Source organism: Anastrepha ludens, chromosome 4, assembly GCF_028408465.1.
Source record: "Anastrepha ludens isolate Willacy chromosome 4, idAnaLude1.1, whole genome shotgun sequence".
In the NCBI taxonomy this organism is placed as follows: Eukaryota; Metazoa; Arthropoda; class Insecta; order Diptera; family Tephritidae; genus Anastrepha; species Anastrepha ludens.
Genome location: NC_071500.1, coordinates 86,896,447 through 87,040,625, shown reverse-complemented (window position 1 = coordinate 87,040,625; position 144,179 = coordinate 86,896,447). Strand labels below are relative to the sequence as shown.

Sequence of the window (144,179 nt, the reverse complement as noted above, 5' to 3'; positions counted from 1 at the left end):
AGTGACAACCGTCTATTATAAAATTTTATTACAATAAAAGGGTTTAAATTTCTAAGAATATTGTTATAGTCTCTGGATCTCGAAACTTTTTTCTGGTAGAAAATTTTATTATATTATAATAAAAGGTTTTGTATTTCTATGAAAATTGTTTAAATCTCGTGATCCTGAAATTTTTTTTAATAGAAAATCTTATAACTTTGAAAGGTTTTAAATTTCTAAATTTAATTTCGGCATCCCGAAAAATTGAAATACCGAATTGAAAGAGGTGGAAACTTGTTTATTTGAAAAACATTTAGAATAAAAAAAAATGGAAAACTATATTTAAATTTCTTAGGCTTTTTATTTAATTTCTTTTACATACAGAAATGAAAAAAAAAAATTTTGGATTTTACTAATTTTAAAAATGCCGCTGAAGTTGACCCTCCCGAAAAATTGGACCTGGACGGTGTAGTGCATTTTGGCTCTTCCATTTATCTGAAAAAATTTAACAAAATAAAAAATTACGAAATTATTGAAATAATATAATAATATGATTATAGTACGGCCGATAGCCATTGTGAACAACATCTTAAAATTTGAGACGATTGGGTTGAAAATTTTTTTTTGACAACACCAGGCCGAAAAAAGTAGTTTTGAGATAATTGAATTTAAAGTTTTGAGAGTGGATAATGCGACCATTGATGCCGCCGCGAGACGAATCGGACTCTACCTGCTAAAACTTCTGTAGAATCGAAAATCTTTGGAATATCCATCCAAAAATTTGACAGTTTATTTTCAAAGTCCCGTACTTTCGAAATATTAAAGAAATCGATTTTTGAATCTTCTAGACCATCATGATCAATTGGCTTAAATTTTGAAATTTGGTTTTTGTTATAGAGTGAAATATATTTTTATAAAAAAGGGATTAAAATTTATTTGAAAAATAAAATGGAGACAGAATTTATTAATATGAGATGGCCTTAATGTTATGTCACTCACCTTATAAACAAAATTTGTTTTGAACTAAATTTGCTCATTCATGCTTAATTTTTCACAAAAATTTAACTTTAAAATATTTTGTAAATTAAAATCAAAATTTTGTTTTGATAAAGATATGAAAAATTTCGAAATTCATATAAAGTAAGAAATTTATAAAAAAACTATTTTCAAAAAAAGTTTTTTTCTAATTTTTTAAACCTAATCGAACTGTTAACATATTTTAAAGATATAAGAAATTTGCCTTTTTTGCTTTCATACAAAACAGGTGCCTCGAAAACTACATTGCCAGAAAAAAATTAACTAAATTTTTGGATTTATCTATTTACTAAGATATTGTGTGGTCTGGTTCTTGTTTTTTTATTGTAATGTCTTATTCGAAATACGAGTACATCGCATTTCAGTTGAATGTATCAAAAAGACGGGAAGTATAAAAAGGCGTGTCTTGCCCCAAAAAGTGAGCGATTCTAATGAAAGTTTGGGGAAAAGTTGAAGCTTGGAAAGGAAAACAGTCTGACGTAAATGAAAGAACATTTTTTTTAAATAAAGCCTCACAGTCAAGAAAATTTTTTTTAAATATACTTGCACGTAACGAAGAAGAGAATAACCAGGTGGCGCCTAACGATTTTGTGATTTTTGTGACGTCACACTAGCTCAATTGGCAATCAGTGTGACCAGATACCATTTTCGTTAATTAATTTAGCATTTTTTTGTACTGTAGCGGCCGCCGTAGCCGAATGGGTTGGTGCGTGATTACCATTCGGAATTCACAGAGAGACGTCGGTTCGAATCTCGGTGAAAGCAAAATTAATAAAAAAAACATTTTTCTAATAGCGGTCGCCCCTCGGCAGGCAATGGCAAACCTCCGAGTGTATTTCTGCCATGAAAAAGCTCCTCATAAAAATATCTGCCGTTCGGAGTCGGCTTGAAACTGTAGGTCCCTCCATTTGTGGAACAACATCTACACGCACACCACAAATAGGAGGAGGAGCTCGGCCAAACGCCTAACAGAAGTGTACGCGCCAATTATTATTATTATTATTAGCCTCAAAGTTTTAACTTTTTCTTCCTGACATTTTTCTCGCCTCTTCTTATTAAAATGCATTGTTTATAATTATGTAAAATATAAATTAAAAAAAAAATTAATTCAATAATTACTCAAGGACGATAATATTTAGCTTTACTTATTTTTTTGTCATTTGTTCACACTATCGGCGATTGCGATTATTTATTTGGAATTGGTGAAACAAATTGAACCAATCGGTTGAAACTCATTTCGTCACACACTTGTGGATTTGTTGAGGATTTTAGTTTCACATTGTTCGGTATGGTATTTATGCGCGCTTGAAGCTTCTAGAAGCGAGGTGAGGAAGAGGAAAAAAGTCTTTGAGTTTGCATGAAGGACTGATTTAAAAGGCAACATGAGTATTCCTATTTTGTCACACCTTTTATAGTATTGTTTTTTTTCAATTTCTTTATATTTTCTAATAAAATTTGCAACGATTTTAATTTCATATTACCCGAATGAAATGCAATATAAGAGGTTAGAATGTCTCTCGAGGTTATAGCTTCAGAGCTTACATAAACGCAGGCTTATTACAAGGAAACGTAAGGACCCAGGTCAACCTAACCTAACTTAACCTAATTTTACATTTCTGTCCTTACATTTATCACTCTTATTTTTCCAGAATTATGGCTGGCTTGTGAACAAATACTTAAGTTCTTCAATAAATGCCAATTTTGAATGTTAAGAAGTGTTGTAGAACTTCGTTATTTTTGCAGAACTTCAAAAGGAGCAAAAATGAGATTTGCAATTTCAAAAAATTAAATTTTATAAGAATCAACAAATCAACAAAATTTTAATAGCTCTGAAATATTCTCAGCATAAGTTTTAAATGCAAGAGTGACCTTTTTTAGGCTCTTTTGAATTATACAATTTTTTTAATTTACAATTGGTGGCTTCAAAATGAAAAAAAGAAGCAAACACCAAACTCAAAAATGTTCGCATTTTGGGTATAAAAAAGCGAAGAGCAAAGGGTTGGCAACACTGCACAACTAGACCAATTTGACGTCACGCAATCTCTGTTTCTATTATTCTTGCTTACACGTCAATAATTTCTCTCTATTCGTAGTTCGATTCAGTGAAAGGACAAGAGGGTTGACTAAATTTGCTTTCAATATGATGTGGTATGCTTGTGAGAAGGAGCAGGTTGGTACTCCTGTACCTACTAAATGAAAAAAAAAACAAGAAAAGAGCAAACAGAGAAACTTTATTTAAATCCATTTAAATAAATTTTAAATAATACAGGTATAATTTTTTTAGTCTCATTACAACGCATAGCGCCAGGATTTACTTTTAATAAGAAACGGTATGGCTTACCGAGTTAACTATCAGCATGCGAGAGCTGCTGCACATTAAAAAATTTCTTAGAAAATACGTTATATATGTTATATTATATACAAATTTACCCATACATATGTATGTACTCACCATCTCATTGAGTTGTTGTGCTCTCACATTTTGTTTGTATAATTAATTACTGCCTCGCCACAACGAATCAATTAATTAGATCGGTAAACTCTTGTGTTCATTGCACATTTGATAGCTGCTCGCAACACCTAAAATGTCTTGTATGATCAACAAATTGTGTAGGAAAATTTGCTATTTAATCAATTTGCGGAATGTATGTTTACATAATTGGAACAATGAACGCACAAGCCCTAAGAAAATTGAGTGACTATGTCACAGCTAATTAAAAGGAGTGCAAGTAATGTAGCCTCAGAATAGACCTGCATGTGTGTGTGACTACACTCATATGGATGTGTGCGTGCATCTCCTGCTATATCAAATATTATATATGGAAAAATACACACAGCTGGTTGTTGGTTAAGGCACAAAACCTTTCAACAGCTCTGAAGGAAAGTGAAGGCGTGAATAGCAGAAATGGGTATTTGTATATGCTGTAATTGTGTGTTCACATGGCAGGACATTTATGGCCACAAAAGGCATATCAGCAACTTGACAGACTTGCATATATGCACACACAAGTGCTTAATATACATACATCCATGGCTACGTATTTGTGTTTGTATTATATGTATGTATAGATGTATGGATGAGTATGTATGTGCATTCGTAGGAATTTGTATTAAATTTCTTGCCTACTTATGTGAATTGCCATTGAAAAACCCGATAAGAGCTAGCAACAGGAAATTACGAAATGTTTGCTCTGGCAATTAGAAGCACCAATGTGGGTGGTGGTGTGGATGAAGTGTGCGAAAATGCGAAATACTACTCCTATTTGAGAAGGTACGTCCATGTGTGGGCGACAAACCATTAGCTGATGCTTACGAATAAAGGGTGATAAATTAGGAGGTATCCGATTTTAAATTGAAATAAAACACTGAAAATTTGAATTGATTGGGCGATCTCAGTTATTTTTGTGTAGAACCATTCGTGACATTTATTTTTTAGAGATAATCCCTTTCAACGAGGGCGCCGTGGCCGAATGGGATGGTGCGCGACTTCCATTCGGAATTCACAGAGAGAACGTAGGTTCGAATTTCGGTAAAACACCAAAACTCCAAACCTCAGATTGTATTTCTGCCATGAAAAAGTTCCTCATAAAAATATCTGCCGTTCGGAGTTGGCTTGACACTATAGGTCCCTCCATTTGTGGAACAACATAAAGACGCATACCATAAATAAGAGGAGGAGCTCGGCCAAACACCCAAAAAAGGGTGTACGCGCTAATTATATATGTATATATAATCCCTTTCAAATATTGGCCGTAACTGCGCTGTTATTCGGCTATCCGTAAAGACGAATTTTGAATGACTCGCAGGAGGACATTGGTTGGTGTCTCGTGAACAACTTTAGTAATGTTGGCTTTCAATGCCTCAATCGAAGCTGGTTTATCCACAAAGCATTTAGACTTTACATACCCCTATAAAATAGGTGTCATATCACACGATTTTGGTGGCCAATCCACTGGTTCGAGACGAGAGATAAATTTGCTCACCGAAACTACGACGCAGTAAATCCATTGCTTCACGGTCTGTATGGCAAGCAGCGCAGTCCGCCGTCTTGTTGGAAGCAAATGTTGTGGGGATTATAGGCTGTAATTTCCGGCAATCGCCCGCAAAAAAATATTTATCATGGCGCGATAGCATTTGCCATTCCCTCGCCATTACACTGGCGACAGCCTCGCCTTGAAGAAATATGGGACGATGGTTCTTTCAGCCCATATGCCGCATCAAACTGTGGTTTTCAATGGATGTAATATCTGTGCTGGAATGGCTTCGGGTTGATCTTCAGCTCAAATATGGCAGTTTTACTTATTGACGTAGCCATTAAGCCAAAAATGGGAGACTCATTTCGCTGAACGAAATTCGGGTCCCAAAATGCGGATTTTCGGCAAGTTTTTCAAGAGCCCGACGAATTGAAATTATAACACTTTGGTACATCAGCTAGTTTTAAATTTTGGACTGACTATATTTGATACGCTTTCAAATCAAGATATTTGCGTAAAAGTGCCCTAAATAGGCCAGGTTGTTGAGATCGACGCCGAATCGATTCTTCCGCGCTCTCGGCAAAACTCTCATTTACAGCCGCAATATTCTCTTCACTTCGGGCTGTAATGTAAAATTATCTTCAATTTCTCGCGATGGTTTACCGAAAAATGCGTTCGGTAGGACAGTTATGTGCGCCATAAGTTGGTCTGAGCGCGTGATGAATACTTTTCACAGAGCGCCGATTTTGTCGATTAAACCTGATCACCCGTTACATACATTTGTAAATTCTTTCGTAAAGAGAAACTATCCGTCCTGATATTAGGCGTTGATTACGTGCATGCTTGTGCTGTGTGACAAGAAAATTGCTGTGAAACTACAGACTAATCCACCTATGGCGGTTTTCACGCGAACAACAATGCATTGATCTTTGTAAGGGACTGACCTGACTATTTGAGCAGAGTGTGAGACAGGCAGTGCACTCGATGCTGATGGCAGTAAAAGACGTAATAAACACACAATTCATGTACCTGCATACTCTGTCAAATATGTAGCAGTTCTGAGTCCGGTAAACTACTGCAGCTCCGCTGAAAATTCGTGTTGTTGGTGTTTAGTTTTTGTTAGTTGATGGCATTGCTATGCACAGGTGTTATGCTGCACTGTTAATTCTTCCATCTACGTTTATTAATTTTTTTGAGTTAGTGGAGTTTCAAGTGCCTATACTATCCTATCTTATTCTTCCCTATCCTATCCTTTAATAAACCAATAGGCTCGCCTTCTATGTGCATTGAAAATATGTCGAAAATTGAAATTTGTGAATGAGGTGACAAGTTAAACAGAATATAATAAGGCTATTTTTTTAAATTTCAGTCCCGTGTCTATTTGTAATCATTAAACTCTGGAACGGAAGAATCAAATTTGATGCGACTTTTACTAGTGCGTAGTTTAATATTTACGGCAGGTTATAGGCTACTTTTATTCTTAAAAATATTACTCACCATTGAGGCGCTGGTGACGAAGTATTTCATTTTAAACATATAAACGTTATATTAAAAAAGTAAAAAAAAACATTACCCGCTAGCTGGCTCTCGGATCGAATTAGTTCGAAAAATCCTAATTTATTTAAAATTCAAGTTATAGAAAAAGCCTTGCATATGGCTGGTTGCTTAGTACCCACCAAAGGTTTTGAACTTGGATCCTAGCCATTTGAAAAACGCATTAGGCTAGGGTGCTTACAAAAAAAAAAGTAAAAAACATACTTCTGACAAAAGCGGCGTAGTTAGAAAAGGTTCGATAAGGCACGAGTTGATCAGCCAAAAGAAACTAATGTGAGTAAATGTAAATAAAATACTACAGATGGTGAAAATACATATTCCCTTTTATGAATTAATTCACTCGTATGGTCTGAGTGGTCATCAGTTAAGTATAATTTATTTAATTTTATAGACTTTGGAAGAGGGGCTTCCTATTTTTGTCGGAAACAAATTTGGAAAAGAAGTAGGACAAATTTGGATAACTAGTTTTTTGAATGTCGTAATCTGGAAAGCGGTCGAATTAGCTTATTGGGCTAAAATTGTCATCTCTGGAAGGATGGGTTGATGCGTAACTACCATTCGGAAGTGCACAGGTTTAAAATTTCAGGCACGAAACACCACTTCAGAGGAAAAGATTTTTTTAATAGTCTAATAGCGGCTGCGCCTCGGCAGCTAATGGCAAGCCACCGAGTTTATTTCTGAATTCGGAGTTAGCTTAAAATTGTAGGTCCATCCAGAAAATTGAAGACTGCCGTACCGCTATGACTTTGAATGTCGCACATTAAGAAGCAAAACGATAAGCTATGTTTACAGCAGCTTTACAGTGCGGGTTGACTTAGGGGAGCATATAAGGCTCTTGGAGCTCCGTTAAAGGAGATGGATTAAACAAGGAAACAAAGGATGCAGCGCTGAAATCATTCAATGCGACATTTGGTTACAGAGAAAGACGCATATTTCCTCTGTACTAGAAAGTGTATGGGAATAAGAGCCTGAGCACACTTGATTGTTTTAATCAATATAGGTTATCCAGTGTAAAAGAAAACTACAAGCGTTCCCAGGGAAGTAAAAAAAGATGAGTAAGTGGTGGAGATAGTGGATTAATACAAATGTTTTCCAAAAATATATGCTGCTTAGAATTTTAGTATGGGTCACTGATAAAATGAGCACATCTTTCTTACTTTCTTTCCGAGCTCCAAGTGTGCGACTTGATGTTTTTTAACGAATAGCTTTAAGCTGACTGGGAACTGTAAATGTGGGTTTTTTATGAGGAGTTTTTTCATGGCAGAAATACACTTAGAGGCTTACCATTGTATGCCGAGGCGCCACCAAAATTAGAAAAAAATGTTTCTATCTACTGATTTTTCGTGCACGACATTTCAAAGGTGTAGACTTCCGAAAGGCAGTCACGCACCAACGCATTCGACTGCCAACGACTGTGGCTGCCTTTTAAAAACTAGAACTTTAGGTTCCTTCTTTTTGTAATCAAAATTTGATCTTCCAATGCTTTCAAATTGAAATTGATTTTGAAATTGAAACGAACCCTGCAAGATCAAATATGTATATATATATTTAGAATAAACCAGGTGCTCCAAAACGATCTTTCTCATTGCCACTTTATCTGAGTTAGACTTTTAATTGCATTAATGTAATATAATCTTTTAATGTTTTATTACTGTTTTTAATGTTTTTCCCCATCAGTCATGTTACTTATTTAACAGAATGTACCTGCAAGCGCATTATAAGTACAAAGTAACATTTATCATTATTGCCAAAGAGCTCAGAGGCCGCTCGCGTGTGGGTTGTAAACATGAAAATACTGCCTACATCGGAATACTGGACCCTGAGGTGTTGTCCATTTGGCGGCTCATATTTCTTTGCTCAATTTGCAGTACGACGTGGCATAGGAAAAACTGTACAAAAACACAAACACCGCTAGCATCCTGTAGGAGTAGCTATGGTGGATTTATCTATCAGCAGGTCGGAGCAGCGTAAAGAAAGGGAGAATAAACGTAATAATAATGAACAACACCTCAAACCTTGTGTTGACTACTTAGAGTCAGACTCGTTGCGGTTACTCGGCATGTGGCAGGCTGCTGATGGCGCACTATGACAGGAAAAAATCGCTTAAACGTATGCACATGTGTTAGTTTATGTAATCACTTTACTTTTATCATTTTCGGCCATTATTACACTAACATATTGCTACAATATGGCTAAATACATTTAATGCTTTCTCTATAGCCACTTTACACCATTTGTAGGCTTTTCTTACTCCCCCTATTTTGTACTTGTCTGCAATCTGCGCCGTATGGGCGGCGGGTGTACAAGCACACACACATACACTACTTAACACGTGCAAATCGTATCGTCACCTAAAGGAATCTACTTGTGGATGACCATCTGCTCCCTTGGAGGAGTTGGTACAGCACCCGCTTGTTGCTGCTGGAGGGCTCGCTGCTGGTATTCGAGTATGGTTTATTGTTCGCCTGCGTGCATATCTGGTTGGTATTTTTGTATTTTCTTTGATGCTGTTTTAATACAGTTTAAGCTGAATGGAGCAATTTTTTTTGGTATGATAAGAACCGTCGTACAGCAGGTCTCCTACACGATATTTGGCAATCGATCGATGACATCTGCTGGTGATGCCTAATAACACAGAGCGATAGCCAAAAAAGACAAGAATACGATATGATAATTATGAAGGAGCAAAAGCGTAGAATATTGGAACACCTGTAGTTTTTTTCCTAAACGTTATAATGTGTTAGATATGATTACTATAGATGATATTGCTACGCAGCTGGTGCAAAGTGTATAGTCATGAGCTATATAAATTTATGTGTGATTTTATATAAAATAAATTTGTTTTCAAATTAATTATCATCAAGCTACTGCTCACCACCGCCACTGCTACGCTCTGCATTTCTAATCAAATATGCCTCACCTGCGATCTCGATTAACACTTCTTGGTAAGGCAGGATTTCTTTTCTTTTTGATTGGCGCGATAACCGTTTCCCTCTCGTGCTAACCGTCGCCAGATGGACGCACCAAGTGAAGCCAAGTCTTTCTCTACCGGGTCTTTCCAACATAGAAAAGGTTTTGAGCAGCGCTTTGTCCATTCGGACGACATTGCCTAACCAACGTAGCTGCTGGATCTTTATTCGCTGCACTATATCTATGTCGTCGTAAAGCTCACACAGCTCATTGCTCCGTCGCTGGCGATATTCGCCGTTGCCAACGAGCAAAGGTCCAAAAATCTTGTACAGAATTTTTCTCTCAAACACTCCAAGCAACGCCTCATTCGATATGGTCACCGTCTAGGCGTCTGCGCCATACGACGTTCATAATGAGAGGCATATAAAGTGTGCGTTTTGTTCGTCGAGAGAGGATTTTACTACTCAACTGCCTACTTAGTCCAAAGTAGTACTTGTTGGCAAGAGAGGTTCTATATTACATTGGATTTTAAGATTGACAACGTTATCGGTGTTAATGCTGGTTCCTAAAAACGCTGATTCCTAATGCCTCCGGATTATCTGTAAAATATTTTGGCCGAACACCATTAATAACGATGCACTGTGGAGATTAACGAATGAGGAACCCATTCTGCTGCAAATCAAACGCAGAAAGTGGCGCTGAATAGGTCATACATTTAGAAAACAACCAGATAGCATCACAAAAATGGCACTGGACTGGAACTCGCAAAGAAGCAGAGTTGCAGTAGGCCAAAGAATATTTGGAGGGGGTCGATGGTGCGGGAGCTAGCAGATGCCGACATCACATATACGACAAAAGAGTCTGGTCGAGGCCCTATACGCGAGAGCGGAGTGAATAATAAGAAACAAGGAGCTCAAAGCCGAGCTGACGTTTTTTCCACCTAATTTTCTAGACAGTGCCGTAAAATGGTCTCCAAGTAATGCATAGACTAAATTCCTAGAAAGAGAACCCACAATATTTGAGAGCTGCGGCTTTGTGAGCCTTAGAAGTTCCTTCAAGTGGTTCCGGCTCGTAGCAACTTTATGTGGTTGATTTGGCTACTCCTAAAGGCTCAAAGTAGCAAAAATAAAAATAAAATCCCGTGAAGAATCCCACCTTTCCTTGAGCAGATCGCGGATTCTGAAGATAACATAAATTCTTTGATTTTTTAAAGGAAAGCACCTCATGGGTTTCTCGTTTAGCTAACTATGAATTTAATTTCATTTTATTCGGATGCTGCGGGCCAAAAGGCAAATCAAGCATTCCCCGTCTAGTTTCGAGCGCACCACCACCAGGCCGGGCTCGAGCTTCTAATTGCAGCTGACAGCAGCTATCTCCACTTAATGAAAACATTGCAGTGGTCCGGTAGCTTGAACTTGAGCTCGATGGGGAGAAGGTTGGGTTATTTGTCATCCATTAATTGCAAAATGGACCCACTTGGACATGCAAAATACCAACCCTGGGTGGTTATACGACGATATGGTGGAAAAAGAAGAAATAAAAGGGAAGATCCGCAAAAGCCCTAGCATTTTTAATATACAGGGTGGGCCAAATAAGACCTACTAATGTTAAGCACAAATAACTTTTTTATTTTTTGACATATTTATTTTTCTCTTTTTGTAGGTTATAATTGAATTGTTGGAAATTTATTATAGAACCCTACCGCCAGACCACCAACAACGACTACAATACGCTATTCGTTTTACATAATTAGCCACACAAATTGATTTTTTTGAATAATGTTTTGATGTTGGATGAAGCGCATTTCCATTTAAATGGTTATGCCAACAAACAAAACTGTAGATTGTGGGGCTCTGAAAATCCAAGGGCAACACACCAACATCAGTTGCACCCATCTAAATGTACTGTTTGGTGCGGTGTTATGGCCACTAGAGTTATCGGTCCATATTTTTTCGAAAATGAGGATGAAACGCCGGAATCGATTTCTGGAGCTTCTTACAGAACATTGATTGGAAACTTTTTGCGGCCAATGGCAGAGCAGTATCCTAATTTGTGATTTCAACAAGATGGAGCAACTGCGCATACTGTTAGGCAAACTATGGACCTGCTGCGTAGTAGTAGTAGGTCTTATTTGGCCCACCCTGTACATAAATTAGCCCTCCGTTGGGCACCCAAAAATTTTTCGACTCTGAATTTAACATATTTCTATAATAGGTAACGACTTGAGGTTCCAGGTAGCTTCCTAAAATTTAATTTTCTATTGATTTAAGGATAAAACCTTTTAAGAAGGATTCTCGTATAGGACGAAAAAAGGGTGTGAAACCGAAGATTTTAAAAAGGGAGGATTAAACTTTTGAAAATTCATAAAATTATTTTGAATTTTTTTTAAAGGGCTACATACGTCCAGAATTAAAAAAAATCGATTTTTTACAGATTACACAGGCCAACAACCAAAAAACTTTTTCGATAATTTTAACTAATTACTTTGTAATATAATTTGGTGTCCTGATTACGAAAAAAATTAATAAAAAGTTATGTCACCCATCAATTTTTCACATTTTACAATTAAGTAAAAGTAAAGTTTATGTATTATGTATCGGATATATTTCACAGTCCTGCGAGGTACAGTTTCTAAAACGGCTATGGGTGTTTCTTGAAGGTTTTTTTATGCTGAAAACGAATATGACCTTGAAAATGCTCCAGCATGTCAGGATTTTTGGCATTTTGAGGTTAAATAGTCAAAAAATGCAGATTTTGGCCATTTTTTAATTTTTTTTGAGCAAGGTAAAGTTTTTTTAATTTTCCACAACGGCATCGCAAAGTACTAGTCTTCAGCTTTAAAATCCATTTTTAAAAATATTTTTGCGGTTAATATAAAAAAAGTTTTACTATATTGAATTCTCCCTTTACAGGGGCGTTAGAGAGTTAGAAAGGTTGAATTTGCATATCTAAAAGTATCCAATTCAAAATAGAATAACTTTTTTATATTAATCGTAAAAATATTTTAAAAAAGGACCTTAAAGCTAAAGAGTGGTACTTTGCGATGCCGTTGTGGAAAATTAAAAAAAACATTACCTTGCTAAAAAAAAAATTAAAAATATGACCAAAATCTGTATTTTTTAACTATTTAACCTCAAATTGCCAAAAATCCTGACGTGCTGAAGCATTTTCAAGGAGATATTCGTTTTCAGCATAAAAACCTTCAGGAAACACCCATAGCGGTTTTAGAAGCTGTAAAAAAGCGAGATTTTGCAGGCCTTTGTTATTATTCTTTATAGTTTTAGGCGTATTTCAGTGGAAGTCGATTGTATTGTAAAAATTCCCCATAGATACAAAGTTATGTTGGAAAATGTAACTGTCCGACGAGAGTTTGACGCGCACAGGCAGAAAGTTTAAACTCGTTTTTCTCGAAACTACTTTTTCCGGCGCGGTCTGCATAATAACTCATAAAGTGTTTAATATTTTTTTGATGCGGTGTTTTTTTTTAATATTCAAAAGCGTTTTCTCTATAGTCTGTCGAGCCGGATTTTTGATATTTTTATTAAAAAATTTTATAAACATAATTAAAGAGTGAGATTTATGACGGAACACGCACATTTTTTTAAAGCCGTAAATTGCAAAATTTTCCAAATTCAAAAATCCGTCTCGATAGATTATAACTACAACTTTATTTTACAAGAAGGAGATGGTTGGCTAGTTGGTTTAAGTGGTGATTATTCCAGAATCCAACTAACGCTTCCGCACCATTTTGTTGCCACTTTCTCGTTACCAACTTGCTTACCAGTTATTTACAGCATGACTATATCCAGTCTGTGCGGTTCAGGAACCTTATCAGGTTGTTGACATCTCCAGACTCTCGAACAGCGGTTTACCCAGGGTTAACATTTGTCCTTCCATAGGGCAGGGTATTCGCAGAGGAAATGGAAGATTGTTTCCTTTTTCTCCGGTTGTTTACAACTATGACAGTATGTGTTGCGAGGGATGCCCATTTTGGCTGATTGTTCTCCCACAGACCAAAATCCAGTTATGACTGCCGTTAGTCTCCAGGCGTCCCGTCGTTTCATGTTTATCAATGTTGACGATTGCATAAGGTTGTAGGTGGGCCATAACGTTCTGCTAATTTTGCATTTCGTCTGGTCTCTTCATCTGCAATCTGCGATTTGGAGGTATTTTAGGGAAATTGCACTCTTGACTGCACGTAGTGGTGTGAATATCGATTCTGCAAGAGCGTTATTCATGGCAGTTCCCCTTCTTGCCAGTTCAACCGCCTTTTTATTACCTTCGATGTTCCGATGTCCCGGAACCCAGATCAAGGTAACTTTATGGTTTTCGCTCAAGGTGATAAGTGTACTTTGAGTCACGTGATTTTTTATATTAAATGAAATTACACTTTTTCTAAATTCTGTGAAACTGTGACCAAATTAAATTAAATCTTAATTATGTAAATAAAATTTCAAGTGACGTCGAGTTAAAAAATTTATTTTCAATTATGGACCTCCTTTTCTAGCCCACTATAACACTGTGGAACAAATTCAGGTTAGTAAAAATTAGGTCCATTCTGAGAGTGGCGGGTGAAAATAGAGGCGAAATTAGAAGACCCGTATCGCGCCGCTTTCTTATGTTAGTTCGAATTTTTTTTTAATAGGCATTCGAAGTTCGAAATCGGAGCAAAATTGTTTATAAGGTACTATAACTCGTCGACTAATTGATATTTTTTCAATCTGTAAAAGCCAAATTATTGCTAGAGACCTGTGCAACAATTACAATTTTTGAAAAAATTGATTTCGAAAATTTTTGCAGTACTTATGAAACAATATATCGAAAATCGGCTCCGATTTCGAACTTCGAAGGCCGATTAAAAAAAAATTCGAACTAACATAAAAAACGGCGCGATACGGGTCTTCTAATTTCGCCTCTATTTTCACCCGCCACTCTCAGAATGGACCTAATTTTTGCTAACCTGAATTTGTTGCACAGTGTAATCGAATTTTTTTCTCATTCGCCGTTGAAATAAAAGGCTTTTTAATTTACTTAATCTTCTCATTATGCCTGTCAACTTAAGGTAAATTGGAGATCGACTATAATTGCATTTTTTTATTAGCTCTACAAAATAAATGACACGCTAATTTTTTGTTAGTCTCCATTTTTATGTTTCATCTAAAAACACTTTGCATAATTTTCAATGCAGTTTTATATAATTACAACACTGTTAACGAGCTTGCCACAAAAAGTTACTAATTGCCGGAAAAGTGAAAAAAAAAAACAAAAACATAAACAACAAAAGAAATATAATAATTGGGTTTTCGTCGTTTTCAGGCACATCACTTATCATAAATTACATAAATATGTAAATGAAAAATTAAGTGTAACAAAATTTTCCACAAAGAGAGAAGGAAGACAATTTAATTGTCGGCTTAACCACAAAATGTAGTAAAGCAAAAGGAGAACAGGATAAAAATAATTAGTATACATTTTAATGAGCAAGCATCTTGAAAGTGCGCGCATACGATGAGCCTCACACAACAAACAACAGGAATTATACATCATCGGGATGTGCGTGTGTATGTATGCGTATGCATATGGCTAATAAACGCATGGTGTGGCTTAATATTTGTAAATAACAGCGCGTGTGCAATTATATATACAAGTACAAAAACAAATATGGTTAATTCTATATGTTTTCATGGAAGTTCGTGCGAAAGTATTGCTTTGCTGTATTTGCGTTCCTTCATCTGATTAGCACGCGAAACAAACATACCAATGCGTACACGCATACGCACTCATTACTACTCTTAATCTGCAGTAAAACGACAAACGCCAAATAAATGGTATTTTTGGTGGAAAATGAAACTAGTTCGATAGCGACTCGAATTGGACCAGTTACAAAATCATCAATTAGAGCAAATATGGGCATAATAAATATTTTTGTGCTCTTAAATGATAATATTTAGTAATTTTATATTTGAAATTGTCTCAAAATTGTCTTATTTCAAATACCTAATTAAAAAAAAAACATGGTCAAAACAAGTTAAGCCGAATAAAAAATTTTATGGATAACACAGAAATTTTCGCAATATTTTAATTCAAACGTCAAAGAGCTCAAGCAGGACTCTAGTTAAAGAACTGGTATTTTTTTTTGGAAAAAGTGAAACTAGTTCTAAAACGACTAGAATTTGACCAGTTACAGTACTAACAATTAGAGTAAATGTAGGCATAATAAATATTTTTGTTTTTGTACTGCACCAATTGCAACATAGCCAATTAGAGATAAATTCGCACCATAACTCCCGACTGCAGCATCGAACTTACTTTAAATTTAATAAGCGACGCCTTCAAAAAACACAACCTGCTGCATGAAATTCGCTTGCAAGGCAAAATAGTCCAGAAACCGAGTCTCAAAAATATATTTTATAAATTAATGTATAAAGTTTAAGGAAAGCCAATATTCTTCAATTATGTAGCCATTTTTATCGTTTTTATGATTCTAAATGGCAAATTTTAATAATTCTTTTTTTTTTTTGCTTTTATTTAGATAAAATAATATTTTCAATTATCAAATGAAATAAAAGATGTAACGATGAGATCTTGGCAATATTTTAATTCATAATAAAATTTTTCTGTAACACTCATTTAACAATTTTAGTTTTTTCAACTGGTCCGAAACTGGTGGATTTTGTCAAAAGTTGGACGAGAATTGTTTCGAGTATATAATGGACGTTTACATCATCTGTTGTGCCTTCTCGCACTAGTGGCGTCCTTCTTGATGTGTTTCCAAAAAATGGAGAGACCCACAGTTTTAGGCCGCCTCCGAGCGACAGATGAATTTTCATAACGAGCTTTTTCAACTACCAAGGGCTCGAGCGCTTCAAACTAATTGTCGGATATCTCAGAAACTATTCCTTCAATGCGTTTGACATTTTCAGCGAATATATTTTAAATATTTCTGAATAATCTGACATACTTAAACTCTTAACGACTGCTTTCTGCTTGCAATTAAAAAAAAGCATAATTTTACAAAATGTAGTTAATAGTCAACAACAAAGTTTAAAGTAAATTTCACATTTTGCATGCAATCTGATTAAATAACATTTTCGCGCTAAAGTATTACGAATTCCACTGTACGACTCGTAAAACCATTAAAGGAGGTAATAAACACTCAGCAAATCATTTATGTATGAGCAGCTAACTAAGCATCGTCAAAGTGGCAGGTGTGGCAGTAGCATTAAACTCAAATTATAATGAATCAAATGTTGTTGTGAAATTCGCAAAAAACGTTTTTATAAATTATCACGAAATTTTCACATTTTACAAAATGAGCTCAGTGAGAAGTGGAAATAAAGTTGCCAGTTTAATTTGAATTTTAAGACGTAAGACTTTTGCAGGCAGCACTGTGATGAAACTTGAAGAAAGAATGGAGTTTGGGAGAATTGGAGTTGGAGGATGGCTGTATGTGTGAAAGTTCACACAATTGGTGAAAGTTTTTGGATGCCTTTCACCTGGGAAACAATACTTTTTTATACTTTTTAGGGAGCTCGCAACACCCAAACGCGGTAAAGTATTCTTTGGTTATCAGTCAAACACAGGTTTGTGCGACAAGACGAAAGCTGGGGGAGTCACTCCGATGCATACGAGATTAAGAGCTCTCCGGGTGTGCAGAGTAGATATTACCGGTAGTTAATTAATTTATTTTAATAATCTGCAGTACAAACATATCTGATGCCTATATGGTTTCCTCCCTTTCTCCATGCTTTCTAGCTGTGCTCAATCAAGCGATACTTCTAAAAGATTTATTCGCTCCATAATATCTAAAACTTCTTTATCCGCTCTATAATTTGCGATTATGCCTTTTACACCAGACCCACTTTTTACACCCTGTTGAGTAAAAGGACTATGTTAATCAAATTAGTAAGCGAAGAACTACCTGTTATTACCTGTTCTATGGCTTTGTGACAATGCTACCTTTGACTCTATGTGCTGTTTTATCAGAAGTAGAGAAAGCGATAAAGGAGTCAAGGTTGACGTTAGGAAGGGTTGCCCACAAGGCGGTGTACTCTCTCCCCTACTTTGGTGCTTTATTGTGGACTCTCTTCTTAGTGATCTGCAGGGAATTGGACACATCCAAGCCTACATAGACGATGTGTGCGTATTAATCTCAGGACGATCACTTGAAGCTATAAGAAATAAAATGCAGGTAGCTCTAAATCAGATTGAATATTGGTGCGAATTGCATGGTCTTGCGGTGAATCCTACAAAAAGTACCTTAGTACTTTTCATTAGGAAACGCAATATGGAAGGCCTCTTACTACCCACATGGAAAGGGGTAACACTGCAACTGTCTTTTGAGGTTAAATACTTAGGAGCAATCCTAGATAGTAAGCTTACTTAAAATAAGCACGTCGAGCAGAAGGTATCTCGAACACTAAAAGTCTTCTGGCAGTGTAAGACAACCGTTGGCAAGACATGGGGTCTAAGACCGGCGATAGTACACTGGTTGTACATCACCCTGGTTAAGCCCCTTATTACATATGCCTCTGTAGTATGGTGGAAAGCCACAATGGTTAATTCCAGAGTAAAACCCCTAAACGCTACAGAGAAGTGTGTGCTTGTGCCATGAGTACGACATCTAGTGATGCTCTTAATGCCATTCTGAACTTGCAACCTCTAGATCTTCAAATTCGAAAGGAATAATGAAGGCGGCGTACAGGCTCAAGTTAAACAGAGTCTGGAGAAATCAAGAAAGCACTGGCCACTGTCAGATATACCACCAGCTGTCGGAGCGGTGCACATTGTTCTCGATGCCGGTGGACAATCGAGTGCCTGTCGTTGGCTTCGGTATGATGTTTCGATCCCAGATAGAGATCAATGGTTAAGTCCAGAGAACCTATTAATGGGATATCATCACACTTGCTACACCGAGGGATCCAAAACCAGTGATGGTAGCATGGTACTTAGACGAAGACACTAAGTACTCTTATGCCACAGGACAGATGTCCACGGTATTCCTTACGGAAGTCTATGCCATCTTAAATGTGGCATCCTGGTTAATTGAGAAAAAGTGGCGGGGTACCAGTATTGGCATTTGTAGTGACAATCAAGCTGCACTGAAAACACTTGCTAACCCACGCTGCTCTTTTAAGTTAGTCGGTGAATATAAGACAAAACTGAACAGTGTTGCAAAACACAACAAATTAGTCTTATTAGGGTGCCTGGGCATTGTGGTATTAGCGTGTGTGGTCAGTATATGACTGCCATGGGGGTCGTAGACAGCCCGACATGCCTATCTTGTCTTGAGAATGACGACACTGCAGAGCATATTCTCTGTAGATGTCCGGCGTTTTCCAGAATCAGACTTGGGATATTGGTTTGCGGTATACTGAGTACGGATAAAGTTTATATTCTTCCTCTTCCGGATCCCTTAAGGTTCATCAACGAATCGAAAAGATTTGTGGAAGAGTGACCTCAAACTAATTTATTCGTCTTGCCACCCACTTTTTATCTATCCTATCTATCTATCCGGGTGTAGTACAATGGTCCCTTATTTGAGCGCTTGGACTTGTCCAACCCCCACAAATTTAATCTAATTTAACCTGTTCTATGGCTAAGGACAAAGGTTTCTACCTCCCAGATATCGCACGCCAGTTCAGCGCTACCTCATATATTGCCACAAAGGAATTTAATTTGAAAACTTTCTGATCTATGCATTCCAATAATTTGCTTTTATGTCATTTAAGAAGTGACTTACTTAAAATTATCTTCAAGCGAAAAGAGATGTCTGCATTATACCGCAGCAAAATCACATATTTTGCCTACAATTTCATATATTACACACTTCCTGCATGCGGTAAAGCACGTCGTATGCCCGGAAAAACCGGAAAGTTGGTGCGCTCACTTGAGTTTGTTGCATACTTTATGGCGCTAAAATTTAAATACCACACAATCGCTCCGACCTTAAGCTCACTTGCACTATTTCCCAGCAACCAGCAAAACGACAAACTTTTTCTATTTAAGTATTTACTAACATTCCGACTTAGCCCTTCACGCCGGGCCGTGTCTTCAGTGTCGCCGTGCCGCCAGCTCATTGATAGCCAAGAAAATGGTCATGATTATCGTGTGTAAAGTAGCAAAATTCCAATTCTTGATTATTATTGTTTGGAATTTTTGTAAAAGTTTGCAAAGTTTACCAGCCAGCAGCGAGTCGAAGTTGCTAACGAAACTAGCGTACGGAGAAGTGTATATATATATGTGTGTGCGGGTGCAAGTAAATTAGTTTCGATGGCGGAAATATAAATATTGATTTTATTGCTGCATAAAAAATGAATTGCATTTTCGACTGCGAATGCAGGTATGTAACGGATAAGCAAGTGTGTATGTGCGCGGGCAAGCAGATGTTGAAAGATGAAAAGTTTTCAAATAACATTAAACATTCTTCAGTTAAAAATTGTGATTTCTCTGGAAAAGCATACGAAATGGAAAGAGTGCAACATGAAAACTTCTTAAAGTGCTTTTTACTGAAGTTTAAAGTAATATATTTGCACTTTTTAACTTGAGCTTAGATAGTAAACAATTTTCAAAAGTAAAGAATTTATTTTTGTAAATCTGAAATGAGTTTCTCTGAAAACTACAAATAATGCGGCATTCATCGATCGGAAATAACAAAGCGGCATGAAATATTAAAACACTTGTTTCATTTCCCGCCGTTTACCCTTTTTAGTGTATAACTGAAATCTAGTAACTGAAATGCTAATTAAGCGCCTTTACTACTCTCACGGCGGGTGTGCTTTTGTGCAAAATAACAGAGCAATGGGCGTAATTGCTGCTAAGCTTCTGAAAAATAGAAAATATTTTTTACGTTTACGCACCAACGCACGCCAAGATTCGGTGTAGACCGATTTGAGTGATGTTTGTAATTGAATTTGTATATATTTTCTTTATTATTTAGTTTTAGTAGTGTGAAATTATGTTTTCTTCAGTTCTTCAAATAAAATAAATAAATAAAATCTATTGCCGTGGAAATGTTCAATATTTTTGGAACTTAATGCATCTTCCTACTTGACCACTTCTGCCTCTTCGCACTAATACTACCAGTATGAGTGGCGATATCATGAAAAAGTTCTGTAACTTTAGCTTAGCTATTGGCCCCACTCTTCCTGATCTCCTGTTATCTTGTTAAGGAATAACAGAAAATTACGAGGGTGAATCTATAAGTGTTTCTTAAAATTTTCAAAAAATTTTCCAGCAGTTTATTATTGGCAAGAAAGTACGGCATTTAAAATGTTTGTACTCTATAAAAATGTTGTGAAAGCGTTAAACAACTCAAATATTTTTTCTCTGCAAATATAGAACTATAATCATTTTGTTGCTCACATTTAAATTTCTCTTCACTCTCAATTTCTCTTCATTTAAATTTTTGGCTGCATCTTTTCTCTACACTCACACACGTTTAGTTGTTTTCAAGTATACTTATCACTGTCTGAATGTTAGAAATTGATAACAGCTGTTATAGGCAACGCCCTACCCATAGCTGCCCACATTTCCTCTGCACTTGTTGTTATCTTTTTTACACAAACAACCGGCGCGCAATGTTCGGCTATATGTGAAAAATAACCTGTTGGTTTTTGTTTGTTGTTATTTTCGTAAATGCATATTGTAGGGCAGGCCCCCTAAAGAGGCAGATAAATGTTAGTTAACAGCGGCAGAGAAATATTAAAATATTAATGAGTAATTACTGTGAGTTCACGAACGAATTGTAGCATATGTGGCAGGCGCCTCTGTTGCCATGAAGAATACTTGAGTTAAGATATCTACTTGTATGTAGGTTTTCAATTATGTGAAATAAATAATTTAATGGTGAAAATTTAATATATTTAGCATGCGAATTTCATATTTTACTTAGTAGTGGTAGTAAATTTTCTTTATTTATTTAGAAATATTGCATCTTACATTTCAATAATTTATGCAATAATTAATTTAAATATATAATATAAGTAAATATACAAAGAAGTAAATAATAAATTTGTGACAAATAAAAATAAAATAAAATAAGTTAGCCTTTTCCAATTGTGGCTATTAACTACAAGATGAAGACCAAAATAAGCAAGACTGGCTTCAAAAATATATTTTTGATGGCTCCATCTTTCTAACGAGTTAGTGCGTTAGAAGTTACAGCCCTAGCTGACTTGCAGTGAAATTTGGTGACATTTGGTTCAGTGCAAGCGAAGTTATTGCGTCTAAAGTGTCGGTATGCTTGCATTATAGGTACAAAAACGAGTTCCGAACAAAGTGCTAATATCAAATTTTGTTTTAAAAAGAATTGATGAAAAAAGTTTATGGCGATGATTGTCTATCTCGCGCCAGAGTTCATGAGTGGTTGAGTTTCAGAAATGGTTGTGAGGACATAAATGACAATGAACATACGGGTCTCATAAAATCAATAATCTCCGAGAACTTTATCGAAATTGTTCGTATAGTAAATTTATCAAAAATAAACCGAAATCATCGTTGAAATTCATGGAATCGGAGTTTAATATTTGCAAAACATCAATTTCTGAGTGAAGGAGGAAACTGGCGCTTATTGCATGATAATGTTCCAACTCATCGATCCACTCTTGTGAATGATTTTTCACTAGAAATTGCATTTTAACCAGCAATCACTCACCGTATTCGCCTGATATGGCTCCCAGTGACTTCTACCTATTCGGAAAATTGCATTTGGCCACCAAAGGAAAACGTTTTGTGTCCGTAGGGGTCAACCAAAAGGATTGTACCGACATCCTGAAGGACATTCCGATCAATGAGCTTTTAGATCGCGCAGTGTATTGAGGCCAGAGGGGGCTGTTTTGAATAAATAAACTAGAAGTTATCAGAACAAAGCTACTGTCATTTCAGTCTTGCTTATTTTGAACTTCACCTTGTATATCTAATATTTCCATCATTGCGTTTAGGTATCTTGTTCTGATTCCCTTCAGTGCCGGACTAAGTGCTGCATGTTTCTTCGTTTAAATTGCAAAGGGCGCACATTTTCTGAGCATTTCCATACGTTGTTGCATTTAACTTTAGTAAGCCACATCTTGCTTCGAAAATCGTTGTAATTTCAGCTAGCCGCATACCTTCTTTAATATTTGATTCGCCTTTTGAGTAGTCTAAGTAATTGTAAATTCGGGTCGCCCTTGACTTTTTGCCTAGCCTTGTTCAGATCTTTTAACTGCAGGAAGAATAAGAAGCTGGTAAGAAGCTGCACACAGCGATTTCGCCTAACTGTAGCGGTGATGTTTTCTTTAAACTTCAGGCTGAACTCCATTCCCATCTCGTTCAGATGCTTAAGCCAAAATAATTTTTATTTAAGATGCTTTGTGTGGGATATTTTTTTTTTTTAACGCAAATTATGTTTTTGATATATAAATAATTTTAACATTTTTTTAAAGTAGAAGAGTTGATTAAAATTGAAAATATGAATGTCGTTTGAAAAGTCCGTGCAAAGTCAGAGAGACACTAGTGGCGCGTATCGAGGTTATGTTTAGTTAGTAGCATCTCTTGGAAGAACACACACCAAATAGCGGCCAGATTGGTCTATTTCTTTGGGTTTAGCATTCGTGTTAATTGAGGTAGTCGAGTGCGCACTCGTTTTACATCACCCCTATTATCTAAACAGGACTCCCTTCGATCCCTCGAACTAGTATATGTTTCTCAACTTGAGGAAATGCCTGGCGGGAAGAAGATTTTATTCAAACGAGGAGGTGATTGCAAAAAACGAAATTAGTCTTGTTAACTAAACACAAATTTTTTTCTTTAACTGTTAAGCAAATTTAGAAGCTTTCATTCTCATTATAAATGCGGGACAAGTAAAATAAATTGATTTATTACACCATCAACAACCGATGAAAATGTTGAGAAAGTTAAAAAAATTGTTATTGGAGAATCGTCGATTCACAATTAGAGAAGCTGCTGAGAATGTTAGTATATGAATTGGCTCAGGCCATGCAATCTTTTCGGAAGTTTTCGGCATGAAGCGTGTGGCAGCGAAGTTCGTTCCGAAATTCCTGAATTTTGACCAAAAAAAACGTTGCATGAGCATCGCTCTGGAATTGTTGAATGACGTCAACGGTGATCCAGATTTCCTTAAAAGGGTCATAACTGGTGACGACTCATGGGTATATGGTTATGATATCGAAACCAAAGCCCAATCGTCCCAATGGAAGAGTCAAGGAGAACGAAAACCAAAAAAAGCACGCCAAGTTTGATCAGATGTCAAGGTTTTGCTCATCCTTTTCTTCGATTACCATGGCGTAGTGCATCAACAGTTCTTACTGCAGGGTCGTACGGTAAATAAGGAGTATGACCTTGAAGTTATGCGCCTTTTGCGTAAAGCAATACAAAAAACGATCGATCTTTGCTTGTGAGGGACTATTTGGCCAAAACCACACTGTGACGATGCCTCAGTCAACGTATTTACCAGATTTCACCCTCTGCGATCTTTTCCTGTTCCCAATATTGAAGATACCCATGAAAGAACGGCGTTTTGAGACGATTGAGGAGATAAACACCGAATCGCTGAGAGAGCTTCAAGGACATACCAAAAAGAGCTTGTCAGAACTGCTTCGAGTATTGCAAAAAACGTTATCAAAAGTGTTTAATATCTAAGAGGGACTACTTTCAAAGAGATTAAATAGAAATTCATGAATAAATAAATATTTTTTGAGAAAAATGAAAGTTCACTTTATTTTTTAAACACACCTCGTATTATGCAATTATACTCCTATTAACAAATAAATTACTAATTTCCTCGTCACTGCTCATTTTGATACCTTTTCCTTAGTTTCCTCCCTTTCGTAATGAGCAAATAAATGATAGTAAAAACCCTATATATGTATTTAAATATCAGTTGCTTATGGCTATGGCAGTAACAAGAGATGCCAATAAATATAGTTATGGTTAAGACAACGGTTATGACATTATGATAGGTCACCTTTAATTTAACCATTACTCTGGTCTGCATTATCCAAAAGTTGAATGAATTATATAAGTAATTTACGCAATTTTCAATTCTAAATAAGCTTAATTAATTTTCATGATTAACTAATAATAATTATCTTTCCCTTACAATCTAGTAATTTTTCGTTGACTTATTCTTCTAGTGACATCAGTTGTTGACATCTGAATTGGAAGCATCTCAAAGTACATCAATGGCCCCTATTATGAGTTGTATTCGATCTTCGATATTCGCTGGTTGTCGAAGATCGAAAATCGAATGTCAATTTGGTATTATGAGCGGTGCAACCCTATCGAAATTTTCGTTGTTCACCGAATTTAGAGTCGAATGCAATTTTGCTTTCGATCGTGTAGCGTATAGTGGGAAAACTTGTTAAAGTGTAAGTTGTTTGCGATTATTTATGGTTTTATAGTAACCAAATAATAAATATATACTAATTTTGTTTATATTATGCAGGGCGAAAGTCGTGAGTACCAAACAACAATTAGAAAGGCGAATCCACAATTCGCAAAAGGGATTTGCACCAAACTTCAAGCAGCAAAAAAATGGGAGGAATTTACAACGGAGCTGAATTGCTTGGGACCACCAGTGAGAACGGCAGCAAAATGGATTAAGCTTAATAATGGTTTTTTTTTGTGATGTTTATAGAAATACATTTTCATATTTTTTTCGAATGACGAATAATTGAATAAAGAAAATTTATAACAAAAATAAAACAGAAAGTGTGGTGTAAAAGTTTCTATTTAATACTTTTTAGATTTTTCTATAATATTCTCAAAATTTCATTTCTTATGTTTTCTAAATCTCCATTATTTGACTCCACTTCAATATCTTCAGCATCATCGTATACATTGGGTTGAGCAAGTCCTAGCATACCTTCATTACCAATACTCAATTGGTACGATCCCTGAGCACAAACTCGCAGAACTGTGGCTAGCTTTAAAATATTTGGAATCAATTTGGCTCGGGTGCACTGCTGCAACTGGTTTTCTGTACTGGACAGTAGGTTCACAAACGGGAATTTCTGTAATATTAAGTACGTCAACACATTTTGAAAATTCTAAATTTACTCAGTGGAAGCCATTTCTAGGTGGTTGGATGCGTCCCTCAACTGTTTTCTACTTCTAGCTAGTTCCACTAATCTTTCATCGTCCGATGAATCGTCGAACCACAACTCCGTTGTACTCATTTTCACAAAAAATACTTTTTTTACCTTTTAAAAATAATGTTAGCAAAGAATTTCAACACAATCAGTTTTTCTTTTATTTTGATTTGCTGTATCAGCTGAGAAAAAATTATCTATTGTAAATGCGTCGAGCGATCGAAATTCACAATAGTCCTATTCTTCAACGAATGAGCACCATAATACCAAATGAAAATTCGTTCGATCAGCACTTTCGACTACAGTCGAAGATCGAATGTTGCTCATAATAGGGGCCAATAATTTTTGCCAAATCACTACATATTATAAAACAAAGTCGCTTTTTCTGTCCCTATGTCCCCTTATACGCTTAAATCTTTAAAACTACGCAACGGATTTTGATGCGGTTTTTTTTTAAAGATAGATTGATTGAAGAGGAAGGTTTATATCTATATAATGTGAAGAAATATATAAAGGGGGCGTGGCAATCGGTCAAAATGTGGCAAAAAAACATATTTTTTTTGTTTTCACGGCCATAAATCATAAACGAATCAACCAATTAAAATGAAACTTTCTTGGAGTTTAACTTTGAAATATTTACTTTCGTTCTGCATCAAAAAAAATAATTGATTTATTTGTTATTTAACCAAAATTGTTTAAACAAAAGCAGCTCTTTTTCCATAAAAAGCTGTTTGTGTGTGTGTTCGCTGTCAACCGAATGAAGCAACAGGCGTTAAGCGATAATCTCACCACACCTCATTAATGTTGAATTACATCGTATGGTGACGTATGTATGTATGTATTTACGAATCGCTCGCATTATTTCATTTCGGACGTATGTACATATGTATCTATGTATGTACTGAATTCCATGTAATTATATGTATGTACATACAATTTTACAGCGAAATAAAACGCTATTTTCAGGTTCTATATTAGTAAATCGCACATAATTAAAATACAGTTTTTGAATAGTTTTTATTGATTCGGAGCGCGTTTAGTTTGCTATCAATTCCATACAATAACATTTTTTGTCATTTACTTTTTACGACAACTAATAGCTTATTTTCGAAGCGATTTCAACAAATGGGTACAACATTAATCCTTATCCAATTAAATACCTTAAATACATTGTTGTTTTCATATAGATCTATGTATATGGCTCTTTACAGCATATAATTAAAAACAATATTTTTCAAGATATTACAACAGTAATTAGTAATTGAGATCTACCGGAAAAATTGCGTTAGCTGTTGCGTCATCCGGCATTGCCGCTACTCTTTTGGAAAGAGTCTTTTGGAAAGAGGCCGAACCACACCCTCTACAATGAAGCACCCGCTGAAAATCGCCACCGATGATGATAACAGCGTCTGTAGTGTTTCTAGACAGAGCAATACAGGAAAATTGATGCGTGACTGCTCATTAATAGTCTGGGACGAAGCTACCATGTCAAACAAGACGTCTGTGGAAGCACTGGATAGGACAATGCGCGATTTGCGCAACAAAAATGCACCTATGGGTGGATGTACAATTCTGTTCTCAGGAGATTTCCGTCAAATCCTACCAGTTGTGACTCGAGGAACACGTGCTGACGAAATAAATGCTTCGCTAAAAAGATCCCACCTTTAGTCGTATGTCAATAAATTAGAGCTTAAAACTAATATGAGGATTTCGTCATCTTCACGTGAGAACAGGCTATTTCCAGAGATGCTGCTAAAAGTTGGCAATGGAGAATTAACACAAAGTGAGGGAAGGATTAACCTAGAAAACCTTTGTGTTTTGATAGACAACATCCAAGAGTTAGTCAACAATGTCTATCCAGACATTGATAACATAAGTTATAAGACGATATCTTGGTTTAAAGAAAGAGCTATTCTGTCACCAACTAACGAACAAGTAGATAAAGTAAATAACTTGATTATTTCAAAGATTGATGCGCCGACGAAAATATACTACTCGGTCGATACTGTTCTCGATTTGGAAGAAGCTGTTCAATTTCCTACAGAATTTCTAAATTCTTTGAAACCGTCTGGACTCCCTCCTCACAAAATGGAGCTGAAAATAGGTTGTCCTGTTATTTTATTAAGAAACCTAAGTCCACCTAAACTTTGCAATGGCTCGCGTTTGCTGGTAAAATCACTGAAAACTTTCATAATAGAGTGCACAATACTCACAGGATGTGGTACCGGAGAAGATGTTTTGATGCCCCGAATCCCTCTGATACCATCGGATCTACCATTCCAATTTAAACGCTTACAATTTCCGGTAAAGACATCTTTTGCAATGACCATTAATAAATCTCAGGGTCAAACCTTCAACGTTGCAGGCTTAGATTTGAGTGTTGACTGTTTTTCACGTGACCAACTGTCGCTCTTTCAAGAGTAACCTCTAGAGAAAACATGTTTGTATTGTCTAATGACAAGAAGGCTATGAACGTTGTATATAAAGACATTCTGTAATATAGTAATTGTTGTAAAAATAAAATAAATACATATGCAAAAATGCAAAAAGTTAATATGCAAAAATGTAGGGTATGAATTTAGATATCCCAAAGATAGCAGGAAATCTTCATGCTATAAAGAAAGGGGAATTGTTTTACTCCAAATTTAACGCGTGCTGTAACAATTTTTGCCAAAAAGTACATATATATAATATAATTCGCTGTTAACTCAATGCAAACGTTTTCACCCCATTTCCTCATTACCCGGAATTCTGTAGGAGTTTTACAGTGAATAATACCAGGGAATGTTAATGAAATGTTAATGCAACGGCAATACTGCTACCCCTAGCCTTAATGGTGTGCTGTTATCAATAGATACTGCTACCAAAAAATGTTAATGAGAATGTAAACGCTCTGCTGCTACTGTTTAGAGGTACTGCTGTTAATAGGTGTAGTTAATAAGCACTGCTGCTAATAGGTCCTGCTTTAAATATGTTCCACTGTTAACATTTTCAGTTATAGCATTGCTGTTATATTTCTGTGCTGTTGCTGCTTTTCACGCCATCAACGATTGCATAGCTGCGCTGCCCTACTCATAGCTTACATTCTGCTACGCTATATTACACAGTACAGTTAAGCATTGCAATGCCACCCACCATCTGCTGTAAAGAAACATACACTTGGCGAATATGTTAGAACTTGTACTGTGCGCCGACTTCAATTTAGTTGCCTACGACACTTTGAAGTCGATGGTCGCTGTTGACGGATTTTGAAATACATATAAAAGTGTTGATTAAAGCAGTTTCTATTGTTGTGTGTAATAATAAAAATAAAAGACAAAAAACTGACTCAGGTGTTGCTTAAGGGAAGAAGCAGACGAGACAGTGCACGGTAGTAGGAATATACAAAACTAAGATATTAAAGGAAAAAGTGTGTCGTGGAAGGCGTATGCGCGTGTGTGTATGTGCGTGCGCATTTTAATGCAATTTTTTAAAGCACGCGCGTGTGTGTGTGCTTGTGAGTGGTTTCTGTTGTGACAGGATTTGCTTAAACCTTATCATAAACGAGTAAAGTTTTGCTGCTGAACTGTAGCAACTGGCCGTAAAGGCTTTGTATTTATTTAATTTAGCGGACTTTGCTTCAACGGTGTCGACGACTTTGGATTTTAATGCAGCTGCTTTGTTATGATTTTTATGTGCACGACCAACTTCTCACACACACAGCGAATGTGGCATATTCGTATATTCGTAAGTGTTGAAACGTGCTCGAGTGGTAACAGCTGCTTGTGTCACACAGCCACACAGCCGTCAACAGGGTCTTTAGGCGTGCGCGTGCATGCATAAATTTCGTGGCCCAAAGTGGTCGTGAGGCCTAAAGTCCATGCGCGTAAAATTTTATTGAGTGTGTTTGGTTATAAAACGTAAAATTGACAAATTTACTGCATGACATGATAATAAAATTGTAAAAGTGATGATGGTGAAGTGTAAAAAGTGTACGAATTAAATGCGAAATGTATTTTTGGAGGCAATAAAAAGTCATTTATTGTAAATAAAAACGAAAATTTATGGGCGATCTTGAGCCGACTCCATCAGAGCAAAAAATCGCGACGTCACATAAAATTATTTTACTGGAGGTGCCCGAAAGAGGTATGTAACGATTGTCTTCATGCGATATCGCTACATTCTGCTTGAAGAAAAGTTTTTACTGTTACAATCAATTTTACATATATTTTACAAGTATCTGCTGTGTACGTACATATGTGTATGTATTTCACGTAAGTCACCAATAGAAACTTCAACGCCAGTTTTTGTTGTATGTACTTTTTACCACCAGCTCACGAATAAACTTTTGAGTTAAATAGCAACAATGTTAGTTGTTATAAACAAACTTTTATATAAACAAACTTACTTGTATATGCATGTAAATATTATATTTATTTTGTATATGTGTATACACACATGCATGCAGCACAAATTGTTTAGCAAAGTTGCACCACAAGTCAAGAAGTGTCACTTTGCTTACGCTTTGATTGCCATCTAACCTCATTGTTAATATGACATCAGACGCCTTTGACAGTTTGTGGCACACTTCCTGCCAACTAACAAAATTGAAACACAATTGACTGCTAATAAAAGTTGAGTTTTTCTCTCATATTCAATTAGCTCGTAGGTAAACTATTGATTGTACAGCTACATTGCAATCAGGCGAAGTTTTGCAATATCTTGTTTTTTCAAGATTTGTTTTTAGAAGTTATTAGTTTGCACATTCATCTGTATGTTTTTTAAGAGTATTTCCAATAAGGCAAAACTTTCACCTGATTCCTTTACTTGCTTACTGTTTGTTGCTTGATAAAGCAGGGACATATAGCGGAGTAACTTTCACTGAATGCGCAAATGTATTTCCAAATTTACTGCCTAGAGGTGTTGGTAGAAAAATGCTGTCCAAAATCAATCAAGTAAAGAAAAAATGTTCACCAAAAAAAAAACAAAAAAGTACAGTCACGTCGCTTGATTGAAGCAATAAGTAAATAGTGTTTTTTCTATTGTTTTTATTAGTTTTTTCTTACCATTTTGATAAATGAAACAAGTAAAAATTACTTAAAATCGTTCAAAAATCAATCTAGTATAGAAAAACTCTTCAAAAATTTAAAATTTTATGCAGTGTCAGTAAATTTGATTGCTAAATTGGTGAAATGGGGCTTTTTATAAGACAAAATATTCAAAACAAAAAACAGAAAAAAAATTAAATATAATAAAATACAGCGTCAGTGCGTTTGATTAGAAAATGGGTCATATAGCGTTTTTTTCCATTAAGACATTCTTAACATTTTGACAGTGACTTATCTCTTATCAGTGACTTCGAAAAAAGGTATTTTTTGTAATTTTTTTTCGAGGCTAAAAAAGCGACACATAGGAATAATCTTTTGCATTTATTTGAAGGCATGATTGAAGAGTAATAAACAATTTTTTAACATAAATAAAAAACCAAAATGGCGGACATATGAGGGATCTCGCACAGCTTCTCGTTGCGCGCTAGTAAAACGAGGTGCAAGATTGCGGTCATAGTTTTCACTTGAAACACAAAAAAAAAATATTGTCTTATTCAGAAGGCTTTCCCGCATATGTATAATAGACTACTCTTGTATACAAATATTAATAAATGAACACTCAATTAATTATTGAAAAAAAGTGAATGTTTTTTTGGATTTTGTTAGTTAATTAGTTGTGCATTTTAATTATCTTTATATAGATTATCAGTTTGAAACGATAACTTTCGTCATTTTTTTTAAGTCTTACGGGCCATTTTCAAAAACATTGTTTAGAGAAAACGTGTTTCAAAGTTTTCAGAAGGTAGGCAGTATACTCACACGAGGGACGGTACACAGGCCTGTAACTTCGAAATCACTTTGAATTCCGCTAAAAATTTTGAGGGCATATTCTCCTATAATATATCTATCGATTGCAGTAAAAAAATCGATTTTTTGAAGCCGACTGAAAATAGCTTTATTTAATTATCAATAAGACATTCTAAAAGAAAAATAATGAAAAAGTTGTGGTATTTTTGTTTTACGGAACCATAAATTAAAACTAGTTGTAAAGTACCGAAAATAGTAAAAAAGCGGAAAAGCATTATCCGAAGAGAAAAATCCATCTACCCACTCCAAGAAAGTTTTTTTTTTTTGTCAAAAAGTACTTACGTTTTACTCTATTATTTTTTTTTTGCAAATGAATCACTCGCACTCTAATTCTACTTTTTCGCCCACTTGAATAAAAGTGACATTATTTCGAAAAGTCATAGAATCGTAGGCAATTTTTTGCTAAATATATATTTGATGAATTAAACTGGTTTGAAATATTTTATAATACTTAATTTGAAAATAAAATTGAATCAAAATTTCAATACCATATATAGGCTCATATGCGGTAAAGGGTTTAAATCGTTTCGAAAGCCAATCAAGTAAAAACAAAAATTTCACAAAAAAAAAGACAAAAAATGTTTGAGAAAACTGTCAAATACCGTTTATTGAAATTTTGTAATACATTTTTTTTCTCATCTTAATTATTTAAAATAATTTAGATTTCAAAGACAAGAATTGGCAAAAAAATATATTTTTAATTCAACCTCTATATTTTTTATGACCCAAATTTTCCTCCAACAGGAACAACATTTTTGATAATTGTGAATTTCACCCAAATACTTGAAACCCCAAGTATGTTTTGAACAAACAAATGTAGAAAAATTTGGTTCTATAGCAGTTTTACCCCAAAACCTTGGCATATAACGGCTCACTTTCCCTATAAAAATATTTGTTGTTTATTTCAGAAAATAAGAAAAAATTCAAAACGTCGGATGATGCTAGAGCTGAATAATGAAATCATTTGCGTTACAAATAATATACAGTCCAAACTAGCCCAAAAAATATGGAAGTTTTTTATGCCTTAGATTAAGAAAAACAAATAAATAAAAATTTTAAATTTCAAAACAATTAGTTTTCTTTATAAAAGAAAAGCTGCGATCTCATTGAATCACCCTGTACATATAAAAATATTTAATTTCCAAAGAATTTGGTTGTGTTTTCTGTGTTTAAAAAATCTGAAGTTGGGCATAGCTGCTTTGAAGTAATCAATTGTTTTAAAGTGGTCCATTTTGGGACTATTTGTGTCAATTAGGAATGAATTCGGACTATAACGCACTATGTGTCCTCAGTAGACCCTGCGACAGTTTGTTGACAAATATTTTCGTAAAACATTTTAGTCATAAAATATTCTGTTAAAAATGAGCTTTTCAATTTGTCTTATAAAAGCGCTCAAATTGATTGAAACGAGAAGGTAGAGGGTTAATATGTTCCACAACAAATATTTTTCTGAAATTTTGTTGGGGATAAAATGTTCGCGGAACCGCACGACAAATAAAACTGCTCTACGAAAATAAAACGACACTGACTTGGTAAAAAGTATTCGTTAATTTGATTCAATAATGTTATTGTGGCCTGCAGTTCAAAATCTGTAATTTAGTGTAAATTTACCGCCAACTTCATCAGAAATCAAAAAATCTAACTGAAAAGAGTTTTCGGTCAAATGTCATGTCCGAAAAGTAAATCTAAAGAAGCTGACATAATGGAAGCTGGTGGACTATAAAGGGTAGGTCAAAAGTAAGGTTTACATTTATTTCCCTACTCTCGGGAGCAGAGGGCCTCGACAAGACTTAGTATTGCGTTGGTTTCGTTAATCTATTTTCATTTCTCGTCGTGATTTTTTTGGTGGAAATAATGAACGAGTCGACAATTCACAAATTTCAAGAAACTGGTCCTGTCGAGGATAGAAAAAGGAGTGACAGGTCAACAACTAGATGTTCTGTTGAGAATATTGTTGTTGTTGCATCATATTTATATATGAAAACCATGTATCTATATAGATTGAGACTGAGTACCAGAAAAGAAAAAAATTCAGATGTAGATGAGAGTCCTACAGATAAAATTGAACTGCGAAAAATTAAATACAAATAAAAACATACCAGCTGAGCTCTTACCCGCACTGAATGCAGGTGTCTGCGAATTCTCATTGCCAGCTTTGCTCTTAATGACAAATAAGGCAAAATGCAGAAGGAAGCTAAAAACTAATACAATTTAAACCAATTCGCTAATATATGAACTTGTAGCTACTTTTCTGTGCTTTAGCCAGTCTAAAACAACGTAAGATAGAGCAACATTTCATTACAAGGCAAAAAATGCTGAAGCCTAATTTTTTCATACTTATTGGTTTTCATTTGTTGCAAGTAACGAGTGAGCGCCAAATAAGATTTTACTGTATCCAGATTATAGCTGCAAAACTTTAACTTCCATTCAGCATCTGTTCTGGGAAATAAAATTTAATCTTTTTACAATGTTTTTCGTTGGAATGAGTTTCTGTGCTCTGGTGCGTTGGCGGGCAACCGTAAAATACATTAAAAGTTTATCGGAAAATTTTACGCGAAACTTGCTTGGCTTTAAGTTTAGAGCTGATGTGGTACGCAAATTCGCTATTTAGGCTGCTTAGTGTGAAGTGTTGTATTTTTTTTAACTAAGTATTTGCATAAGCAAGTTGAGGCAAGCAACAAATTTGCGTTGGCACTTAATTGATTTCAATTAAACTTTTAAGGCATTCAAATAGCAGAGAAATCTGGTTCAACTGTCATTGACAGCATTAGCGAGGGTACTTTTGTGTGCATTTATTAAGCTATCAAGCGAGATAATCACTAATTATAACTTTAGAACAAAAGGTGTTGAAATTTGCTGTTCTGTATTTCTACAGCGAAAAATTGCATACGATTATTCAAATTTCAATTGGTTTTACAGTCTGTGTTAGGAATCGCGATTATTCGTGAAATAAAAAAGATATGATGTAAAGTTTTTCTACACAAAAGTATGTGCAAAATTACGAGTCGCAATTACTCAATAAGCCGTGTAGCCTCCATCGTTGTCGAGTATAGCCTGACATCTTCTCGGCATGCTTTGAATCAGCTTATCTGCGTAGCTCGGGAAAAAGAGGACCACATTTTGCGAACTTGGCACACGAGTTGCTTTAAATCGTAGACTGGCTTTCTGGCGTCTGGGGCTTAGAAGGCCAGTCCATTCCTGCGAGGACATTTTCTTGTTTAGTTGTTTCTCCATGTGTTTTTCTGAGATCAGTGGTTTTGATGATGTGGGGCGGTAGGATATGTTCGCCTCCTTCAGTCGACGTTCGATGGTGTTAATACTCATATCTATTCCCTTCTTAGCAAGAACTGACTGGGCTTAGCGTAGTCACCAAGAAGGGACCCGCTTAAAAAGTTGGACGATCACTTTATCCTGCCTTTTTGTCCTCACTCGCTTCAAGCCGCGCTCGGAAAAGTCATCAACATTTTTGTACACTTTATACCGCTGATTCTACATCACAACAAACTTTTTTGATTTTTTAATCACTTTTTCAGCCGCGGCGTAAGATAATTTCGGACCTTTCGAATGCGTACATAAAAATACCGCCTCAAAACGCTTCGCGTACTTCTCACTCATTTTTATTTGGCTGCGTTTACGGGAAAGTTTCAAACAACACTAACCTGAGTTAGCACTGGCGTCGTAACCTTTGAGTGGGACTATTATACAGCAAAAAGCAAAACGAATTATACCTTGAAGTTATAAGAAAAAAATCGATTATTTTCGTCTGTCACAGACTCTAAGTAGTGAAATAAGCAATTTTTTAAATAATTTTTTAATTTTTTGTTTTTGTTTTTTTGTTTCTTAATTTAATTTTTTAAAGTTAAATATTTACTTATTGGGATATCAAACGAAAGAGGATCTATCAGAGGATCATTATAAAAAGTGTTCCAGGAAATACTGTTCCTTAAAAAATGTATGCTTATATATCCCTGAAATTTTCAAATGAATTATGTGAAAAATATATGTTTTAAAGGTATATGTAAGAATACATAAAATATTAGTCCAAAATACAAAAAATTAGTCCAAAATACACAAAAAAAAAAAATACTAATATAAATACCTTAAAACTTAAAAAATTATAAATAAATAGTTGCTCTTTTTTAACTATCTGTATATTTTTGGTGGTTTTTTTTATAATAAATTGTATTTTATGTTGAGAAATGAAATTAAAAAATAAATAAAATATCTTTATACTCCGTTTTTCCATTTTTACATAAATAAATATCTTCTTTATATATAAAAATTAATGTTTGTCTGTATGTCCTCGATGAACTCAAAAACTACCGGCTATATATAAAAATGAATGTTTGTCTGTATGCCATCGATGAACTCAAAAACTACTGTACCGATTATTATAAAAATTGGTATATATAATATATGTATTTTTCCACGGAGAAGGTTTATATTTAGAATACGCTCATTGATGCCACTCGCCACCAGGTATTGCTGCAGAGTAGCAACTTCTGCCCCGTTCAACCGATTGTCATGAAACGGTTACACAGAGGAAACGAATATGACTTTTGATTGAAGATATATGTTTGATAATCGCTAACAAGGCACTGGTGCAACTGGGAATGCCTGCTTCAAACCGAGCTGAAAAACCACCTTTCCGATCGTGATTTGCAACGAGAAACTATGATTCTGATTGCAGAACAACGTATTGCCTTTGACAGAATTATGCGTGCAATCACAGAACAAAGCGGTGAGCTGTTTTTCATAGATGCTTCAGGTAGCGCAAGCAAGACTTTTCTTCTTACACTAATTTTGGCAACCATACGAACACAAAATCATATTGCACTGGCTATTGCATCATCTGGAATTGCGGCAACTCTTTTGGATGGTGGCCGAACAGCGCATTCAGCATTGAAACTGCCGTTGAATTTGCAAAACCCCGGGGCACCAACATGTAACATCAGCAAAAACTTTGGAATGGGAAAAGTACTCCAATCGTGTCAAATTATCATATGGGATGAATGTACAATCTCTCACAAGAAAGCATTGGAAGCGTTTGATCGTACATTGCGAGATTTGAGAGGATACAGACGGATCTTCGGTGGCATACTCATTTTATTGTCTGGTGATTTTCGACAAACACTGCCCATTATACCACGTTCAACACCCGCTAATGAACTTAATGCATGTCTTAAATCATCAGTTCTATGGCGTCATTTACAGGAATTGGCTTTGAAAACTAACATGCGTGTACAACTACAACGGGAAGCATTGCCTGGAAATTTGGCAAAACAATTATTGGATATTAGAAATAGGCGAATGGAAATTGATGAATCTACCCAATGTATCACCCTGCCAGCAAACTTCTGTAAGATCACAGAAAACATTGACGAATTGGTTCAGAAAGTTTTCCCAAACATTGCATAAAACTACAAAAACCATCAGTGGCTTAGTACGCGTGCCAAATTAGCAGCCAAAAACATTGATGTCAATAACATCAACTTCACCATTCAGCATGGAACACCCAGTGAAGCAACAACATATGAGGCCATCGATACTGTGGAGAATCAAGATGAGGTTGTCAACTATCCAACTGAATTCTTGAATTCGCTTGATTTGCCGGGCATGCCGCCGTACGTTCTTACATTGAAAATTGGCGTACCCATCATTCTTCTTCGAAACATAAACCCACCACGACTTTGCAACGGAACCAGACTCTCAGTCAGTTGAATGGGAAAAGTACTCCAAACGTGACAAATTATCATAATTCATATATAAATCGCTTCTACTAAAAAACGCTTTGTTTGTAAATACACATATTGTACATATGTTTATAAATATGTTTATTTTGCTTATAAATATTTTCCTTTTTATATGCCATATGTTAAGCAACGCAAAATACTTGAATGGGTTAAAAAAGCTATAAGGGGGCAATACCCTTCCTGAGCGCATGATTTTTACGCCAGATCTTTCGCCAGCAAACTAGTATAACAAAGCCATTTTGTATAATTTTCGGTAATTATGCTGATAGATTCGCACAGACATCCCCTTTACCTACCATATGATTATAAGCACTCACACGCGCTTAGATATCGGTCGATGTTTTGGTAAAATTGCGCCTATTGATAAAGGGCACAATCAATAGGCGCAATTTTAGCAATCGATCGAAAGAGTATTCAGCAAAACTTTCCATTGCCCTTCAAGCTAAAAAAATGAGTAAACCGAGTATATTTACATGGAAAACTCGTACAAGTTTATTTTTGTAGGTATCTGCAGTTCGTTAGTTCATCTGCAGTCAATTAGTTAGCTGAGTGCGCGTACAAGTGTACGTCCAACTAATCGGTGGCTAAATTATGCATGCAAGCACGCTGTCGTCGCCCACTGCACAGTTAGTTTCATAGGTACACCACTCTCATATGTATGTATGTAGCATGTTCGTAAGTTAATGTTTGCATGTATTTGGTTCTAATACGCCTTCATGTATGTGTGTTTGTGTGTGTGTTGATTTTCAGTTTTATTTGCCAGCTGTCTGTAGAAACATGTGTTTGCATATAATTAATTATTCATACCACAAGTAAGTACACACACATTCATGCATACATACGCATATATTCCAAGCAGGAAAAAATATTATATAAATATAAATAATATAATATAAATATAACAATTCACTTTTCTGCTCAATGCTAATAGTGCAGCCATGCTTCAGAAAAATATCAGTTCAAAAATGTCTAGTGCAATATTTTCCCAAAATAACCAGTTCTAGACCAGTTGAGACACAAAAGAAGCTACCATTCCATTCCCGTTCTCTGAAATATTTATTCAAGCGTCTGCTGCTGGTTGCCTTGATTTTGTAATATGATTATTTATAATAAAGTTTCAAGTAAATAAATAAATAATTAATTATAAATAATAAATAATGGCACGAAAATGTTCATGAGTTAATTCCCTCTTTTGGGCGAGATAACTTTGTTAACTCATTGAAAAGAGAACAAAGAAAACTCGTAACCGAAAAATTTATATGTAAACTTAGTTTAGAAAATACTAAAATTTTCAGTGAAAATATCGAATTACAACTCATCACACATAATGTTGGGAAAGCCCAAAATATATAAGGTGACCTTTTTTTGTGGTATATATGTAGAAATAATTCATTCGTAAGTGGTGTGAAATAAATATTTATTTTTACATTATAAAGCTCAAACAGTGTTAGTGTTACAATATTATAAGCCTGCTCGGATACGAGGCTACAAATGAAGTGAGTAAATTTCATGCAAATATTAGGTAGGTAGGTGAAATGGTTGAAGTGCCAGTCTGGCACTCCTCAAGTAGCACCGAAGCGCCATTTTCATACTTCCAACAGGCAGATACCTACAGCCAGCCAGATCTGTTGATATAATGGAGATTATTGATGTGATTTAGGTTGGCGCACTGCCCCAGGCTGTAGAAGAAAAGATCACCCAGTGACCTTAATCGTCTAGCTGCCAAACCCGGACATTCGCAAAGAAAGTGCTCAACAGTCCCCACAGCTTATGCAATGGGGGTTAAATGGTAACCCAAGCTTTTCCCGTGAAGTTCCCCTTTAACAACTATCAGGGCGATGCCGATGCAATTTCATTTTCCTCTGTATTCCTATGTCCTGGAACCAAGATCAGAGAAATGTTACCTGCACACCTAAGTGATTTGATCTCCTCCTTACATGAGTTTACTAATTTAGTTTTGCACCATGGCGTCGTCAGAGACTTGATCGCGGCTGACTAAATATTAAATATTAATAAAATATTAATTGTTGCCTACATTTGATAGACTAGGATAGAGAGTTTTTGAAATAAATGTGTTGATTGGTAACTACATTTCTTTCTAAACGTAAACTTTCTTAAATTTTTTTGTCTAAAATAAATCTACTAATTTGCCTACTCGTGTTATTCTAGTCAATGACGAACTAGCACGATTTCTTCCATTAAATGCCAGTATAAGTTTAACTTCTCCCTAGAGGGTTGTATGATAATCACAAGTACACGTACTTTGCGTGTCACAAATTCATGTTGGCATTAGCGGAAAAAAGTACCTAGAGACATCTTGCGGCACAGACAGTCAGAGACATACAAGTTTTGGCTGATTGGTTGGCGCGCAGCTCTTCTAATGGAGCGTGGATTTGATAGTTATTTGCGTAAGCAATAAATGTTGATGTTGATCGATGGCCAACATTTGGACTCAAATAGTTCCGTGAAACATTGCTGCAGGAAGACGCTTTTGCGTGATTCTTTCTGTGATCTATTTTGATAAAAGTGGACAAGAATGAAAAGAAAAAAAATCGATATTCAGACACCGTTTTTCTTTACGCAATAAAACGATATGAGATTGGTTTATGCCGTGTGTGCATAATACGATGCAATAATAATAATTATTAAAATAAATAGGAATAAATGTAATACAAGAATAATGAATAAAAATATGCATAAATACAGAATGTCCCAAAAAAATGTACATCCATGGTCATATAAATAGCACATTTAGACTTTGAAAGGCAAAGAGGAAAAAGGCAACATAAAAAATAAAAAACTTATTTACTTCCACTTTAAAACAAAAAAAATGGTCAAAAAGAGTTTTAGCTCTGATTTAATTTACGATAACGTTGACAACTCACGAAACCTCCTGAACACATAAATAGCACATCCTAAAAAATTCCAAATAAAAGCAAAAATAGTAAACAAATCAGATAATTAAGTAATAATATTGTTTTACCAGATTAGTATTTTGTATTATATCCATCGTTTTTGATTACTTCTTCAAGCCGTCCATGCTTTCTACAAGCTTGTGGAACCGAGTACCAAGCTTCCTCAACTGCGGCCCAAAAATCATCAACATTTTTAAAATTTTTGTTAGCGACCTTAAGTCATTTCACAAATTTTCTATTGGATTGAGATCAGGCTCTTTCCGTTTTTTTTTCTTAGATAGAATGAATCTTTCTTAACTAAATTAAGAGCATTATAAACCATTTTCCGAGAACACATCATCATTTCAGCTATTTCTGCAACCCTTTTTCCGTTTTGACTCATACGGTATATAAGAGCTCTTTTCTGCGGCGTGCAATGTTTTCCACGTCACATTTTTAGTAATTACTTTAAAATTTTATTTAAGAAACAAAAAATTATACGAAATATCGCTGAAACAATATTAAAGTTTTTATCTCTGCTGCACAAGTTAAAATTTGTTATTTTTGTGTCCACTTCAAAACAGCAATAAGCTTAAATAAAATAGAACGTAAAAAATTCCATAAAAAAAAAAACGGTAAGCTTAATAAGGGTAATAAAGGTAAACAAACAAATTTATTTGATCAAAGCAGAGTTCGTACTAAAAACTTAACTCAACATTAGGTTCACATTTGTGCTATTTATCTGCCCATGGCTATATACAAACTTCGCGAGGCTGTATACTCTACACGGTCACAAAATCCAACTCAATTACAATTGAAATTTTGATTAAAAATAGTAGGATTTGGTATTCTTACAAAAGTTCAAAGGCTAATCCATATGAATTGATAGAAAATCAATTGATAGCAAAGTTCCACCCTTTTTTAATTGATATTGAGCATCATACAAGTGAGGAAGTAGAAAAAATAGGGGAAAGAAGTAAATGTTGTTATAAAAAAAAAATAAAAATTCAAAAAAAAAAAAAAAATAAAATAAAATAAATCGTGAAGGTAGTTTTGCGCTATATTCTAAAATAAAGTGCCTGCGAAATTGTTTCAGATAATTTAGGACAGAATCTGGAACGAAGAAAGCTTTATATATCCAAAAAGTGTATTTGAAAATATTCATTTTTCCCAAATGATTTGTCAGAAGTTAATTCAGCAATACGAACAGCTTGACAACGCAACACCTTCTATTTAACTTTTTTGGTGTTTCATAATTTTGACACAATTTTCAAATTGACGTGGATATGCAGTCATAGACAATAAAATAGGTCGGCGACATTTTGACCAGTTTTGGATATTTTACTACTGCTTATTTTATTTTTTTATTTATTTAATGTCTATTATCCTCTTATAAAAGCTGAACTCATTGTACAATAAAAACCATATAAAGCGCTTTTTCAAACTTTATGATAAAATAATTTTTGAAATTATAGTTTTTTAATTAAGAAAATTTGGAAAGTTTCTCTAACAAAACTTGAATTACAAATACAAGAAAATCTATATAAATAGTTTGTTCAAATTTTATGGCGAAATTATGAATTTATTATTATTTTTTTTTTTTTTAATTTTTGAAATTATGATATTTTTATTATGAAAATTTTTCAAATTTGTTTTCTATATAGTTGAACTCCTTATACAACAAAAGCAATATAAATCGTTTTTTCAACGAGGATTTTTTTTTAGGATTAAATAATAATTTTTTGTGATATTTGAAAGTACGAATTTTGATTTATTAATTTTTGAAATAATGTTTTTTTTTAATTATGTTTTTTTTTAATTTTTGAAATTATGAATTTTTTTAATTATAAACGTTTTGGAAATTTCCTTTTATAAAAGTTGACTCGTTACACGACAATAACCACATTATTAGATTTTTCAAACTTCATGATGGAATTATGACTTTTTTTAATATTTCATGCTACTTGTTTTGGCTTATTAATTTTTGAAATTATGATTGTTTTTTCAATTATGATTTTTTTGTTGTTTTGGTTTTTTTTGTTTTGACAAAGGTTGAACTCAATACGCAACAAAAACTTTATAAATCGTATTTTAAATTTTTCCAATTATGCATTTTGTTTACATATATGTATATATATATTTTTATATACTATATATACAATGGGCGGGTCGATTTAAAAATCGCTCATTGAAAATCGTATTCTAGGGATCAAAATAAGAAACTTTGCCGAAGTAATCATGCCTCTAAAATGAATTCTGATGCCCCCCAATTTGGGTCGAACGAAAAATCCCACTTTGACCTATTTAGAGTGCTCCAATCGAGTCCAAATGTATGACCGACCCCCACTTACTTTGGGTGGCCGATCCACCCATTCCAGTGGCACACCCCCTGGAACTCCCCTTGGGGGTTCCCATACAATCATTTCAAAATATCACCATTTTTGGCCTTTACATGAGAAAAGAAACTAAAAAGTTCGACCCAAATTGGGGGACATCAGAATTCGTTTTAGAGGTATGTTTCCTTCGGCAAAGTTTCTTATTTTGATCCCTAGAATATGATTTTCACAGAGCAATGGGCGATTGTTTTGCCTCCCCACAAATCGACCCGGCCAACATATATGTATAATTGGCGCGTACATCCATTTTGGGTGTTTGATCGAGCTCTTCCTCCTATTTGTGGTGTGCGTCTTGATGTTGTTCCACAAATGGAGGGACCTACAGTTTCGAGCCGACTCCGAATGGCAGATATTTTTTATGAGGGGCTTTTTCATGGCAGAAATACACTCGGAGGTTTGCCATTGCCTGCTATTAGAAACAACCCATTCACGCACCAACCCATTCGGCTGCGGCGGCCAATTATACTATTATATAATAGAAATTTTGGAAATTTGCTTTTACTAAAGTTGAATTTATTACACAACAAAAGCCACATAAATCTATTTTTCAAACTTTTCCGTTAAAATTTTTTTTTTAATTTTTAAAATTATGAATTTTGGTGAATCATGAAAATTTTGGAAATATTCTGTTACAAATGTTTAACTTATTAAGCCAAACCTTTTTCAAACTATGATGAATCATGAACCTTTTTTTGATTTTTTCTAATGATGAATTTTGTTTTTTTAATTATAGAAATGATAATTTTTTTTGTTTGATTTTTTGAAATGATGAATTTTTATTTTTTTAATTTTCTAAATTATAAATTTTGCTATGATGAACTTTCTGTTTTTAATTTTCTAAATTGTCATTTTTTTTAAGTTATGAATTGTTGTGTTTTACAAAATTTGAACACATTATACCACGGAAACCATGTAAATCGTTTTTTTTCAAATTTTATGATGAAAGTATGCTTATTTTTTCATTCTTAAAATTATGACTTTTTTTAAATTATGAGAATTCTATCGAAAATTTCTAACTTTTTAATAAAAAGTTTTAGAATAAGTTTTGGTATGCCATTTTATAGGCCTTTTAATTTTACTGCATCAAACTGTCACACATTTTCTTCCACACAATGTAAATTCGACAATTGTTTTGAATGGAAGAAAATGTCAAAAAAATGTCAAAACTCAACGTTAATTTGTGGCCGCTTGCAACTTCCAACGCATAATTGTCAGAATAACGACACATTCACGACAAGAAGTGAGGGTGGATGTACTCTTCGTTTCTCTGCAGCATTCTTGATTTACACAAAAAGAAGAAGCTTCTGCCAAATTAGAACCTGGTACTTCTCAATCTGCTATGGTGAGACTCATAGGCGTATATATTGAAGAAGAGTCTTCAAGACAGAAATGAGAAAGAATTATCACAAGAGGAGTATGAAAATTCAGAAGATTTTCAACTATGATATGAGCAAAGCGCCTTTATAAGTACAATTTTGGCAGTGACTGTTGACAACGCAAAGTAATGGAATCTCAAGCGTGGCAAGAAATTCCGTTGCATGCTCTACCAATTTACGCTTTCAATTTATTTAAAGTTGACGGTTTTGATAGCCAAACCTTGTCTTTGATGAGTTTAATGCCGTGAGGTAGAAGCTTAGCTCAAAATTAAATGCCATATTAAATTAATATTTATCTACTGTGAAGAAATAAATAATAATGGCTACGAAATTTTCAATTGTATGGAAATGTCAAAGTCGCAACTGTTTTAAAATAAACAAATGCAATTTTAAACACTGACTGAATTCTGAATTTCGCGTAAATATGTATCTTGGCCTAAACGCACAAGTTCAGATTAATTAAAAAAATGAAGCCATTTGAATATTTAATCCACCGAAACTTCATGACGTTTTGTGTTGAGGAGCCCAGGAACAATATCAGAAATGAAGTTGCCAACATGAAAGCCGAAACAAGCGGAAGGGTGGTGAAAAATTTTCTCAAAGAATGATTCGCGGCAAATGTACGCTCGGTTGCCATATGCCAAATGTCGATTTTTATAGGTGAATTTTATATATGTAATATATAGGTATGAGCATGCGGCATGTAACGGGAATAAATTTCTGTCCGATGTCTCGATTACAACTGTTATGCTCCTATTGAAAAACTCTTTACATACACACTTACCTCTACTTGTATATCCTCTAAGTGTCCTACTGATTACCAGCAGCTGTTGCCAAGCATTCAAACATTTTCATTTGCTCCTCTGTGCCATTGTTTTATTGCCAGCTTTAGAATTGTCAACAGCTCCATGTTTTCTTGGTGTACGCTTTGTTTCTACTTTATTTCCCATTGCTTTGGCACGCATTCAATATTTATAGCTAACGCAGTGTGGATTTGACATTTCGCCAGTTACTGACTTCTCCTTTGTATTTTGCATAATTTATGCAAACCACTAACAATTTTAGGCACACACTCGTTTACTCGTACGTATAGTAAATTGCAAGCGGTTCACACAAGTCTCGATTGTTGTTGTTGTTGATGTTGGTATTAGTGAATCTGTTTGTGCTTTTCGTTGCATGTAATGGGAATGTTTTTGCGTTCGTACAAACAACTTTGGCAGGTGACAGTTTTATATTACAAGAATGTGCCATTCTGGTTTTTACGCCGCAAAGTATGCTATATATTTGCTTAGTGTTCTTTAGGGCAAATTGGTGAAATAAAATCGTCACTTGCAGTAACTTTACCTGCGCAAATATACAGCAAATGTTTGTTTCATTGCTTGGCTTTATGCTGGCTGGTGTTATACAGGCTCTTGCAAGCTCGAGTTTCTTTTTTTGCATAGTTTTGGTGTGACTGTTGTTACAGTTCGATAGCGTCTCTTTTGTTAAAAGCTTAGTAGGAATTTAGTAAGTTGAACGTGATTTTGCTCGAGAGCTACATAAAAATATTGGAAACCTAATACAGAATTGGTTGATCTGTGAAAATTCGCAAGTTTTCACAATTGTGTATATTTTCGGGTATGCGAAATCCTTCAACAGAGTACGGAATAAAAAATGTTATTAAAAAATGTGTATCGATAGGTTCTATCCGAGGCACTAAAACAGCAATAAATGCGCGTCCCTGGGGTTATTTCATGGATGAGGGAGCTTAGGTTAGATTATATTTGTGGGAGGTTGGACAAGCCCAAGCACTCAGTCAGAAAGACCATTGTAATACACCCGTATAGATTAGAGAAGAGGGAATAGAGCGACAGCATAGATACAGTATGGTTGGTACGTCGGAAAAATTGGCTGATGCCACTCTTCCGGGAACTTTATCAATACTCAGTACATCGCACCTCAACAGCCTAACTTGATTCTAGAAAACCTCGGACAGTGACAGAGAAAATGATCTGCAGTATTCTCATTCTCACGACAGGATAGGCACATGGGTCGTCAATGATTACCATGATAGCCATATGCTGATCACAGGGGTTGCACCCTGTGATTGCACTCACAGTACTCTCCTCCCATCCTACTAAATTTTAGGAGAAAGGTCGCTTATTTCCCGATTGATTCTTTCACATTCTTGAACAACCCGGCATACTTTTCGGTGCTTATTACCCGAAAATTGTCAAGCGTGAGTTCGGTATTAATGACAGTACTACTTTGGACTAAGTAAGCAATTCAGAAGTTAAGTCCTTTCCCGATGGACAAAATTAAGTGTCTTGTCATGCCCGTTCTATCGTATGGCTCAGAAGCTTGTTGACAACTTCCGACGAGGCGTCACTTAGAGTGTTTGAGAGAAAGAGATTTGGGGATGATTTTGAACCTTTGCACGTCGACGACGGCGAGTATGGTAAGCGATTGAGTCAAAAGCTATATGAGCTCTAAGGCGACATGAATTTGGGTAGCGAATAAAGATCTAGTGGCTTCGAAGCTCTGAAAGTACTTGATGCGGTACCGGCTGGTGGCAGCAGAGGAAGAGTAAAGCCTCCACTGCGTTGGAAAGATCAGGTGGATAGAAGGACTTGCCTTCACTTAGTGTGCTCAACTGGCGCCGGTTAGCATGAGAAAGGAACGACTAGCTCGCTTTGTTAAACTCGGCCAAAATCGTTCAAACTCTCAAAATATCGAACAAACATTTGAATTGAGTATCGACTTGGTCGTACTGCTCGAATCCTGAGTATCTGGAGCTCTACTACAAATCACACTCCCAGTGAAGTAATCAATTTATTTCCAGGAGGAAGAGTTTTACGATATTTAGCAGCAATTTGGACGACAAGAAAACCCATTCTCTCGTGCGCCGCCACTGAGCCAAGGAAAATTTAAAAAGCATTAAGGTCTCAATAGTTTTATTTTCTTTAATAGTTTAATGATTTTCCTTTCGTTTCATTGCGGTAGTTGTATATTGGCTTAGAGGAGCTCCACTGTGGTTTACTTGCTTATAATTACGGCTGGCCCACAGTGTTGGACCAGTCAGAGGCAGTTTTTTGCTTAACTTTATTAAGAAGGTTTCCCGTAGTCAGCTCTTTAAAATTAGCAGCAAAACTTTCTACAGGGTTTATTCGTATTTAATATAGCTGCTCGATCTGCGTTATCCTTTCCCGGGATAGGTTTTGGAATTCCATGTTACCAGTTTTCCGTTATTGTCATATAGTTTCGTGTACAGTTGTCATTTTTAACTACCCCGAATACTGATTTGCTATTTGTGCAGATAATTTGTTTCTCCTAGGTGTTTTGGCATAGATGTAATGCATAAAGGACAGCTTTTACCCCTGCATCAAAAATGGTTTCAGAGGCGTTTAATGTACTATGAGAAATTGTGTTGCAATTTTCATCTACAACCACGAATGTGTGATAATCGTTGGATGAGGATACGTCCGCGTATGTAGAACTGAAATTTTCACTTTTAAAGGGTTGTATTGCTTCCAAAAAGTGTTGGGCGTATGATGATATAAAAATTTTTTTTTTTGCTTTTTTTGTTTATGTTTTTTTTCGTGGTTTAGTCTAGTGAAGACTTTGATGACTGAGCTATCAGTTAATTTCCAGGCTGTCTTTTTAACTGAAATTAGAATTTTCTAGCAGTTGACATGAGGATGGAGACTGCTGAATGTTTTTTCATGCGGCTGGTTTTTTTCTTAGAGGTGGAGTTATGGAGAAGACTTGTATTGCGGCATGTTAGTTTGTATACAAAACGTTAGGTATTTTTTGTTTTTGTGCTGTTCTGAAGTGATTCAAGACCACTGTCCTGAATGCATATAGCTTAGTGAGGAAAATGTAGATAGTAGATGTAAATAAAATAAAGCAGAGAAAAGGGTCCTGATATATTTTCTCACGGATATTGTTTATAGTCAATAGGCAGACAACGCATCAATGCTTATGAAGCTTTGACATGTATGCCTTTTGAAGTTGCTTTTATTCAGTCCAGTTTTGTCAGACTCAGGAATAAATTTTCACAGTCTTGTGGCGCTTACGAAAAAGAGTCGGCTCAAAGTAAGAGAAATCTATTTAGGAACAACCAGATGGTTCTGATTCAGTGACTTAGTTGGTTGATGCTTGTAATACAGATATTTTGGAACCTTCTACTCTAGTAATTTAATCATGTATATGCAGTTTCTTGCAACCTAAAAATTTAAAATAATGCAGCAAGGATTGCATTTTTCCATGGCGATATGTGAGCATACCGACAAATGATATTGAGTCTGGCTGAAAACGCCTCAAGTGAAAATAAAAAAATATTTAAGTCAAAGCAAAAAAGTCGGGGTTGAAAACTTTAACCCGCCCGTTGGACACCTTTTGCAAAACCTGCGGCTGGGTATCCGAGTCCAGCCTTTTTTTGCCCTATTCGATGATTTTTTTTAAAAGGTTTCATTCATAAATCGATGGAAAATCAAATTTTAGGAAGCTACTTGGAAGTTCAATACGTTAGCTATAATAGAAATACGTTAAATTCATGTCCAAATCCAAAAAGTCTGGTCAGACTCGGTGCCCAATGGACAGTTAACATCCGTCTGACTGATTCGGATCTATTATATTAAAAAAAAAACTTTTACAAATTTTTTTTAGGTTTTAAAGAATGACGTATAAGCCTGTTACTTCCCAATGCTTGGAAAAAGTTGAAACAACACTTGCATATTGCTTACTTTTCGACTTGGTCTTACCAGTCATGTATCATTCATTAACTGCAGAATCTGTGCTACGTGCGTGTATGTCAATAAACATGTCACGGATTCCCATTCCAGTTTGGGCTTAGAATGCAAACTCTAAGTTGGAGAACCCTGTACCTTCTTACTTTCTTAAATGTGTGCATATCTTAAAATTTTTGATAAAATAGCTTAAGTTGACTTAGAACTTTTTCACTTCGTCGGGCACTAAATTGCTTGGTTTTCACGCAACTTGGAATCAACTAAACAATTATAGAAGTAGCTTAAGTTCTCATCTTAATAATAAAAAATTAAAAATAATTTTTCTACCACCCGTCAAAATGTACAGACCTTAAAGCCACACTTGTTAAAGTCACATAAGTTGTTTTGCCAAAAGGCCTGTACGCATACAAAAGTTGGTTTGATATTTATTTGCAACAGCGCGCATGAAATCGAAAACCGCGCTCATATACCTGTGCCACGCTGCTGCTCCTTGGACATGTGGCTAAATGCAGGTAAGTACATACGTATGTATGTATGTGTGTATGCACGATTACAATTGTACTTATATACATATATATGTACAATGTTGGGAATTTTGTAATTTACTTAGCGCTCTTAGCTGAATTTACGAGTCTTACGTGTCCCTTTGGCATTTTATTATTTCCTTTGGTTTTGTGAAGAAAAAAAGTAGTTCTTTATAAGCCATTTGATATTCTCGGCAGGTATTGTAATCTTGCATTGCAGCATAAAAATTGGTTTTAACTCATATAAGAAAGCGAATCAATGCAAGTAGCATTATTGTGAGGGAATTTCGATGTATTTGCACGAAGAGGTTTACGCACCAATGTGCAGGTAATTGCTTTAAGTTGATGAAATTTTTATGCCTTTCTGCTGAGGATTTGTTATTTAATTTTTTCTGGTATCGAGGAAAAGTTTAAAAAAGTATGCAACCACTTTCTTGATTTGCAAGTCAGGTTTTAAATTTTAGACTTGAAAATTTAATCAACTAAAAATGTGGGTAAGGACAGACCTAAAAGCTGCCTCAGCATTAAGGGCGTGGATAAAAACAACTCCAACCACAATTACTAATGCATGCACTTAAGAGTTGCAGGATTATCTATGTTTATGTGGTTTTACGGAGATAAAAACAAGTATAAGGAAGCGCATAACTTCAGTTTGAACTCTACTTTTTATACCCGCTGCATATTTGAAATGCAAGTTTACATATAAGGATCATCATCAACTAAGGAACATGCCGAAGCCTAATTAAATTTTATATTACATCGTAAAAGATCTGCCCTGTGGCTTCAAAAAACCAATATCAATCGTTAGTTGTTGTTGTTTTTGCTGGAGCAGTAAACTAGTGTGGTATAGCCACTGACCATCATCGTCTACCTCCTCTAACAATAGGCCCAGGAAACGTGCTGTTTCGATAGGTTGAGTCTAGTGGAGCAGAGGTGTTAGATGAGTGGGTTTAAGAGGGCATGTGAATAGGTGATTAGTATCGTGTGGGGTGCCTTCACATTCCAGACATATATTAAGTGTGTCGGGGTCTATTCGAGATAAGTAGGACTTTTATCTACTACAATATCCAGACCGTAATTGAGCGCCCATGGTAGTCTAACGTACGTGCATTAGCCTGCCATCCCAGAAGTTCGAAACGAGCCATTCAAGGAGGGTTCGAATCCGATGTAAAGTACGGTCCTTGCCCTTTTCCAAGTTTACCTGTTTCCCTGTTTCTAAAAAACAAAAAAAAAAAAGGAAAATAAAAAAAACTTATTCCTTAAACCCTAAAATGTATACTTTCCACCCTTACTCCCGCACAATTAGTCAGCGGATTATTTGCATTGTGGCTGCTAAAACAAGCAATAACAAAGAAAAATACATTGCATCAGTGGCGTCAGCAAGAGGAAGCGGGCAACCGCGGTAATAGCGCAGACACACCAAATTTAGCGAAGTCCTCAACCATCTGTGCGATCCTTCTGGCAAAAAATGCGAAACACAGATGACGCTCTAAGCAGTAGGAAGGTGTTGTTCCTAAGCAACGACAGGTGGGCATTCGCACTATTTAGGACTGGTAGCGGTGGTCTAGTCACCTACCCTGTTAGAAATCAAATAGATTAACGAAACCAAAGCAAGACAAGTCTTGTCGAGGCCGAAAGGAGTGAACAAAGAAAAAACCAAAAATTTAGCCAACGTTAAGGGGTTCTCGTGAGGCAGCCGGAGCTCTTAATTTGCAGTAGCAGGTGGTTGGCCTCCGATAACGAAATTTGGTGATCGGGGGCTTAGGAAGGTGGTGATAATCTGTCGATGAATGTTGTTTAGAGTCTGTTGTGTCTGTCCGCTCAAGTAGTTGCAGTTGTGTTTTGTACTGTATCTCGTCATTGTAGTTGAAAATACGCCCCTGACTCGCTCTGGAAGATGGCTTAGGCTCTAAGAAATGTCTGCAGGGCTGATTCCTACGTTAACATCCATGCAAAAATTTCTTGTTGAGCACTTCGCTTCGTCCTTAACCGGGAGCATGGAAGCCTCGTTGAGAAAGTTGTTGCAGGGGGGACATCAGGCGGCATCCCATGGCTGTCCTGATTGCAGTATTTTCACAAGTCTGAAGCTTTGTCCACGGCGACCGCTATTAGAAACCACCTTTTCTACCTTTTTGTTGTTTCTTGCACGGAGAATCGAATCTACGCTCTTTCGTATGGTAGTCACGCAGCAACATATTAGGCTACGGTGGCCAACTAATAATAATAAGGGTTAATATATTAAGAAAAATTATCTGCCTACTTCTCTTAAAATTTATTTGTGCGTATTTCAATGTAAATTTAGTAATTTAAATGCAGGACAGGTAAAATTTCAAGAATCATCCCAAAAAGGGATAACAGTGGGAGAAGTTGTATAAATTTACTTAAACTAGCGAAAAGTTGTGTATTATAAATGAATAACCGCATACATACGTAATAAGTTTTCAGTTTTGGATGAGTAAATTAACAAATTTTAAAACAGACATTTGTATTTTTTTTCACCCTTTCATATCCCAAGAGTCAATGAGAGATATGCGACTAATATTATGAAAGTGGAAATTTGGGCTCCGGTGTCGGCCTTTGTCACAAAAGTTTGACAGCTCCATGTATAGAAAAAACACAGAGAAGGAGTACTTAAAATGGAGGAAAAAGAAATGGAATTGAAAGTGTGAAGAGTGAATAATGGGGAACGCTTTTAAAAACAATTCAATTATTATTCAGAAGGTGGAGAAGATGAACAGAAATTATTTTTGCCTTTGTGGGAAGTGGACGGATGTGCTTGCTGTCCACATTCTTTAATTTGAAAGCTACTTATATACTAAAATAAAACTTAACTAAGTTCAAAAATAAAAAATAATAAAATAGCTGCTTCAATCTGAGGCCTTTTTCGAGTAACACGTAACGAGTTTTATAACTAACATATTTTGCGGCGAATTGAAAAAAAACGTTGGTGAACTTGAATTTCTTCAGAGGGAGATTGCTTTGAAGAGGATGAAGTGGATTTCGAAAAATTAATAAAATGTGTAAATAAAAATTTAATTTGGCCATAATATTTATCAAATTTATTTTTAGTATTTTGCTTAAAGGTACGCGGGCCAATCCGCAATAAATCATTTTTTTATTTCAATATCCAATTGTGGTTAAACGTTCATAATAAATTATTTATTTAGCAGCATTCGGTTTTTATACAAATTTTATGTTTTTTTAATATATATTTTTTTAATATATATTTTTTTAATATATTTTTTCATGCCACGAACGGCTTTTTCATGTTTAAGTGGTTATGACTAACTAAGCTTTGCTGTGGCTTGTGTTGGCACTTATATGGATTAGTGTGAGAATTATTATAAATTAGAATGAATATTTTGCGCTATTCAAGATTTTTGCTAATATTTTTGCAAAGTATTTCTAAAAATAAGTACGTTTGAAATTTATGTTTTTTTATTAGAATAATAGAATGAAAATTATATTGTTTGAAGCCGATAGCCCTAATTCGCTAAAATACAATATTTACTAAATGAATTTATAACAATTAATTTTTGTAGGTATAAATGTTATTATTTGATGTAGGTAGGTAAAATGGTTGAAGTGCACCTGTCCCCAGCTGTCGAAGCTGGGTGCTCCTTGCCTAGTGAACTTAGTCGTCTAGCTGCCAAACCCGGACATTTACTGAGAAAATTCTCTACAGTCTCCATCTCTGAAAGGTCCCCACAGCTTCTGCAATGTGGGTTAAATGAAAACCCTAGCTTTCCCGCGTGTGTGCCGATCGTCCAGTGACCGGTAAACACAGCTATGAGTTTGGAAATTGAATGGGGAGGAGTCCAAAGAACTTTCTGAGTCCTTCGTATATCGTATTGCGGCCAAAGGGTTTTCGAAATAGCACATGAAGAAATGGAGCTCTATCTTTTCTGCACTTTCATGAGAAAGAATTTGTGCAGTTCTCTTTTAACAACTGTCAAGGCGATGCCGATGACCGGGTAGAAGGTCTCTAAGGCCAATTCAGTCCCCTTCCTGGCAAGCTCATCAGCAATTTCATTTCCCTCTATGTTCCTATGTCTTGGAATCCAGATCAGAGAAATGTTACCTGCACACCCAAGATATTTGATCTCATCTTTATGTGAGTTTACTAATTTCGTTCTGCACCATGGTGTCGTTACAGCCTTAATCGCTTGACTATCGGAGAAAATGTTAAAATCTCCCTCACTCCTGCGTTCCCTAAACATTTTGCATGCCGGTAAGAGCGCAAAGACTTCTGCTTGAAAAACACTAGCAGTGTTTGGCAGTTTAAAGGAGATAGATAAATTGGCTGATTTAGAGAAAACCCCCGCTCCGACTCCCGATTCCATCTTGGAACCGTCAGTGAAGACAGAGGTGCAAGCTTCGGTGCAGATTTTTCCCTCGATCCAATCCTGCCTATTTGGAAAGACTGCTCTAGCACGACCCTCAAACTCTAGTTTGCGGATAGAGAGATCTATTCGAAGTTCGGAGGAATATTTCGGAGGCCAATCTCCTTTAACCTTACTGCCTGTGAGCTGTGATGAAAATAACGTAAAAGTCGATGAAAAGTAAATGCAGAACGAGATTCAGGGCAGCACTGGGGTAAGTTTTACATGCCCCGCATGCAATGCATGCAGTCCTTTGCACTCTCCCCAGTTTAGTGATATTATAGCCCTTCCGAAGAGCTTCCCACCAAACCAGGCATCCATACGTTAAAATTGGCAAAACCACTGCGTTGTACATTCACAGCACGACCTTTGGCTTGAGTCCCCATTTTTTACCGAACATAGATTCGCAGGAGTTGAAGGCTACAGTGGCCTTCTTTACGCGATTTTCAATGTGTAGCTTTCAATGGAGTTTGAAGTCAAGTATCACTCCAAGATACTTAACTTCCGATGATAGCGGGAGGGCGTGGTTGTTTAATTTGGGAAGTCGAAAGGGTGGAGGCTTACATTTTATGGTAAATACCTCCAGCTCCGTTTTATCAGAGTTGACTCGGAGGCCACAAGTGGCCCAGGTATTGAGTACAGTCAGTGACCTTTCCAAAATCTCAGCCATGACTGAGGGAAACGGTCCCGATACCATCAGGACCAAGCCATCGGCGTATGCTACTACCTTAACCCCAACCTTATTTAGCATTATCAGAACTTCGTCAATTGCAACTAGCCAAAGTAGGGGCGAAAGGACACCTCCCTGCGGCGTCCCCTGTGAACGATTATTTGATGTACTTTTGCTTCTTTATTATTTGCTGCATTGCCAAGTGTTAACTTAATAGTCTTTTTAATATTTCCAACTCTTTTCAATAATTAAAAAATAATAAAGGCGAAGGAAATAAATCTTTCGGTTGGTCTGACCGAACTCCTATTATAATTTGCGGTATGTCCGTCCAGTTTAAATTAAAATTCAATGCGGCATGCGAGCTTTTCATGTGAAACTGTTTCATACTCAGAGGTTTTCTATTGCTGGCCAAGGACAGGCCGTGATTTATTTTACTATTTTGTTAAACGAAAAAATGTTGATAATTTTTTGTATCTCAAAATGTGTTTTTATAGGTGTTTTTTTGTGTCCTTTAATTTAAAAACAGTTTTGTATTAATTTTTGTAATTTTTTTTGAATTTATGCTTTATTCTTCTTCTTCTCGATTGGCGCGATAACCCCTTACGAGTGTTAATTTTATTCGTCGAGAGAGGACTTTACTTCTAAATTGCCTACTTAGTTCAAAGTAGCACTTGTGGGCAAGAGAGATTCTCCGTTGGGTTTCAAGGCTGACATTATTGTCGGTGTTAATGCTGGTTCCCAGATAAACGAAGTCTCTTGCAACCTTTTTGCTTTATACAATAGTATATAGTAGTAGTATATACATAGTATATACCTACAATGTATTTGCTTAATTTATTTTGATTATTGCTTATTAGAATTTTTTTAACTCTTTCACTGAATATAGGGTGGGCCAAATAAGACCTACTAATGTTAAGCTCAAATAACTTTTTGGAAAAAAATCCTTCATGCACGAGTTTTTTATGTTTTTCAAAATTTTATTGAAATCTACCAAGTGGTTTTTAAGTTACAGTGATCACCAGTTCAAAAAACATAGTTTTGAAAAAAACGCATTTAAAATTTTTGTTTTGTTTTTTTGTTTTTAAATAACTCAAAAAGTGTTTGTCGGATTCATTTCAAATTTTTACACAATAATTTTAAGATACTATACTTTAAGAAAATGCAAAAAAAAAAGAAATTAATTTTTTGAAAATTCTGACTACTTCTAACTCCTTAAATTCATTAGAACTTTTTTCAATAAGTTTGTTTTTTGTTTTTCTCTCTTTAGTTTTAATTTGTGCTTATTTTTCATTTTAATAATTTTTTTAATATTTTTATTTTTTTTCTTTCTTTGTTTCCTTTTTTTACGTTTTAGTAATTTTGTTTCCTCATTTTTAAAATTTTTAAAGTACAATTTCAATTCTTTCGACTTTTTTTAAGTCATTAGTTAATAAGTTAGTGTTCCACAAAGGCGATATCAGCGATCCATTCACTACCAACGCAAGCGTAAGGCAACGTTGTCCCCTGTCGCTCCTTCTCATCGCCATCGTCCTTGATAATGTCATGAGTCAACTGGCCCTGCTCAAAAAAGGCATTGTATAGAGTTTCTCCAGACATCTTGAGGACCTGGCATCTGCCTCCTCTCTCACAAACTCTCTGACATGCAAGCGAAGGCGGACAAACTCGTCGCGCTGGCACGCACTGTCGGATTGGAGGTCAACATCGCCAAGACCAAGGCTATGAGAGTTAACCACAATAACGCAAGGCAATAACGCAAATTTGTGCTTATTTTTATGTTTTTGCAATTTGTTTTTATATTTACATTTATATTTATTTTCTTTCATTTGTTTTAATTTTAAAATCTTTTAATTTTTTTCTCAACATTTTTAGTATTGATGCTAGAGTTTTTCTCTCAATTGTTTCAATTTTTTAGTGTTGTTTTAAAATGTTTAACTTTAATGTTTAAATTTTTTTAAACTATTTATTATTAAATATTTGGTTATTTTTGTCTTACTAGTTTTACTTTTAAAACTTATTTTTTATAGTTTCTACCGTCTCCTTGTTTTACTTATTTTATGCTTTGCTTAAAATATTTTAGTTACATTTTTTTCTCTCTTTAATTTAAATGTTTAAATTTTTTGTGCTTATTTTTATACTTTTGTAATTTTTTTTTAATATATTCGTCTTTGTTCTTTCATCTGTTTTAGTTGTTTTTTTCTACTTTTTGGTATGTATGCTAATTTTCTCTGTCAATTTTGTAAATTTTGTTATGCTTATATTTTAGAAAATTTGTTTTCTTAAGTTTTCAAGTTTTTTTATATTTTATATTAATTTTTGTTTTTCTTTATTTTTTTAATGTTTGTTTAGAATATTTATGTTTACTATTCTTTTTATCTCTTTAGCTTTAATTTTTGTACCTGATTCTTTTGTTCTCTGTCTTGTTTTCTGTTTTGAGATATTTATGCTTTTTTTTTTCTTTTCCTCTTATTAATTTAAATTTTTTGAAAATGATTTTGTCTTTATATTTTATACTTTCGTAATTTTTAGCATTCGTACGTATTTCTTTTCATTTGGTTTAATTTTTAAATGTTTTTTCTCCTCTTCACCTAGGAACCACGGGGATATATATGTATATCTATGCCGATAAAAAACAATGTATTACATAAATGAATATGCAAATGCGTGGCCATTCGCATATGTTCCTGTTCATGCGAAAATTTTCGTTTTGTTTTTATAAATTCATTTATGTCTACGGCCCATTGAACTCGCGCAAAGTCACTGCTGTCATTTCTATTCAATTTTGTCGCCGCTTGATTGTTTTTTTATGCAAACTCAGTTTCACAATATGAATTGCAATTTGAAGTGGAAACATTTTCACAAATCGTTTGTTGACTTTTTCAATTTTCCACATTTTTATGCGATTTTTTTTTTCTTTATAAACGTGTCAAGCACATATACACATATAAGGGCGTACAAAACTGCAACGTTGTGTGCCATTTCTAAGAGAGAGTACTCGTATAGGTTTGCCAATAAGTATGCAAGGAATGAATTATATATGGAATTCACTAGGGCTTGAATAAGATAACGGTTGCTGAATTGAAAAGTGTTGTACAATGATATAGTTTTGCACGTCACTGCATTTGCATATGTATGATTATGTAAATCAGGGCGCAGGCACGCAATTCTCTTAGGTTTTTTTGTTGTCAAAACACGCTTGACATTCTGTGATAAGCCTCTTACATAGCGACACACCTATTTGCTAACAATTTTAATTAAATTAAATTTGATTTATGCAAAATCGTGTATTTATGTGTGTTGGTGTAGGAATTTGTATATATTTCTTGTTGCGGCGGGTGGTCAATCGACTGGTTTCTTTCTAAATCTTACTTCGGGTTATGAAATTGATCGCTCGATGCTTAAACAAAATTAAATCTGAAATGAAATAATAAATGTAGATAATATTCTATTTAGCGCATTGCAGTTGATAGGGAGTACTTCGAAGGCGCTAATATCGCTTTTGAGGAATAAACTTGCATTTTGAATATCTTCACAGAACTGTTTGATCAAGGTAGTAGCTGACCGCAAAAAAATGGTAACCAAAGAACTACTTGAGTAGTGATTATTTTGTATTTGGCCTAGCCACTACGCACACCTATGATCTCACTGCGAAGAGAGAAAGAGTTGTTGTTGTGGTTGTAAGAGCATAAACATTCTTCATACACTTTTGGAAATGCGGTTGAAGTGACTATCCTTGGGGAACTATATATCCCGAACCACTATGAATTAGTGCCCTTACGATTTCTTCACATATACACCCTGTTGCAAAATTATAAGATCACCACAATTTTTTTTATAAAAATATAGTTCATACTACAATAAAAACTTTGTAACGTAAAGTTTGAAACTGGGTAAAAAATGTTTTAAAGTTTTTTAAAATTTCATAAAAACTTTCAACTGTTAAAGCAGAGTTTCTAAAATTTTTCTGGGTATGCAGTTTTATAGCGCTTGAATTTTGGTATAGCAAAGCGTCAAATTTATGTGAGTAAAAACCGTTGCTTTTTGGCGAACTATTTTTTTTTTGTTGACGGTTATAGGCTTTTCCGTCCATATAAAAAAATAGAAGCATGTGCAAAGTGGGGCAAAAATAATCATCGTATTCTGTTTTTGAATAACTTAAATAAAAAAAATTATTTTGAGTGATGAAAATTTTATTTTGATTTTTACATATACAAATTGGAGCATGTACAAGGTGGTGCAAAACTAGTCATCCTTTGAATAACTGTAATAAATAAAAAATATTTTAGAGTGATGGAAATCTTCCATAAAATGAGCGCAAACAAAACACAAGATACAAAATGGCGCAAAATTAATCATCCTTTAAATAGCAATAATAAAAAACAAATATTTTTTAGCGAAGAGAATTTTTATTTTGCCCTTTGCTTGTCGGTATATATTGCCACCTATTTCACTGGTATCAAATATGTCTGCCGTACGACGCCATTTGCAAAAATTATAAACCTTCCTACAGGGTGATTAATTTTGCGCCATTTTGTATCTTGTGTTTTGTTTGCGCTCATTTTATGGAAACGAAGAAATATTACTCCTATTTTAAGGTGCGCATATTTTTTCATATTTTGATGTGGAGTATTCAGAAAAAAATGACTTTCGTGCTCATCAATTTCATCATCAGTGTATAAAGGCGGCGAAAGCTATTTGGTATTTTGTATTTTATATTGAAATTATTATATTTTATTTAACATTTTTCCACAATTACTTGGCTTAGTAATAATTATTCCCGTGATCCTACCAGCAGTTTCTTTATTGATTAATTGCCACTATAAGTGACTAAAAACTGCTCTCTGAATTCCGACATTAGACTAAGCGACTTTTCTACAATAATTAGATGCTAGAAATTGCATTATAAATACCTCGAGTAAATTTCATTAACTTTCCTTGCTTATTGATGAAGTGTTCGTAAATTCCTCTCATTAATATTTTTAGCTTTCACATCACATTAATCATAAACGAGATTGTACGAATTTATCATTTTCACCGATAAGCTCTAACAAGGCTTTGCAATCTCATGCATGGCTGCGCAAACTAAACAACCAACACATGCATATGTACGTATGTATGCATATATGTATGCATGTATGCTGGAAATATTGACGGGGAAACGTCAGCAACCAGAGTGCACAAATACATAAATAATTGATAAGGCTGTCAGCAAAAAGCAAAAAAAAAAAACAAAAACTAACAAACAGGAAAGTCAAAATAAATGAATAGAAAGTGGAAAAGTTTGATAAAATTGGGAAAGAAGTAAAATATTCAAGCGTAAATGTATAAACATTGATAAGGCATAGGATTAACTTGAACTAGTAGTTATAAATCGAATGAAACAGAGCCAAAAAAAAAAAGAACGGAAATACAACAAAAAAGTAAAAAAAGCGAATTCGTAATCGATAGTTATTTTTTTATTTTTCCAAAAACAAAAAAAAACTCGGCAATGCTGGAGAAGCACATGTGCACGTTCATACATTTATATGAATAAATAAATCCAGTTATAGCTTCATTCATACTGCGTGTGGCGAGCAGAGATACACAACTTATTTTTGCACGAAATTTCCGCAAAGTCAGCAATTTATTCCAACTTGGGCAAATACAGTTGAGATCGGAGAGAGGTTATGGAGAATAATTGCTAACAGTAATGAAATATTTATATACATTTTTTTGCGATGCTTTGCTGTCAGGCTTAAAGCGTTATTTGGCTTACAGCAAACAATTAAACAAATTCGTATCTATCCCTACTATAAGAAAACTATAGAACCGTCATGTCTTTACAGTAGAAATATTATTAAAAAATCATGTAGAGTATTCAACAGAGTACACTTTTTCTGTCCGCTTGTTCAAGCTTATCTCTTTTACGGATAAACCAAATTTGGCGAGCCTTTCACTGATGGGTAGACATATTTTCTGACCACGATATATATGGCTATTGCTTATCTTGGAAATGTTAACCTATAGGTGCCGCTGGTGTCGAAATATTTCAAAATTTTATTTTTATGTTCCAATTAGCCTCATATACAAAACATCACCTGCTGAGATGATTCCACCTCATCCTTCGGACAGCTTCTGCAGAAAGGTCTTTAAGCAATCCCAAGTCTCACCGGAGGAGTGAGCGCCCAGACCTAGCGTGGGAAATCCAGCACCATGAGGATGAACTCAAAGTCTTAAAGAATACTAGAATGTCCGCAGTTTAAGTCGAGATTATGACCCGAACACCTCAATCTGATTGTGGTGCGTACAGCGGTACTTTGCACTGCTATGTCCACGGGTATCACATTCGGTATGAACAATATTTTTATCAAAAAAATGATTGAAATTACAAAATAAATAAATAAATGGGAATTTCGAGGATACATTTTCGTCGAAGTAATATGTCAATCACGACTTGAACACAAACATTTCAAGAAACTGACATATTATTTAAGTTTTGATATTCATTCGCTGCAAAATTTAAACTTCAAATGTCCGAGAAAACCTAATCCACTTCTGCTTTGCGATGCACTTCGAGATACACCTCAAAATCTATAAGCATACCTGAGGCTTCAACGTTTAATTTCATTTCAGAGCCCTCACCTGTTAGTGTAGTGCTTAGAGACTTGCTAGTGGCCCTGGAAAAATCTCTATTTGTGTATAGATTCCCAAAAGAAGCTTCATATACCTCTTTTGAACAGGGTGGAGAGATTAAAGAAGGGGACGTCAACATCAGACCATTAACCGGCTTATAAAAGTAATTTTGAAGAAATCAGCTGATTTTTGACGTAATAAAAAAAATAAAAAACTCCTCATAAAAAATATCAGCCGTTCGATGTTGACTTAAAACTGTAGGCCACTCCATTTGTGAAGAACAGCGCCAAGACGCACGCCATAAATAAGAGGAGGAGCTCGGCCAAACACCCAAAAAATGTGTAAGCGCCAATTATATTTTTATTTATGTTTCTTCTTCTCTCATTTAGTTCAATTATTTGAAACATTTTTTTGTTTTTTAATTTTCAATTAATATAATATGAATATTTAAATTTTTTATATTGTAACAATTTTTTATTTTTTTTTTGTATTAGCAAAGCATTTGTTTTTTAAGCTCTTTAAGCTTTTTTCAAGACTTTTTATTTCTCTTCACTTTCTTTTATTAGGTGCGCAACTAAGTTTTAATGAAAATACAACTTTATTCTGAAAAATACTTACTAGTGAAAAGTATTGCCCATCGTTGGCTACTAGTTTTTCCCATCTTTTCGGTAGATCTCGTATACCGTCGCGGTAAAACTGTCCAATTTGAGGCTATCCACGGATCAAGCCATTTTTTGATATCTTCATATGAATGGAACTGCTGGTCAGCTAGACCATGTGCCATCAATCAGAACAGGTGATAATCGGAAGGTGGATGGGGTAAGATTTCCCATTTCAGTATTTCCAGATAGGTTTTAACGGGTTTGGCAACGTGAGGCCGAGCGTTATCATGCTGTAGAATCACTTTTTCATGCCTCTCCGAGTATTGTGACCGCTTCTCGTGCTCGGCTCAATCGCATCAATTGAAGTCGATACCTATCCCCAGTGGTTTTAACAGTTCATAATAAATAACACAAATTTGGTCCCATCACATACATAGCATAACCTTCGCAACGTGAATATTCGGCCGAGGCGACGACGTAGAAGCATGACTGGGTAGTCCTCATGACTTTATTGTATTTGGATTGTTGCAATGAATATATTTATCCATTTTTCATCACCCGTCACGATGCGATGAAGAAAACCTTTCCTTTTTTGTCGCTGGAGCAGTTGTTCACAGGCGAAACGTCGAAAAATCGACATTCAACATCCCTCGGTTTTAACTCATAAGGAACCCAAGCCCCCTGTTTTTGAATAATCCCCAAATCATGCAATCGCTTGGAAATGGATTAGCGGGTAACTTCTAACACTGAAGCAAGCTCTTCTTGCGTGTGACACGGATCCCCATTGAGCAATGCTTTCAATTCAGCGTCTTCGAAGGTTTTTGGCCTTCCTTCATGCGAACTGTCGTCAACATTAAAATCACCGTCTTTGAAGCGACGGAACCAATCTCGGCACATTATTTCACTTAAATCAGCATCTCCATCAACTTTTTGTAACTCTCGATGCGCTTCAGCCGCCGTTTTTTTGAATGAAAGAGGAAAATCAACACTTCCCGCAAATGACGATTATTCGGCACAAAATCAGACATTTTCACAAAAACAAAAGTATATGATACCAAAACAAAATCACTAATGTGTCGAAGCAGTTTGTTTACCATATGTCTAAGCTTGGTTTATGACGCTTAGGTTATGTTAGAATCGACTAGTACACACTGCTGGCGGCATCTATTAACAAACAGCGGGAACTTAGTTGCGCACGTAATAATTTTATATATATATATAAACATTTTTTTGTGTTTTTCATTAGATTTTATTTTAATATTTTCTATGTTGATAATTATTATTCTTCTTCTTCTTAATTGGCGCGATAACCGCTTACGCGATTTTGGCCGAGATTAACAAAGCGCGCTAGTCGTTTCTTTCTCGTGCTAACCGGCGCCAATTGGACACACCAAGTGAAGCCAAGTCCTTCTCCACCTGATCTTTCCAACGCAGAGGAGGCCGCCCTCTTCCTCTGCTACCACCAGCTGGTACCGCATCGAATATTTTCAAAGCCGGAGCGTTTGTATCCATTCGGACGACATGACCCAGCCAACGAAGCCGCTGGATCTTTATTCGCTGCGCTATGTCTATGTCGTCGTAAAGCTCATACAGCTCATCGTTCCATCGTCTACGATATTCGCCGTTGCCAACGTGCAAAGGTCAAAAATCTTACGCAGAATCTTTCTCTCGAACACTCCAAGCGTCGCTTCATCGGATGTTGTCATCGTCCAAGCTTCTGCGCCATACGTTAGGACGGGCATGATGAGAGTCTTGTAGAGTGTTAGTTTTGTTCGTCGAGAGAGGACTTTACTGCTCAATTGCCTACTTAGTCCAAAGTAGCACTTGTTGGCAAGAGAGATTCTACGTTGGATTTCAAGGCTGGCATTGTTATCGGTGATAATGCTGGTTCCTAAATAGACGAAGTCTTTTACAACCTCGAAATTATAACTGTCTACAGTGACGTGGGTGCCGATACGCGAGTGCGCCGACTGTTTGTTTGAAGACAGGAGGTACTTCGTTTTGTCCTCGTCCACCACCAGGCCCATTCGGTTTGCCTCTTTGTTCAGTTTGGAGAAGGCAGAACTAACAGCGCGGTTGTTAAGGCCGATGATGTCAATATCATCGGCATACGCCAGCAATTGTACGCTCTTATAAAAAATTGTGCCTGAGCGATTAAGTTTTGCGGATCGTACGATGCTCTCCAACATCAGGTTAAAGAAGTCACACGACAGCGAGTCACCCTGTCTGAAACCTCGTTTGGTATCAAACGGCTCGGAGAGGTCCTTCCCAATTCTGACGGCGCTGCTGGTGTTGAGCAACGTCATCTTACATAGCCGTATTAGTTTTGCGGGGATACCAAATTCAGACATCGCGGCATACAGGTAACTCCTTTCCGTACTGTCGAATGCAGCTTTGAAGTCGACGACAAGATGGTGTGTGTCGATTCTCCTTTCATGGGTCTTTTCCAAGATTTGGCGTATTGGGAATATTTGATCGATGGTAGACTTTCCAGGTCTGAAGCCACACTGATAAGGTCCAATCAGTTGGTTGACGGTGGGCTTCAGCCTTTCACACAATACGCTCGCTAGAACCTTATAGGCGATATTTAGAAGACTAATCCCGCGGTAATTGGCACAAATTGCAGGATCGCCCTTCTTATGGATTGGGCAGAGCACGCTTAAATTCCAATCGGCAGGCATGCTTTCATCCGAGCATATTCTGCATAGGAGCTGATGCATGCACCTTACCAGCTCCTCGCCGCCATGTTTGAATAGCTCAGCCGGCAGTCCGTCGGCACCCGCGGCTTTGTTGTTTTTTAGCCGTGATATTGCTATTCTCACCTCGTCATGGTCGGGTAACGGAACGACAATTCCGTCGTCAACGATTGTCACATTCTCTATGACATGCGCAGCTGTTCGAGAAGTGTTCCCTCCATAATTTAAGATTGCTCTGTACGTCGGTCACCAGATCGCCGTCTTTGTTCTTACAGGACAACGCCCCGGTCTTAAAACCTTCTGTAAGCCGCCGAACTTTCTGGTAAAATTTTCGGGCGTTGTTCCTATTGGCCAGCATCTCAAGCTCCTCGCACTCACGTATTTCGGTCTCTCGTTTCTTCTGTCGGGTAATACGTCTCTCTTCCTTTTTCAGCTCTCTGTAGCGATCCCACATGGCTCGCGTTGCGCCCGATCGCAGCGTGGCTCTATAGGCGGCATCCTTTCTTTCTGCGGCAGCGTGACATTTCTCGTCGTACCAATTGTTTTTTCGGGCTCGCCGGAATCCGATTTCTTCTTCGGCGGCGGTACGTAGGGAACGAGAAATGTTGCTCCATTGCTCGCGCATGCTGGTTTGTTGGGCAGTGCTCTCCGAGAGCAGGAGTGAGAGTCGAGTGGCGAATCTTATGGCTGTCTGTTGTGATTGCAGCTTTTCGATGTCGAACATTCTTTGCGTAGGTAGATGTACGTTTTTTGCTGCACAGAGGCGGGTGCGCAACTTGGCTGCAACAAGGTAATGATCCGAGTCGATGTTGGGTCCTCGGATCGTGCGTATATCTAATACACTAGAAGCGTGGCTTCCATCTATCACAACATGATCGATCTGGTTTCGTGTTTTTCGATCAGGAGACAGCCAGGTAGCTTGGTGTATCTTTTTATGCTGGAATCTGGTGCTGCAGACTACCATGTTTCGGGCCCCGGCGAAGTCGATCAGCCTCTGTCCGTTACCAGATGTTTCGTTGTGCAGGCTGAATTTTCCGACTGTGGGACCAAAAATTCCCTCCTTGCCCACCCTGGCGTTGAAGTCGCCAAACACGATTTTTATGTCGTGGCGGGGGCAGCGCTCATAGGAACGTTCCAAGCGCTCATAGAAGGAATCTTTGGTCGCATCGTCCTTCTCTTCCGTCGGGGCGTGGGCGCAAATTAGCGAGATGTTAAAAAATCGCGCTTTGATGCGGATTATTGCGAGACGCTCGTCCACCGGAGTGAACGACAGTACTTGGCGACGAAGTCTCTCCCCCACTACAAATCCGACACCGAATTTGCGCTCCTTTACATGGCAGCTGTAGTAGACGTCGCAAGGTCCTAAGGTTTATATGATTAATTTTTATAATTATATTAATTTTTTCTTAAATTTGCTTAAAAAATTTCAATCTGTTTTAGAACTTTTAACTTTTTAATTTAATATAATATTTCAATGGTTTTTATAATCTCCTCGATAATCCCTTTGCATTTCTGGAGTATATATACTGTGACACTTATTATAATTCAATCAATTAATTGCTAAATTAATTGGCCCTAACCTTTAGTTTAATTGAAATAAATTATCAATGAGTCAATAATATTATGCCTGAAATTGAATTCAAATGACCAATACTTAGTAATTTCGAATTAAGTATGTAAATACGTAATATTTTCAATCTCATAGCAAAATTAAATTGCCTCACATTTCTCTTTTTTGGCGCTCATCTCTGTTTTTTTCTTCAATTATTCAATTATTTAATCTTTCACACACTGCAATTATAACAATTAGAGTAGAACACAAATGTTTTATTTCAATTATTGACAACATTGCGTGGCATTAAAGTTAAAAATAGCACCCAACGCACTTGCGTTTTTTTCGACGTATACTTTGCAAGTCCATTAAATAAATTTTATGAAGCGGAGAATGCCAAAAAACGCACCATGAACAGCTTCAAATAATAAAAAAATATTCATTTCATAAATTAGATGATTTATTTTTATAAATATTTCATTTCAACACGGAGATCTAATAAAATGTGTGCACTGGGAAATATTTTTCGAATTTCGACGTAAGTGCCTTGGCGTGCTGTCGCGATGATTTTTGCTATTTTACACTTCTCAGTGTTTTTGTTTTAGCTCTTACATAGTTTTGTTGTTGCCGCGGCAGCCATATTCGTCGTCGCTTTTCTCGCTTTCCTCAAATGCGGTTGCATGTGGTCGTTGCAACTGTTCTGCTTGGGTACGTATGTGGGATGGTTTTTTTAAGCTGATGTCAAGGTTGCGTATACGTCATGCAGTACATTTTATTGATGGTTTGTTAAGTGCTCTTTCTTCTCTATGTTTGCCAAATTCATGACACATTTTTGTTCATTTTTGCTGTAATATCCTATGAAATAAAGTGTATAGTTTCAAAATATAGCCAATACAAGCAGATGCTTCTATTTTTATCTATTAATTTTAAATTGTGTATGTTGTAAAAGTAGTTTTGTAGTGCTGTTGAGCTCAAAGGTCAGCGTAGTGAAGGGTGTGTGTGTGTGTGATTTAACCCAAGCATGTAATTTATAAATAACTGCCTTTTGAACTTTATTTGTCCGCGCAAAGTCATGAGTTATTTTATAATAAAATTTGGTAGTAAAGAAGTTGAAGTTGAAAGGATACATATATTTCAAAATAGCTTATCATTTACTTGAGTAGCAAAATTCGCGTGTTTAACAAAAATACGTGTAATTTAAGTTTTTGTTACCTTCCGGGGTTCGCACTGTCAACATACTGTCCCAGAAATAGTATTCTGCTATGTATTTTAGCTCAAAAAGTAAAAATGTAGTTGTTCCACCCATATTCGTAAATAGAAGCCTTCTGGGCTTCACGAACATGCCAAATAGCTTCGACGCCATGGTCGGTCTTGGACTCATCAATGTGCAATATTCCTATGACCGGCTCTCTGTGGTTTAGATCTTTTCCTGTCCCAAGGTGACCTGTGTGGGCATGAAGTTAAGCTTAAGAAAACTCTGCTAATTCTGATCTAGTAATAAATGTACAGAAATATAATAAATAATGTATTGTATAATTTTAAAAATTAAATGTTTTAAATTTTCTAAACATCTTTCCATTTTTTATCATTTCATAATTCTATATTTTTCAATTTTTCCGGATTTCATATAATTTATTTCATTTTTAATTTTTTAACTTAATTTAAAATTTTCTCAGTGCAATTTTATTGTTCAAATTTCATATTTTTCAGTCACTAATTTAACTTTTCCGACTTTTGTTTAAATTTTTCTTTTCTTTAATATCATTTTATTGTTATAATTTCAGTAGGTACCTAAATTTAATTTGTTCAATTCTTTTTTTAATTTTTCTATACAGTAGATTCTGTTTTTATGCGGTATATACGTTCCGCAAGAAACAGCATAAAAAAAGCTACCAGTTCTACCTATAGTAAAAGTATAGATACGTTTCAAAAGTGCTAAGAACCGCATAAATCTGAAATAATGTAATAAAAGCGCATAAAAAAGGGCACTAGTCCCATATTATTACTATAGATATGTTCCATAGACCGCATGAATCTGAAATAATTAAATAAAATCGCATAAACAAAAAATTTTATTTTTGAAAATTATAATATATCTTTATTTAAGAAACGTTAGAATCGAAAAATTAATTTACATCGTCAGAAATAGAATCAGACAATACCCGCATGTTGCGCATTCGTTTGGGATTTGGCGTAAAATCACTTCCTTCACTTGAGGAAATGTACACGTCTGATCTGGATGGTGATGCAGGCGGTTCCATACTTGTAGGGTTAGCATTTTGATGTAGTCTGTGATGAGTTTTTGCTTAGCTGGCTTAGAATCTTGTTTATATGTACGATTTCCGATAGGTCGACATGCATTTTTTATTTAAAAAAAAACCGCACTATTTCAAAACCGCATAAAAAAAACACCTCATAAAAACAGAATCTACTGCATTTCAATTATTTTTTTTCAATTCTCAATTATGTTTTAATTTCTAAACCTAATGTTTACATTTTTTTTATATTTCTAAATTTCGTTTAATTTGTTATAAAATAATAAAATATTTTATGTGTAAACTTTTCAAATTCCATGTAATTTTTTTGATTTTATATTTTTTTTTAATTTCTAATTTAAATGTAACATTTTTTTTTTATTTAGAAATTTTATTAATTTCTATTATTTTTTTACAATTTCATAGTTATTAAATTCTAAGCTTAATTTTTAAATTTGCTTAGTTTCCTATATTACATATAATTTTTTTATTTTAGATATTTTTAATTCCTAAATTTCATGTTTTAAATTTTTTCATTTTTAAATTTGGCTTAATAGCGACTAATTTTTTATAACTTCGTAGTTTTTAGTTTCTAAGCGCAATTTGTAAAGTTAATTTTAATATATGAATTTTCTGAAATTTCGACTAATTTATTATATTTTGGCGTTTTCAATTTTTAAACTTAATTTTAAAACTTTTTTAATTTTTCGAAATTTCGATTAATATTTTATAATTTCTTATCCCTTTTTATGTTGTTAATATTTTATTTATAAAATTTTCTGAATTTCATTACATTTTGTTTTTTATTTCATATCTCTACAATCCCTTAAATTCATTTAACATTTTTTTTAATTTTAAAATTTTTCTAAGCTTCGCTGAATCTATTATGACTTAATTTTTTTTAATTTGTAACTTAATGTTCAAAAATATTTTTATTTTAATATTTTCCTCAATTCGTTTCTTTTGTTGTAATTTTCAAATTATTAGAATCTTAGCTTTTTAAAAATTTTATTTATACATTTTCCTAATTTTCATATAATTTTCTTTGTTAAAGCATTTTTTAATTCATAAATTAATAAAATATGATTTACAATTTTTTTAGTTTTAAACTTTTCTAAATTTCATTTCATACTTAATAAATTCTTAGTTTTCAGCTACTAAATTTATGTTTTTCGACTATTTTATTTTTCTGAGTTTTAATTAAATTTTTTCATATTTCTTCAATCTTAAATATCTTTTTTTTAATTTTTTTTTAAACCCTACACTTCCTATTTTTTTATTTTTTATTCTTATAATTAATAAATTTTTATTTGTTATTTATTCGTATTATTTATAAATTTATCTAAATTTCAATTAATTTTGTTTTTTTATATTTTTTTAAATCCTAATTTTTTTCATATTTTGAATTTCACTTGTTTAGTTGTGTATTTTTAAGTTTTGCTAAATTTCATTTAATCTTTTATATCTTTTATTTTTGAGTTCCATTTTTTGAACTATTTTATCTGAAATGTTTTTAATTTTTTATTTTTCAAACCCTTAATTTTATATTTAAAAAATTTTTGTTTTTTAATTTTCTAAATCTCATTTGATAGTTAATAAAGTCGTCATTTTTGGCCACTAAATTTATGTTTTCGACTATTTTATTTTTAAATTTTTCTAAACTTCAATTAAATTTTGTTTTTCATATTTTTTTAAATCTTTTTTTGTTTAGATTTTTTCATATCCTTAATTTCATTTCCTTAACTTTTCGTTTTTAAATTTTGCTAAATTTCATTTAGTTTTTATTCATTTTAATTGTTTGAACTATTTTACTCTGAAATTTTTCTAAATTTCAATTCATTTAGTTTCATAATTTTGACTTACTGAATTTATTATTTTTAAATTTTTGTTAATGCATTTTTATATTAATTTTTTATAATTTCATATCATTTTATTTCGAAATTTAGTTTTTAAAATTTTTTATTATATCTGTTTTTAATTAATTAATATTATTTTCTAAATTATTACAATATATTATAGTATTTTCTAAAGTTTTTCTAAATTAATTTGCTTTTTCATAATTTATTTACGTTTTTCATTTATAACTTTCATTTTTCCAATTTTTTACTTGTGTTTTTAATTTCATTTTAGTTCTTATGATTAAAATTACAATTACACATATCTTATCAAAATTATTACCAGGGTATACATACCCCAATTAGTTTTCCATAGTTAATCAGTTCTTTCGAATATTTAACCAGCTTACATTTTTCGATGGTTTCCTTGACATAACAGTCTGAAAATGAAATATAAAGAAAGTCGGATATAGTCCCATTGAAATCGTTGGAGTTAGGATAATTTCATTACTAATGCTTGGAAACTAATAATATTTTACGTATATTTGAATGTAAGGCAAAACTGGAATGGATATTTCTTTCTAATTCATTCCAAAATTCATTGCTCACTGCATAAATATAACTTAAAAATTACAGTTTTAATAAATTTTAAGCTAAGAACTTTAATTTATCACTCACATACGTATTTAGTTGATAATTTTGTTCACCTGCATCGTACCACACAATCGCATAAAAGCGAACACAAGTGCACTTAATGACCACCGCAAGCACTCAAAGCAATTTTCTACGTAATCACGGGCGCATTTTTCACAGCGTACATACACGCACACACACATTCTCAAGCACCAAACGCCCACGATTCGCGCCTCGCTTTCTTCGTTTATGTGTCAAAACACAATTTCACACCTTTTTCACTTCACTCTCAATCCAAGCCGCCGCACCTTATACAAAATTACTTTTGACTTTGCAACCACGAAGTCATTACACTAAATGGGGCTGTGATGGCTGTGACGACGGTAATGTTTTTTTGTTGTTGTTATAATTTCGATACGCCCGCTGCTTTGTTGATGACCCACTCACAATAACGGCTCTTTTCACGTCACATCCTTACATTAAAATGAAATCCCATTAAATTTTTCACATTTGCGTCTTTATTTAATACAGCGAGTGCTGGGCGGTAGAGGCGCGGATGGAGGCAAACCCAGGCAGCCAGAGCTCTAGAATTTTATAATTGTATGCAGCTGTGTCTGAGTTGTTAATAAATGTGCCTTTGCTAAGAAAAAACCCGACAGGAATGCAAGGAATGCGGCTACTATTTAGTTCGTTCTAATTTCGTTTCCCACTTTGGACATGGAGAAATAAATAGTAGAAAATTATTTTTTTATATTTTATATTTTTTGGCGCCCAACTCTTGAAAGGCAGTGTTAAGACTCAGAGTGTGGTCTGAAGTGATCTGAAGTTTACGTTGATCGGTTGTGCCGTGCCGTGACAGAAGCTTGCGTTCAAAATTAAAAGTAAATCGTGAAATTTTGTCTTCTATAAAAATCTGGACGAAATACAGCGTGGAACAAGATTTTTTAACCATTTTTGGTTGACACGAGCTTTATGAGACGGTGCCGAGTCCTGTTGGAACGTCCATGGTCTACGACCGAAATGTTTGCGTGTCCACGGCTCTAAAGCAGCTTCTAAAACATTTCCCGCTAATAAATCGCATTCACTTTGACACCAGGCTCGATAAAAACGATTGAAGAGCGCCTATCAGTGGTCACTGCGGCCCAAACCATTACTTGCGATGGGAAATTGCTTCGAGTGGCCATACGTAGGCGCAAGCTCTCGTATGAGCGTTCGGTCAAGTAAACACGATCGTTTTGTGTGTTTATGAACTGCTCAATTGGGATATTTTTTTCATCAGAAAACACAATGTTAGGAAATTGGCCACGTTCGTACAAGCGCAACAACTCCTTTGCTCTTTCGCACCGAACTTTTTTTGCTGGAGTGAAATATCGTGTGCTTTTTGGAAGTTGTAAGTCTTGACCTTGAGCTCATTTTTCAATATGCATCGAATGCTGTCTTGCCATATTTTCAGTTCTTTGGGCATTTTTCTTGCACTTGCGTTGTGGTTATTTTTGGTCCACCTCCATAGCGTTTCGCAATGCTACCAGTATCATTGTAATATTTTATAGTGCGATACACAATTTTATTCACTTTGAGGTGACTGAGCTCACGAACAATGGCTGGTTGTGATTTTCCAGCCAAATATTATATATCGCAATCACACTATTACGATTGAATTCCATCACAGGAAAAAAAATTCAACAAAAATGAGACGCAAATGCTTTTTATGGCTGTCATAAGAACAATTTGACGTTGATGTCATGAGCTGTGAGTGTGTAGTTGGTAACACTTCATATCGTTCACCCTGTAAATAAAAAAATTCGAGTGATTTGATTTTTGCTTGTCTGTTCGTACACAGCACCTGACTAGTTCACAAGTAGGATTGACTTATAACTCCATTTGCGAAAATTATAAATCTTCCAATCTTCTTCTTCTTAATTGGTGGGATAATCGCTTACGTGATTTTGCCGGAGTTTAAAAAACCGCGCCAATCGTTTCTTTCTCATGCTAACCGGCGCGAGTTGGTAACACCAAGTGAAGCCCAGTCCTTCTCCATCGAATACTTTCAGAGCCGGAGCGGAGCGTTTGTATCCATTCGAGCGACATTAGCCGCTGTACCCGCTGATCTTTATTCGCTGCGCTAGGTCTATGCCGTCGTTAAGCTCATACAACTCATTGTTCCATCGCCTCCGATATTCGCCGTCATCAAGGAGCAAAGGTCCAAGAATCTTTCGCAGAATCTTTCTCTCAAATACTCTAAGCGACATCGGATATTGTCAGCGTCCGCGCTTCTGCACCATACGTTAGGGCGGGCAAGAAGAGAACCTTTTAGAGTGTTAGTTCTGTTCGTCGAGAAAGGACTTTACTACTCAATCGCCTACTTAGTCCAAAGCACTTGTTGGCAAAAGAGAGTTGGATTACAAATTCTTCCAATACGGTGATTAATTCTTAGTATGAGGGAAAATTTTAACTACACTACTTTTCTTTTTAGTTCCACTTAGCCGTGGAAATCTGGAACATGAAAATTCCAAAGCGTGCAGTGCAGCTCCTAGGCTTCTTACAAGATTCTTCAAAAGAGTTATTTTAGGACGTAAAGACTTCAAAAAAAGAGAAAAGAAATTGAAACTTATTTTTATATTTTTCCAGGATTTGCTGGACTTTTTGAAATATACGGGCAAGTGTTTTGTTTACAGATTTATAAGTGGAGTGTAAAGTATTATATTTCATTGAAGAAGATACTGAGTGCGATGGCTTTCACAGTATTAAAAACAAATTAATATTGCACCTTTATCCATTACCGCACACTGTTTTCTTCTTCATATATTTTTGTAGAACATTTTAGCTCCTCATCGACCTCACAAATACAATATTTTTCCGATTGCTAATCATTTTTCATGTTGTTCTATATTTTCAGGCCGGTTATGAAAAACTCAAGCGCAGCTAACGGTGGCAGCAACACACTTCAAATGCGAATATTGAATTTTTGAGTCATCGAATTTGAAGGCACTGCTTTCGCTTCCTATTTCTACCACCAAAAACCCATACCCATTATGCGACTGAATATTGCCTATGGTAACACATAAATCAACTGCGGAACCACTAATTAAATCCTTTCAGCCCGCGGAGTAAAATCAACGGCACACAATTTGCGCTGATTTATTGCGGCACACGTACTCGAACTAGAGCTAAAATTCTGGTGGCGCCACCACTCAAAGCAACGCAACACAATGACAACGATTTGGGTATCAGAACGAACAAACATAAATATGGCAACGATGAGCGCAACGAGCACCACAAATAGAGCAGCAATAGTTTGGCGACGCAAAGCAAGAACAGCTTTGACGCCTTACAACTCAGCAACTTTGACTGTAATAATACTGATGTTCAACATCACCTCAGCCGCATTAACCTTAGCTGCAGCGGTGTCACTGAAAACAACAGAAACGACTACAGCATCGGCATCGGCGTCCGCGTCATCGCTGAATATTACAATCGGCTCAACATTGAATAGCGCAGTATTCATTAGTGGCGGTGGCCATATAAATACAACACCAAAAACCACTATAACGACGCCTAACTCGGTCACAGACTTAGAAAGGGATGCTTTCCTTGTTGCCACTACCATGGCATATGCAGATGGTGGCAACAGCGTAGGCACGAGCACCAGCGTGAACGCGCGTATTAGTGGTAACGTCGGCGGCGGTGTCGATGTGCGCGAAGAAGAACAAAGAAGCGATTTGATCAACAACAAATGGGTGCAAATTATCTTTTGTCTCATTTATGCGACGGTATTCGTATTGGGCATATTCGGCAATGTGCTCGTATGTTATGTGGTGTTACGCAATCGCGCCATGCAAACCGTTACCAATATCTTCATTACGAATCTCGCGCTCTCGGACATACTCCTTTGCGTGCTGGCGGTGCCATTTACGCCGCTCTACACCTTCATGGGCCGCTGGGCGTTCGGACACACACTGTGCCACCTAGTGTCGTTTGCGCAAGGATGCAGCATTTACATTTCGACACTGACACTCATGTCAATTGCCATAGATCGGGTTTTTGTAATTGTATTTCCCTTTCGGCCGCGCATGAAACTATCCACCTGCATATTGATCATTGTGAGCATTTGGGTATTTTCATTGCTGTGCACTATGCCCTATGGTATATTCATGAAGGTGGTTATAGCAGAGGAGAGCAATTCCAACGAGTTCCAGTCTAATAGTACCTTCAAGCCACTTGGGGATGTGAATGATAGTAGTGCAGCATATAGCGCTTATGCCATCACGTCAGCTGTCACATCAATCTCAGCAAGAGTTCTAGAGGTGGCGACCAATGCGCCTGAAAATGTGACTGAGCTGCTTGCCAGCAGCACTACCACTAGCATTACCACTTATTGTGAAGAGAATTGGCCTTCGGAGTCAACGCGCCAAGCTTTCGGTTTTGTAACTAGCACTCTGCAGTTTGGTTGTCCCTTGGCCGTCATCACCGTCTGCTACATTTGGGTCTCGATAAAGTTAACTATGCGCGGTGCAAAGCCTGGTTGCAGATCTGTGCAGCGCGAGGAGGCCGATCGCGATCGTAAAAAGCGTACAAATTATATGTTAATCTCGATGGTTGCAGTATTTGCTATTTCTTGGCTGCCTCTAAATATGGTGAATATGATGGATGATTTCTATGAGAAATCGAATGAGTGGCCCTACTATACATTCTTCTTCTTCGTGTCGCACTCGATTGCCATGTCTTCTACTTGTTACAATCCCTTCCTTTATGCTTGGTTGAACGAAAACTTTCGTAAAGAGTTCAAACATGTGTTGCCCTGCTTCAATCCTTCGAATCGTAATGGCATGAATTGGCGTGGTGGTTTCAATCGCACGGATCGCAACACGTGCGGGCCGCGACTATATCATGGCAATGGCTGTGGCAAGGGTAGTATGGACATCGATGATGGTGACGAAAATGGCATTACACAGGAGACCTCGTTGGCCAGACCCAGGGATAGGCTTACGATTATACCACGAGACCCGACTTACGGCAATGGCAGCGGTTGTGCTGCTCTATCTCCGAGTAAGGCTCTTAACTCAGCGCTGGTGCATAATTCCCATGTGGTGGATATAGTACTGAATGATAAGACTCAACAACGGCAGCATAAAAATACGACGGATGATGATTGTATCTCGGGTGATGAAAATACGGTAGAGATGCGTTTCTCGGAGACACCATTTGTGAGTTCGGACAATGCGACGGGCACTAGCATGTTGCAGGTGACCAGCAGTAATGAGGTGGGCGAGCGAGGGTGTAACTGAGGAAGGGTGAGTTTAGTGAGTAAGTTGGGGAAAGAGAGAGGGGAAATGAGAGAGAAAGATAATGAGATATAGAGAGAGAAAAAGCGAGAGGTGAAAGAATTAGGGAGAGTTAAAAGAAGAAAATAGTAGCCGAAAAAAGTGGAGAACGGAAGTGGTGAACGTGTGAGTGGAAGTGAGAATTTCGTTTTTTTTTGTTTTGTTTTTGGTGGGGGATGTAGGGTCCAAAATGCCTTCGCACTTACAGCGACCGTAGTCTACTCGTCGGCGGAACTACTTTCTGCATTGCTTCGGGAAGGTCCAGAACGGCATCCATAAAGGACCAATTCTATTCACCAACGTCTGGGCCCACCGTATTTGTAGCCAGCCTTCATGCATAAGAAGATGAACTCTTATGTCTCTATCTGTGCGGTTTCACATTGTTGCATTATGTTGAGGTCTATCTTGTTTTTTCATAGTATTTCTTTACTGATAATGCTGCTCGGCTCGTTGTCGCTAATCTGCTTTCTCAAAGCATCTCTTTCTTCGAAAGGTATTATATATATTCACTTGGGATCGTGGAAGTGCAGATTAAGAGTTAGAGTGAGAGTAAAAGTAAGACTAGGATTGACATTAAAACTGGGGCTAAGGCTAAGCTTATGATTCAGACTGAGATTGGCAGTGATGAGGAGGACGAGACTAAGATTGAGAATGAGACTGAAACTGGAACTGGAACTGAAAATAATTCTGTAGCTGAGATTGAAACTGAGTCTGAGACTGAGGCTAGACTTGAGAATAATACCCATACTGAGATTGACACTGAAACTGAGATTGAGACTGAAATTGACTAAGATTGAGATTGCGACTGAAGACGAGACTAAGACTGATAATGAGACCGGAACTTAACTGGAACTGATTCTGAGATTGAGACTGACTCTGACGCTGACACTGTAACTGAGGCTGAGACTGGTAAAGAGACTGGAACTGAAATTCTGAATTCTGTAGCTGAGACTAAGACTGAGACAGAGTAGATGATTGAGACTGAGATCGAGGCCGAGACTGAGACTGGAACAAAGATTGAGACTGATGTTGGTAGTAAGATTGAGGCTTAGACTCAGATTAGTATTGAAGCTAAAAATAAGCCTGACACTGATACTGATACTAAGACTGAGATTGGGATTGAAGGACAATTGAGATCCTAAAGACAAATAAATAAAGACCTCTTAACTCAGTAAACAAAAGATTAAACCTATTAAGTGTACGATGGCCAGCATAATCTAATAATCGGGAAGTTACTTCAAAGTTACCTGAAGTATCTCACATCTCCACACTTCTCTATTAGTTATCGTAGTATAAAACAAATTTTCATAAATAAAAAATAGTTGTCTCACATTTTTTATTAATTTATATTTATTTACCCCTATCTCTTACTTACCATTTTTTATTTGTTTATTAGTTTTTATTATTTTTTGGGATAGAGGATGCAAAAATTGCTTTCATTCTTTGTCGTCCTTACAATTCTGTATTAATTCAATATTTATAATATACTATGCGTGGGCTTACCCTTCAGTCACTGATCCGGGTGCAGGTTAAACATTTGCATAGAAAAAATGTATCCGGCATTTTTGTAAGCTACAATTGAGGAAGTAAGCAGATTAGGATATAGACCCGCAGGCATAATACAAACAATATAGAAAGAATGTGCACATGACAAAAGGTCTGCATACCATCGAGTCTTATATACATACACTTGTACAAATATGTATATAATACGCACTTTTTGTATGCACTTATACACTTATATGTATGTATGCACATTTGAGTAAAGTCGTGCCTTTTTCTATACTTACACGCAAAATCCTGGTCTTATTTCATCCTTTGCATTTCACTCCAAGAGCACGTACGGACATACGGCTACTAGTAGTTGTTGGCAAATATTGAGAAGGAGATACTGAAATATGAAAAAAAATCCATAATCTAGGAAAAGTTTTGCCATTCTCTTCTACTTTTCTTGGCCAGCAAGCTCATTGGTTGTCTACCGGGGCAAATGCCAACAATTGCTCGTCAAACACAAAAAAGGCAGGCACAACACAAAGTTTTCCAAGCACTTTAAATTTTAATAGGCCAGCACTGCAGTGCATCGTTACAGTGTTTGTTTTGCAACTTTTTTCCAGTCTACGGCTTACAGTTAACAATTTGTTTGTGTTTGCTTTATTTTTGCCTTTCTCTCTCTGTCTCTTTGTCTATGTGCGTGCCAGCGCTTGACATAGCGTCCTTTGGATGTATCAAATGTAAATGCCCTTTTTACCTATCATTGCATGCTGTTTAGTTGTTGAATAAAACATTAACCCGAAACAAATATTGTTATTTTTTTTTGTAATTTTTTTGTTAGACAGCTAATATCGTGGGGTAAAAGTTTAACCAAAACAGAAGAAATATTACACCATGCGACTGTACTTTTCGCTTATTGGAAAATTGATATGTCTGCTATACCAGAGCTCAATTGTAGTACACATGTGAGTCTGTTAGCTTTTCATCAGCATGCCCTGATTTTTTGAAGGACTCCAAAATTTCACTAGGACCCCTAACTCGAAAAATTTATTTATTTAAATATATGAAATATAATTCAAAATGATTATATTACACAATTAAGGTGGCTGACAACAGAGGCTATAGAACTCGAAAAATTGGTATACATCTTTGAAGGTAGATAGTACGTAAGAAGAACTGGAATGGAATTTAAAAATATTATTATTTATTTCCATGTAGAAAATTGTCAAATATTCTTTTCAAATCTATATCCTTGATTATCTTAGAAAATATTCAGTGGACCTCTTCTAATAAAACACACAAGTTAAAAATATTGTTTTTTAATTAATTCTGCCAATATTTTTTGCTTCTGGCGTTGTTAGTTTTTGGTTAAAGGGCCTAAATGTCTACACTTCATTATCATTGCTGGCTGGACAAGCCTGGCTGCTGTCTACATTTATTAGTAATAAAAAATTGTGTGCATTTGTTATAAGGAGAAGACGTTCAACACTGTCAGTGAAAATATTACCAAAAATCAACGATAATTTTGAGCTAATCTAATCTTCACACTCAATTGTAATAGGCTATCAAATTACGTAAAAGTTCTGATTACACTCAAAATTCTGATTTTAAGAAGTGTGAAATGATGATAGAATTTTTTGGAATTTTTATAAAATTTGACCAAAGTTTGGAACTTGGATTCATATGATATTTGCTGTGGGATGAATATTGTTATAAAACATTTATGAAAAGTAAAAAAACAAAAAAAGCAACATAGCAAAAACTAGTCAAAATATGGCTTTTCTAATTAGCTGTAGACAGGCGTAAGTACTCATTGATGGGGCTAAAACTTATTGTTCTTTAGCATTTAAGAAAAAATTGAAAAGTAAAATTAAAATAAAAATAAAAGCAAATTCACGATTTTTATGTTTCTTAAGCAGTTTTGGAATTATGAAAATTTTCAATGGTGATGAAGGATACAAATTTCAAAGGACATTTTAAAGAGGTAATTAGAAAGAAATAATTATTTTAATGAAAGTTTCTTCTGATGAAAGGCTTCAAGGATATTCGAGGCTGCAAAGTTCAAAGGCCAAGAAAATGGAATTTGTTTTTTGAAGAATTTTTAAACTGCCTTCCAATATATTATTTTTGCATTTGATACCCATAAATAAGTCCATATTGGATACTTTTATAGATTTATAAGTTCTTAAAACTAGATTCTTCCCAAAAAATAACAAAACACCAGTTGCAGATACGTGTCGATATTCTCAGGTGATATAAAGAAGTAGAATTTTGTTGCACAGTGTTGTAAAAAAAAATGTATGTAAAAGTTTCAAAATCTGTTTACTGTGCGTAGTACTTGTAAAACGTGTACAAAGCAGCATTAAAAAATATTACAAAATTTTCGTAGAACTCAGTTATTATAAAAATTCTGGTTCGTTAAAATGAAACACGTCGATTTTTCATGTGTTATAAAGAAAAAACTTGCTGTACAGTGTTACAAAAAAAAAAACACGTAAAAATTGGGAAATGTTTAGTGAACGTATTAATAACTGTTTATAAAAATAAAATATGTATATAAAATCTGCCACATCTGCCAAAAACGCCACATCGATTTTTTCATGAGCGATAAAAAAGTAGAATTTTAATTTACAGTTTTAAAAAAATCATAAATAATTAAAATATGTTAATATAATCTCAGTTTTTATAAAAATCCTGGCTCTTTAAGGTAACGTTGAAGTCTTAAAAACAATTGGTTGGCTGGTTTAAAAACAAAGGTGCAGACGTACTACAATTAAGCACCAAAAGCCAGACACATTCTTTCAAGTGTTAAAGAAAAAGGTTTCTTGCACAGTGTAGAAAAAAAGATTTAAAATTGGTAAAAGAGTTGAATAGCGTTACATAAAAAGGTGTAAAAAATGAAAAACTATTTTTGTAGAAATTCTCAAGTGTTAAAACAAAAGTTTTGTTGCACAGTGTTACAAAAAAAGAGATGTTAAGTTGTTAAACATTATTCAACATAGAAGAAATGTTTATAGAAAGTCTGATGTGTTATATGCTAAATAAAACTTTAATTTTGTTGCATAGTGTTACAAAAGAAATGTAAAGTTTGTAAACATTGTAAAAACATAAATAAAAAAATGCTTGTAGAAAGTCCTATGTTTTATAAAGAGTTGAATCTTGTTGCATAGTGTTCCAAATGAAAGACGTAAAGTTGGTTAACATTATAGAAAAAGAAAGAAATAATTTTTGTAGGTAGTCTTATGTTTTATGAAGAGTTGAATTCTGTTGCACAGTGTTATAAAAAAAGATGTAAAATTGGCAAATATTATAGAAAAAGAAAGAAAAAACTGTTTCTAGAAAGTCTCATGTGTTATAAAAAGTGGAATTTTGTTGCATAGTGTTGTGTTCCAAGTGTTACAGTTTAATATATTTATAATCAAGTATAACAACATTCAAATTTTCAAGTTTAAATTTATTCGTGGCTGTGGTGACAATTTAGCCAGCGCTATCAGTTTAGGGTTAAGACTAGCAGACAAAGCTGTAGCGATAAACAACAACTCCCTTTCAGCTCTTTGTAGCTATAAATTAGAGCGGCCCTTTGAGATCATTTAACCATAGCAGGCACTAAGTATTTGGCATTTAAGGTTAATTTCTTTCTCTTGAATATGGGTCCCTGTGGGAGGTTTGATCATTTTTCATTTCTGTCTTTGGTATAGTTAAACCTGTCTGCAAAAAGGAAAAAAAAAACGACAGAAAGTAATAATAATAATGTTGTAATTTGTGGAAGCTCAATATTAAAAGGAGAACAAAAATTAACAAGGTAACACAGCTGCCTGGTTAATATTTCAGACTTGGAATTAGGACCTAGATTCTAAAATTCTGAGAGCCCATATAGGAGTGCAAATATAGAATTTTATAATGCCTTGAAGTGAAATCGTCAATTACAGAAGCGTGAGGTAATCAAAAGTGTCTAGAAATTTGGGTGGTCATGGTCCCTCGTTTTTTTCTTTTTAATAAAAGACACAACGATGCTCTCGGAACTATCGCTCATTTGTTGCTGTATCAGCAGTATACTCTCGATGCAACCCAGCTGTCACAGAACGAACATTCACAAAAGCTTTTTTTAATGGATTTAATTTTTGGTAACCTTTTTCCCTGACACTGTAGCGATTTGTCTCCATATCCAAAAAAAAATTGTGTAGTCCTTACATGAAGAAAATGCCCAACAGCATCGAGGGAAAAAGTTATCAAAAATCATCGAAAACTTTGCGCAGCTTCAAACTTGCATTTTACTATACAAGAATTAATTTGGAAATTTTTATTTTAATTCAGAAAAAATTCTGAAAAAAATTGAATGAATGTTAAAAATTTTTAAAGTTCAAAAAGTTTGAAACTTGAATTTATGTAGGTTTTCTTAAAATCTAAATTAAAAAAAATGTTTTTCTAAATTTCAAAAAAAGTAGAAAATAGTCAACACTTATCAATACGTGGTGACCTTGTCATTATGCCAATCTGTTTATATTTTTTTACCAATAATTTGAAGTGTTATAAAAATTCTCTTTTGCCTGTTTTCTCAAGGATTTTTTGCAAAACCAAAAAGGACTCCTAAATGAGATTTTCATTCTCAGTGCACTTGTGTTTTAAGTTCCGATTGCCTCCATTTTTTTCTCTGAATACATCAACTTTTCAATTTACACTCACACACGCACACTGCCATAATTTTCCAAATTTTAAAAGATATTTAAATTTCCCATTTTACCGCTACGCATATCAAGTGGGGAATTTTTATAGCCACTAGCAAGAGCGGTGTGAGAGCACTGCAAACTGTTTATACTTACTATGAACAAGTACAACAAAATGGAAGCAACAACAAATTTGTTAAAAACCATTATTCTTTCATGAGTTTCCACTACACAGTCTCGAATAGCCATTTGTGGTAAAGTGAATGGATACACTAACAATAAGTGAAACCAAAAAATAAGAATGAAAGCAAAAATAAAAAGGAGTGAAAAGTAAGCTTCTTCAATGCAAAGTGACGAAAAATGTAAAGTGAAACGGATTATTTTGCGTAAAAGAAAATAAGAAACTAAAAAAAAAGAAAGCCCAAAAGTAATAAACTAGGTCAAGTTTGTTTAAAGTGGTGAGTGGTGAGCGCCTTGAATGCTGTTGCTTATCTGCTCTAGAGCGATGTTGGCTTCTGCGAAGAGTGAATGCATAGTGACAACTCGGTATAAAGATAGTAAAGCTATAACGACGTTCACGTACATATTCAATGAAAATTTTCCAGCCATACTCATACAACTTTCTGTCAATGGCGCTTACTGTTCTATTTAATAGGTAATATTATACTCATGCAACCACAATAACGTTAGATTTGAATATTTGTATAGACTCCAGTTTATGTATTACATTTTGTCTTACTGGTATGTGTGTATGCCTTAATAGTAAGCAGGCTATCCTTGTAAGATTTAGTTAATCTGTTTCTTTTCGCCGTCTTCGCATACAAAAGGATTCGTTAGATTACTGACATAACATTTAATGCAGCGATAAGAATAGGGACAGTGATCCCTTTAACATAAATTCTGCTATTTCATTTTGCTTGCTTCGCTAATGGCCTGCACATTTTTTGTAAGCTCTCATGTGTGCAAGAGAATTTTCGTAGTTCAGTGAGACAGATAACCAGATTTGAGAAATTTTGCACAAAAAAACGATGTATTTCTAAAAAGAAGCCATCTTACACTTCTATGTTTATGTAGAAAAAATATACTAATATTGAATGCTTTACACAGATGTTCTTGACACGTGCCACGTTGATGTAGTTAATATTGGGTAACCAGTATTAAAGGAACACAGTTCAGATTATAAGTCTATAAGGAAAACAACAAAAAAACTTTATCTCCATATAGTGCTGAGTGTTACAATACGTAGCGTTTTTTCCCCATCAGATTTTTCAAGACTTGCTTAAGTTTGAAATTTTTATGAAAATTTCTTAATTTTTTTGTATAAAAATGAAAATGAAGGCAAATTAACGACTTTTATGCTTCTTAAGCAGTCTTCTGCTTATAAAAATTTTCAAGGGTGAAGAAAGATACAAATTTCAAAGGACATTTTAAAGAAACAATTATGAACAAATAATTTTTAGAACGCAATTTTCTTCTGACAAAGGCTTCAAGGATATTCGAGGGTACAAATTTCGAAGGTCAAAAAAATGGAATTTTTTTTTCGTGAGCAAAAAGAATTTTTAAACTGCCTTCCAATGCATTATTTTTACATCCCACAAGTCCATACTGCATTCTTTTTTAGAATTATAAGTTTTTAAAAGTATTCAGATTCTTCGCAAAAAAAAAAAACAAAAAAAAAAAAAATACACCAAAACACCAGTTGCAGGTGCATGTCGATTAACTCGGGTGTTATAAAAAAGTATAATTTTGTTGCATAGTGTTATAAAAAAAAAAATATATGTAAACATTGCAAAATCTGTTTACTGTATTTGTTGATTTTTTCTTTTAATTTGCTCAAAATTTGAAGCTTGGACTTGTACGGTTTTTTGCAGAATAATGAATTATAACTTCGTAAAAATGATATTAAAATAAAATAAGAAACAATTAAATTGTCAAAACTTGCCAATAAGTCCCTGTGCTGTAGTTTTTGAATGCACTGAATATATGAAATTACTTTAAAGAATATAAAAGCTTGTTTGGCTATGGTAGTTTCAGAAAGTTTAGGTACAGTAAAAATATAATATCGAATCAATGGGTTGATTGTAGAGCACAGCCCAAGCGGTATACCGTCGTAAGTAAAAATAAATAAAATGCCCTGCATTATTGTTGTTCTCGCCTCGTCTTGATCAGGTGGTGAAGCATGAAATTCTATTCTTGTCAACAGAAAGTTTTCATTTTTTCTTTATTTTCTTCTTCATCTTTCTTAGGAATTTTATGCCTCTTACAAAATAATGAATATTTAATACGAAACATTGAGTAAAAAAACTTGAGTTAGATATAGTTTTTTTTGTATGTTTATGTGTTAAGTGGAATCATCTTGCGAGCTCGATGCCCAGCATTCGTTCCAATTCCTGGGTGGTCGTGTTTGCGGTCTTATGACGTTTGGCCCAGCTTTCATCACTATTTTCGCTATTCTGTCGGAGTTTATCCTTTCGACATGGCTTAACCAATCTTTCCTTCGTTTTGCAGTGACCTTCTTGATATCATCGATTCCGTAAACCTCACAGTTCTCCGCATTCGTGTTTATATCCAACAGAGCGAGGCTGGCGATAGCTCTGTAAGTATGCATAGCAACAATTGTTGCTTGTTGTGTCTAGCCTCGTGTACGTTAGAATTGGTCGCACGCATGATTTATATACTAGGTTGTTCAATAAGTTTTGCGGTTCGATAAGAGAGTGCGTTGCTACTAGCCTCAATATTTTGTGTTATGTTGGTGCATTCTTCATATGAACGCATGTGAAGTTTCGGGTGGAAAAAATGCAGTATCGTGTAATGATTGAATTTCTGTTTTTGGAAGGTTTAAAAGCAAAGGAAGTTTAAGAAGAAATGGACTTTTCGCCATCATTTAGTAGAGTAGAGAGATAGTTTGCTGAATTTAAATGTCGTCGTATAAGCCTTGAAGACGACCCACGTCAAGGACGTAAAAAAACAGAGACAACACCAGTAATCGTAGAAGAAGTATAGGATATTGTACTGGAAAAATATGAATTGCCCGAAAGAGATTTAGTAGAAGCACTAGGCATCTCAAAAGGCAGTGCAAGCAATATTTTGGCTGAAGTATTTGGTTTCAGATAGCTGTGTGCACTACGGGTGCCTCAGCAACATTTAGAGCGTTTTCGAAAGGAGTAGAGTTTGTACGTCGATTCATCACTTTGGATGAGGCTTAGGTATATTACCATAAGTCTAAATGTAAACAAGAGGCTAAAGCGTGGGGTGAACTTTATTCTTCTGCTCCGAAATGATTTCGTGTCCAGAAATCGCCCAAGGAGGTGTTGTCATCAGTTTTTTGGGATGCGAAAGAAATTTTAATTGTGGATTACTTGCAAACTGCTATAACAATAAATTATATTTATTATTGTAACCTTTAGACCGCCGCGGCCGCCGTAGCCGAATGGGTTGGTGCGTGATTACCATTCGGAACTCACAGAGATATCGTTGGTTCGAATCTCGGTGAAAGCAAAATTAATAAAAACATTTTTCTAATAGCGGTCGCCCCTCGGCAGGCAATGGCAAACCTTCGAGTGTATTTCTGCCATGAAAAAGCTCCTCATAAAAATATCTGCTGTTCGGAGTCGGCTTGAAACTGTAGGTCCCTCCATTTGTGGAACAACATCAAGACGCACACCATAAATAGGAGGAGGAGCTCGGCCAAACATCTAACAGAAGTGTACGCGCCAATTATTTATTTTATTTATAACCTTTTAGACCAGGTATAGGAAAAAATTCGAGGAAAAGACCCAGTTTACAAAGGAAAAAACTTTTTCATCAGGACAATCAGGATATAATGTCACAAGAGCATTTTGAGAATGGCTAAAATCCAAGAATTAAAGTTGGAATCGTTGGAACAGCCACTGTATTCACCAGATTTGGCCCTTTAAGACTTCGGGCTGTTGGCAGACCTAAAAAAATGTATGCGTGGGAAGCCATTTTCATCCAATGATAAGGTCATAACAGCTGTGGAAGCGTATTTCGTAGCCCTGGAGGCTTATTTTGCAGAATTCATAAATAGAAATCTATACTGAATAAAAAAGTGTATTTAAAACCATAAAATTATGTTTTTTCCATTGAACCGTAAAATTTATTGAGCAACCTAGTATTACGTCACATCATATTTTTCAGGCCTTCTGATATCCCACTTTAGTTACTTGGATTTTCGATTCTTTTTTTAAGTCTTTGCTGCTGGTAATTAGTGTTCCAAAGTAGTTGAATGAGAGCACCTGTGCGATTGGTCTATTATAACCTATGGCAATTGCCTTTCCTACAGATTATTGTGCGAATGTAATCTCTTACCCTTTTACTTACCCTCCATTTTTCGATTATTGTTACCACAACGAAAGGACTGTCTTACCAGTGTTACCAAGAGATTATTTTTCTAGAAAGTATTTTTCTAAACCCCTCGAGGATATCCATCTTATACAACCTAACTTAACTGATTTACATATCAACGAAAGTCGAATTTCCCTGCTTGTGAAGGCTCCTCAGTTTGGCTCAACAATTTCGGGCTCAGTTATATATCCTGATAAAAACTACCACTAAGAAATATTTACTTTTTATTTCTTTATATTTGAGCCGAAGATCTCAATAGTCAGCGGCCTTGTTAGTGTATTGGTTATTTGTAATTATTATTTTTACAAAAAAGTAAAAAAAATATATATATAAAAATAAAATTTATTTATTTATTTGGTGTCGATTTACATACAGAGACATCTAGAAGGGAGGCAGTGGAAATTTTCTTTTGCTGTTTCATTGGTGGTCATAAGGGTTTTTATTCGGCCATATTCGTTGCTTTTGACGTTTACTTCTTTAGCATCTTCTGGTTCGGATATATTCTACTGGTGCGCCATCTTTTATGTCGGTATGAAAACAATGAATAACTGTGAAAAAAAGCTGATTTGTATAAGTGAGGTATTTTATTTGGTTTGGTTATTTACAATTCATTAAAACTATTTTTTGAATACAATATCAATCAAGTGGCCATAGATTTCGTGTGGATTCTCAATTCCCCAAATTCGGCAATTTTCTTTATTCACGCTGCCAGAGAGGTTAAAATGTGCCTGTCAGTCATTAAAATTTGCTGCCAAAGATTGGGTTCAGTGTCAACCATTCGAGCGACTGTTTGGCCGTATCCCAAGCGCCGTGAATGGTCTGTCGGCAATATTCTTTGTGTCAATTGCACTTTATACGGAAACAAATTTAAATCCTCCTTTAAAATGCGCCACATTGTGGTTTCACTGGCGTAAAAATGCTGAGCGCGACTACGATACGACACTGTTGGCTCCTGGACAACGCTCTCCCTCACTGTTTCAACAAGTTCATTGGAACGTCTTGGTCGTTGTCGATCTCCTACTGTCCCGTGCTCAAAAAAATTTGACACCAAACGACGAATAGTATTGTTTGCCGCGATACTTTTTGCGATATGCGCCTACAGTTAGAACAATAGAACGACTATTTTCGATGTATAACGTCACTATTTCACCGCGTTGTTTCAGTGTAAAGCCATCCATGGTTGAAATTGTACTGAATTGACGTATCGAAAACATATATGTTGAAGTTGATCGGTTGGTAAATGATAAAGTTATTCAGTGTTTACATACCGTCATAAAAGAGGGCGCACCCGGTATAATCCGTGAAAATGTAAACCGGAGAACGTTCGTCAATAGCTTGTTAAATATTTAAATGAAGAAGGCAAATTGGATTGGTTAAAAAATAAATATTTAATTTTTTTATTTTCATATTTTTTATTTTGAAATTTTTGTACTTCAATTAAAAAAAAAATTAAAATAAAAATGCTTAATTCATAAATACTTAACTTAAAATTAACTCGTGTATCTAGATATGGGAAAAAATAGAATTCAACATAATTATGTCCCATAAGTTTTGTTTAAATTATACCTACTTTACCTACATTTCCCAAGCAGCGCTCTGATGTTTGCTATCATTGATTTCTTTGATTGGCAACCAACAGAGAACTCAGAACTTTCTTCCACAAAGAAGAAAACGAATGAAGCACCTGTCAAATTGCAAATTGTTTTGCAGCTAATTTCAAGTTTGACACTATGAATAAGAAGCGTAAAAGAGACAAAATCCCTTCTCATTCTCACTGCTGTTCTACATTACCGGAACAACCCAGATTTAAATCCGACCAAGGACTGTCACTCCAGCAGCATGTACGGGGAATGTATGGGAAATACTTGTGCTGCTACAACCACAACAAAAGAGAAAAAATAAATCCTCTCTCTCTTCAACGTCCGTGCTTCTCCCACAAACAAAATATTTCTCTTCCAAATGTTTCTCTGTGTCAATCGGCACTTACAAGAATAATAATTGCAAATAGTTAATTCATAAAATTTAACAGGGCAATTGCCTACTGAGGCCTTCGTCTCATCTTATAATATATATTGAATATTTTAAATCATTATCATCATCATCATCATTATCATCGTCATAATGAACTTAACATTAGCAGTTGTTCCTTGCAGCTCTTGGAATATTCCTCCATTCACCTATAATATAAGTATGTATGTATGTGCAAATTGATAAACAAGTGTGCGGCAAATATACATATACATACATGCTTATAGTTAATACAGGCTAATTATGGCCAACCAACGCAGAAAGTACATACACACACACACATACTTGTATGTTAATACGAATGTTCGCCCCATCACCTGCCAGCAGCTATCATACGATATGATGTAGCCATTTATATTTTTTTAGCTACTTTGTTTTTGTTTGTATGTCAGTAACTCTCAGCATTATCTAGCAGTTAATCAGATTAATTATACAAGTAAATATATGTACAGACATAGCTTACGGTAATGCTGGAAGCGTGTCGGTCAATGGGGGTGCAGCAAAGTAGCTAAGGGCCAAGTGTAACAGCAACGCATGCGAATACCTGCTGGTGCTTTTATTTCCACATCAATTAACCAATTAAGCGCATCTGCCGGCGAAAGCAGTGGTGTAGCAGTTGAGTGGCAGGTGGCAGGCGAAGAGCAGTGGCACCACTGACTGTGATTGGAGCAAAGAGAGAAAGGAGAAAGTTCTTCATTCTTGTTGCCTTTTTTCTTGTGATTTATTGACGGCATTTTTGCTCTTGCTTTCTCTGAAGGCAACATTTCGCTCACCTTTGGTTTACTTTAGGATTTTTATGGAGAATTTGCTGAAATCGTTTTATTATAGATTTATTATATGGAATTAAAATCTTTTGACCCTTATAGTCAACTTGTATTATTCTTATTATTACTATGAGGGAATTTAGCACTGCTGAAATATCTATTGTGCCGTCTAGGTTGGATTAAGAGTATTTCTCTGACCTTAGCTTCCTCAATAAATTTTGATATTTGTGCAATTATTTTGAGTTTTATTTCCTCCTCTGATAAAATATGTTTACCCAGCGCTGCTTATGCCCCTTTTATGGATGTAAATGTTATCAATGGATGTAACATATTTGGCGGTTTCTCTTTCTCCCAACAGTACCTGCCAGTTCCATTGCAGTAAAGAATGCACAAGAAAAAAACTAGTTTATTGTGTTTATCACTTGTGTGTTACATTTTGAACACATCTGGTAATCACAGTGCTTGTTGTCGTTATTAATTTGTCGTTTGCACTTTTTAGAACTTCTACATATTCCTCAAAGTTTACTCGATTAACTGTGATTTTGCGGAGAAGATTGCACGCAAAAGCAGGAAAGTTTTCATTTGTCGCACAATGCCGAAGCAAAAACTTCAAATTATCCTAAAAGTACGGTAGCTTATAAGTTAAAAAAGTTTAATGAAACCTTGTCGGTTGGAACAAAGGCCTGGCAAGGGAAGAAAAAAAAAAGTTTTGGGTCGGAAGCAAAAGCCAAAGGATGGTGGTGCCCTTATTTCGAAAAAAGCTAAACTTTCACTCCGAGATGCTGCCAAACAGGCCCGTATGCCGGAAGGATCCGTCCAAGAACTGTGCAAAGGTGAAGGTTTACGATCATGTAAAAAGATTATAGGGACCAATCGAAATGATAAACAAAATAAGACAGCATAAAATATGTGCGCAAAAATTATACAGTCAAGATATTCATGAATATGGCTGAGTGGTTATAGATGAAGAAATATACGTCCAAGCATTTAGGACGTTGAGTTTTATACTGGAACGAAGGGAAGAGGCCTTTAAGCTAAAAGTATTGAAAAAGTGCGTTAAAAGAATTTTGGTTTCCCAAGCCATCTTCCAATGTGGTATGAAAAACAAAACTTTCATTTCCACGGACATTACAAATCAAGAAATTTATATGAAGGAGTGTTTACCAAAAACGTTTGCTGCCATTCACAAAGTAATTAGCTTTTATCAAATTCTTCACGGAATCTAGCCATGAAATAGGAAGTGTAAAAAAAATGTTAATACAAAAAAATATTTCAATTTTGGTAAAAAGTGTTAGCGAATTTTTGAAAAGAAATAATTAAAAATTTTTTTCCACCCCCTTGACTTAAAGTCCCATCAGAATTTGCAGCGTTTGCACTCGGTAGATGGTACTGAAAATATGGATCTGCGCTGGAAGAAGCGGCTTGCTATTATCAAATCACCGTAACTAGATTATGCGCTGAGCTTAGCCCGCATCAGTGCCTTTGGAAATTTTTAAAGGCAGCGCGTAAGACACACAAGAAATCGACGGTTTGATTGTCTGCCCTGTTTTCATGGCCAAACTGGCATTGAAAACATTAAAAAACCGCGCGCGTATTTATATTCTCGCTTAATTTGTAAAGGCGTTAAAGGCAAGTCGCGTATTAACTAACTCTCATTCTTCTTTTTGTTTTGGAAATATTTTGCCTTAAGTTTCTCTTCACTGACACTTTTATCACCTACTTACACAAATATTACAACCCTAGTTTTTGTCCTCGTCATGACAGTCGCCAGGTTTATTCTTTATAACCAATAAGGAAGATGAAAATACAAATTTCTGAATATTTATTCAATTCTTCGCGGCTTTTTACAGGATTTTCTACTTTTTACTTTCACTTAAGCATAAATTGAATGCAGGATTTCGTAGCTATTCGCATAATTATTTTTCAAATGTCTCCTTTTCTATATATATGACTACATATATACATATCTCGCGTATCTGGTATTTCGTTCACTTTACGTTTTCTTTACGGTGTTCAAAGTTCTTTTGTCTATCCTGGAGTTAACATTTTCTTTCCCCCTTAAATCACTTCAATGGCAGCCACCAAACGCCCAACGAACACTTTTTTTATTTTCTTTATTTTTTATGTTTTATTTATATTTTTGTTTTTGCTATTCGCAGTACAAACATACATTGCTTGGCTACGATTATAAGCGGAGAATATCCTTAACTTGAACAGTTATTAAAAACAAGTACACGTATTTACGTACTCACTTAGACAGACTCGTGATAATATTTTTTCCTCAAAAAACAAAAAAACAAAAAACGTCCAAAAAAAATTGTCAAAAAAATATTTTCCTGATGATATTGGAGATTTCACCAAATTTGTAGAGGCCTTATGGAAAAGAGAAAGATTTGGATTTTTCTATACATCCACCACTCAATCAAAATTTCCAAAATTTGTTTTTAAATATTTTATCAAACTTCTGGAATTTTTTTGTTTCCAATACGTTTTTAGGGAACTTCTGGAAATATTTTTTCTGTTGAAATTAGCAATCTTACATATTTTTACACGAAAAGAGAAAGATGTGGATTTTCTCTATACATCAACAAAAAAATTTTAGAATTTTTTTTAAATATTTTTTGTTTTAAATTAGTAGAATTTTGCTTCCAAAACATTTTTGGAAAAAAATAAGAAAATATAATAAAATATTTTATTTGACTAAGTTGGGTATTTTCACAAATTTGTAATGAGAAGTGTTATCTATTATATCGCCATGTCAATGGCTTAGATTTCAGCTTAAAAAATGTGACGGGGATCTGCGAGTCTACTGCGAGGGTGACTGGGAGAAGACGCCAGATACCGTTTCGAAGTCTTTGGTGTTTTTGAACCGGCTATGAAGATTGGTATCTCGTTAACGCTTGGAATAATATCCGCTTCTAAGCCATTTCTTTCGCTAAAGTGAACATCTAAGTTGTGTTATAAGTCAATCTCTATGAGTTGATGGTCACAACTTCGATATTTCGACACTATTATGTTCAAGATATAGTTCTATTTCAAAATGACTTCTATTCGCCATTCGCCGCTTGCTAGATTTCTTCATTCGTAAGCAATCTTGGCTGTAGAGCACTTTAAATATATTTATGTAAAGATGAGAAATTTCCAGAAGCATCTGCAAAGTTGTCTGAGATACCAAGTGAGCAGCTGCTGTTAGACATAGACTTGTTAGGGTTTGGGTATTTATACTTGTTTTAGCTGAATGCGTAATATCACAGTAATATTTGGCCAAAATTTCAAAAATATCGTTTATGGTAGGGACCCGTCTATTTAGGCTTGGGCGTCCATAATCACGAATGATAGATTACTAGGTTGACCTTCAGCTCTTGTGAAAAACGAAATTGAGCGAGTAACTTCAGCTTCCACATCAAACCGGTAATTCGGCAGGAGAATTCTGCTCATTACACACTTTTTTTTTTTGTTTTTTTTTTTTTGTAGATTAAAATCAAAAACTCAGTAGTTGTTCAGATGGTAACAATGCAACATGAGTGCATATTGAGATTTGTCCGTTTTTTCGTATATCAGCAGCATAGTTTAAGTTTTTTCGTAGACAAACCGCCGTCATCACCCCGGTTAAGTCCGTCAATCAGTCGATTATTTCGAACTCGCTGAGAGCTGATAAACGGCCTGATCTTGGCCATGCCTCTAAAATCTTTTTATCATACCCATAATGATATATTTTTGTTTGGACTTTGGACTCTCTATTAAACGACAAAAAAATGAGAGTTTAACCGATGTAACTTTTTGGCAAGAGTTCAAGTTTGGATAGTTAGAAAGAAAGTTTTGAATACTCTCCATTTCATTCTAGTTCCTGTCTTATACGCTTTTCATGCCTTCCCCGTAGGTAATGCCTGACCATGGTACCAACTTCTGTACTAATGCAATATCGTTTGCGATAGGTGAGAAAGCTAGTTGTGTTTTGAGTCATTCTAGGCTACGTCTAAGTTGCTAGGTGCCTGTGGATAGGTAGTAAAGGGTTAAATGGGCTACTTAGTTTAGTTGTGGGTGATTTTTTTAATAAAAAATAAGTAAATCAAGTTAATAAAAACAATGCTTTTATTTAATTTCAACACACATCTTGTACTTCAAGTTGCCAATAACGCCATTTATTATTTTCTTATCTCTGCTCTTCATTATTATTTTCATAGTAAGTAAAATAATGTGAACTTCCTCCTACATTTCCTGCATTTAAGTTCAATAAAATTATACCATATTTTTCCAAACTTCTACAATACTCAACACAAAATAGCCAATTTTCATTACAGTCCCTTCAATGTACAGCGAAGTAAATTTCAAATAAAAAATATAAGCAACTCAAGCAATATTTTCACTTGATTAGTCACGTACAAAAGTGCACGAGAAGTTTCGGCGAATTGAGGACACAATGAAATATATAAAAAGCAAGAAATATGACCTCTAAGAGATGGTTAGCAGTAGGTTAATGTTGAATTCAATGCAACAAATTGACTCAATACAACAAATTGACATTATTGACAACTTGCAATACGAAAACTGTTAGACAGCGAGGAAATCGAAAGTTGCAAGTTGTCTAAACTGTCAAAAACTCGTAAAATGTGGCACGTTTCCCAAGCAAATTACCCTTAAAATGTCCATAAATACGTTGACAAAAAATGGTTAGGAAAATTAGTATGTAAGTGTGGGCAGGAGTTTGTTTCTATTTCCTTATCTCACTGCCTTCGCCGGGGTAGCATTCACGAAGAACTTTTTTCTTATATGGGAATATTAGTATACGCCATTATTCCAGGAAGCAGGAAAGCAGCATAAGTTCATGCCCGTATATTCAAATTTGTCACACAACTAATTTGGTATAAGCTAATATATATTGTAACAAAATTGTATGACTATCATTTTTGTGCGCCGAAAATATTAACACAATAAAGGAAGAATGAATTATGAAAATTGTGTGCGTGTAGGGTAATAAAACAGAATAAAGAAATTTTAAAAACTTTGCCCACCTGCTAACGCTAGCCTCCGGCAAGGTTGGACCGAATTCGATAGGATGAAAATTATAGGTTACCAGTTGTGGCAGCCGTAACCGAATGGGTTGGTGCGTGACTACCATTCGGAATTCACAGAGAGATCGTTGGTTCGAATCTCGGTGAAAGCAAAATTAACAAAAACATTTTTCTAATAGCGGTCGCCCCTCGGCAGGCAACGGCAAACCTCCGAGTGTATTTCTGCCATGAAAAAGCTCCTCATAAAAATATCTGCCGTTCGGAGTCGACTTGAAACTGTAGGTCCCTTCATTTGTGGAACAACATCAACACGCACACCACAAATAGGAGGAGGAGCTCGGCCAAGCACCTAACAGAAGTGTACGCGCCAATTATTTATTATTTATTTAGTTGTGGGGTAAGCTCCAAGTGGCGCTAGAATCAGAATATCAGTATCCTATTTATGGTCTCATTCAGCTCATATTCGTAACAAGTGCAATCTAGGTTGAAAAAAATACTTTAAAAAATATTTAGTAAAATCGTATTTCTGCTTTGTTTCAAAATATTTCGTATATGTAAGGAAAACGTCACTCTGCCAAAAAATGTTCGTACTAGGAGGTATTCGTGCATAAGAAATGCGTCATTACATATTGGTGCATCTAAAGAATATTATGGCTTTAATACCCAATCGACCAGATGTTCGCAAAACTCCAAGTCTTGAAAAATACTAATGAAATGAGAATCGGCACATACCATATTTTCCCATATTTTCCAAAGCCGCATTCGACAGTACCAAAATTAGTTGCCTATATGGAGTGATGTCAGAATTAGGTATCCCCGTAAAACTAATACAGCTATGCAAAATGACGTTGCTCAATACGAGCAGCATCATCAAACTAGGAAAGGACCTCTCCGAACCGTTTGATACCGAACGAGGTTTTAGACAGGGTGACTCTCGGCCGCAGAATTTAATTGCTCAGGCACCCTTGGTTTTAAGAGTGCTATTGACATCATCGGGCATAAAAACCCCTCTGAATAGTAAAGTACTCCCTCGACGAACAAAACTCACACTATATAAGGCTCTCATCCTGCCGGTCCTATCGTATGGTGCAGAAAACTGGACGATGGCAACATCCAATGAGGCGTCACTTGGAGTATTTGAGAGAAAGATTCTGCGGAAGATTTTTGGATTTTTGCACGTTAGTAACGGCGAGTATCGTAGATGATGGAGCAATGAGCTGTATGAGCTTTACGATGACGATATACCATACATACGACATAAACATAGCACAGTGAAAGAGATACCCTTAAAAGGGGGGCGGTAACAGTAAAGTCTTGTATTTTCCGACTCGCAGCATACCACTCTCTGGTCATTCCTACTAAAATTCGCCTGCCACACGAGACATTTTTCGGGAAACTTTTTCTTTTTTTTGGGACATTTCCTCTATCTTCTTTTTCTTAGCGCCACAGTCCTTGATGAATCATTGCTTAATTTCTTCCTCTAGCATCGGCAAGATAAAACTTTTGGCCAGGAAGTTAAAAATAGTCAGAAAGAAAGCACACTTCATCGTTCATTACACATCATTTATATTTCTACATAAAAACCATGTGCAACTTTTTGGCACGTAGTTTAGCCACTTAATTCTTCGTTACATTGCGATCCGGTAGTTTTTGCAATTTGTACGCCTTCAGACCCAGTGAAATTTTTTAACAAATTTCTGGCTTACCAGTAAAAAACTGAGAGCTCAGACTTGTTATTTATATATGTAAATTCAGTACATACAATATATAAGTACAAAACACTTCTACTTAGAGGCGCATAGTATAGTAAATTAAAATCTTTGTAACTGTTTCTCTTGAAATTTTGTTATTTTGAGTTACGACGTTCTTCCAGCAAAAGAGTGATATTCGCCTTGCCACTTACCACAGGTTACCTCAACTCATTCATAATGAATGTTAATCTGTTTCTTTGCCGCTCATCACCATATACACTTTGCGCTTCTACCGCGCTCACTCGTTTGTCTGGGGATTTTTAATAAGCGGTGGCGTATGAGTGATATTCCAATGTGCCGCCTTGGCAATAAAAATTGCGGCGACAAGAGACATCGAACAATAAAAGCAACAAGGTGAACAAGAATGTTTGAGTAATTACTATCAAACTGCCATAAGTGAATCTTTGTACATATTTACATACATATGTGCTTACTTTACATTTATATATATACCTATATGTACAGTCAGCGTCAAAAGAAAGTGTAAACCACGTATTGATAATTTTTGCTTATTTATTTTTGTTTTAATATATTTGTTTTTAATATTGCAATTTAAACTTTCTTTTATAAAAATAAAGTTTATTTTACAACAAGAACCATATAAAGAGAAGTTTCGAGCTTAGTATACAATTTGTAAAAATTCGGCAAATTTTCATGAAAACTTCAAACTTTTTACTCAGAGCTTTTAGGGAAATTGCGGGTATGCAGTTTTAAAGATCATTAAATTTTGACACAATAAAGTGCAAGTTTCAAGTAAATAAAAATTGCACTGATTTTTGAGAATTTTTTTGCCCGCAGTTTTGTGTATTTTCGTTATTTAACGCATACTCCAGGTTTTCTTTATATGGACAGAAACACTCAACACCGTCTGCAGAAAAAAATGCTAAAAATCAAACAAATTTTTTAATTAGTTGAAACTTGAACTGTACCAAAATTCAGCAATCTATAAAACTTCATACCCTAAAATTTTCTAAAATTGCTGAGTAAAAAGTTTGAAATTTCAAAAGATGGAAATTTGTCGAATTTTTACAGATTTTATACGAAGCTCGAAAATTTGCTTTATATGGTTCTTATTGTACCATTAGTTTTTTTTTTTTGTGCTTCTCACCACACATTTAAATTACAGGCCTAATTTTACTCATACTACTAACAGCGGCAGGCTAATCACCTACACTGTCAGAAATCAAATAAATTAACGAAATAAACACAAGGCAACGCCCTATGCTCCCGAGAGTAGTAAACAAGGAAAAACAATTTTACTCATTTTTGTCTATATTTATGAACGGTAAGAATTGGTATTTTATTTTTTTAAATTAACAAAAAATATTAAATACCATTGCGACAGCTTTTCTCCATATTTCTGCTCTATAAATAAGGATTTATCGTGAATTTTGTTTCAAATAATTTTTCCTTGAAATAAGAAACGTTCGATTTTGTTCATATTGGGATGAGTTTTAAAACTTTCGAGTCGGCTTTTCTCAGAAATAAATTTTTTTTGGTAGACGAAATTTTAAACATTTATTTGTTGTTTAATTTTAAGGACAAGCATAATTATTTTTGTTTCAAACAAGTATCTTTTAGCTTCAGGATGTTTCTTTTAATTATTATTGTAGACAAAAATTATTTGTGATTACCGTATTTTAGGTGATATATAAATATTTTTTTAATTATAAGGAAGGTCGAAGATTTGATAGTATTTTCCGTTTAAATCAATAATTTTGCTCATTCCATTTAGAATTTTTAAATAATTTAGAACTAATTTAGTTAGACAAAAATTATTTTTCCCAAAAATAGTTTTTCTAAAAATACTTTTTTAAAATTTTTTTTTTTTAAGTCTAGTGACTCACATACTAGCACATTTAAGTACAGAACAGTTTTCTATAGAAAAACAAAAATTAGTCGAATGGACTGCTCGAAATTTCTAATTTTGAAAAAAAGCCGTTTAAAGCTTTGAGTGCTGAAAGAATTTTCTATAGAAAAAAATTGGTCAAAAATTGGACCTTTGGGTAGCTCGTAGTTTCTGATGTTAAGAAAAATCTATTTAAGAATTTGGATACTGAAAAAGGGTATAAATTCGGCATACATACCTTTAATCCACAATACTATCATTAATATCTGAGGAGTTCATTTCTACTAGAGCCGACTGCGTTATGGCAAATACTCTTAAATGTAGAATATTTTTTATGGAAAATGTTTCTCCTATTACACACACAGTTTCTTAGAGTAAGGCTTGTTCCATACACCAAAGATTTTACTTAAGCATTCATTAAATTTTAAACGAAATTGCGGTTTTGTTAGTTTCATGCTTGGTTCCATTAGTTAAAGTTTTTGGTAGCATGAGGAGTTGGCGCTCATATCTGAGATTTATTTCACCACTAATTTTTGTAGCAGAGAATAAAGGTAACAAATTTGTCTTACCACAAGTACTTTCTTAATTTCATAAAAACCAGCTTGAAAAGGTTAAAGCGAAAGTGACAACATTTTATGAATATGCGGAAAGCGCTTGCCGAGTGAAGAATTGAGTCTTAGTAGCGCCATGGTCGCATTAGTGATTGCTACATTTGTACCTTTTTTGTATGTGTGCGAATTATTTATTGCATTTGGAAAAGAACTCGCTCCGTGGAATTTTTGATCCCTTTATTATTACATAATACAATAATTTTTGTTGAAGAAAATTGAAGAAAAATGCTTTGATAATTTAAATGAATACTGTATTTAGCTTGAAAATAAACAAGCATCAAAGTATTATTCCATCCAGCGTCCTCGGTAGTGTAGCGTAAGTGCACTAACCTGCCATTCCAGAAAGCAAAGTGGCAAAGCAACGCAAGACTGAGTCTTGTCGAGGCTCTATACTCCCGAGAGGAGTGAAAAAGGAAAACAAAATATTCCATTTAACGGTATTTTACACCAGTAAAACTTCACCAGCTGTAATGTTATTATTGATGCCAGTAGACTTACTTTACTACTAGAGCCACTAACCAAATAAGAAAAAATAATATGAAATAGTTTGTACTGACGCTTTGTTTCTAAAATACTTCGTAAATACGTTGATGAATGGATTAGTATTAATTCTCTAGATAGGCGAACGCAGACCAGGTCGTTTTAATGATTCGAATTAAAGCATTTTTGTTTTCAAATTGTGGCCCATTCTCATAAACCTTACAAGCAAGTCATCCCCACAGATTTTTCATAAGGTTCAGATCTGGGGAATACGGTTGCCATGCTAAAGTTCCAACGTTTAGGGACTAAACCCATGTTTTTGCCACATTTGAAATGTGCACAGCTGCATTATCCTGTTAAAAGATTCAATTAATAGATCCAAATGTTTCACGAATCTCGGGAAAAGATGACCCCAACAGAACTTTGTATCTGTTTTACGTCATTTACGTAGTCTACAATTTTCAATTCGAACGCGCCATAGTACGATTTTGCGCACCATACAATAACACCACCTTGACGGCTGTGATGTCGACTAAAGTACATTTCCTCCTGCCTTAAGTCATGGAAATAGTAATTGTGTTTCATTTTCGATGTTCATATTACAAGCACAGAATTTATATTGTACAACCACCTTCTTGATAATATGTTTCAACTTGTATTTTGACCATTAAAATTACTTTTGGGCAGCTGCTCCAACTTTTCACTTTAGTCGTAGTCTACTGAATAATGTATTCAGTATTCAACCCTATTTTTTTTTTTTTTTTATATTTGTTTATTTATTTTCAACTAATATTATTAAGTAGATACTACAATAAACAATAGTATTAGTATAGTAATGATGTGTCGTACAATGTCTCTAGACGAGCTCTCAAATACGTATATTATCTGATGTCGAGTAACTTTTCCTTAGTATTGAAATTAATTTTGTTTTAACTTACAAGTTATTAAATATTTTATATCTTTGATGCAGGGAAAAAGGGAACAAAAACGATGCATAGATTATTGTTTATAATAAAAGGCTTAAAAGTAGTAAAAGAAGGTAGTCAGACTAGAAAGGTGGTATGAGTTAGTGTTGCGTGTCATTTGTTAACCACCAACAGTTTTTAATAGTAAGGGTGGATTCGATTTTGTCGCAGCTTGAAATATATGTATCAAAACGTTTATTATTTGCATTCAGTGTTTTTGATGTAATTATTTTATTGTTCGCTCTTCTGAATATGTGATATATTATTGGCGTGTGGTTTTTGTTTTGTATAAAGCCATTTTTGTCGAGGTATAAGAAGGATTCGGCAGGTGCAAATCCATTAGAAATTGCTAGTGAGAAATAATCGTCGCTTTCGTAGTAAAACGCTCTTATTAATATGTTATTGGTATTGTATAGACAATGCCGGATATGTTTTCTTATTAAATTTATAATATGACAATCAATTCTGGGCACTTTCGCTGTGTTATAAAGCTTTGAGTTCGAGATGTATTTGGTATAGTTACTATTTTGTGATCTATATAAGGAAGTACAAGATCGGAGTATTCTTCTCTCAAGCTTCCTTAGTCGTTCCATATATGACGGTGAAATGTTGTACCAAATTGAGCAACCATATGTGAGTATAGGTCTTACCAGGGTTTGATACATTAATATTTTGACTTTCTTGTGTATTAGTTTCGATGAAAACATTTTTTTATAGCTATGGAAAGCTCTTGCGGTCTTTTCGACTTGGAGGTTAATGTGATCGTTATAGTATAAAAATGGATCAAGGTGAATACCGAGATATTTGACTCTCTCAGTGGTTTGAATAGGGATTCTGGTTTCATTAGATATTATATTTAGATTTTTTCATTTTTTTCTAACATTTGAGTTGCATCTTTTTATGGGTGGACGAAACAAAATGCTTTCGCATTTCTTTGTATTTATTTTAAGATGCCAGTTTACTGTAAAATCAACCCTATTTAATTTGCAGTTTAGAACCCTGCAACTAATACGTTTTTTTTTGTCCTTGTTCACTCTTCTCCGGAGCATAGGGCCTCGGCAAGACTCTTCCATCGTTAACGGTTCTGTGCTGTTGTTTTCGCACCGTCCCATGAGATGTCGGCATCTGCTAGTTCGCGCGACATCGACCTTCTCCAAGTATATTTTGGTCGACCGCGACGTCTGCTCCCTTGCGGGTCCACTGCCATTTTCGTCTGGTGGGTTTCTTAATGTGTGTCCATCGCCACTTTCTGCGTTTGATTTGCTTAAGAACGGGTTCACAGCTCATAAGTAGATTCACTCAATTCAAAACTTTCGAAAACTGTATCATGCAACGCGTTACCGTGTATGCGCTCGGCCCCTTTTGCTTCGCCTAATAGTTGCAATTATGAGGAATGAAAGTGTAAGTGCGCTTGTGCTGAACTAAAACTATTACATGGGTAAAATTTTTGAACCCGGTAATTAGAAAATTAAAGTAAAACACTAAATTCAGGAATAAGTGACCTGTATAAGGATATTACAGCAAAAAGGAGGTGCAGTCCATTTCGAAAACAAATTTTCATGGTTTCATTTCCTACGTGTTTTTGTTTGTACATTAAACTGCGTGAAATACTTCAAGTTTGTTTTCATGAAGTTCACAGTGTGGCTGGCAAAGTGTTGGTGCAGAAACTTTTCGACATACATTTGAATAGTTTTAGTGACGCACACAACAGAGTTAGTGGCAAAGACTTAACAAAAAACAACAATACTAATCGCTAAAGCATTTAAAGTCTGAAAAACTGTTGCACAGATGAATGAGTTCGGTGGTGGTGTTTAGTGTTTGTGAATTTGTGAAAGTGTGAAAAGCATTAGCAGCTGGTGAAAACAAGCAAACAAAAACAAAAAAAAAAACATAAATTTCACATAAGCAATAGTAATTACATCCAAAGCATAGAAAATCACAACAATAAGTGGCAGGAAAATGTGCGCAGAAGCATGAAAGCCAAAATTTTCTATGTTGAATAAGAGGCGAAATATGCAAAGCACGAACTCTTGCATGAAAATAAAGTAAAATCAACTACCAAAAGTGGGTCAATGCCAAAAGCGGGAAGCTAGCAAACTAATAACTGCACAAAAGTGCGTATGTATGAAGCATCCACAGATATACCTACAGCCTGAGGCAACTAACTAGGCTAGATTGGAGTGCAACGAAAAACAAGTTTACAAAATTTTTTATGCATACATTGCGCTGAGACCTTCTCAAAATTCGCTTAGCGTAATTGACAAAGACTCAATCTTTTTTTTCGAGAAAGCTGAATGTGCGTGAATTTCTGAAGACCTATTAGGATGCTTGTTTACAGACACGGACAACAGCCGAGGAGGAGGAATGTTATAGCGTTAGTGGGAGCATGCCCCACATACCACTGGTGCGACGGCACCTTTGATGATGTTTTTGACATTTTGATTTTAACCTCCTACCCAAAACAAAAAAAAAAAAAAAAAAGACACGGACAACAAAGTAACAAATTTCTGCCAATGAATTCTGAAAAGTGAGACAAACAAAAAAAAATATATGTATGCGCGTATTGAAATTGGAATTCGAAAGGCGTGCCAAGAGGCACCGAGAGATTGATAACTCCTAAAACACTCAAGCTGAAAAACCCATTGTATTCGAAGTAAAAGGGTTGATAGGTAAGGAGGAAAGGAGAGCATTGAGAGAGATAAAGAGAAAAGGTCATATGCTGACTCCATGGGTTGGGCCTCATAATAATACCAACCATCAAACGAACGACTATCTAAAAACTTTAAATTGGAGATGAATTCCAAAACTCGCGAAAATGTATGGATTGGTGAAATGGACCAGCCCGAAAGTTGCGTTTTTAGTTACAGAATTTCTACCTTCATATCAGAAAAACCAAAATAAACGAACAGAAAAGAAAAAAACAAAAACGATGTTCTCTCTATTTAGTCAAGTTAAACCAAATTCCAAATTCCACAGAGAGAACGTTGGTTCGAATCTCGGTAAAACACCAAAATTAAGAGAAACATTTTTCTAATAGCGGTCGCCCCTCGGCAGGCTATGGCAAACCTCGGAGTGTATTTCTGCCATGAAAAAGCTCCTTATAAAAATATCTGCCGTTCGGAGTCGGCTTGAAACTGTAGGTGTCTCCATTTGTGGAACAACATCAAGACGCACACCACAAATAGGAGGAGGAGCTCGGCCAAACACCCAGGGGTACGCGCCAATTATATATATATAATATAAACCAAATTCCAAACACTAGATGTACCAACCTCTATATGTCTATCTTTCTAGCTCAGCTGGCAAAGTCATTATTAACACACAAAAAAAAGTGAAAAAAACCAGAAACGGAGAGAAAAAGAGCTAAAATCAAACAAAAAATAAATCACCATCACGTGCCACAATCAGCAGCCAAGGGATTTCACCGCCAAAGCTGGCATGCCCAACAGGCGCAATAACTTCAAACACCTTTGCAGCACAGGCGTACATGCATTAAAAGCAACAGCGTTCCTCATTTGCCCACAGACAAATACGCACACCATTAAGATGCTCGCATGACTGCAAGTGAAGGGAAGAAAAAGTGTGACACAACACTTTTACCCCTCGCCTAATGGCTCTTATGGCGAGTGGTGAATGCTTGCGGGGCACGTACGAAGGATGATCGCCGTAGTTGCACTCACAGCACATGACTTTGTTGCTGTGATTGGTTGTGGTTTATCAGTGGTGATTCTATGTTTGAGGTTGATGTTTTCTCTTTAACTCCATTTTTTCTTCGTTTTGCTACAATTCTTTCCACATTCTAGTTAAAGCTCCCGCATTTTTGTTTTTTTTTTGTGGCGATGCTGTCAGAGGTCGTGACTGATGATTATAGTCATTACACTTGCAATATATTGCAGTATACACATACATATACCTATATAGACTCCACGAATCAGCTGCTGATTTGTGCAAAAAGGGTTTGATGAAACCGGAGTGAAATATGCGCTATAAGCGCAGGCATATTGATGAAGCATAACAGCATGTGCGATAGCATGAAGTTCAACTAAAAAAATATTTAAAAAAAGTTCGGTTGATTTCTTTGTAAATTGCATGCTTTATTGATACTGGCAGCTCAAAGGGAACTCAATAATATACGAGCTGCCAACGTAGCCAAATTATTTTGTTTGTGACTACGATTCGGTAGGGCCACCATTGGAAACCCACTGGGAGTGTGAAACACCAAGTGATAGAAGCAGTTTTTCTTACATTTGTCTCTCTTTGGCAGAAAGTGGCAAGCCTCCGAGTGTATTTCTGAAGTGAAAAAGCTTCTGATAATAACCATTAGGAAATAGTATCCAAGCGCCCATCACTAATCGAATGAGGAGCTTAGTCAAACACCCAAGCATATATGCGATTGATATAAAATATATATAAGTTGTATAAGAAGGCCGCCGTAGCCGAATGGATTGATGCGTAACGTCCATTCGGAATTCAGAGAGAGCGTAGGTTCGAATCTTGATAAAAGACCAAAATGAACAAAAAGTTTTTCTAATAAGGGTTGCCCCTTTCGAGTGTATTTCTGCCATGAAAATCCTCCTCATAAAAAATATCTGCCGTCCAGAGTCAGTTTGAAATTGTAAGTCCCTCTATTTGAGGTACAACATCAAGACGCACGCCACAAATAGGAGGAAGAGTTCGGCTAAACATCCAAAGGGTGTACGTATATATGTAATATATGAGTATATCTGTGGTGGATGGCTGAACGAGTCGAACAATGTTCAAGTTGCCATTTATGAGAAAAAGAAGGTAATAAAGAAATTTATCAAAACTTTTTAAACTCAACATTTTTCCAGAAAATTTTATGAGAAAAAGGTTTTATTACGTAAAGATTTTACTTACTTTTAAATCGTATTTTTTTAGCAGAACGTTATGGCCCACCTATAACCACAAACAAACGTCAACAACTCTTTGGCTTAGACGTCGACAATCTAATAAGGTTCTTCAACGGCACGAACTGGGTATGGTCACGCTGTAAATAACCGTTAAACCGCTAAATAAGTTGGTAACGAGGATGTGCAACAAAATAATGTGGAAGCGCTTGTTGGATACTGGATGAATCATCACTTCAACCAACCCATCTGATATAAAAAGCTTCTTATGAAAAAAAACCATCTGCCATTCGAAGGTGACTCAAATATGTTGATCCTTCCATTAGTGGAACGCGCACAACGCAAATAGGAGGAGTAGCTCGGCTTAATACCCAAAAATAGTGTAAGCGCCAGTTATATGTGATAAGAATATTGTGTCAAAATTTCAAGTCACTCGGAGCAAAACTGATGAAGTTATGAACATTTGAGCATCACCTGCTCTTGGCCGGATTTCTGTACTTATGAGATTCTAAAGAGGTTTTGAAACTTTTTGTTTTGGGGACCTTATAACATTATTTTTCACGTGTTCATAGTTTTTATCTCTGTTTTTGTTGTAATAAATATTAATAAGAAAAAAAATGATCTGATATTTTTCTTTGCCAAAATAGCTTTTTTAGCTGTCAAGCGCTACGAAAAATTAAAAAATAAAAACAACCGTACAGGGATACTTCGAGGTATATTTGCTCTAACAAATGCATTTTATTTTTTTTTTTTGTTTCAGAACTTTGCTTTGCGGCAGACTCAATAAATTAATACCATCCCCTACACCAAAAACAGTCTTAAAACCTTGCTTTACTTTCACCGAATTAACCTTCCTTTCCTTTAAGGAACAAGAAAGCTGCATTTCTCCATACCGAAGCCAACACTCATTGCACCATAGTAAAATAATCAGTTGAGCGGTGCTTCCGCTTTATATGCTGTTCGCTGACTTTAAGAAGGCATTCAACACAATCAAACCAGGCGCAATATGAATGGCGTTGAGTAGAAAGGCAGTTCCGGCTAAAATAATCCGCCACATGAGAGTCCTTTATGAGAACTCCGAACTGGCAGTGCTTCACAACGGTAACATCGGCGACCCATTCACAACTAAACGCAGGCGCCCCTTCCCTTCGCCAACTTTCTAGACGACGTCATGAGTCCACTGACCCTGCACTAAAAAAGTATGGTATGGAGTTCCACCAGATATCTTGAGAACCAGGACATCGCCGATGACACCTGCCTCCTATTTCACAAACTTACTGACATGGAAGCGTAAGCGGACTAGTCTAGTCACGCTGGTACGAGGACTGTAAGAGTCAACCACAATAAAGCAAGACATATAATGGTTAACGGGTGTCCGATGAACATTGTCGAAAGCTTCTGCTACCTTGAATAAACTATCGCGGGAGACCACGAAGCAGACGAAGATGGCTAAATAAAGCAAGGGTGGCGTTCGTGCGAATGCATACAGTATGGTCACAAATGGTTCACAAACTTCAGGGGCTCTAAACTTCGAGTATTCAGCTCATATGTGAAGTTAGCATTGTAAAACATGACAATCATTCGTCAACAAACACCTCCGCATCATTTGTAGGGCGATGGATAGGTCTCACACATGGAACGGCGCAAAACCAATCACCCAGAACCGTGCACAATGGAAGAGCCTCTGTACTCCCGAGCGGAATGAACAAGGAAAACAAACCTAGCCTTCCTTAAACTCGCGTGTTCAGCCATAAAAATAAATAAATTCGAAAGTGTGCCATTTTTTTATGTATACTTAATTTGAGGAGTGGCTACATTTTTTATTAAAATACAAACGGTTTGCGCGTGTATTTTTTTATTTACCCCCCTAACTACGTTTGAAGTGTCAAATATTTAATAAATATTATAAGAGAAGTCCTTAATAATCCAGTCCATAATATAATATTTTTTTAGTTTTAAAATTTGTGCATTGAAAAATACTACTTAATGGCTATTTATTGCATTTGCTTTACACTCACACATAAATGCTTACACTCGTGCAAACCTGCCAAATGCTCAGAAACAAGTTGATTAAATTTATCGCCCCGAGGTGACTTTTATTTTCGCCATTAATTGATATGATGTGTTAATACACTCAAATATGCTGCTATGAATGCAAGTGCGTATGTATGTGTGTGTACGTGGTTACACTAAGGTATTTAATTATTAATGTATTTTAATTACACATGAAATTAAAGCCGCATATCCATTTTGTCGATTATTAAAATGCTCTCAGAAAAATGTGCTTACAATTGTTTGCGTTTTCGCAATTAACTTTGTGTCATCATTCATTTTTTTTATTAAATCTACACAGTCCCACACATAAGCTCAATGTTATGGCTTTTTCGCATTTTTATTAAAATTATAGAAAAATACTAAAATACCCATTTTAATTTTAATGAAAAAACAAAACGGTGAAGTTATTCATGAACTCACATCCACGCACAAAACTTGCAATGTGATTATCACTACTACTGAAGTTTAAAAGATATCCGATGAAATATTTACATTGAAAAGCAAGATCTTTGCCTTAATCCTTCGTCTGGTATAAAACTCTGGTAATATTGTTCGCATATTTTTTCACCAACTTCTTCATTTTACCATGGTTACAGTGCTGGTTTTCCAAAGAATATCAGAAAAAGTATTCAAATTTTGAACAAGGAAGCTTATTTGGTAGTGAATATACACATTTTTCATACGTCATCAGCTCCATCGCCACACTTGTCAACTGTCAAAGAAAAATAATAATAATAATAAAAAATAAAATGTGCGTCCGATACATAAAATGTTGATAAAATCACAATAGGCGTTGTTTAGGGAACGGCCAATATTATCAAAGCACATTGCCAGAAGGCTCGAGCAGCTGTTTTGTAAAGGCAATAAACCTTAACTGACTGAAATGTTAAATATGACTTATTTGCATAGAATGGGGAGCGCATAGCGAATATGCAATCAGCACGGAATTCAGTACTTTCTGCAAGGGGGAGACCGCAATGTTTGTCTGCAAGCACATGTTGCATGCTGTCAAAAAAGTACTGAACATGAAAAAAATATATTTATTGTCATTCAAATTTAAGGGGTTAAAATAGTTAGGAGGCCGAAAAAAGCGAATTTTGCAGAACTTTCCTGAGAAAACTTTAAATTTTATTCATCTAAAAATTTGTACACATATTATATTATCTTTTAACTGTATTTTAAGACTTAGTATTAGTAAAAATATTTATTTGGAAAGGAGCTACAGCTGATCTCCAGGAGCTCCTCTCAAAAAAGACGCTTTTCGGTGACCACTATATCTCTGAACTGGATCCTCTGTAATTAATAAAAGGCGAACAGATTTCGTTAAAATAGTGTTAAATCTAGTAATTAGTGGAAGGAATAAGCAAAATAAATTTGTTTGACAAAATGGCGGCTTCACAAAAAAAAAATTGATTTTTGATCAAAATTTCGGCCTTAAATTATTTATAAAAAAAAATATTTATTGGTGAAAAAAAACGTCGATTATCTACTAAAAAATATATTTAAGAAGCTAGTGTTAAAATTTGAGACTAATCGGTTTAGCCGTTTTCGAGTTTGAAAACACCATTTTGAGAAAAAGTTTAAAATTTGCCTAGTACTTTCAACCACTCTGAAACGCCTTTTCAAATTTGTGTGTAACTTCGAAAATATTCACCGGAACGATATTAAATTTTCTGTGTGTATTCTCAAATATATGTACATTAAGAAAATAAAGTAAAATCAATCGATTTTTTTAAATTGTAACTGTATATAACCTGTTAAGTTATCGGCTTCAAATAGGAATAATCCATTGATCCAACAATCCGATCATCAAGATAAATTTTAAACACTTTTTTCGGCAACCTCTTCGGTTATCTCTTAACTTGTTTCAACTGGAAAGCGTTGCCTCGAAGTGATTATTTGAGTTTTGGATAGTGGAAAATAAGCTAACAAATGCGATGTTTATCGACTCATATTAGTTTGGCGAAAAATAGATCCATTGCTTTTGCGTAAAACTGTTTTGTTTGCTCATGGGCGATGCTACAACTACTAATATGCCGATGAACTTCGATTATTTCTATGATTTTATGCACATTTTCGGTATTATCTATATTTTCTTTAAGATAAAAAATGCCTGAACAGAATCGACGAAAACAAACGTTAGTTTGTTTAGCTGTTACTGTATCGGCACCATAAACACTATTCACAATTCAAGTGGCATGGCTTGCCTATTCCCTTTTATCAGAGAAAAGCTGTAAAATGTATCGAATTTTATCTTTGTTGACTTCCATTGCTAACACTCTGTAGGTCACAACTGACCAGAACAAATGAAAAACAGGACAAGAATTTTTTCAGTGTGAAATGTCACCTTGACAACGAGCATAAATACATCCATGTATCGATAAAATAATGGATTTCATTTTCAAATATTTTCCACATTTGGCGTAGATAATAGTGTTAGTCGGTTGATTTTGGAAAATTATCTGGTTCTATGTGTTCGAAAAAGCGGGCAAACTGTCAAGAGGGGGAATAGGTCAATGATAGTTGGAGAGCTGCAAGGATGATAGTGTTGTGATGGAACCTTTTCAAGGAGATAACGATGCGTAACGTTTATGTAACTTAAGCGAAGACGTTCGAATTTGATTAGATCACGTCTGGATATACGAGTGTCAATGTAGCTTATGAGGGTTTGCATGCAAGATTGGTAACTGTAGATTGATTGGGATCACACAGAAGTTTGTAGAAATGAGTTTTTGTGTATTTGTGTGTAGCGTAAAATTAAGTGTCTTTTACCTTTACCTTACCTTTACCTTTACCTTACCTACCTTTAATATTCCTACTTTGTGTGGTAGCCAGCGGAGCCAGAGGCTCTGATTTATCAGTGTGAGTGGCTAGTTTAGTTCTTTGAATTCAAGCATGCAAGGGCATCTATACTATATTATTTTCTAATTTTCATTTTTTTTTATTTATTGAAAGTTCAAATGCAAACTGCTTAAAATATTCCCAAGATTTAGTTTTAATATCAGCTGAGTATCAATATTGCGGCAATTGTTAACTGACTTCAATGTGGCATACAATTAATTACCCTACCGGAAAATTTGTAATTTTTGCAAATGACGCCGTACGCCAATTTGAGTTGACACTTGTGAAGCAGACAGCTGCAGCATACAAACAAACAAGCAATGGAGCGCGCAAAGGTAAAAAAAGATTTCCAAAGCTGAAAATATTTTTTTTTAATTTAGTAACAATATTGAAAAACAAAATTGGATGATTAATTTAGCGCCCCTCTATAAAACAGGCCTATTTTCTTTAAGAATCTTGGCAAGCACTTCAAACACGCTTCTTAAATAATCAACTCTAGGGACTTTTTTGACAAAATGTGCTTTCATTTTATGCGCCTTTATCATTACTTCTCTATCACAGGAGTATTGGTCCCCTTATCGGGCGAACAACCCAACTGTCAGCTTGTTTATTATGCCATCACGGCAATAATACAAACCGCATTCGCAGATATTCAACCACATATTTTTCACTTGTGCGTATGTATGTATGTAAATCTCTTATTCTTGCGGTTAAGGAAAGACAATCGCGCTCAAATATAGACATATCTGCTAGTACGTATACATACATATGTATATGTATATGTATGCTAAGGGTAGAGAGCTGCTGCTGCTGCTGCTGTGCTTTATGAGCCGCTTGGTTGGTTTGCTTTTGTGGTCTGCCTTTTACCCTGCTGCCTGTAGGCTGTTGTTTGTTAATACTGCGCTCCTGTATATTCGCATGTAAATATGGATGTATTCGTGTGTATTTATAACCGCCTTCATCGTTTTATAAACTTCATCACTCGGCGGATTAAGTTGACTGGCATCCCTTTTCGCTTGTTGTAGGTATCATGTTGGCTTACAGCTGACTTTGCTTTGTGACTTCTGTCGGTGCGCATTGACACAGATATAATAAGAAAGACGAGTGAACTCGTCGTATGTTGATAAATATTTGTGTAATCAGATGAGGCTTTTTGTATGAGTGGCACCAAATACCCTGCAGTCGAAGCTACTAACTCTGAACTGTCTTAAACCTCGTTGCTGCACGAGTTTGTCTTCCATCTTTTTTCAAAGCTAGTAACTGGAATTTTAAGTATCGCTATGGCCTACAAAATGTCAATTTCCAGTTCAGGTACTAGCATTTAATGAACTATTAAGCTCATACATCAGTTTTATAGTCGCTAACGAGGTAGTACCAGTTGACATAAAATTAATCACTCTTTCGGAAGTTTTGTAATTTGTGCCAATGGCGTCGTACGTCGATCATATTTGGCATTTGTGAACATCAATCAGAATCGTTTTTGCGTATTCTATGCATCTAGTGGTCCAAAGCAATTACGAACACTGATCTTTGGGATCAGGGCAAGCAACTACCCATCCAGTTGTGTGCAGCTGAGGCACTTTATGTTTTGCTCTACCTGTTACCAATAGACTTCCAACTAGACTTACAAAATATAGAGGTTTTTGTAATGCTAGGATGCTTGGTTATAGTCTTATCTTAGACAACAAAAGGCCTACTAGCAACTCATCAGATTTTACTAAAAGTAAAGTACCCCACGTGAAAGTAATGGAATTTGAATTCAGTAGTCAAAGAGAAAACAACTGAAATTTACACTGACGGATCTAAGAAGGATAGCGGCGTCGGCACCCTCGAAAGCCCTCCAAGTCTTGTCACCTAGGAAATTGGAATAGTATTTTTCAAGCAGAAGTTCTCGGGATAAGCCAAACTTGCAGAATAATTATAAACCCTCCACAACAACTATCGGAGGTATGTATTTGTTTCAGCTATAGTCACCTACAATCAATTCAATTCCAAAAATCGTCAGACCATGAAAAGAAAAACGTAAAGCTTTAGCGCGCGCGACAGACATCACTCTCATCTGGGTACTTGGCCACAGGAGTATAGAAGGAAATGAGAAAGCTGATGACCTAACAAGACAGGGGACATCCTCTAACGAATCTGAAGCGGTAGAAATTCGTTGTCCCCAAGGCGGTCTCAAAAGGGAGACCTTCAATCTATTCCAGAAACAGGCCGCTGATATATGGAGGAATGGACGGTTACCTCCAAAATAAGTAAATAGACGTGATCCAATTTCAACAAATCCAGCTCTGACGAGCTATTAAGGGAACCGTGAACAGACATACTCAGAATTACGTCAACAATAACCGCCACTGGCCTTTGGGAGGCTATGCCGGGAAGATGTGGTGACCGTGCAACGATAGATGTAGGAGCTCAAATCAAGAAGAATCTAAGGAAACAAATATAAGGCATAGGCAGGTTCACAGTCAAATCAAGATGGCTCGATTAATAAAAAGCAGCGGTTCTACAAGTGGAGTACCAAAATTGCATCTTTTGTGCTTTTGGGTCTGAGTTGTGCCAACATCTCCACAGCCACCACGCATCCAGTCTTAGAAAAAACTTGGAATATAACTGATTTCTGCAGACAAGCGCTGAGATGGAAGGAGCAGACGGGAAGGTGGGCCGAGGCTGCATAGAGAAGAGAAGGCTTAAAAAGAAGATAAGCGATAGAAGTCCTACCGGAGAGTTGTTTAAGGAAATTAAAGTTATTGTTAAGAATCTTACGCGATGGAAACGTTTTGTGGAGGCCCTATGCTCCATTTGGGACAAAAAAGAAGAAGAAAAATGAAGAATAAATGGTTTTCATAAATTTTGTGTTTTTTTTAGCTGAATGAGAACTATAGATATAGATAACTATGGTTTGGCAACTGAAAATGGCAAACCGTGTTGACATTTCTGTTTAGTAAGGTTTGGCAGGTCATCCTGACGTCATTATTTAACGCCTGAACAACGATTTCAAGTTGTGGAAATTTATTTGGATAAAATAAAATAAAATAAAAATAAAAAATAAAATTAACTGCCATAGAGCAGTAGCGGCACCATAGATCCTTATTTTTTCCGAAATTAGGAAGGAGAGGTGAATGGCAATCGCCAACGAGTCATACTGACTGAATTTTTTTTTCCAAAAATTAATCAGCTAAACATGGACGACATTTGGTTCCAACAAGATAGTAAACTTTGCCATACAGTGCGCTTAACAATCGATTTATTGCAATATCAAATCCACCAGATTAATTGGTATGTAAATCTTAGCTACGTCGGACATATGCCGGATATCATATTCGGAAAATAGATTCCATAAAATTATCTACCAGATTATGATAAAAATTAAAATAAATAATTCCAACAATAGTTCTAGTATGTATTAGCATTTTAAGTTCTCAAACTCTTAAAAAAACGTGAGATCCTTATAATGGGCCACTTTTCAACTGGTACAACTCCGGCGCTTCTCGTACTACTTGTAGTACGATTTCTTATATCAGATACCAACTCTGGAAGCTTTACTCGTTTTGCTTTTTACTGCAGGGTACTCAACTTGGCGCACAGCATTCATAAAAACACACACATAAACATATACTCACATACACTCAACCACATGCAAAAATTCGTAAATTTTTGTTAGCCGCAGCAGCTGCTTTTATAAGCATCAAATACATATAATTGCTTGCTGCATCTGTTTTTCCTGTATTTGTCCCTGTCTTTTTGGGAAAATTTGTGTCAACGACATTTGGTGCGTTGGGGTGGAAACTCTTTTCAGAAATTACAGCATTTCCTATTATTTTTATACAAATGCCATTTACTTTGCGGGCAGCTGAGTTTTTATGTATTTTTGCTTATTTTTGAGGATACGTTTTCTTATTTAGGTATATGGATGCTATTTAAGGATGAGGATTTTGTAGACATATATACTTCCACATATGTATGTAGAGCATGATATGTAGAGGTATATGTAAAGTAGCATCTTTTTTCTTTGTATAAGGAAGATTTTGAAAAATTATATTGCCAAATAAGTAATGATTGTGCGTAGAGAGGGAGAAAAATGCAAAATACCTTCATCATTGGTTTTTCAAAATATTAATGTCAAATAAGTTTTTTTTTTAGTTTTTCGAAACCTCATTTTTTGTATTTGTGTAAATATGTGAATGGGTAATGGATCGAACTGATAAAAGGCAGTTAATGTGTGAACTAAAATACAGCCATTTCATACGAAATGTAACAAAAAGTGGTCAAGTAGTTGATGTCAAATTCCCATTGCGTGAACAATGGAATAAACCAGAGATCATTCAATGACTGATATTTTCTTTACCGTTGAGCCCAAGAAATAAATAGGTTCTGGAGCGAATGGTAATAAGTATCATGGGTGGAATGGCAACTGTTTTCCAAGCGGAAATTTTGGCGAATCCGAAGTTGCAGAATGGATAAATGGGAGGACAGGGAGCGGAAAAAGGGAGTTTTTAGTGACAGTCAGGTTGCACTAAAGACTCTGAAGAACGCAAAGAAAACTTCAAGGATTGTTCAAGAATGTAAGAAAAGCTTCATGTTGAAACAGAATAAGCTTTTACTTATATGGGTACCAAGACACCGCGGTTTTCAAGGGAATGAAATTGCCCATTGCCCAACTGGGTATCAGCGGTTACCCCACATGTATTATATGCAATTTACCTAAAGAGCGATGGTCCAGTTTAGACCGCTGCAGAGCTGCAAAGTATTTTGTGACAATCCCGAAGAGAAAACTGTCGAACTTTCTTCTAAAACTGGGAAGAATAGACGTTTGTTTGAATGTCGATATTATTGCAGGACACAATCTATGGGATCAGCATATGAACGCCATTGGAATCATTGAGGACCCAATTTGCTTGTCTTTCTTAGAGGAGTTAGATAGCACTGAGCATTTTCTCTGCGAGTGTCCCGCCTTTGCTAGAGTAAGGCTACGAATTTTGGGTTCCGATGTCATGAGAATGAGTAATATTCGTTCTCTCAAACTGGAGAATATTTTCAAATTTACCAAAGAGTCTGGATAATTTTCACAGGTCTAGCCACTTTCATGTGTATATTTTATCCTATCTCTTTCCTTATTTTACTTCTCTGCTCTCCCCCCTTCACGGAAGTTATGAAGATTTTTTTCACGGAGGTTATGGAAATGGCAAATGAGGAACAGAAAGATACGATTTTGAAACTTCGTGTGCCACTGTTCTGCTCCATCAAGGAGACTCACCGCTTTAGATAGGACATTTTTTGAAAGACCTCAGTACCGTGGAAATTAGGGATCTTCTAAAATTGTTTTTTTAATATTATTTGATTAAGTGATTTAAGTCTTTAATTTTGCGCCACTTTGTGTATAATTGGCCTTTGCGCTCTCAATTTTTGGTGTTTGTCTTCATCTGAAGGGACCTACAGTTAATGTAAATAAAACATATTTTGGTGATAAGGAAGAGCAGTTGGAAATCTAAATCTAAAATCACATGAATCCACTAGATAAATTACGGTAATAAAAAGGGGGTGAAAGAGAGTCTTCCGAATAGTTTGCCTTATCTGTCAATTTCGACTACTGACCTATACTGGCTGACTCAGCTTCATAACCTCATCTTCAATCAAACGTCCTTCAGTACAGCGGGCGAGTTTTGTTTCAACGAAAAGCAATCACTCTGTAAATTCCTAACCACAAACTGAAAGTTTGACTCAACGCTGTGAAAATCACAAAGAAATAGGTCAAAATTCAAATGCTATATAGGCCGCCCAATAGAAGCTTTAGATTTAGTTACTTAATAATATCGCCGTCCTCATTCAAACAACCGAAAACCGCATTTTGGTAGATAATGTAAAGTATTTTCTTGGCAACAGTGTATAAATTAAGTAGGTACTCGTACTGTCTCTCATATCTCTTATTTATGAAAGTGTACATGTAGGTACTTCCCACGGCACAGACTTACTTTAAATATTTCCCATTTAGCTGATATGTAAGTACGTGTGATGTGATGTTAAAATATAAGCCCGGTATTTTACTCAGTCATTAAAGTTTTCTTTGCGCTCTGCCTCTCACTTCACTAAATATTTGCATTTAAATAATTCTGGTAAGGAAACATTTTTTCATTTGCCAGAAAATAAATATCGCATCGTTATTAAATCTTCAAAAATAATGAATAGCAGTGAAGATAAATCCACATTTTATTAAAATTTCCATTGAGTTTAAAAATCTTATTCGAAGGTAAGAATTAATTTTTCATTCATACGCAACTGAGAAACCATTTGACATCATAAGCCACCACCTCAAGTGCATAATAATCATATTTCCACTCCACTTTTCCTGCTGCGTAATTCATATACTCATATATGCATCCCAGTAAACAGATGTTTAAGTTTTTTTAAGACAAAATTATTTTTATGAAATATATTTTAAGAGAATTTAAAAGAAAATCGATCGATTGTTTATGAAAATTTGCAGTTCTTTTGGAAAATATATTGAATTGACCGAAGAATTTTTGTTTAATGAAATATTTTTTTTAAGAAAGCTTTTAAAGAAAGTCGGTCGAGAATTATTTTCGAGAATTTGCAGTTTCTGTGCTTTGAAAAATATAATATATTGTATCAATAATTCGCGCTGTGTTCGAATCGCTCCCAAAAATGTGCAACTCAGCCATGTAAAGGAACTAAGCGCGAAAGAGTAATAAATCTGATTTTCAGGTATTGTTAGAGCATCTGGATTTCAATCCCATTTTCTCCACTTTTGCTGTATATAATTTTAATGAAGTGGTAAGTGGATTAAAAAGAATAAAAGATCAATTTAAACGAAGCACGTTTTGTCTTTACTTTTCTATAGGAAATAAAAAATATTAAAAAATAATATATAAACAAAATAAATATTCAATTTTATTTTAAAAATAATTTTTTGCTCTAAATCTTCAAAAATTATATTTACCATTTTTCGGGTTTTTCTTGGTTCACATAGAAGGTAGGTGAAATAGATGAAGTGCCAGTCTGGCACTTCTCAAGTAGCACTGAGGCGCCAGTTGGATATCATTATGAGACCTCCAACAGGCAGATATCTACAACCAGCCACAGCTGTTGATGTAATAAAGAAGATTGATGGGATTTAGGTTGGCACACTGCCCCAGGCTGTCGAAGAAACGAGTGCCCAGTGACCTTAATTGTCTAGCTGCCAAACCCGGGTATTTACAGAGAAAATGCTCAACAGTCTCGTTCTCTGAAAGGTCCCCACAGCTTCTGCAATGGAGGTAAAAGACAAATGTTTGAAATTCATGATTCTTTTAGAATTCACATGAAGATAAATGTTTAAAATTTAAAATTATTTTAGAATTTCTGCTTCCAAAAAGAGTTGCCATTGCGATTTTGCTTGCAGTATTTTCGTTGGATTTGAGATGCTCCAGTTTTCTACGAGTACAGTTTAGCTATGCAACAATTTGTAGATAAAATATATTTTGCATAATATTTCCAGCACCGAAACTTATTGACAAGATTTAAAAGTCTTTTTTTATATTTTCTTCTGACGCTATTGGGTGTTTTCTTCCATATGAAAAAATGTCGAGCGTTCGTTATAGGCAAAAAATGCGCAAGAGCACGAAACAAAAGTTAAACAAATTTTTAAATTTTTTTTTAATTTTAACTTCTTGAAACTTATCAAACATACCAAAATTCATTGGCCTACAACTTTGTATACTCAACATTTTGAAAAAAAAATTTTACTCAAAATTTGACTGTTTCCAAATTTGTGAATTTTAAAATTTATTTATAAAAATTTATAAAGTAAAAACATAATTTTAAAGTTTCTGTAACTCTACATGCTCAACATTAAAAAAAAAGAACTTAATATGTGAAAATTTACAGATTTATAAACTTTCCGATTTATTAATAAAAATTTTTAAATTTTTTTAGTTATTTTATAAATTTTTATAAACAAATGTAATCAATTTGTATGGCCTATAACATTGCATACCCAACATTTTTGAAAACAGAATTTGTTCAAAATTTTAATTTTACAAATTTATGAATTTTAAAATTTATTTTAAAAAATTTATAAAATAAAAAAAATAATTTCAAAGTTTCTGCAACTCCACATGCTCAACATTAAAAAAAAGAACTTAATATGTGAAAATTTACAGATTTGTAAACTTTAAGATTTATATAAATATAAAAATTTTAAAATTACTTTTCTTGTTTTATACATTTTTATAAATAAATTTAATCATTTTTCAATTAAATGAAAGTTTTTAAATTTTTATTATTTTATAAGTTTTTTATTGTAAATCAATTTTCAAACTTATAAATTTTCAAATTTCAAATTCAAAAATTTTTGTTTTTAAAATATTGAGTATGGAGAATTATATGCCATTGAGCTTTGGTGTGGTTGGTGCAAGTTTCAAGTAGTTAAAATATCGCGTTGATTTTTGACGAGAATTTGTTTTGGTTGTTTTTAAATTTTTAAATTTACTTGTCTGATAAATTTCTTCCTTGCTAGAGTTCAAAAATGTATTGTGAAATCTGACTCAGTGCCTTATAAGATTTAAAAAATTTTAAATTTATTTATCTGACAAATTTTTTCTGTGCTAGAATTAAAAATGTAGTACAAAATCTTACTCAGTGTCTTATAAAATTTTAAAACTTACTTGTCTGATAATTTTCTTCCTTGCTAGAGTTTAAAAATTAGTACGAAATCTTACTCAGTGCGTTATAAAATCGCACACTAAACCCACTAAAAAAATTTCAAAATTATTACGGAAAGTAGCATTCAAACACCATTTATATAAAATCATATTACATTTTTAAATTTCATACCTCAACATGTATTAAATTTTTGAAATTTTTTGAAATTTAAAAAAAATTTTTGTAACGATTTGAAAGTTTTAAAATTTTTTTTTTAATTTCGCGAATTTTCGTTTAGTGGGTTATCATTCATAATTCGGCAGGCTGTGTTGTTTCGCGTTCCGTATACGCACCGTTATACTCATTATGATGAAGTGGCTCGAAGCAACATTTGTCATTATTGTTCGGTAGCAGGCGTTTGCTGTTCATGCGGCACGTGACAAGCCATGATGCTTGTACTAATAAATTTCAAGTGTACGCAGTGCTTTTTTTCACTCAATTTTGTTGTTGTTTGCTGACAGCGCATTCTGTTCTTGCTAAACATATCAATTCATACATACATACAACACAAGCCATTTGTTTAACCAAATAAACGTTGAAGTGCCAACTTTTGCTTCACTTTTTAGTTTCGCTTTCAATGGCCATCAATTTTGTTAGTAGGTTCTGGCGGAGTAATGGTCAAAATGCTTTGGGTGCACTTATCTGAAATTACACTTTTAATTTCGTAATTTCGCACTTTTTTTGTAGAAAAACGTGATGTTTCTCATAATCGTAGCTTTGGTTAACTTTCATGTGAAAAATGTCTGGAATTAAGTTGGTGTTAGAAAAATTAAAATTATTATTTATGCCGTAAAAGAAAAAAATGTAAATAGAAAAAACGCAAGGCGAGCAAATTGTGTCGAGCTGAGTTTGGTATAGCGAGGCTGTCAAAGTCTCTCTGAAATAAAAAAAAAAAATTCTTTTGTTAATTTCACATCAACTCTGTATGCTTTGTGCTCCGGTTTACATGCACATTTTTGCTCAAATTGACATACAAACATTCACTTGATGCTTGCTTAGACCTCAGAACACATCCTCGCATCCTCCCGCATGCTTTCATTTGAATCTGAAGTTTTCGTGGAAAAAAATTCGAATCAAAAAATCCGCAAGCTAATGAAGGCATCATCGTATGTTGGTTACACGGCAATTTGCAGAGGAAAACACCTGCATTCATACACCTGGACACATATCTACTCATGTATGCGTCTCCATGCCTGCTAAAGATAATCAGTGCGTTGCTGAGAATACGGCAATATGTCACAATGAAAAGGCTGTCAAATCCTGTGGCCACTTATCACACTTACCTTACATGGTATGCTCTTAAGCAAATGACTCTAGATGTATGTGCTTATGTGTATTTATGTAGTAATAGCAGATTTGCTGCTTTTAGCTCAGCTTACTTACTCATACTTTGCAAATAACCACTTCCACTCATCAATCTTATTTGTGCGTTGACTTCTGTTTTTAGGAAAAATTTAGCAAAATGATGGCGTTTTCAGTCAGTCTGAATAGTTAAATATTCATAACTGCAGGGGCTGGAAATTTATTTAGGCATGTACGCTTATGAAGTAATACGAAAGTAGCTTTTAATATTAGATAGACATTTCAAACAGTTTGAATGCAAATAAAGCAACTTTGTGTCTATAAGAATTTGTACATACAGTCAGCGCTAAAAGAAAGTGTACATCGCATATTGATAAGTTTTGACTAATTATTTATTTTTGTTGAAATTTCAGTTATTTTTTTTTATGAATTTTTAGTTGATACTACAAAAATCAATATAGCAAATTTCCCAACTTTGCATAAATTTTGTAGAAATTCGGCAAATTTGCAAAATTTCAAACTTTTTACTCAGAATTTTTAGAAAAATTTCAAGTACGCAGTTTTATAGATTATTGAATTTTGGTATAATAAAGTGCAAGTTTTAACTGGTTGAAAAGTTTCGTTGATTTTTGACAATTCTTCTAGTTATGGTGTTGGGTGCTTTCTTCCACATAAAAAAATGTTGAGAGGTTGTCAAATGAAGAAAATGCACAAGACTGCAAGCAAAAAAAAAAAAATTCTCAAAAATTGGAGTGAATTTTGACTTACTCAAAAATTTGCGTTTCATCAAAGTTTAATGATCTATAAAACTGCATACTTGAACTTTTTTCAGAAATTCTGAGTAAAAAGTTTGATATTTTCATGAGAATTTGCTGAATACATACAAATTTTATGCTAAGTTCGAAACTTTGCTTTATCTGATTTCAGTTGTTGTGTAGACTGTACTTTTATCAAAGAATAATAGAAATTAAAAAGTAAGTAAATAAATTTCAAAACTTTTCTACATATGTGTACAATTTCTTTTGACGTTGACTGCATATTTATGTTCTGCGAATCGTAGAATTCGAACTCAGTGCAATTTAAGAACCCGATTGCGGAGATTTCTTAAAAAAGTCACAATTTTGATGGTAAAACGTCGGATATGACGTAAGTGTTATATTTCTAGTAGTTTTCATCGGAAATATTTATAACTGACATTACAAATATTTAAAAGTATTTTGCAAATCGCACCAATTTCAAATCATACTATTGGTAGAACTATAGGACTGATAGCCATATCTAGATTTTGAGTTTGAAGCAAATATTCACTACGAGATTTGGTCTAAAATTCGCAGAATGCAGTGAAAGCCGTGCCGCATTAAATATATATAATCAAAAATAATAAAATTAATTATTGGCACGTACACCTCTGCTAGGGGTTTTGCCGAGCTCTTCCTCCTATTTGTGACGTGCGTTTTAATGTTGTTCCAAAAATGGCGGGATCTAAAAATTTTAAGTCATCTCCGAACGGCAAATGATTTATGATTTATGTGCATATTTTTCATGGCAGAAATACTCTTGGAGTTTTGCCATAGCCTGCCGAGGGGTGACCGCTGTTAGAAAATTCGTTTTCTATCATTTTGCTTTTTAATGCACGGAGATTCAAATCTATGGGCTCCCGAATATAAGTCACGCACAATCCATTCGGCTACGCCAGCCGTACCATATTTAAATGTTTTATTCCAAAACCTCTCATTTAGGCCTAATAACTTACTCAAATCTTTTATAAACTTCTTACTATCTAAAATAAATAAATATCTGCCTCAACCAGGCTGATATAAAGGACTGCACTTTGTTTATAAATAGTAAAACGATCGACTCTCTACCACCTAACCGAACTGAGTGTGGTTGAAAAGGCAGGAGTTGTTTAAGCTGCGATGTCTGAAACTGCTCAGCTGAAGAAAAAATTCATTGGCTCAAGAAAAAAACAAAACACAATTAATAATAATAATCTTGACTTAAAAATTAGGCAGAAATATTCGGCGTCACTTCGTCAGTATCAATAAATTTTCTTATATAAGCATTTTTTTTATGTTGGGAATTAAAACCTGATCTGAAGGTTGAAGCCAAACAAGATCCAAACATTTCAGGAACTGAAATTTTATTACCATAGACAATGCTATTTCTTCAACGCTTTCTACACAAATTTTGGCTGAAAAATAACCTTTACCAAAAAAATGCTTCCTTGGATGGAATGCAATGTCTAAGAGCAAGTACGCAAATTTCCAACCTTCGTTAAGAGGATAAACCATCGCTTAACTACCTAGAAACTTAAGAACTAATTTTTTCAAGAACAAATCTGTAATATTAACTAGAAAAATTTCAAAAAATGTTTATACACATACATTTTTGGGGTTGCCGAATCCAAATTTTATTATATCGGATGACTTCAAGCTATACGAGCTATAGTTTGGTGCGACTTACTGTTTGGTGTGGATTTTGAGATTTTGAGCGTCATTGGTTCATAGTTTTTTGAAAAGGACTTCAACGGCGAATGCATCAGATCGAAAAATATCATTGCGGCATCATCTTATTTTATTCGAATTATTTATTTTCCATAGTCTACAGTAGAGCGATGTTAAAAGACTTTCCATGAGCAAAGCTGGGAAACATCGATATATCCAAGCTGTGGCTCTAATAAGATGGCGTCACCTACCGTACGTAGCGACTCGGTGAGATGTGAAATTTCGAAGGAGAAATTTGACGAGCGGGTCAACTCACGGCAAGTGTTTTGCAATCGGCGGCCACGCTCATGCAGCTTGGGACTCTTCGATTATTTTCTGTAACGCTTTGCTTCTCTACGTTTTAGTCTTTTTTAACAACCTAACCATTTAGGTTGGACTCTAGGCCAACATTTGAGATACTTTTGCTAAATAATGGTGCACATATCGGATTGAGACATCAAAACTTGAACTCACTAGTTGAAAAAAAAAAAATTGAACTGACATTAAATTTGACCTCGCCAGGACATACAGACACGACTTTTGATTCAAGAACTTCAAAAACGTGCATACAAATTTTGTAAAATTTTTCCGGTGAATCTTCCAGTTTTCTTTTTGAAAAAAAAAAAAAAACTAGCTTTTAAGTTTCTTAGGTATAAGGGATGATTTCACCTTTTAAGGGGAGCTGGAAAATTACATACTTGCCGTGGTGTTATGCCGGTGACTAAAACTACTATAAAAAAATTCCAAATAGAATTAGAATATATACAATTCATTGTTTTTAAAGTTTTTTGGAATATTTGTGTTTGGATATAATAAAAAAATTAAACTCAGGCCCAGAAAATCTATTCTAAAATCGTTTACGAGTATTTGCACAAAAAAATAATAAAATCGGTCGAAAATGTCATTCTCTAGGATTTTTGAACCAAATTTGTCAAAAAATCCCCATTGTACGGCCGCTTGAAGAACTGCTAGCGGAAAAGACGTGGCCACTTGCATAATGTTAATGTAGCTTTAAAATAAAGCCAGACTTAATTTTATACATTTTACCGCTATTTCTTATCTAAATATCTTTTCCTATCATTCCTACTAGGGTGACCAGATATATGCTTAAGGGGCTAGGGGTGGTCAGAATTTTAAAAAAATTGGGTTTTTTTTACATTTTCATAAAGTATAATATCTTGGAAATATTGTGTGAAAGTTTGAAGTAAATTCGACAAATACTTTTCGAGTTATTCAACAATTAACAAAGGGCGCTCGGGCGTTCCGGAGCGTTCGAGAGCAAGTAGCAAAACTTTAAATGCGTTTTTCTCAAAACTATGTTTTTTAAGCTGGTGATCACAGTAATTTAAAAGCCGCTTGGTAGATTTCAATAAAATTTATACCGCTTTTGAAAAATATAAAAAGCTCGGGCCTGAGCGAAGGATTTTCCAAATTTCGTTTTTTTAACAATTAATTGTCGGTTTTTTTCTCGAAATTCTGAAAAAATATTTTCTGAGGCTGCATTATTGTTAATTAAAAAAAGGCTTCGTTCAGGCACAAGATTATCTATTAATAAAATTAATTTTCATTGTCCGATTGATTTTAAATGAATCCCCAAGGACTTGTGATGATCACCGCAAGGGGCGTCTGGAGAAAAGAGTTCCACTCAAACAGTAATAACTTGTTGAAGTACAATAATAATTTTTAGTTTTGAAATTTTGTTAAAGTCAAGTCTTGTTTTTGTTTTTGTAAAGTAAAGCAATTGACTAGCAAACATTTAAAATCATAATTTTTTCGGTCCTCTGACTACCACTAACCCCTTAACTTTTAATTTCTCTAACTATTTCCATAAATTATTTGAAATTATAAATTTAAAAATTTGAAATTGTTTATTAAAATTATATTTTTTTAAATTTGTTATTTAAAATATTTAGCGAATTTTTCAGTGTTTTATAATGTAGCTCAAAAAAATTACTATTTACAAAAAATCAGCTTAATAAGATCAATTAGTGAAGTAAATTGAAATAACTGGCAGTAGCTATTCGATAGTAGGGAGTAATAAATAAAGCGTTTTTCAGTAAGAGCGCTTCAACTTTTTTTTTGAATAAAACACTAACGGTTTGACTTTTTTAACTAATTTTTTTTTTATTATCGAGTTTGAACATATACATTTAAGTCTGCATTATTGTTAATTAAAAAAAGGCTTCGTTCAGGCACAAGATTATCTATTAATAAAATTAATTTTCATTGTCCGATTGATTTTAAATGAATCCCCAAGGACTTGTGATGATCACCGCAAGGGGCGTCTGGAGAAAAGAGTTCCACTCAAACAGTAATAACTTGTTGAAGTACAATAATAATTTTTAGTTTTGAAATTTTGTTAAAGTCAAGTCTTGTTTTTGTTTTTGTAAAGTAAAGCAATTGACTAGCAAACATTTAAAATCATAATTTTTTCGGTCCTCTGACTACCACTAACCCCTTAACTTTTAATTTCTCTAACTATTTCCATAAATTATTTGAAATTATAAATTTAAAAATTTGAAATTGTTTATTAAAATTATATTTTTTTAAATTTGTTATTTAAAATATTTAGCGAATTTTTCAGTGTTTTATAATGTAGCTCAAAAAAATTACTATTTACAAAAAATCAGCTTAATAAGATCAATTAGTGAAGTAAATTGAAATAACTGGCAGTAGCTATTCGATAGTAGGGAGTAATAAATAAAGCGTTTTTCAGTAAGAGCGCTTCAACTTTTTTTTTGAATAAAACACTAACGGTTTGACTTTTTTAACTAATTTTTTTTTTTTTATCGAGTTTGAACATATACATTTAAGTATGAGACTCGATTTCTTTTGCATGACCACCGCGTGCACGTTTTACGAAGTCCAATCGTTGAACCCAATTTTCGACCACTCTTTTGCATAAATCGGCCGAAATTCCAGCGATTTCGCGTTTAATATTGGCTCACAAATCGTCGCCGGCTTGTTACTGTAGACCAATGACTTCACATAACCCCAAAGAAAATAGTCTAGAGGCGTCAAATCACACGAGCGCGGCGGCCATTTGACCGGTCCATTTCTGGAAATAATGCGCTCATCGAACTTACTCTTCAACAAATCAATTGTAGCGTGTGCTGTGTGGCTTGTGGCCCCGTCCTGTTGATGGCCTAAGGTTGACAGGCAGACTACACAAGGACGGCTTTACCAAGCAACCGTCTGTAGGTCAGCCAAAGAGTTTGCACTCTTCTTTTCTATTTATTAAAGGTCTATAGAAAGAGGCCAGAAAGCCGCCTTAATTGTCTTTGTCATTATTCGCATATATAAGTATGTATGCGTGTACGCATTGCGGTTGTCTGCCCGAAGAAGTGCCTGCCTCTTGATAATAAATTCGAATAATTTGCATTACTATCTATGTAAGTCGGACAATCGAATAAATTGTGTCGAAGAAAGTACAAAATTGTGGGCCTGTAATTGTTTTTGACCACAATACATTTTAATACATGCAATTTATTTAGGTTTGAAGTGTTTTGCGGTTCTTGATTTTGATTGCAATAAAAAATATTTTCTTTTTTGAAAATTTCATGAAATCCGCCTTTTTTGGGTGTAAAGAAGTATTCGGGTTGAAGACGGACAGTACTTAAATTCCGTTTAGTGCCACCTTCTCAACTCCGCATTAAAATCTATCTTCTCTTCGAATACATTTTCCATTTCTCAATGAATTTTTGTTGTCATCGTCATCTGTTTCGTTTGTATACATCCAACAACTGGTTGATAGAGAGACAGATAGATCTGACTACATCCATTCCCTTTGTTATTCCTCTTGTCGTTTAGTATACATCTACATACCGGGTGCTTCAAAAAAATGTATACACACTTTGAACTTCCATAGAAAATTTATTTACCGGTCTACAAAGTTAAATTTCAGGAAAATAGAAAGCTGAAAGTCCAATGTAAATGAAACATAAATAACAAATGTTAATACTGTTCAAATTGGTGACCTGCAGCATCAATACATTTTTGCTTACCTGGATCAAAATTTGGCGGGCCAGTGGATAGGACGCAGGGGGCCAATCGAGTTTCCAGCACGCTCTCCAGACCTTACACCACTGGATTTCTTCTTGTGGGGCACAGTAAAAGATGAGGTGTACAAACGTAAACCACGTAACCTAGACATTCTTTGGAATGAGATTCAAGCAGTGTGTAGAGAAATCTCATTGGACGTTTTGATACGATGTACAGAATCTGTGGTGACTCGTACTCAAAAATGTATTGATGCTGCAGGTCACCAATTTGAACAGTATTAACATTTGTTATTTATGTTTCATTTACATTGGACTTTCAGCTTTCTATTTTCCTGAAATTTAACTTTGTAGACCGGTAAATAAATTTTCTATGGAAGTTCAAAGTGTGTATACATTTTTTTGAAGCACCCGGTATATACCTATGTATGTGTGTGCATCTGTCTTGTAAACTTTAGGCTGCTACAAACTGCGGTAATGAACGAACCGCATGAATGTAAAAAAAATCTAAAAAAATGTAAAATGTGGTTTAGGCAAAGGTGGTCATAACGAGGCAAAAGTAAACTGATTCTTAATTTTGTACTGTTTTCACACATTTTTTACTTTGAATTGAATAAAAGTAATTTTCCACATTAAATTTATGTCCTTCTTAATTGGCTACACTTCGAGTGCCGGACCCTTTATATACGAATTTATATATTTAATTTATTTTTGTAAATAAAACTTCTGCTAAAAATCTATATTTCTCACCCAAACATTTTTTCTTATTCTTTTTTACTTGCAGGTAATTGAAACGCACTTCTAAAATTTGGAATCCGCTTTGGCGGCCAGAAACGGAAAAGTTGTCAACTATTAAATTAGTTATTTGAGTAAACTCAGTAATACAAATTTTAAGTTAAATGTAAGAGAAAATCGTAAATGAATAAGAAATGAATAAGTGAATTAGAAATGTAAGTATTATACAAAAAAATAAAAATAAGCTAATTTAAATACACTGAGAATGATTGATAAATAAATTGAAAAACAGCACAGTTAGCTTGCCGAAGTCCGCAACGCCAAAAGTCGAAATGTACCCCCTGGCTAATACTTGCCCTAGCGCTACAATTTGTATGCGTACGTTTACTTGTCATGTACACCCCGTTGCAGAATTATAAGCACACCACTTGTTTTTTATACAGCTCATAGTACAGCAAAACCCATATAATGCAAGGCTTAAAATTTTACACTCAATTTTCAAAGTTTTACATACTTTAATCAGAATTTTTAGAACTTTTCTCGGTATGTAGTTTGATGCCAGTGCCACATAAATTCAAACTTTGTATAAACTTAAAAAAAATGTAACGAAATTTCCATTATTTAGAATTCTCCGTAGAGAAGACGATAAAGTTTTCAAAATGGCTTTTCAAGGGAATCCGCAAGGAACTGCACGCAGCGGTCGCCCATGCCAAACATGACCAAGCATGGGTGCGCATAATCACCTATGATGTTCCACCTGGAACCAAATCAGACACATAACGACTGAGAGAAATCGTTGGAGAACATTTGTTTCCGCCCTAGAAGGTCCGGCACTCGAAGTGTAACCAATTAAAATGGTTATAAATTTAATGTGGAAAATTACCTTTATTCAATGCAAAATAAAAAATGTCTGAAAATAATACAAAATTAAGAAACAATTCACTTTTGCTCGATATGACCACCTTTTGTCTTGACTATGGCCCTGAGATGGTCCAGCAACGAGTCGCAACCTGCCCGAATATGACTTGCAGGTATTTTGGCCCACTCGCGCACAATGGCTTTTTCAGCACCTCGGGACTGGTGAATCTGCTAATTCGGATCTTGCCCAAAGAGAATAATCCATCGAATTCGAGTCTAGTGAATTTCAGAGCCATTGTGTGGACGTTATGAAGTTCGGAAGCTTATTTTTTAGCCATTCTTGGTTCACTCGAGCCTTGTGGGACGGTGCTGAGTCCTGTTGAAACGTATATGGCCTGCCACCGAAATGCCAACCTACAGAATATTTTCTCGATAATATTCCGCATTTACCTTGACACCAGGCTCGATAAAAATGATTGGAGACCGCCCGTCTGCAGTTACAGTGGGCCAAACCATTACATGTGGCGAGTGCTGCCTCCTGGTGTCCAATCGATGACTCGGTCAAATAAACCCTATCATTTTGGGAGCTTACAAATTGAAAAAATTTCTCGTCAGAAAACACATTGTTCGAAAATTGACCGGTTTCGGCCAATCGAAGCAACTCCTTCGCTCTCTCAAGTCTAACTTGTTGCTGTTTTGGTGTGAGATCATAATCAAATATGCTTTGTGATGATTTTCGTATACAGGTTTTTTATTTTGAATTGAGAATGTCATTGAAATGCATTTATACTTTATCAAGGGCGGAAAAATTAGATTTTTCAGAAAAACTGCGTGGTTGCAGTTTCATGTCCATGGAATTTCGGTATAATAAAGTTTAAATTTCAAGTGGCCGAAAAATCTTTCTGATTTTCAACAATTTTTTTCGCTGTCGCTCTTGTGGGTTTTCACCGTATAACGAATTCTTCTTTTTTTATATGGAGTTAACATCAATTTTTGTGGCTTTATCTCTATTTTCACAATTTTCTTTCGATGCTTTTTTATATTTTCGTACCATATTGTGTTTTAACTAAAATAAATAGAAAATAAAAAAAATTTCGTAGTAAACAAAAAAAAAACATTTTTTTTCATTTGTAAAATAATTTTCTTTATAATACTGATAATAGCTTTATGTAAACGGCAATATTTTTTGTTTGTTTGTTATATTTCTTACACTCCTATTTTGGCTCATTTTTGAAATTTCTCTTACTTAAAATTTTTTCACTCCCCTCTGACAACTAACTTCTTTTATTAATATTTAATAAAAAAAACATAAAGGCATAGTTTACGTTTCACCGCAGATTTTTTGTCAAACAATCATAGGTAAGGTTTGGCAGCCGTATCACCTAGAGACAACGATGCTACTTAGACAACGAAATGGGCCCGTTGTGAGCCGCGGGGGCTGGGCTCCATTTCCCTCTCCTTATTGAACCATCCAGAACTTTTGACAAATCGTAAAATGTTCTTGATACCTAAAGCGTATATATTGTCTATATTCATTAAGAAATAGGATCTTAAATATCGGTCCCAGCTTCTGGCTAGAGCCGGATATGTGCAAAAACGGTGTTGAATTGTTTTCATTCATGCAGCTACGACAGAAATCATGCATTCCTATGGGACAATGTTCTGTGAGGGCCCTTACTAAGGGCCTAATTTGAAGTCAACTCAATTTTATAATATTCATGGACAGACGTAGATTTAGCCTTGGCCATGTTTGCCTAGAAATTTCACAGGTATTGACACCAATCCATCTTTGATTTACAACAAAATAAGAAGCTTACAAGTTGCGCGAGGTACCCCCATAAAAGTCATTACGTTTGGCATACAGGTACCTTCTCTTGCAAGTTGGTCAGCCCAACCCAGCATAAGATGATACGATATTGTTTGGACATCTCATAAAGATATTGGCGACAATCCATCCAGGGCCCGTATGGCAGCTTGGCTGTCTGATAGAATGCATATATCTGTTGATGATATTCTGTTTATCTTTAACCATTTTAAGGCTTCATGAATAGCGTTTATTTCCGCTTGAAAAACACTGCAGTGATCCGGTAGTTTAAAAGATTCACTGATAGAAAGCTTTTCGCAATATAATGCTGATCCTACACCGATGTCGATTTTAGATCCGTCTGTGTAGATCTTAACGGATGTGTTGGGTGATGGATCTTCTTCAAGCCATTCCAGTCTAGAAGGGATTTTCATTAAGAAATTCCTTTCGAAGCAGAGAGTAGGAGGGCGATAAGCACAATCACTGGGTATATCCGCACGGAAGATTTTAAATTTTCGTAAATGGCATCAGGCGGCAGTTATAATTGACGCTTGCGAACTAGACAACTGGACAATAAACAAACAGACAAGCCGTGGAGCGCGTAAAGGTCAAAATGAAGATTTCCATTATTCAAAACCATTTCCTTGTTTTTATTTAGTAAAAAAGTTATTCTTAAGCAAAGCCGGATGATTAATTTTGAGCCACCTTATACATGTTTCATTATTTTTCACATGTAAAAAATTCACTTCAACATTCAAATTATGCACTTCCCTATTTTTTTACATATATTTTGTTAATTTTATATTTATGCATAATTGGCCCTTACAGCTTTTTTGGTTGTTTGGCTTCCTAATGGAGGGACCTACAAATGCCGTGCAAAAATTAAGTCTACTTAATGGTTTGGGGAAATTTTTTTTTACCTTTCGATGTAGTCTTAGGCTTATACACATCGTCCATCGCTGCTCTAGTTTTTTGATCGCTTCCGAATAATAGGATTTGTTCAAGTCTGAAAAATTGTCATGCGTTTCTTCAATTGAATTTCAATTGAATGAGATCGTTTCTCGGCCAGCCATTTCTTCCATTTGGCGAACCAATAATAGCGCTTCGGATCATAGAGAGTCAAGTTTGCATAATAGTGGGGATGTGATAATAGCTGAAACCCTGTTCCCATTAATTTCGCGACCATAACTGCTGACGCGTGAGCTGATGCATTGTCGAGATGGAAAAGGCAAATCACTCAACTTCCTCCATTCAAAATAATGCGAAACAAAAAAAAAAGCACAAAGAAATATACCGATCTGGCTGCAAATTGGTTTGTGTGCTTCTAAGAGATGCTACTAACTAAACTTAATCTCGATACGCGCCAGTAGTGCCATCTTTCTGACTTTACATGGTTTGTTCAAACGACCCTCATACAGTTTTATGCCGCCTACGATCGGCAGCTGATTTATATATGGAACTTGGAGCAACTCGGAGGCTTGCCATTATCTGTCGCGTGTTAAATTATATATATACACATAGTAGAAAAAGTCTGCGTTCACCTATGCAAATATTCTTTGCATTAGAAAAAGTTCAAAACAATAAATATTTCAGACATTTTTTTTAATGAGTTTTATTTAGTTCACTTAAACGTAACTATCACACATATTTCGCTACCAATAACAAAATCAAATTTAAAATGAGATCACATAAAATTAAAAAGGCCATTCAAACTAAACGGAAAAAGTTTGCGTTCACTTCAATAATAATAAAATAAAAGGCTTAAGATCATAGGAATGTTTTAAAATTAATCGCTAGTTGGATATCCACGCCTTTTTATGACTTCTAGAAGGCGTCTTTTCATTGATCCAACTAGTTTGGCTGTTATTTCTGGACTTATGGCTTCCCATTCCTCTTTAAGCGCGTTCTTAAGCATTTCCTTGCTAGTTATTATACGCTCTCGTTTTTTTTTTCTAGAACGTCCCATAAGTGCTCAATGGGGTTAAGGTCAGGTGATTGTGGGGGTGTGCGAAGTTGTTTTGGAACATTATACAACAACCACAACCGGGTCGTTGTCCTGTTGGAAAACAAATCTTTCACCGAGTCCCAGTTTGATTGCACTTTCTTTCAAATTCGTTTTTAAAATATCGAGATAATCATGTCTGTTCATTATCGACTCAATAAACTGTATATTTCCAACGCCCGAACTAGCCATACACCCCCATATCATGGCCCCTCCTCTCCCATGCTTTACCGTAGGTACCAGATTTTGCTTTCCAAGTGCCGTTCCGTTTTTCCTCCAAATAATTTTACGACCTTTTATCCCGAAAATGCAAAACTTGCTCTCATCTGAAAAAATCACACTATTCCAACACTCTGGTGGCTTGTTTACGTATTCCTTGGCGAAAGCCATCCGCTTAAGTCGATTTACTCGCGATATGAAGGGTTTTTTTCGGGCCACTCTGCCGTGAAATCCGATTCTTTTTAGAATTTTTCTTACTGTATCTGGATGTACTTTCTTTTGGTATTTTACTTCTATGGCTTGCTGTTAGTCGTGGATTAGACTTCACAAGAATAGTTATGTTGCGTTCTTCTCTTTCCGTCAGTTTTTTTGGACGCCCAGAACGAGGCTTAGACTCCAAATAATTCGTTTGCTTGAAGTTGTTTATCACTCTTTGGACCAACAATTTTCGCGATTTCCCGATAGCTCTTACTATTCTGCCACAAACTTACAATGATTTTCCTTTCACCAATATCTATTTCTTTTCGCCTTTGGTCCACAGTAGCAAAAAATGTATTTCTAATATCAATTTTTCCCTCTTTAGATTTGTTCTTAACCGCGTCAACTACATGAATGATTTAGAATTAAATTTAACGTAATTGCCATGCAAATAATCGTCACTATTCGAAATGAACGCACACTTTTTCTGCTCAGCCTATTTAAGAAACTGTACTACAATCCCGTTATCTGAACACGACGCAGCCCAAACTCCAAAGAATTTTGTTCATACCCTCTACGAATAATTTTCTTTGAAATAAGCGAAAAGAAATAACTGAGAGTTTTAAGATAAACACGTTAAATTATTTTAATACTTTATAATAGTGGGTGAACGCAGACTTTTTCTACCATGTGTATATATAATTGGCGCATACACCCTTTTTGGGTGTTTGGCCGAGCTCTTCCTCCTATTTGTGGCGTACGTCTTGATGTTGTTCCACAAATGGAAGGACCTACAGTTTCAAGCCGACTCCGAACGGCAGATATTTTAATGAGGAGCCTTTTCATGGCAGAAATACACTCGGAGGTTTGCTATTAGACAAAGTTTTTCTTTATTTTGATCTTATACCGAGATTGGAACCTACGTTCTCTCTGGATTCCGAATGGTAGTCACGCATGAACCCATTCGGCTACGGCGGCCCACGTATTGTCTTAGCTTGAGTTATTTGCCAATATTGCGCGGCAACTTAATTTGGTATTCACAAGTTTACGTTATTTCGCTCTAATTTACTAAAACTTCCATGCTGAGGTTAACTTGAGGTCCTTACGTTTGAATTTGAACAATACGAACGCCAAAAATTATGCTTTATATTCTTTATTTTAATTATTTTCTGTACTTCACAAACAACCCACCAACTCTTTTTCATGCTTGAGAGCACGCATTCTTTTCAATTGTGACAGATTTAATTGTTTTCAGCAACCAAACTAACCACCCATCCTCCAACGCCAACAAGTATGCAACAAATGTGACATACGCGTAATTTGAAGGAGAATATAAATACGAGCGCTTTCAAGCGTGGGCTTTGTACAGCACTTGTGCTTAGAGCAGAGAAAAAAGCGAAAATCTACAACAATTAAAAATATTTTAAAAGCTATATACGAGCAAGCAAGAACAATTCGTCAAGTGCTGTATATATTTTTAAGTGCGGACACGCTTGCATATTTTAGGGGTGTGCGTGCGTGCAACTGTGGTATTTTAATGTTAACAAGCACTCGTAGGTGGAAAAGAATTATACAGGTAAATTTGTTGCGCTCTAATGCTGCCAACTGTGTTGCGAATGCTGAAATGAGTTGTAAAATATGAATTAGAATATAAAGCCAAATAATTTAATGTTGTTTAAAGTTTACATTTAGGCGTAAATTTAAGTAGTTGCATAGCGCAAATTATGAAATGTTGTTTGTTAGCAAAGAATGCGTGACAATTATTGTAAGTTGTAGTAGAATTTGTGTGTATTCGAGCTGTATTTAAAATAAATATATTTGTAACTTGGCTATAGTTAGGCTTCCAACAACAGCAACAACAACTTTTGTGTTCGTACAGCCTAAAAGTTGCAAAGTAGCGTACACGATGAGCCCCACCTTTGGTGGCTTAAAATAAATGCATAAAATAAAAATAACCAAAACCCGTTATCCACGTCTTGCAGGCTACCAACACAGAAACATGAAAAGAAATTAAAAAAGTGTTAAATGCGCACCAAACCCTAAACATAAATGCATTCAATATTAAGCTGCCAAAAGATTAACGTACATATATTTGCATACTTTTGGGCACGCACGAGTACAGAAGACAAAACACACACACACACTTGTAAATAAGCAGTAGTCAAGGACTATGACATTCGGTTAGTAAATTGCAGCAGGAAAAAGTTAATTAACGCAGCGCTGGAACGATAGGAGTAGAAAAATACAAATTTGTTTCATGCAATAAATACTCACGAGACATAAATAAATGTAACTATAAATATTAGAATTAAATGCAAAAGCTTTTAGGCGCAAAGGCCTGCGTTTCAGTTGAAAACTATTTCATAAGGGTTTCATATATCGATAAATTAGAAACTAAAAATGTTGGCTGTTATGCAAATAGAATTCATGGAAAATGCATAAATTTTAAGCCGCTAAAATAATGCGATTGGAACTATGCAGGCGTGACGTGCAATGCAGCATTTTAGGCGTGCATGCATTTTATACAAAAACTTACGGTGTATTTTAGTGTAGTTAATGCAGTTATTGATGTATTTTAATATGAAATAATGGGAGTGAAAATATATTAAAAACAAAAACAAAATTAAAAAATAATAAAAATAAATAACTTAGCACAAATTCAATGCCGTAAAATATGCAACTTTTGTTTAGAAAACGACTTACTGATTTGTAAACCAAACAACTTTTATGGTAATCGTTATTATTTAAGTGCACGATTACCAAGCAAATTTTGTGTTAACGCTGTTGCGAAATAAGCGCATGCCGAAAAGTAGACTTTTGTTTTAAAATTCATTTCAGACCTTGAAACTACAGCAGTGATGCAGTGCCTCATTTTCGTTGACTGAACTTTAAACGCCAGCAGCTGTTAAATGCATAAAATATGCGCTTACTTTATAATTCTGAGTTTGACAAATTATTTATGCATCAGCCACACACGGTACTAGCGCACATGCGTTACTGCATAATTTCAGGCATTTAGCTTCTTAAAAAGTTGTTAAATTTTACCGCAGACGGAGCGACATTTTAATTTTACACCGACACTGGAATTTTCAGTTAATAAAACTACAACAACGGTTGAGCACCTAAAAGTAAGCGCAAATTTAAGGACTGTGGCATATTTGTAGGCGTGCTTTAGCTGCTACAGTTAGACTTATAGGGTGTATGTAAATATCATTTATTTGTAAATATATATATCAATGCACATACGTGTGTATGTATGTCTGCATGTAGTTCAAACTAGAATTAGCTAAAAACCTACGTTAGAATATTTAATTTGGGTGTGTGTGTGCAGCTTAAGGCCGGTTATTTATCACATTTTGCCATCTTTGTGCTTGGTGACAAATGTAGAGTATAAGTCAAATAATTCAGGAAAATAAACTCTCATTTTTTTCTCTTTTCTTTAAGTTCGCCTAATCAGAGGTGCATATACATACATACTTACCTGCTCTGTATGTATAAACATATAATTTTCATACATTTTATAAAATGTTTTCTATGTAAATGAGAAAAAAAAAATATAAATAAAAATAAATACATAAAATAAATGGAACGGGGTAATGGCCATGTCCTAGTAAGTGTTTCAAATTGTAATTAAGTCTGAGTGTTTGCATTGCGCTTTTAGAAATACCTACTTATGTATACCTACTTGCGCGCATATGACATTTGGTAAAATATACATATACATTTACATATATACATATGCATATAAGTGAATAATGTTTGTTATGAAAATGTAAAAAATTTATAAAATTCATATGAGATTAGAATTTTTTGAAAAATTAAAAAAAAAAAAAACAACAAATTTACATATAATAGATGAAAATATTGTAAAACTCAATTATGCAACAGAAATAAATAAATGTTGAGTAACAGAAAGCGTTTCAGAGATTTTTTAATTAACTTTCGAATAGCGAAGCGCTGGTTGGATTCTGGATGAAACATCACTTCAACCAACCCATGAAAGAACCCGTTATACCATCTTATTTCGCTCCCTTCGTCTATTCCAGCAAACTTATTTATTTATTTATTAGAAATAATACCTAGTTTAATTGGCTGCCCTTGCGAGGCGGCCACTTGAACAAAAAATTCAAATTTGTCCGTTGTGATACCATACAGGCGGAGCGGAGGGGAAGGAACTAGACATAATCCAGGACTTGGATTAGGAGATTTGAGGATGGCGACCAACGGACGAGGACGACGACCGAAGAAGAGATAGTTCGGAATGAATATTCTCTTGAAATTTTCCTGAATATCTTTTGAAAAATCGTGCATACTTCACAGAATTCGGGGATCTTATTGATCGAACGAGTCTTTTTGGTAAGTAAAAACAAGTCAAAATGTTCAAGTATATCTTGTTAAGCAAACATAATCTGGCACAAAGCTAGAGGGTTTTTCAATAAGGGCGGGTAGATGTTGAAATGGAATAAAATGGCGTTTGCTGTGTGGCACGTAGCGCCATCCTACTGGAACCACATGTCGTCTAGGTCCATATGGTTCAATATGGGCCATAAGAAATTGGAAGGGCCACCACGTCTACCGAAAAATGAGCGCAATGCGCGCAACGTTTGCGTTAATGAACATTCATTTTGATAATAAAGTTTTATCATATGAACGTGCTGTTCAATCGTGTAACTTGCCATGATTATTTGGCATAAACAACTGAATAATAAACGAAAGATTTGACAGATGTCACCAAAACAAAATGGCTGCCACAGGGCGCCAAAATCGACCCACGCCAATTGAAAAACCCTTTATTTAAAGTTCTATGACTATTTCCAAGGCAACCGCCGTAGCCGAATGGGTTGATGCGTGATTACCATTCGGAGTTCACAGAGAGGCCGTTGGTTCGAATCTCGGTGAAAGCAAAATTAATAAAAACATTTTTCTAATAGCGGTTGTCGTTGTTGAAAAATGAAATTTGTTGGAGAAAATTCCATTGCGGCAGAAGTATCAGAAGGCCGCTTCGATATCGACTACTTTTAACGAAGAAAACTCGATTCAAATTTCATCAAATTTCATCAAAATTTCAAATTTTCTTTTCAAATTTCAAACAAAAACAATAAAAAATATATAAATGCCGAATACGTTTCTAGCCTCTACTCCACCAGTGCCACAAAATAAGATTGTCTCAACCCAATTATAAGAAAATCGCAGGATTTTCTTATAGGTGGCGCTGTGGTCGAGATATCTGTTTATGGTTTGATTTAGCTTAAAATTTCTAACATATGTACGGGTTCTGGCGGCACTCGAAGTGTAACCCAATTCAGACCGCTCGCGCAGCTAATACACAGGCTGTCTGTTAGTTGGCTAAATGACAGTCCAGAGTTTTGTTTACAAACACGCGGCGCATTTTGCCGAGAGTAAACGCGAAAAAAGAAAATCAGTAATGGATTTCAAACGTAATAGCTCGATTGCGTTATACTATATTTGGCTGAAAAATCACAACTAGCGATTGTTCGTGAGCTCGAGCACTTTAAAGTAAATAAAGTTTTTATTTATCGCACCATTGCTCGTTACAATGATACTGGTAACATCGCGAAACGTCATGGAGGTGGTAATAAAAAGACTGCAACGTCACTTGAAATGGTTCAAGAAGGAACTTGAGCGAAATCTTTGACGAAGTTCCAATCAAATGGTGAAAGAACTGAAAATACCAGACCGTAGAGTCCGCCGCATACTGAAAAATGATCTCAAAGTCAAGTCTTACAAAGATCGAAAAGGCGCATGATCTCACACCAAAGCAGCAACAAGTCAGACTTGAGAGAGCGAAGGAGTTGCTTCGCTTGGCCGAAAGCGGTCAATTTCCGAACAATGTGTTTTCTGACGAGACAATTTTTCAAATTGAGCAATTCGTAGACTCCCAAAACGATGGGTTTATTTGATCAACCATTCACACAAGAATTTGAGTCATCGATTGACCACCAGGAGGTAGCACCCGCCACAGGTAATGGCTTGCGCCGCTGTAACCACAGATGGGCGCTCTCCAATCGTTTTCAGCGAGCCTGGTCTCAAGGCAAATGCGAAATATTATCGGGAAAGTATTCTGGAGGTTGCTTTGAAGCCATGAGCAGACAAATATTTCGGTGGCATATAATGGACTTTTCAACAGGACTCGGCACCGTCTCACAAAGCTCGAGTGAACTAAGAATGGCTAAAAAGTAACGTTCCAAACTTCATAGCGCCCACGCAATGGCTTTGAAATTTACCAGACGCGAATCCGATGCATTATTCTCTTTGGGCCATTTTGGATAGCAAAGTCCAAACTAAAAGATTCACCAGTCTCGAGGCGCTGAAAAACGCGATTGTCGGCGAATGAGCCAAAATACCTGCAAGTCATATTCGATTTTGCGATTCGAGCAATAGTGATATCGAGCAATAGTAAATTGGTTCGTAATTTTCATATATTTTTTAATTTGAATTATTCACCAACGGACCGCCTTTTTTTTAATGCAGGCTGTTCTCAAATTTTTGTACACAATTAGTTATGCAAAGTATTAAAAAAATAATATTAGGTGCGCAAATAAGTTCTTGCTTTTTTTTATGAAAACGCAACTTTATTCTGAAAAAAATGGTTACACGTGAATCATTGAAAGCATTGCCCATCGCTGGCTACTACTTTTTTCCCATCTTTCTGGTAGATCTCGTATACCGTAGCGGTAAAACTGTTCATCTTTTGAGCCCATTTTTGATGTCTTCATATGAATGGAACTGCTGGTCAGCTAGACCATGTGTCATCGATCGGAACAGGTGATAATCGCACGGCGCAATATCTGGAGAATATGGCGGGTGGGGTAGGATTTCCTATTTCCGTGTTTCCAGGTAGGATTTAACGGGTTTGGCAACGTGAGGACGAGTGTTGTCATGCTGTAGAATCTCTTTTTCATGCCTCTCCGCGTATTGTGACCGCTTCTCGTGCAGTGCTCGGCTCAATCGCATCAATTGAAGTCGATACCGATCCCCAGTGATGGTTTCGTTTGGTTTTAACAGTTCATAATAAATAACACCAATTTGGTCCCATCAAATACATAGCATAACCTTCGCAGCGTGAATATTTGGCCGATGCGACGACGTAGAAGCATAACCGGGGAGTCCCCATGACTTTCTTCTCTTTGGATTGCTGTAATGAATCTATTTTTCATCACCCGTTACGATGCGATGAAGAAACCCCTTCCTTTTTTGTCGCTGGAGCAGTTGGTCACAGGCGAAAAAACGACGTTCAACATCCCTTGGTTTTAACTCATAAGGAATCCGAGTCCCTCGGTTTCTGAATCATTACCAAAGCATGCAATCGGATCCCCATTGAGCAATGCTTTCAATTCAGCGTCTTCGAAGGTTTTTGGCCTTCCTTCACGCGAACGGTCGTCAACATTATAATCACCGTCTTTGAAGCGACGAAACCAATCTCGGCACGTTATTTCACTTAAATCAGCATCTGAAAGAGGAAAATCAACACTTCCCGCAAATGTCGATTATTCGGCACAAAATCAGACATTTTCACAAAACGAAAAGTATATGATACCAAAACAAAATCACTAATGTGTCGAAGCAGTTTGTTTCCCATATGTCTAAGCTTGGCTTATGACGTTTAGGTTATATTAGAATCGACTAGCACACACTGCTGGCGGCATCTATTGGGAACTTAGTTGCTCATCTAAACTAAAAATTAAAAACAAAATTAGTGACTCCGTGTTTTGCGTGTATTCTCAAATATTTAACACTTAATTAAAAAAAAAAGGGAGAACAACTAAATTCCGTTAACTAAATTTAATATTTTTGACACCAACTCTGATGGTCTTAAGCTTTAGCGCAGCTTTTCACAGTGAAAACTGGAATTTTCTGACAGCATAATAATAAAGGGTTGAAAGCGCACTTTCATTGTTGTGTTAAACCGCACCGCGCCAGTTTAGAGAGTCTGTAAGTTGCAAGTTTTGCAAGTTTACACGACCTCCGACACTTTGCAACGGCACTCGAAATTGTCAAATTGCAACAAAACTGAACTTTTGGTGCATTAAACTGCCGAATTTAATGCGGGGGGAAAAGATAGTCCACCCGTATGCGGAAAGAAGCGGCAGTTTGGCAACAACCACTAAGCAACGTAGCAGTGCAAAAGATAAAAAATATAAAAAATTATTTTCCGAAAAAATGTATCTTCTCTTTTCATGCAATAACAAAGTTACTATAAATACTTTTATCAGCACCGCAGTAAACGTAGGTCAGATGCCTTTGTGTTGAATTTGTGTACAAAAATTCATTTTACTTTCCATAAATACGAAATACCTTATCTGTAAATATGCGAGGAAACATGTGCGTATGTATGTATATGTACAATGATCGTTGGCTGAAAGAACGTCATAACTCAGAAAAGCCAAAATTAGAGAAGAATAGCTGGAAAGTTTTCAATCTACGCTGACTCGCTGAGTAAATGCATAAAGTAATGAGATAAATGTAAAAATATTTTTTAATTTGAATTAAATTTTTTGCACAGCACAAAGAAAAGCTGGAGACCATAATTGCAAACCCATCCAAAAAAGTAAAATTTTCGGTTACGACCTTCTTCTAGCAAGCGAACGATATGCGTTGCTCCATTATGCCTCTCAAATCACTATCGACTGGCAGGCAGGTTTGTTCGTGATTTTTTGTTGCATTTCAATTTCAGTGCATTGTGTGCTACTCCAATACGAAAGCTGAAGTGCCTTGCCCGATTTTTATGCGCTCTTTTTCGTGCTTTTGCAACAATTTAATGCATGTTTTGTGTTTGGAGTAACCACTGCCCCCAAAAAGCCTATTGGCATTGTTGAAAAATATAAAAGAAAATTTACGGTCATTGTAGAGGGTCTCTCACTGCATCCATGCGCATGCATATGTAAATACATATATGCATATGCACATACAAGAGTATGTATATATTTGTAAGTTTGTGTTTTTGTGACCCTTGTTGCTCCTAAGATCAAGTAGCACTTTGTGTATGCTCCGGTCAAGTTATCGGTTAACAAGCAGTGACACAAAATGTAAGCTACAAAAGACTCGACGGGGAAACCAAAAAGAAGAAAGCACAAAAACCCAGAGTAAATAGAGCGAAAAATCAAAAACAAGATAAGAAATAGCGAGAAAAATCCTGGCATGCATAAAAAACTCAAATCGAATTACACAAAGATTTGCAACAGCGCGCAATGCTTTTGCACACAATCGTAGAGGAACACAATGCACATGTAGAGGTGGAGGTGTTGTTAAGCGTGCAAGTACTTTATAAGCGAGGCGCGAAAAAAATGCTGTATTTAAAAAATTATGTTGGTAAATTAAAAAGAATTTCAGAAATGTTACGTTGTTTCACGAATCGGATAGATAAATACCATTATTTTATTAAAAAATTACTTACTTACTTGGCTGGGAACTACAACCGATGGCCGGTCTTGGCTGCTACCAAAATGTTGTGCCAATCGCCTCCGCATGGCGCGCTTTGACGCCAGTTAGAAACATCAAGAGCGATCAGGTCGCTGTCGATTTGGTATTTCTAACGTATATGAGGACGGCCGTTTTTGCGAGTTCCACCAGTGCATTTCGAAAATAGCATCACCTTTGCTGGAGCGTTATTGTTCATTTATTCAACGTGACCTAGCCAGCGCTTCATTAGATCGATGTCGGCGCACAGCTCGTGGCCCATCTTATTCGGTAAACATCATTCACGCAAATCGGACCATAGATCTTACCAAGAATTTTTCTCTCGAAAGCTCTTACTATCCACCCAAAGATGTGCGTCAATGTCTAGAACTCAGCGTCATACAGTAAGACCGGGAGGATGAGTGATTGATAGAGCATTTTTTTCGTGCGCCGAGAGAGAGCTCTGCTTTTCAATTGCCTACGCAGCTCAAAGTAGTTCCTGTTAGTAAAAGTTCATCTTGGCTGGATCTCTTGGCTGACGTTGTGCTGGGTGTTAGTGCTGGATCCTAGTTAGACGAAGTTCTTGACTACGCCGGACACGTAATTCTCAATCGCAACCTGTTGAACCCAAGGCACTTTGTCTTGCCCTCATTTACCACAAGACTCGCTCGAAGGGATTCTTTTTCAGGACTGGAGGAAGCTGCACTGGCTCCCCGCTGATTAATGCCAACAATGTCGATATCGTCAGCGTTAGCGAGCAGTATGACACTTTTATAGAAAATAGTGTCGGAGATGTTGGATGCGCAAATAATTTTCTCAATCATCAATTTGAAAAAATCGTATGACAAACGATTGCCTTGTTTGAAACCCCGCTACGTTTTAAATGGCTCAGAAATTATAAATGTAAAATAATAACAAGGTGCAACAAAATTGAATGAAAAAAGAAGAAGAATGCGGTATAGCGTCGTTTTGTCCCTAATAGTCATATTTTTTATTTTATTTATTTTTTGAAGATTTTTGTGTATTGAAGCTTTCCTAATCTGTTCTCAATTTGATCTAAATTACTAGAAAATACTCACATAGAACTACATTTACCATTAATATTGCTTTCAAGAGTTTATAATAAAATTCAATAGCGCAAATTTTTGTGAAATATTTTAACTCAATACTTCTTACCCGTGTTGGTAATTTTGACTCTTATTTCTTAAAATCTCAAATCTAATTTTTGGGATCGTTAGCGGGTTAAAATCTTCTACAAAAATATTTCGCGGAAAATTTTTGTAGGGCCTTCTCATACGAAAACTGTGTGCGATAACGGGTAGAAGTACGCCATTAAATTGTTTCCAACACTTTTAGATTTTTGGTAGCCACTACTAATGTAAGTATACCTCGCAGTGAATTACAATATGAAAGCACAGACGCAAATCTGTAAAAAATTAACAACAACAACATTTTTTTATAAAGTCTAAAGGATTTTGAAACAACACAAAAAATATATTTTTAAAGTTTTTATTTCTTTGATAATAAAAAAAATAAGTTACACTTAATACTCTTAAAAAACTCCAAAAGTGGAGAAAAAAATTACATTTTTTTATATCTTTCTCTCTCCCAGGATAGCTGGTTGTGCGCTGGGTTTGGGACCAGCCACTTAAAATTTTTCATTTGCACCCACGCTCCGACGGAAGAGAAGGACGATGCGACCAAAGATACCTTCTATGAGCGCTTGGAAGGCTCTTATGAGGGCTGCCCTCGCAACGAAATAAAAATCGTGCTTGGCGAAAAATTCAGCTTGCGCAATGAAGCATCCGGGAACGGACAGAGGCTGATCGACTTCGCCGGAGCCCGATATATGGTAGTCTGCAACACCAGGTTCCAGCATAAGGAAATACTCCAAGTAAACACGAAACCAGATCGACCAAGTTGTGATACATGGAAGGCACGCTTCTAGTGTTTTATATGAACGTACGATCCGAGGCTTACTGCATACGCGATTTTGTCCGACTTGAACAAAGCTAGTAGTTTCTTTCTTATGCTAAGCGGGATCAGTAGGACACACCAAGAGAAGCCAAGTCCTTCTCTCCCTACTATTTTCAATGCAGAAGAGGCCAGCTGGTACCGCATCGAATACATTTAGAGGTGAAGTGTTTGAATCCATTCGAACGTCATGACCGAGTAGGCTTTTAGCTCAGAATAATTTGAGATTCGATTATAGTTACTGGACATTAACGGGTTAACTCAGTTTTGCTCAAGGTTCTTTATATTATTTTTTTGGAACTTTCATACTAGTGTCGGCATGCAAAAAATCCAAAAACACTTTTCTTGAAACCATCGCCTGATAGGCACTTTGGCCCCCAGATATGTGTCCAGCACACACAAATACAGCGGGAGTCAGTCTCATACCCGAAAAGAGCCATGTAACTTGTGCTAGTGCATATTTTTCCTACGAAAACCATTTACATGCGCATTTATATGCGTGTATTCAAGTGTGAGTGCGAAAATGTATTAAGAAATTTCCTTAAAATACGAAGTTTTAAATGAAATCGTAATTATAGATTTAAAAATGCAAAATAGCCTTTCGTTATTATTCATAATGGATGTTGGTATGTAGGTGAAAAATATTAATATAAAACACATACATAAGTGAATAAAAAGAATCTGTCGAAAGACGCGGATAGAAGTTTCTTTAATATAAAATATATAAAAATTTTGATTCTTTCAAATTTCGCTATATATTTTCAAAGTATGGCTCTTTATGTCGTCAAAAATATATCTGAAAAATGGCACCATTCAATTATGCATTACGATCACCACCATAAGTAAAATCCTTCAAACAGTCGATTCATGAATTCCCAATTGTTGAGAACATCGAGATATCGATGGTATCCGAAGTTGTACAGCAACACTTTGCGCTATCCCCGACAAAACCACTTTCTTGAAATCTTTTCACCAATCTTTGAATTGCCGACACATTTCCACCAAAAAAATCACGAATTTTGCGATATGTTGTTCTTAAAGATCGACAATTTTCAGAATAAGTTTCAATAATTTCAATTTAATTTAACT

The 144,179-nt window shown here is 35.3% G+C and overlaps 1 protein-coding gene across 2 annotated transcripts; it reads left to right on the top strand.

Annotated features, from left to right (window-relative positions):
- The first annotated feature begins 28,763 nt into the window (after positions 1 to 28,763).
- Positions 28,764 to 127,058, top strand: LOC128860074 (neuropeptide SIFamide receptor). 2 transcript variants are annotated; one of them, XM_054097321.1, is made up of 3 exons: positions 28,764 to 29,665; positions 73,235 to 75,599; positions 126,668 to 127,058. In XM_054097321.1, exons 2-3 carry the CDS (start codon positions 73,548 to 73,550, stop codon positions 126,686 to 126,688), a joined length of 2,073 nt encoding a protein of 690 aa, XP_053953296.1. In that variant the 5' UTR covers positions 28,764 to 29,665; positions 73,235 to 73,547; the 3' UTR covers positions 126,689 to 127,058. The 2 variants fall into 2 exon arrangements, with proteins under 2 accessions (XP_053953296.1, XP_053953295.1); XM_054097320.1 differs by having other exon boundaries at positions 73,235 to 75,629.
- The last annotated feature ends 17,121 nt before the right edge of the window (positions 127,059 to 144,179 follow it).

Coding starts and splice junctions, on each gene's coding strand:
- LOC128860074 (XM_054097320.1), top strand. CDS start 73,548: ATGACAACGATTTGGGTATCAGAACGAACAAACATAAATATGGCAACG.